The 130202-nt window shown below is 47.8% G+C and overlaps 5 protein-coding genes across 10 annotated transcripts; 2 read left to right on the plus strand and 3 right to left on the minus strand.

Annotated features, from left to right (window-relative positions):
* The first annotated feature begins 8305 nt into the window (after positions 1-8305).
* On the plus strand, positions 8306-11020 carry LOC118676577 (toll-like receptor 12). Its single transcript, XM_036350718.1, has one exon. It carries the CDS (start codon positions 8306-8308, stop codon positions 11018-11020), a length of 2715 nt encoding a protein of 904 aa, XP_036206611.1.
* Positions 11021-14407: 3387 nt separating this feature from the next.
* On the plus strand, positions 14408-36530 carry ZSCAN20 (zinc finger and SCAN domain containing 20). Of its 6 annotated transcripts, none has more exons than XM_036350712.1 (9): positions 14806-15619; positions 16201-16323; positions 20637-21163; positions 22398-22584; positions 23025-23101; positions 23380-23464; positions 25083-25769; positions 27049-27477; positions 27993-36530. In XM_036350712.1, the coding sequence occupies exons 3-9, from the start codon at positions 20747-20749 to the stop codon at positions 29249-29251; spliced, it is 3141 nt and encodes a 1046-aa protein (XP_036206605.1). In that variant the 5' UTR covers positions 14806-15619; positions 16201-16323; positions 20637-20746; the 3' UTR covers positions 29252-36530. The 6 variants fall into 6 exon arrangements, with proteins under 6 accessions (XP_036206606.1, XP_036206605.1, XP_036206609.1 ...); XM_036350716.1 differs by having other exon boundaries at positions 27052-27477; XM_036350713.1 differs by lacking the exons at positions 14806-15619; positions 16201-16323 and adding an exon at positions 14408-14513.
* Positions 36531-36548: 18 nt separating this feature from the next.
* On the minus strand, positions 36549-44758 carry LOC118676579 (CUB and sushi domain-containing protein 2-like). The gene is made up of 6 exons (XM_036350720.1): positions 44604-44758; positions 43003-43115; positions 41606-41693; positions 40114-40252; positions 39732-39945; positions 36549-38649 (listed from the first exon to the last, which is right to left on the minus strand). Exons 1-5 carry the CDS (start codon positions 44689-44691, stop codon positions 39786-39788), a joined length of 588 nt encoding a protein of 195 aa, XP_036206613.1. The 5' UTR covers positions 44692-44758; the 3' UTR covers positions 36549-38649; positions 39732-39785.
* Positions 44759-46044: 1286 nt separating this feature from the next.
* LOC118676578 (CUB and sushi domain-containing protein 1-like) lies at positions 46045-86703 on the minus strand. The gene is made up of 16 exons (XM_036350719.1): positions 86531-86703; positions 85566-85760; positions 83744-83917; positions 82208-82381; positions 75620-75793; positions 72621-72809; positions 66408-66581; positions 63583-63765; positions 59959-60135; positions 58628-58807; positions 57808-57981; positions 55204-55377; positions 54804-54877; positions 52611-52722; positions 51872-52051; positions 46045-46290 (listed from the first exon to the last, which is right to left on the minus strand). Exons 1-16 carry the CDS (start codon positions 86676-86678, stop codon positions 46148-46150), a joined length of 2625 nt encoding a protein of 874 aa, XP_036206612.1. The 5' UTR covers positions 86679-86703; the 3' UTR covers positions 46045-46147.
* A 2921-nt stretch (positions 86704-89624) lies between these two features.
* On the minus strand, positions 89625-97090 carry LOC118675059 (CUB and sushi domain-containing protein 2-like). The gene is made up of 5 exons (XM_036347194.1): positions 97084-97090; positions 96762-96950; positions 94194-94340; positions 91453-91641; positions 89625-89650 (listed from the first exon to the last, which is right to left on the minus strand). Exons 1-5 carry the CDS (start codon positions 97088-97090, stop codon positions 89625-89627), a joined length of 558 nt encoding a protein of 185 aa, XP_036203087.1.
* Between the last annotated feature and the right edge of the window lie 33112 nt (positions 97091-130202).

Consider the following 130202-nt stretch of genomic DNA (forward strand, 5'->3'; position numbering starts at 1 on the left):
ACATGTGGGCTCGATAGGGACAAACGTGCCGCACCAATTCCGTTTTATGGCCTTGTCTGCTACGGGAACACGTAGCGAGGGCACCAGGTCATCCTCGGTGCAGCCGGGACATAAATCAGCCAGCGGCCTGCTTCCTGAGGCCCCGCCGAGGAGGACGGGGCCTGCCCAGCCATAACTGGGATCAATTACAGGCCATTCCCCTGCCGGCCTGAGTTTCCTTCCACAGACTCATGCAGGAATGGCCCCAGGAGACCCTGCAGAGAAGCAGCTCTTAGGTTGTGTCTGTGACAAGATGCAGAGCTCTGACCTGGACAGGGCGAAGGAGAGATTGCTATTTGAAGAAGGTAATGCTGATGATAATGAAGCAACAACATTTTCCTTTATTGGATGCACTGGGCCAGGCACTGCGATGAGCGCTTATACACATTCTTTCATTTTAACCTCACAATAACTTTCTGAGGTAGGGTCTATTGCCGACCTCATTTTACAGATTAGGAAAACAAGACTCAGGAGATGGAGTGATTTGCTCATGGCCACCCACTGAGGAAGCACTGGGGCCCTGAATTTAAACCCAAGTCTGCTTGCCCCAAAAGATGAGTTCTAAAGAATGGCAAAGAGACAGCCTGTTCTTTAGAGTCAAACAGGCTTGGATTCAAATCTTGGCTCTTCCACGTCATCACTATGTGATCTGAAGCCTTGGTTTTCTCATCTATGAAATGGGGAAAACAGAATACAGCTTGTGACAAATTAGGAATAACATATAGAGAGTATCTATAAGGCTCACCGAGTGGTAGTGTTATTATCATCGCCTTTGCCTCTGACCTTTGCTCACCACATTCTAGCAGATGGAGTGCGTGCACAGGCTCACTGAGGCAGCACATTGTGAGGCCTGAAAGTGATCTGATACGGTTGAAAGTGAAGTGAGGGGCAAAGTAACTGAGAATTGAGGTTCAAAAAGCAGACAGAGGCAGGATCATGCAGGGTTGCCTTGGAAACCATTATAAAGATTTAGGGCTTTATTCTGAGATCAATTAGAAGCCATCTATAATAATAATAATAAAAGCCTAATATGCGAATTAGACAGGACAGCTGAACGACCTTCTGGACATCATTCTGGATGTCCTTCCGGATGAAGCCATGGTGGTGGGGGCCAAGGCAGAGGTTAGGGGTGATCAGGTAAGCAGGCAAAGTGGTTAGGGGCAATCAGGCAGTCAGGCAGAGATGGTTAGGGGTGATCAGGCAGGCAGGCAGAAGTGGTTAGGGGTGATTAGGCAGGCAGACAGGCAGGTGAGTGGTTAGATTGTGAGAGGGATGTCCCGGATTTCAAGAGGGTGCAGGCCGGACCGGGCCTCTAGTTGAATAATAATAAAAAGGTAGAGGAGTGATATATTTGATTTTTGCTTCTCAGAGAGATGCTTTAGACTGCCCATCTCCCCCCCCCCCCCCCCCAGTACCCCAGTGTATACAACTGGGCCTAGGACATAGGTGTTCAAAAATATTTGTGGAATAGGTTTGCCCAAAGTTACTGTTTTATCCAGGCCTGCCTGAATATGGGAAACACCTCTTGCTAGCCCAGGGAAAGAGGATGCATTTTAGGGATAATTGGAGGTACTGTTTATGGATAGCCAAGAACAGGCTAGAACAGGAGATAATTCTAGATCCAGATGGCCTCATGTCTCCATCAGCTGCAATGCACAGGTGCAATCTGCCTGCATCGCACGTACCCACTTCTTTCCTACCTGCTGGTCTCTCTCGTTCTTAGTTTGGGTTTCCTAAGCATGTTGGTTTCCAACATGGCCCACTGTAGTCTCACTGGCTCTTTCTACATTGTGAACTTTCCGTCTTTGGTCCTTTTGATAAATGGCCAATTACTTGTTTCTTAGTTCAAAGTATAAGAGAGAGACTCTGATCGGCCTAAGCTTATCTCTTTTACAGGATGAATCTGAATAAAATGCATGAATACCTGAGTAAAATCAGGATCCTGTGCAATAAAAAGAAAGGAGGAGAGTTGTTGGGTAGGCAGTCAATAATGACCACTGCATTACACAAATACTTGTTTAGTCACAAGTTATGATACGTGCTTTGAAGGAGAAGTACAGGGGTTAAGAGAGTGTAACAGGAGGGTCAGGATTGAGCGTAGGGTAAATTTTAAAAGACCTATGAATTACCTGTGCTTGAGTCAATGATATAATACTTAGAGTACAGGTTAAACTGCCACAACGAAAAGTCCCAAAATACAAAAGCTTATGCGAGTTATGTTGACTTTTTTCTCACGTGAAAAGCCCACATGTGAGGAGTCCATGCCTAGCAGGCTCAGCTCTGTTCCAAGGAGCTGTCTGGGTCCCAAATTGGTGGGCTGATGTTACTGTCTTCAAACGAGCTTCCCATTTTTAGGTCCACGGCACCAAGGGTAAGACCAAAAAGTTGCTACATCATTTCTGCTCACATCCTATTGGCAAGAACTCGCTGTGCCACACCTAGTTGCAGGGGAGGCTGGGGAAAGGGGAGTCCAGCGGGGCAGTCCCGTTTTCTGTTACAACTCTGGAGGGTGTTAAAGGAAGAAAGAGGGAAAGGAGCTCACGGAGGGCAAGTCAAGGGCCCTGCTTCGGGTGCAGAGTGCGTGGGTGCAGAGATGCAGGACTTGGGGGAAGAGATGCAGGACAGAAGTGGGGTTAGGTAGTTCGATGCAGCAGGGAAATCCAGTAAGAGGAGGACAAAAGGTGCCTGTTGGATTTGGCATTTAAGAGTTCCTGTGGTCCCAGAAGGGCAGGAGTCAAATTGTGGGTTGAGGATTACAAGTGAGGATATGGAGCCAGACTGTAAGACAACACTTTTGAGTGACTTGGAGGAGAAGGGAACGAAAGAGGAAGAAATAGCCAAATCTAGAACAAAAGGGTTGGCTATGTTTCAGTTGGTAGAACTTTGAGGATATATACAGGAAGGAGGACTATTTTAGTAGAGGAGAGTTTGAGGATGTAGGAAAGAGGAATTAGTACCCAGTACTAGGGAGAGACAGCTCTCAGGGGAGATGGGTGTGGGGACCAAGAGCAAAGATGCTCTGGAGATGAACCTTGAACAGAAAGGGAAACATCACTTCTGAGGTGAGAGAAAGGCCGTAAGGATGAATGGTGAAGTGGTTATATTTGTGGGCGTGGGATGGGGTGAGGAGTCAAGTAGTTCCTGTCCGATGGCTCAGGGAACCTGGGGAAAGGGTTCCTGGCGCGAAGAGGGATGGGCAAATCAGAAAAGAAGGAGTCTCTGCACCCACGTTTAGATTAAGCCAGGTTCTGGGTCACTTGGCTCGTTCCAGTACAGCCACCTGGAGCCACCTGGCTTTTCCTCTCACAGGCCAGGCACACTCTCTCCTCGGGGCCTTTGCGCTTGTTCTTCCTCCTGCCTGAGCGCTCTTCTCCAGAGCTGCAGCTTCTCTCGCGTGTTCTCCAGGCTTCTGCTCACATGTCACCTCGTTAGAAAGGTCTTCCGGGACCACCCTACTTAAAATTGCAACTCCATCCCCACTCCTTGTTCTTTGCAATCTCATTCATTACTTTATTTTCTCCATAGAACTCATTATCATAAGACATATTACATATTCACTTACAATCGTCTTTTCTCTCTCATTAAAATTAAGTTCCACAGCTCAGAGATTTTATGTTTTGTTTACTGCTCATTCCCTACCACTCGCAAGCATGTCAAACTTGTGGTTGGCGTGTGGCCCGTCGGCCACGAGTTTGACATGCTTGAACAATGCCTGCGCATAGTAGGCTATCGTTTGTTGGGCGAATAAATGAAAACTTCCATTGCTTTTGTGCTTTGTAGCTCTGGTAATATAGCTTGTATTATTTCAGCTTGGTGCTTACTTTTACTTAATGATTTAGTCTTAAATTCTATTTTGTTTTCTTCTTTTCTTCCTCTTCCTTCTTTTTCCTCTTCTTCTTAACAATGCTATGGTCTTTCTTTCTTTCTTTTTTTTTTTTTTTTGCATTGTTGGAAAAACTGCAAAGTGTTTTGTTTTGTTTTAGGTTCAAAATCATATTATCTTCTAAGAAAAGAGGATGGGAGAGCAGACCCTCTAAATGGCCTAGGACAATTGTTTGTGTCAGGCAGAAAGTTCTTAAAGTGGTGACCCATCTGCAAAGCCATTAGTTTTGTAGCACATTAACTCATAATTAATAAAAAGACAGACACACACATATCTACAAAACAAACAACCTCCCAAAACACACACACACACACACACACACAAAGAGGAGAATCAGGAGTGCCTTTCAGGTTTGTAGAGTGAGCGACTAAGTGGATAAGTGTCATGCTATGTACTGCAATGTCCCCTGATATTGAGAAGCTGGAGGGGAGTGGGTTGGGGTGGGATAGCAGGGCACAAAATTAGGAGTTTGTTTGGTCTCATGTAGGGAGTGGCTATGGGGTCAAGCCTCAGACTGACCAGTGGCAGAGCCACATATAAGTCCCAGCTTGGAGGACAGAGCCCTCCTAGCACAATTAAGCTTGACCTTATAGTCCTCCCTTGTTTCTAGGTAGCTAAGATATATGGGCTGTGGGAGGTGCAGCAAGTGCTGCCAAAACAAAGCAGAGAATGGCAACAATAGGAAAGAAGCGGATTTGAAATTTGCAAGAACACTGTAAACATCTTGCCCTTGTTTTGCTTTGTGTGATCTGACTATAAATAAAGTTTCGGCTTACAGCTGTGTCACTGTTTCCTCATCCAGGCACAGTGATCCTACCTGGTCCCAACTGTATTCTCTTGTCTGTCTTCTTTAATCCTTCACCGCCCCTCCTCTGGTTCACCCCTGGCTGTGCTGGACATGGTTCGGTCTCAGTTAAGTTTCAATTGCCGGTTTGGCCTCCACATGAAGACAACAAATAGGCAGTTGGATATAAGTCTGGAGCTTAGGGGAGAAGTCAGTGGTGGAGATATTGATTTGTAAAGCCATTGGCAGACGGATGGTATGTAAAAGCCATGCGACCAATGAGATCACCCAGGGAGGGAATGCAGCCCTGAGACGGGAGCCCGGGGTTCCCCGGGAACATGGCTTTGTTAGACAGAGTTGAATGAGAGGGAGTCTGGGGAGGGGAGGCCCTGTTGAAGTCCACACCAGGGATCCAGTAGGGCAGATAGAGGAGACAAGTGACAGCCACAGATAGGAAGAACGTGTAAGAATTCTCAGAGATCCTTGGGTAAAGGAAACCTGGTAAAAGGATTTCCTGAAGCCTTGGAGATTGAGGGTTCAGATTAGGGCTGCATATGCATTAAAGGGAAGTGTGGTCTGCTAGCAGGAGGAACAAGGCACATCCGGGTCACTCCTCTTTTCATGGGTTTGTTTCCCCCACCTCCCACAAGCCTCCCAAGGGCAGCAACTGCCTCCTTGGCCTTGGTACCCTGTGCAGCTCGGAATAATTGTGCATGAGCGAGGGAATAGAGCGAATATCTAATAGGCCTTGTACACATTGTTTAAAAAAAAAAAAAAAGAGTCTAGATAATACAATCTGCAGGCCAAAAGGAAAGGGAACACTGAGAAACCAGGACCAAATGGCTCCTAACAGCCCAACCTGCAAGCCCTTTCAGGGGATATAACAGCTGCTACGCTGAGCAAGAGAACATTTTGCTTCTTGCCCTGATCTGTGGAGAAAGCCATTCGTCCCCAAGCGGAGCATCCCAGCAAGGTCACGACATAGATGGGAACCATATGGAAAGGGATTTCTCAGAAGTCCCCAAGGAGGGAAGATGCTGGCTTCTCCTTCCCTCTGAGCTCCTTGGTGGGGGTGGAGAAAGAGCATCAAAGCCAGCAGGAAGGAGGGACTTCCAGCAGATGTGGTGGGTGGTAGGAGTGGGTGGAAGAGGGTACCTGTGACTAGAGCAGGGAGAGATGGATCTTCTGCACCCCTCCTCCCCCCAAAGCTGGCCTGGTGTTCCCTTGGGATGGGGTGGCCATCATCATCCATGAGAACATAGAAGCAGAGATGGCGGTTCGGGGGGAAAGCTGAAGCAGAGGTGGGAGACAGGAGCAACTGGCAGGTCTCTGACTGCTCCACTCCTCAGTCCTTCCCCAGGCCCAGCTGACGGAGGGTTCCAGGAGATTCCTCCCAACAGATAGTACCTGGGGGAGTCTGAGTTGATTTCTGTTCCTCATCACAGACACAGCCTCAACGAAGACAATGGAGAAGCCGGGGCCACTGTTGGGGCCACCTCTTTCACTTCCCCAGAAGGGCTCCTGCTGCTGCTGCAGGACAACCAGGAGCTCCTCCCAGAGAGCTCTGCCCGGCTGCCCGGGGCTGGATTCCCATTTGTTCTGTGCATCAGGGAAAACATGTCCACACCCTGTGGCCCTTGTTCAGACTCCTCTCTGTCCTTGTGATGTTTGCCCTAACACATCACAAGGGCATCCGTTACTCAGGCTGCCTGCGAATTACACCTGAAACACAGAGGCAATAACAAGGAAGAAACAGTCAAACCCCGACGGTCTCCTGGAAACCCAAATGGGGAAGTAACAGCTGGGGCATTTCACCTTCTACAGAGGAAAAAATGAACGACCTCGGGGACACACTCGCTGAACCTCCTGGGCCACAGTTCTCCATTTGGGGAATGTGTGTGTGGTGAGGGGGACACACAAACTGGGTTGTTAGAGTGAAAAGAGCATATGACTGGCACATAGTAGGTTCTCAATTGTTAGTTATTTTATTACTAGAGGCCCAGTGCACGAATTCGTGCATGGGTGAGGCCCCGCCTCCTGGTCCCCGTCAAACTCCCAGTGGAGGGGACAATTTGCATATTAGCCTTTTATTATATAAGATTAAAAAGGATTCTGGGAAATAAAACATTTCTGGGCTTACATTGTTTAAAGTGCTTCTCAGGATGCCTAGTATATATGAAGGTGTAAGAAATGAGAGTTAGCGCTAACTGGTTTGGCTCAGTGGACAGAGCATCGTCCTGTGGACTGAAGGGTTCCGGGTTTGATTCTGGTCAAGGGCATATACCTTGGTTGCGGGCGCATCCCCAGTAGGGGGTGTGCAGGAGGCAGCTGATCGATGTTTCTCTCTCATTGATGTTTCTAACTCTCTATCCCTCTCCCTTCCTCTCTGTGAAAAATCAATAAAAAATATATATTAAAAAAAGATATGGGGGTTAGATGAAAAATGTTTAAAGCTGGGATAACAACAGAAGTTAACTTAGGCAACCAAAGCCATTGCTTTTGTTGTTGGTAGAGCTGTGGGTCAAATGTTTCTGCTTTTTATTGAGAATTTCTAGTGTCGTTACCTGAATACCATTACGCGATGAAATCACCGATACCTTGTTTGATTAAAGATTATTATTTGATGACCAGTTAAGAACTCACAGACAAGGTGATCACGGGGTTTGGGGAGGGAAGAAGGTGGTGGAGACAGAAAGAACCTCAACGAAGGTGCTTTTTCTTCGGCGTTTATTATTGTTTAAAATCATGATCAGATATTGAATAGTTTATGCATTGAGATCATCAAAGAGCACCTTGCCTTTTCTCTTTCTGCTCTCCCCTGGGGTCCTGGCTCCATCCGGTAGTGCATGTCAAGGTCGAGGCCACAGACAGCATTCTTCCTAGCCCCAGCCTGGAAGGGCAGGAATGGGGCCCTAGACTCCTCCTGGGTAAATCTTGGGCTTTTTGGAACATTCCATGCGGAGCATTACAAGATGTCCATGAAGGCATCACATTGATGTACTATTTTGCTTGTAAAACATCTGCTTTTCAAAAATCCTGATTTGCTCAAGACCTCCTTTCCAAAGTGAGCAGAGGAAGTAGTAAAGGGGCTGCGGAGAGAACCCTCATTCTGACCCTTAGATGTAATTCGCAGCAATCCTATGGAGCAGGCATCGGAATGCTCAGCTGAGAGATGAGGAAGCTGAAGCCGAGAGAGGTGCAGTGCCCGGCTCAGGCCCGTGGCAGAGTGGGGTCCTGGGCTTTGGGCCCCAAATCTTGTGCTCAGAAATGCTCGCTTCCTCACAACAGAGAAGTGAGACCCGGGCCCTTCCTCTCACGAGAGCACTTCTGCCTTCCCTGACCCTTGGATCCTCTGAGCTAAGTGTCTCTTGGTCTGGCCTCGCCCTCCCAGCAGTTCTACAGTTTGGAAGCACTGCGGCCCTCAGTCCCTGCTTCCAGACCCTCCTGGTACAGGGCGCGGTGTACCCTGCCGGTGCTGTGAGTAGGGGGTATGTGTGTGTGAAGGGGAGGAAGGGGTCTGGGTTCCTCTCTAGGAAAGAGAGGGGAGCAGACAGTCAGGTTCTGATTCCGCTTGTCTGTAGAGCAGACGTGGCGCTGAGATGGGCGGACGTTTTCTGCTGCCCGGTCTGCTCCTGTTCCCTCCTCTGATCTCAGGCTGGACCATTCCCAACTGCTTAGTGGCCGAAGGCTCCAGGCTGCACCTGGTCTCCCGTTTCTTCCACTGCGGCTTGGACTCCAGACTGCCCCTCCTTGCGGTGTGCTCCGGGGTGACCAACGTGACAAAGGCCTTGGAGGCTGTGCCACAGGGTGTGGAGGGGCTCTGTCTCCGTGGTTCCCCTCCGGTTCTGCCAGCGGACGCCTTCTCCTGCTTCCCTGGCCTCAAGGCCCTGGGGCTGACCCTGTCTCTCACACAGATCCTGCCCGGAGCCTTCCGGGGCCTGGGACAGCTGCAGCGGCTGTCTTTCATACACCTCCCCGTGAAGGACCTCTTCCTACCCCCTGATGCCTTTGGCAACCTGAGCTCCCTCCAGTACTTAGCTTTCTCGGGTGTTTGCCTGGATGGGAACTCGGGTGTCCGGTTGCCTCCCAACCTACGGCGGCTGTCCGTCACTTTGAGTTGCCTTGAGGATGTGGGGCAGCTGGCCGACATCTTCCCAGACCTGGTGCTTGGCTCCTCCTCCGGCGATGCCTGGACTCTGGAGACAATGGACTTGAGGTCAAACAGTCGGCTAAAGATGGCCAGTCCTGGGGGCCTCCAGGGCCTCAAGCTGGGGACTCTGAATCTGGACCACACGAAGATGAAGGCAGCTGCAGTGATGGGACTGGGGCTGCGGAGGCTGGATGCCCTGTCTGTGACATACACCGACACGGCCGAGCTGCCCGCCGGGACAGTTGCCCACTTCGAGCTGCAAGAGCTGAATCTGGGGCGGATGCGGGTAGAGCACATAGCTCTGGAGGCCCTGGCTTCCTGCGAGAGCCTGAAGAGCTTGAGTCTTAAGGGAAGTGGCCTAATGGACCTGCCACCAGGTTTCCTGGCTGCCCTGCCCAGGCTTCAGAGACTGAACCTGTCAGGCAACAAGCTACGCAGCGCCGTGCTGTGCCCGAATGAGACAGGAGCTGTGTCAGGACTGCGGGCCCTGGACCTGTCCAGCAATGAGCTGCGTAGCCTGGCCCCTGACGCCTTCTCCTGTCTGTCCCACCTGCGGGAGCTACTACTTCAGATGAACCAGCTGGTTTGGCTGGAGGGCCAGGTATTCCAGGGCTTAAGGAGGCTGGAGATGTTGGACTTGAGTAACAATCCACTGGAGGCCCTGGGCACGGGCTGGTTGGCTCCTCTGCCTGCACTCACCACCCTCAACTTGCTGAAGACCCACATTGTGCTGAGCCCAGCCTGGGACTTCTGGGGCCGGGAGAGTCTGCACGACCTGAGACTGCCGCTCCGCTCTGGCCCTTCTGGGACAGCGCTGTCCCTGCCCACGAGGCTGACCAGCTTGGAGCTTCACGCAGTGCCAGGCGGGGAGCTTTGGGAGCTGGCTTCTCCTGTCTTTCCAGCCTTACAGAACTTGACTCTAAATGGTTGGGGGCTACAGCTGGGGACCCAGAAGGTCCCCAAGATCTTCCCTGCCCTTCGCCAACTCTCCCTGTTTGGCAGTAGCTTGGAGGGCCTCTGTTCCCCCAACACCCCCAGCGTCTTCCTCTGGCAGCTCCCCAGGCTCCAGTATCTGAGGGTAGAGGGGGATGGGCGCGGCCCCAGGCCCTGCTGCATCACCGGGCTGCCCAGTCTACAGGAGCTGACGCTGAAGAGACTGCTGTCCCGAGCGCAGCCCCGCCGCGTGCAGCTGGAGGAGCTGGTGGGGGACCTGCCCAGGCTCCAGGTACTGCATGTGGCCCAGACGGGGCTGGAGACACTGTCAGCGGTTGCTTTCCAGGGCCTGGGAAGTCTCCAGGTCTTGGTGCTAGACTGGGAGGCAGGCCTCGTGCTGGATGGCAGTCTCCAGGAGCACAGTCCCCAGATGCCACAGTACGTGTATGTTCTGGGTTCGTCCTTGGCCTGCCAGTGTGCCAATGCCTGGGTGGATCCCTGGCTTGAGCGGTCCCCCAGAACATATGTGCACATAGCGTCAGCCCAGCTGTGCCAGCCAGAGGCCGGGGTCCACCCCAAGCAACGCCTCTTCCCCTTTCTCTGGAGTCACTGCCCCAGGACTCTAGAGTTGGGACTCTTTTTGGGCAGCTCTGCCCTCCTGCTTCTGCTGATCTCCTTGCCCCTCCTGCAAGAAGCCAGGAACTCCTGGCTCCTCTATCTGCAGGCCTTATTCAGGGCTTGGCTTCAGGATCTGAGGGGTCCGAAAGGTGAGGGCAAGAGGTTCCTCTATGACGTCTTTGTGTCCCACTGTAGGCAAGACCAGGCCTGGGTGGTGCAGGAGCTGCTGCCTGCCTTGGAGGGCCGCCGGGGGCTCCGCCTCTGCCTCCCTGAGCGGGATTTTGAGCCAGGCAAGGACGTGGCTGATAACGTGGTGGAGAGCATGGCCAACAGCCAGGTCACGCTCTGCGTGCTGAGTGGCCAGGCTCTGCATACCCCACGCTGCCGCCTGGAGCTCCGCCTGGCCACCTCCCTCCTGCTGGCCGCCCCCCGCCCCCCGCTGCTGCTGCTGGTCTTCCTGGAGCGCGTCTCCCGCCACCAGCTCCCCCGCTACCATAGACTGGCCCGGCTGCTCCGCAGAGGAGACTACTGTGTGTGGCCCAAGGAAGAGGAGAGCAAGGACGACTTCTGGGCGTGGTTGGGGAGCAGGCTGGAGCAAGCCAGGCTGGGCTAGAGTGAGTGCATGTGGGTCGGAGGGTGGGATAGGAAGGAAAGCCATCCTGGCAGGGAGAGCGTGGGCATGTGTCGGTGAGCGAGACTGAACGGAGCTTCTGGGAGGCGGGCGCTATGTATAGGGAGGATCCACGGATGGCGAAGGGAACACAGGGCTTTGGAAGGCTCTGGAGGGGTGGCAGGTAGCCATGAGGTATGTGATGTGACCTCAAGAGGTCCAGCTCCTCAGCAAACTTACTAAATGCATGAAATGAATGGCTTAATTGGTCTTTTCGTTTTTTGATGGAAACTCACAGGAGAAAGAGGGTGCAGGAGGTGGGGTCATGGAAACTGTAGCCTGAAGGAAATAAAGGGGGGATTCAGGGCGAGGAGGGGAAAGAAAGGAAGGCTCAGAGGACTCCTAAGCTCTGGAATGGGGTCCAGGCCAAGTTCAACCAGCTCTTCAAGGGGCAGAGCGGGCCCTTCCGCCATCTGGGTTATAGGGGAACTGGCAGCCGAGGACCAAAAAGCTGGGATGCTGCCCAGGAGGCAGCAGGCTGATTGTCTATTCCCTCCATGCGGACATGAAGGCATGGTCATATCTGTCACCTTGTCTGAACCTCATAGCAACACTGGGAGGGGAGCCCACCTCCTTGGCACTCGTGCTTCAGCCGTGCTAATCTGCTTGCAGCTCCCAGGACACCGTGATCTCCTGCCTCTGGGCCTTTGCATGTGCTATTCCTGCCTCCCAACTTATTTCTTCGGGGGAACTGCTATGTATCCTTTAAGGCTCAATTCAGCCATTGCTTTCTCCAAAAGCCATTCCTGACCTCCCAGCCTCTGGGTTCCCACAACTTCCTGCACTTCCCTTCCTCAAAGTACTGACCACACTGTACCAGCCCTCACAGGTCTGGGAGGCCCCAAAGCAGTGGTCTCCAAGGGGGGATGGTGGTGCACAAGATGAGCCACTGGGGCTGAGGAAGGAACTTTTAAAACTTCTATCGGTATTTTTTCATATATCACTTTATTCTGAAGCTAGCCTGCCTGCTTTTTAGCCTCATGGCTTTGTTATGCTACTAACCTCTGCACCACTGTGTCCTCTTCTGTAGTATGGGATAGTATTACACCTCCCCTCAAAGGGCTTTCCGAGGATTAAGTGAGTTCATATGTATAAAGCACGGAAAGCAGGACCTAATAATGCATTGTAAGTGTTCAATAAAAGTTAGCTTGTCATGCAATTATATATGAACTTCATGCATATAATTTATAAGTAAGTGCACATATGTTGGGCCCTGGCTGGTTTGGCTTAGTGGATAGAGTGTTGACCTGTGAACCAAAGGGTCCTGGGTTCGATTCTGGTCAAGGGCATGTACTTTGGTTGCAGGCTCCTCCCCGGCCCGGGCCCTGGTTGGGGTTTGTGCAGGAGGCAACCAGTTGATGTGTCTCTCTCTCATCAATGTTTCTCTTTCCCTCTCTCTTCCACTCTCTCTAAAAATCAATGGGAAAATATCCGCCGCTGAGGATTAAAAAAACAAAACAAAACAAAACAAAACAAAACAAAACACACACGTTGGGAGTGTGTACTAAAACATGTCTTACTAGTAGGAAACATTACTAATTTACTAATAGAACACTTGACCAGGAGAGTTTGGAGATCAAATCCTGGGGGCAGGGACCATGTGTGATTTGTCTCTGCATCCTCAGAGCCTAGTGCTGCCCCAGCTCGAAGAGAGTCTCAACAGACAACTATGAACAGGAAACCATCTTGATGGATGCTGAAGCGGAGAACTAGGGTCTGATTCAGGCTCTGTCGTTTAATTCTATATGACACTGGGCCAGGGAACTTGACCTCTGGGGGCTTTGATTTTCCTCTTCTGTACAATGCCAGGCTTTACAGACAAAGGCTAAAGGAAACCGTAGAACAGCTCTGGGCTGGATTTAGGGGGAGGGGTGCCCTCTAGTGGTGTAGTGGCGTCTTTCGCTCTGTGTATTCTCACCTCCACTCTGCAGGATACATGATCCTGAAATGAATGTCCTTACCTGACCCTGCCAAGCTGCCTTTCCAACTTCAGGTCTGGACACTCCCTCAAATGGCTCCAGCCCTCCCAGCACCCCACACTGAAGACCTGTCTCTCTCCCCACTCACTCCATCCCTCCATCTTTCCCGGATGCAGTGTGGGGCTGAGAAGGAGCCGTTAGAGTCACACGCCCCAGTTCAAATCCCATGCCTGGCATTGACTGGCTATATGATCTTGAGTAGGTTCAAGCCCCCATTTCCTCCTTGTAACTGGGGTAATAATACCCACCTCACAGGGCTGTGAAGACTTCAATAGCAAGGAGTGCTGATAGGTTGCTACTCCTTTCGCCGTGTAACACCACGTGAGTACTATCAATCAGCTGGAACTTGTTTCATAGAGAAGGATTTTGAACTAGGTCTAAAAAACGAAGATACACAATTCCCCAAATTTTAACATGTATTGAGCACTTGGCCATATGCTAGGCATTGTCAATTCCCCCAACTTCTCATAACCATTAGTAAAAATAAGAATAGCTAATATAATTATTAAACTCCTTCTGCTAGCCATGTGCCAGGCTCTTTACAAATTGTTCTCCACTTATTTCTCACAAACCCTATCAGGTGGATGCCATTATTTTAATTCCCATTTTACAGATGAGGAAACTGAAGCACGAAGAGGTGAAACAATTTGCTCAACGTTTCACAAGTAGTGAGTGGCAAGGCCTCCATCCTGCATTTGAAAATAGGAAGTTTCAGACACAAGTAGCTTGACTCCAGCGTCCATGCTCTGCCTGAATTATCTAATTTAATCTTCACACCTGCCAAGCTCTACACTAACGGATTTACATAACAATAGGTGACATTCGCTGTGTATTTTTAGAATCCAGGCCCTGAATGAATCGTTTTGAGCGTATTATTCGTTGAAACCTCACAAAAACTTGTAGACTCAGATGCTATTATTATCCTGGTTTTATGGGTTTGAATAAAGCGAGGTTCACAATTGATTCAAAGTCACGCATTTTAACGGTGAGCTGTAAATTACACCTACAATTGTCCAGCTCTCTTCTGCCCACCAGCCTGGTCATCTCTAGCCACACCCTCCTTATTTTTCTGCTTTGATCTCTCTGGGCCTCTGGTTCTCGCTTCGCCCTTAAACAGGCCCCGCCCCTTCAACTTGAGTCCCCGCCTACTGGGCGGTGCCGTTTCCGAGCCTGTGGAAAGGCCCGGGATTGCAGCAGGTCCCGCCCTCACCCTTAGAACCTATTCTGATTTGTTCCGGTGCCGGGGACCGGGAGAAGGTGACACATCTATTGGCTGACGGCATCTTCAGGGCAGTAAACGGAAAAGGCCGCCTACCGGCTTTCGCACGTTTTCTTCTGGGAGTTGTAGTCTCAGACGCTCCATTCCCGGGGTGGCGCCGGTCGGACTCCGCGTCCCAGCATTCCCTGCGCGAACCCTGGAGCACTTCCGCCCCGTTGTGAAGTGGGTGTCTCGGTGGGTGAGTCCGGGTGGCGGGGCGGGGGCATCGGAGACTTAGGCTCTGGGCTGGAGACTTAGGAGGATGGTGTCACAGGGGCCGGGCCGGTGTGAGCGGAGAAGGAAGCTTTTCTGTGTGGGTGGTGGGGTGAGGGGCGGTCAGAGCATGAAGCGTCCGGAGGTGGGAAGGGTCATCGAGGGGTTGGGGATGAGGAGGGAGCCAGAGGGCTCTGGGGGAGAGGACGGGCTCAGGGCTGAGGGTGAGGACACGGAGAGAGGTTCTGGAGGTGGGAGAGCCTAGAGGGGCCAGGGGACCACAGAGGGCAGGATTGGGGGGTCGGGGGCCCAGGCAAGAAGTGGAGATAAGCGGGCCTGAGCTTGCAGCCCAACCTTAAAAATAACGTACCAGCCCCTACCTGCCCTGACACTTGGTCTGATGGTTGTGACTTCTGGAGCCCGGTGGGCGGGGCCAGCTATTGTGTTCTGTCCCACAGGGCACTTCTTTCCTCATGCCCGATGGACGCGGATGGCACCGTCCTCCAGGCGCCCAGGCGCCCAGGCGCCGTCCGGGTTCTCTTGCTTTCTTCCACTCCAGGGATCCTCAGATCCTTCCGTTTCCTTCATGTGTCTGGAACCTGCCCTTTCCTTGTCGGGTTTTGGCCGAAGCCTCCATCTTTCACCTCTCAGCCTGGACAAACGCAATGTGACCTGTTTAACCCCCAAATCTGATTATGCCTTCTGCTTTAAAAGCCTCCATTGGCACTCATCACGGATAGAATTAAGTCCAAACATCGCAGCCCGATACTCGGGGTCCTTCCTAAACGACTTTGCAGCCTAGTCTTTTTGTGCCCCACACTCCAGAGCTACCAAGCTTTTCCCATTTTGGGGGGAGGTCAGGAACCAACTCAGATGTTACTTTGTTCAATTGCCTTAAGCAGTTAAAGTCATCACCCCCCCCCCCCCCCCCGAACTCTTTACTGCACTTTGCACATTTGATCATCATCATCATCTGTGATTCCTTTTCTCTCTTCCACTAGACTGTAAGCATCTCCAGGACAGGAACAGTTTCTGAGTCACCCCTGTTTCCTAATAAATACTTGGTGAATGTGCGAATCAAGACCATCCAGGGTGAGCTTTGCTATCTCAGGCTGAAACGTGCTACTTCCGGTGGATTTCCCGGGGCGTGAGTTTTAGTCTTCTTCCTCTTATGGCTGTTTTTGCTGGAAGCTGATTCAGGGCCTACAGGGGTTTAAGCCAGGCCCCGGATTCCCCTTCCTGTGCCTGGCAGACATAGCTAATTGCCCACAGCACGTATTCACATGGGATTCAGAGTCCTTAACACAGTTGAATGACGTTGGTGCTTTAAATGAATCCTATCTGCCTGCTTTCTCTGCTGTATGCCCTGAAGTGTAAGGTCAGGCTGCTTAAGCAATAGCTTGGACCACCAGCCAAATGAGCTAGAAAGCTTTCGGGAACTCCCAGTATTTTTCTCTTTGGAGGTCACAGACCAGCCTTGGCTTTCCCACGGGACTGGGGCCCATCTTTTCCATCCCACTGCTTTCTGGGTGGGTTCTTCATGTCCACGTCCATACTCACTGCCCCAGGAGCCAGGATGCCTCCCCGCTCCCCTGGGTTTATAGAGGGATCTTGATTTCGACAGCAGCCAGCACCTACCCCTCATTACTTAGGGGAATCTGTACTCTTTCTAGGTTTTCCAGGAGATTGGAAGGGACCTTTGAGATCACTCAGCTAAAAGGTGGCAAAGTGACAGCCCGTGCTGAATGAAGCCTATCGTCACGCTCTACTTAACCCTCAGGGTGTTTGAAACAATTGTGAGTAGGTAGCCAACATTTAAAAATCTAGAATTCTGACTTCTCTTAGAAAAATTAGAAGGCCTGTGGACGCTGGGCCATGGCCCGTTGGTCCTCTGTAGTGGCCACAGTCCCCACTCCGCTCATATTCTCATTGACGCTGCCAAGCCTCTCGCCACTTACATTTGTGGCCGCTGATTTTAGTCTCCTTGTCCTTTTGCTCTACTCCCATCGTACTAACGGGGGAACCTGGCGTAACTGAGTAGGGTCAGGCTGTAAGCTGCAACCTAGAGAGGCTGCAGGAGCCACTTGACCTGTCCCAAGTCACACAGCTGATAAATGGCAGGAGTGGAACCAGCACCCCGATTTGCTCACTCCTGCCTCAGTGTTCCTCCCACTCTCCTCCATACCATCTTCTCAGGACTTGGGATGACTGGCAGACCTAGAGCAGGCTGTGTGGTGTGGCTAAAGAAATGACTGGAGGAAACGAACCTGGGCTTAGAGCAGTGATGGCGAACCTTTTGAGCTCGGCGTGTCAGCATTTTGAAAAACCCTAACTTAACTCTGGTGCCGTGTCACATACAGAAATTTTGATATTTGCAACCATAGTAAAACCAAGACTTATATTTTTGATATTTATTTTATATATTTAAATGCCATTTAACAAAGAAAAATCACCCAAAGAAAGTGAGTTCGTGTGTCACCTCTGACACGCGTGTCATAGGTTCGCCATCACTAGCTTAGAGTCCAACTCTACCACTTGCTAGTTGTGTAACCTTAAGTGCATCTTTTTTATAGAAACTCAGTTCCCTCCCTGTGTATAGACTGGAGATATAGTGGAGTCATACCTCACAGGATCATGGTATTCTACAGGCAGCATGGAAAGTGATAATCATATTTAGCCAAAGCCACAGTCAGCTCTCCGGCAAGGAGCCATTAGAAACCAGCACGCTCTCTCTAAGCTGCCTGGCACAGCTGGGTTTTCCTGAACACGAGGTGGATGAGTTGGCCTGTGCCTAGGGACCATGCTGAAGCAAGACACTGCTCACACTCAGTGGAAGAGGGGCCCGAGGGAACTGAGACCAACCTGGGACCAGCAGAGTCCCGGGTGTCATCACCACATGCTCTCTCTGGAACAGACACATAGTGGGTGGATCTGGTGCACTGTTTAAATCATGTCTGTCCTGCCTTGTTTGTATGGAGTTTCATATGTGTACGTTATAGATCAGGGTCAGGCAGCTCAGCACTAATGGCACTTCACTGGCTTGCCCGGAAGATTCGGTGAAGATGATGGATGTCGAGCACTCAGCCGTGCCTGGCACCATGGGCACACTCTGAGGTTGCTGATTCGAGAGAGGACCTAGGGGTTCCTGGTTGTCCCAGGGCTGAGGGGTGCCCTTGTCCATGTCTTTCCTGTCATCTCTGTGTGAAGTCACTCGGCTGTTGGCTGGCTGTGTTGACCTCCCTCTGGATAGGCTGCTATTTGTATGTCAGAGAGCAGCAGAAAATCTGCAGGTTTGTATTTAAAAACAACCTTTGGGACTTGCAAGTCTTCCCAGAAGAAAATACCTGTTACCTGAGACTCTGGGCTTTGGGCCTGGGGGGCAGCTAACTGCCTGTTTGTTGTAGTGTTCCTTCTGTGCAGGAGCACACACTTTGCTCAGTGATTGTCTCTTAGTAGACTAACTTTGGTGAGGGTAGAGATTGTTGATCCTAGTTCCTGTCGGTTCTTTAGCTCCCAGTACAGTGCAGGGGACATAGTGGGATTCTGTAGATGACTGGTGAATCAGTCCTCGTTTGAGAGAGAGACACAAATGTGTTTGGACTAGTGCATGATTAAAGCTATGGTTTAAAAAAAAATTATGAAAGGTTAATTCTTTAGCGTGCTATAAATTATGGATCTTCCATAGCCCCTTAGGTTTTTAATGTACCAGCTTAACTGTTTTAATAAAAGTCAACAAAAGTCCAGTGGCCCTGCTGGGTTGGGCCATTGGAAGACACTGGGTTGGGCACTGTGGATACAGATGAGTAAGATTCAGCACTGGCCCTAGTAATGCAACGGAATGGGGAGCTGTCAGATCCACGAGCAGTAACTACAATAACGCAGGTTAACAGAGATTAGAGGTTTGTGCCAATTGCTTGGGGGGCACAGAGTGGGGAGGCGATTCTTGGAGAGCAGTGGTGGGGGCAGGGCATGATAGCATGTCAAGGAAGTCTTAACAGGGAAGGTGACAGTGAGCTGATAGCTGAAGGACGAGCAGGAAGTTGTGCTCCTAGCCTCTCCCTAACTGTGGCGGTCTGTAGGGCACACCTTGCCTATTTCTAGACAGTCCAGTCAGATGACCTAAAATCAAAATGCCACCCCTCCCTCCAGTCTCAATTCAGCCATGTCGTTCCCACGTGGAAGCAACTGGTAGCCTCCTCTGAGTGGCATTTTTTATGTCATCTAGATTTGTTGGGAACGACACAAAGGGCTCATTTTCCCAGATAACCCAGCCTGAGTGTGGTCAGAGTCTTCATTGTGTAAAAGCAGCAGCTTCAGACGTTCACTCAGAAAGCATTTGCTGAGAGCCTCCTGTGTTTAGTGCATCCTGCTTATTGTGGGTGTGGGAGAGTTAAGGGTGTGACAAAAAAGAGAACTAAGCTATATTCCCTGCCACCGGTGTGGCTGTAATCTCTCTGGGGACACACATGTACACTCGCCCCTCTGATACAACCTAGACAGTGGCAAGGGTCACAGTGATGGAATAAAGAGAAGAGAATTCCTTCTGGCATGAGGAAGGCCATTCCTTCTTTATCTAGTTTGCGCAGGAAGGGCTTAACATAATCCTTGCTTCATGGCACATCCCCATCATTAGTTGACCATTATTTCACTGTGTATGGAGTGCTTCCTGTGTGTGCTGAGCTGTGATTGGTCCCTCTGGAAGCCTGTGATCTAGTGGGTAGATAATTAGAAGGTCTGATCTGGGTAACGATACAGGAAACATGAGGTGGCGCAGAAGCTTGCGGCTGAGGACTGAATCTTGGGAAAGGACAATTTAAGCTGAGCCCTAAGTAGGTGAGGAAAGGGAAGAGGCTGTTCCCAAAGGAGACGCCAGCACGTGGGAGGGTGCAGAGGGCAGCACGATGTCGGAGCTGCAAGCTGGAGCCACCATGACTGGTGGGAGCACGGTGAGGAAAGGAGGTTTGTATTTGATCCTGAGGGAAATGAGAGGTCACTGAAGGGTGTCTAGGAGGGAAGCGACATGGTCAGAGTTTGATCTAGTCTGGTTGTGCAAAGAATGGGTCAAGGGTGAGAGGAGTGAAGGCAGGGACATGAGATAAACTGCTGATCAGGTAATAAATGTGATGATTTCTCTGGACCAAGGTGGTGGCCTTGGGGATGTAGATGGTTAGAAGACCAAGTGGACACAGTCTGGTGATGAGTTGGATGTGGGGGATCTTGGAGAAAGGTTCCCGGTATAGATAAGTTGATGGAAGTCGTGTCTTTTTGTTGTTAATCCTCAGCAGAGGGTATTTCCCCTTGAATTTTTAGGGAAGGGAGGGGGAGAGACAGAGAGAGAAACACTGATGTGAGAGAGACACATCAATCGGTTGCCTTCTGTATGCGCCCCGACCAGGATTGGGGGTTGAGCCTACAACTGAGGTATGTGCCCTTGACCAGAATTGAACCTGGGACCCTTCAGTCTGTGGGCTGCTGCTCTATCCACTGAGCCAAACCAGCTAGGGCTGGTGCCTTTTTGGATGGAGAGCTCCAGAAGAGAGACAGACTTGCAGGAGAAAATGATGAGTTTAGTTTTTGACCCATTGAGTTTGAGGTGCCTAAGGGATAGCCAAGTGGAAATGTCTTACAGGTGGTTGGATTTGGGGGTCTTGAGACAGGTCCTGGCTGCAGTGTTGGGAGTCACAGAGATGGTGAAAAATGACAGACAAGTACAGAGTGAGAGAGGGACTTTGCAAGGGGAGCACCTTTAGGGGAAGACTGAGGCTTGAAGGCCTGGGAGAAAGGCCTTTCGGAGGGGTGATGTTTATCCCGACGCGAGGGAAGGTCTGACTTTGGACATGGGTAGAGGGGGGAAGGCTGCGCCGGGACCAGATCACAGAGGCTCTGATGCCAGGCTCAGGCGTTCAGCGTGTCCCAGAGGGTTTAACACTGTGCTGTCTTCCCTTGTTGTGCTGGCTGCTGGTGCCAGATTGTGGTCCAGCTTCCTGCTTATGGCACAGGGGCATCACTCGGCACTCCACCCCATCCAGGGGCAGTGGTGGGTGTGAGGAAGGGGGACGGTGAGGCTCCTGGGTCCTCTGCTCACTGCCCTTTGTCTTTCTGCCTTCAGAGCCTTGGAAAGCATTTCCTCTCCCAGGAGCCCCGTGAAGGACACACCGTAGATGCAGGAAGACGTCGGATGAGGACAGCCCAGCTGAAGTGAGGCGTCCAGGACAGAGCATGGCTGTAGCCCTGGAGGCCCAGGCCCAGGCGTCTCCCCCAGCAGAGCTTGAAGAACTCCTGGTTGTGAAACTGGAGGAGGACGCGTGGAGATCAGAGCCCAGGCCTCGGGAGAAGGACCATGAGCCTGGCCCCGGCCCCGAGGCCTCCCGCCAGCGCTTCAGGCAGTTCCAGTACAGGGACGCGTCGGGACCGCACGAGGCCTTCAGCCAGCTCTGGGCGCTCTGCTGTCGCTGGCTGAGGCCAGAGGTCCGCCTCAAAGAGCAGATCCTGGAGCTGCTGGTGCTGGAGCAGTTCCTGACTATCTTACCCAGGGAGGCCCAGGCCTGGGTGCAGGCGCGCCACCCTGAGAGCGGCGAGGAGGCGGTGGCCCTGGTGGAGGATTGGCACCGAGAGGCCCGGGCTGCAGGGCAGCGGGTGAGGCAAATAGCCGGCCTCCCTGAAGTGGTCAGGCAGGCAGCGGGCTGTGACTGGCTTAGTAATTTCCAAAATAATAATTATTATTGTTATGGAGCAGCTGACATCTATTGAGCATGACCATGTACCAGGAATGTTCTAAGTCAGCAGTTCTCAACCTGTGGGTCGCGACCCCTTTGGGGGTCGAACGACCCTTTCACAGGGGTCGCCTAAGACCATTGGAAAACACATATATAATTACATATTGTTTTTGTGATTAATTACTATGCACTATGCTTTAATTATGTTCAATTTGTAACAGTGAAACTGGGGGTCACCACAATATGAGGAACTGTATTAAAGGGTCACGGCATTGGGAAGGTTGAGAACCACTGTTCTAAGTGCTTCCCATGTATTAGCTCATTTAATCCTGTCAACAATTTAATGAGATAGGTCCTATTATCCTAGTTTTGCCAGTGTGGAAACTGAGGCAGAGCAAAGACGGTAATTGGCCGCGAGGTAGAGGCAGGGTGTGAACTGAGACAGTCTGACTCTAAAGCCAGCATTCACAGCCACTGCTCTGAACCCTCCCTGTGCCGTGTTCACAGAATTTGTATGGTTTTATACTTAATATAGTCTTTTCACATATGCGATTGCTTTGAATGCTGATAGCAGTAATGTCAGTATAAGAAATAGCATTATTGTCCCTGTAATTTATAGATTCAACCAAGTCCCTAAAAGTCAGGTGGTTCAGAAAGCTCGTCCCTGTGAACCACAGCCTGAACCCAGCTCCTCAGGTCCCAGGGTCATCGTTCTACCCCTCAGACGCCTCATCAGGAACCTAGGAATGAAAGCGCCTCTGAGGCATGAGGCTCACATGAAATAGTGACTGACATTTATTGAACACGCCCTGTGTGCCAGACACTGTCCTAAGGCTTCTGCATATGTTGCTTATCTAGTCCACCCTGCGCCCCAATAAGGTAGGTACTGTTACCATCACCGTTTTTCAAATGGTGGACAGAGACTCGGGTAAGTAACTTGTCCAGATTTACACTGAAAGGAAGATATTGCGGATTTAACGCATAGCTCAGCAGTTTGCAGCCTGAGGGCTTGTTGTCATACTTGAGCCGTCTTCGGGTCTTAAAAAGGGCCTGTTAATCCCTAGATCACCACTGTCCCCCAAAGAACACTTTCTGCCCTACCAAGACTGGTCTTATGGGGCTGACAATTGGGAACGTTGCCCGTCTGTGTGTAGGAACTGGAACTGTGTGGAGAAGAGACCCGGTCCTGGAAGGCAACGCGGGAATCTCAGAGCTTTCAGCGGCAATCAGCCCAGCACTGGCCCGAGAGACCGCCCCAGAGGCCGTGGGTGAGGAATCCGGGCCCGGACCTTCCCAAGCATCTCGACTCCAAGATGGCGCCCCAGGCCCTGAAGGAGAGTGGTGAGTACAGAACTCAAGGAACGTCAAGGAAGGGCGTGAGGGGTGGTGAGGAAGGGTGCATGGGGAGGAGGGATGTATGAATTCCAGGCAAGGGGTAGAGTAGTGTCTGATGGACTCACTGAGAAGTAAGGCAAGTACGTAAGCATCGCAGAAGAAGTTGAAGTTCCCCGTGATGGCTCGTCCCCTCCAGAGCCGAGTCACCGCAGCTTCAGGCTGGGGCGGGGGAGGTGGTGACCCTCGGAGTTCCGGGCTGGCATCTCCCACAAGGCACCTCACTCAAGGCAGCTTAGGAGCCAGGACTCTCGGAGGGAAGGAAAGGGAGACTTGCACTGACTGGGGAGAGTCTCAGCTTGCCCCGAGCACGGCTTTGGAAAGCTGGACCCAAGTGGGTGGTTCTGTGGAGACCAGAGCTTGGGTTTCAGAGACTTTTTTCTTCTCAGCTGTCCTCACTCCCCGAGTCCCTACTCTTCCAAGGACGGGGAGCGTTGGAGATTGGGCGGTGACAGCTGAGTCCCAGGTAAGCTGCTCTCTGTTCTCCCCTTCCTGTCATTACTGCCCCTTTGCTCCACTTCTTTCTCTATGGCCTCCCCTCAGCAGAAGGCCACAAGGCCTGGGTGTCAGCTCTTGCCGCTTGCCCCCAGTCGCTGGGCTTCTCCTTGGTCATGCTGCTCCTTACGATGCTAGACTCACCCCGTATCCCCGTGCTTCCATGACCTTTCCTGGGGCCCACAGGGTTTCCCAGGCTGTTTTCCAGGGTCAGTGACATCTGAGGTCCTTCTTTTGTCCACCTCTCAGGAAGCCCGGGGCCCTGGCAGACGTGCCGAGAAGGAGTTTCGCAAGGAGCCCCCCGGAGACAACCGTGGGAACAGCGTGTCCCTGGGTAAGGAACTAGTGCCCTCGGAAGAAGGTGCCGGGCCCCCAAACCCTCAGTTCCCAGAGCGTTCTGTCACTCCCTAAGTCTCGTGCCTCTGTGAGGTCAGTGGATTGCAGACATAGGAAGAAGACAAGCTTTTCGTAGCCAACACTGTGCTGGCAGGGGTGGAGCGTGGGGAGGAGTCGGCCAGGATGGAGGCTGGCAGGTTGGCTTCCAGGAGCCTCGCCTCTCAGGGCTCCTTCCCTTCGTTTCCCAGTAAATTCACCACAGTGCAGGGCTGGGCCCTGCCTGCGGTCACAGAAACCCAGGCTTCCAGCATCAAACCGGACCCAGCACGCAGGGGCGGGCTGACCCAAGGAGTGCACTCACAGGGCTCAGGAGGCTGGAAGCCCCTGTGATCGAGACTGGAAGCCCCTGTGATCGGGGCTGGAAGCCCCTGTGATTGGTGTTGGAAGCCCCTGTGATCGAGGCTGTAAGCCCCTGTGATCGAGGCTGGAAGCCCCTGTGATCGAGACTGGAAGCCCCTGTGATTGGGGCTGGAAGCCCCTGTGATCGAGACTGGAAGCCCCTGTGATTGAGGCTGGAAGCCCCTGTGATCGAGGCTGGAAGCCCCTGTGATCGAGGCTGGAAGCCCCTGTGATCGAGGCTGGAAGCCCCTGTGATCGAGGCTGGAAGCCCCTGTGATCTGGGCAGACTCCTTTCTCTGTAGCCACATCTGCACGGGAAGCCAAATAGTAACGAACCGCTTCCTGTTGGGTACAGACACGTGAGGAAAGAGCAGAAGGGGCAGTAATAGGTCTGACTCACTCCTGTCAGTGAGGTCAGGCACCAGAAGCTTGGCTGCTCGCTTGACAGTGTGACCCCCTTTACACGTGGTGTCTGGTGAACATAGTGCCCAGAGGGACTAACTGGGAAACGCTGAGCTAGATAATCCTTAGGCCTCTTTTAGTGTTAAACTCTATTTCTAGTTTTGTTCAAATACTTATTTAATTAAAGGCTTTCTATTTGTTAGGGTTGGGAGTGGTTGGAACAGCAGTCCTTTAGCTAAGTGTTATAAAAAGTAAGGACATTTATTTTCTCACATAATTGGAAGTCCAGAGGAGGGCATGCTCCCGCCACAGTACAGAGGGCTCAGCAGCATCACCTCTCTGCTCTGCACCCTCAGTCTCAGCTTCACATGAAAGCTATTGTGTGTCAGTCAAGAGATGGATGCCAATGACAGTTGAGGCCACATATTTCCTAGTAAGACAGACAGATACACACACACACACACACACACACACACACACACACACACGGAGGGAGATGGAATGAGAGACCTGTCCTCCGACCATCGGGTTCATTCTGATTGGGCCAGTTTAAATCACATGGCCATTTGAGGACCAATAACAGTTACTTTTTGTATGATCTGTTTCATTACAACAAAGAGAGCAAATGAACAAAGCTAACAGGTCAATAACCATTTCTGGTGAAGTGATCCTGCTACCTCTACTTCCCTCTCTAACCCCCCAGACATGTGTTGGGCTTAGCCTGGGAAGTTCTCATTAGCCTCTCGTAGGGAAATATGTTGGACAAGCACTCTGCTCAGTAAATAATTTTTGTCATTTCTCTTCTTTTTATATAGGAGTTCTAGTTTCAAAACCAAATATCATCACCCAGCAAGAGCAAGGACCAGAATTCTGGGGTCCGAGTCGTATAAATTCCGGAAAAAGGCGCACTGCAGATTACAGCCTGGATAATGAGCAAATAAAACCAGCCCCAGCCCTGGTCTGGAGGGACTCTCAGGCCTGGGAAGAACAGTACCAATGGGACGCGGAGGACATGAAGGTGTCGGGCGTGCACTGGGGCTATGAAGAGACCAAGACCTTCCTGGCAATTTTGAGTGAGTCTCCTTTCTCTGAAAAGCTCCGGACTTGTCACCAGAACCGACAGGTGTATCGGGCCATTGCAGAGCGGCTGAGGGCACGAGGCTTCCTGCGGACACTGGAGCAGTGTCGCTACAGGGTCAAAAACCTCTTACGGAACTACCGGAAAGCCAAGAGCAGCCACCCACCGGGGACCTGTCCCTTCTACGAGGAGCTGGAGGCCCTGGTGAGGGCTCGGACAGCCATCAGAGCCACAGACGGCCCAGGAGTGGCTGTGGCCCTCCCTAGGCTGGGGGACAGTGATGCAGAGATGGAGGAACAAGAGGATGGGAACTGGGAGCCAGAGGAAACGGCAGAAGACTGTAATGGTGATGACCTGGCCACTGGCGAGTCCGTCCAGGGGCCCAGGATTGCAAGGGGTCCGGCTCTATTCCAGAGTCGTATTGGTAAGAACACAGGCATTTAATTGGATCCAGTATCCAACCCTCCTACTAGCCAAACCTCTGCTCCCCAAGCTCAGGGCACAGAAGTCTGGATTGATGCTACTGGAATGAGGCACTAAGTTCCTTCAGTCATCCTCAGACTCCTACTCTCTCCTGTGATCAGATCTCATTGTGCAAGTTTTTAGCTATAGAAACAGTCCTGAGGGACTTTAAAGAGCAAATTCAGTATTTCCCAAAGTGTGTATGGGGATGATCATAAGTTCCACGAGTAAACTTTTAATTTTAATGTGTATGAACACATTAACTATGGTTTCACAGACAGTAAAATTAGATAAAGATATTGAGTGAAATATTTAACAGATAGAGCAGAAATCAAGACAGTATATAGTTGAGTAATCAGTGTTTGGGAAATAGCCAAGTCACTGTAAAAGTGGGAACACGCCCAGCCGATGTGGCTCAGTGGTTGAGCATTGACCCATGAACCAAGAGGTCACCGGTTCCATTCCCAGTCAGGGCACATGCCCAGGTTGCGGGCTTGATCCCTAGGAGGGGGCGTGCAGGAGGCAGCCGATCGATGTGGTTTCTCTCTCATCAGTGTTTCTATCCCTCTAGCCCTCTCTCTTCCTCTCTCCCTAAAGTCAATAAAAACATACTTTTAAAAAAGTGGGAGCACTGAAGCCTAAGAGATGAAGCGTCCTATCTCAGGATCTAAGTGAGGCAGGGGCAGAGTCAGGGTTAGAGCCCAGGACTCCAGCCTCCTTTTATGTGGTGTTCCTCCCTGGCTGCATCATGTGCCTGCAGAGGAACTGAGAACAGACCACTTCCTTTTCCTTCTTCCACTAAAGAGGAAAGAGCAACCTCAGTTGGCCTCTAATGCAAGATTATTTGACCTCCATTCATGTCTTTAAGGATTCTCAGTTTCCATATTTGTTAAAAGGAAAATTCATGAAAGTAAGCAGAGGACATGTATTGAATTGATACAAAGAGAGTCTCTTGTATCCCAATTGCAGACCTTTCCCTGAACCAATCAGCTGAAGCCAGGGGGTAGGGTCACCTGGTATAATATGGCCACCTAAGTCCTTCCCTATAGCCAAGGCTCGTAGGTGTTAATAAATCTCTTAGAAGGGATTGGGGTGGGAAGCTCTGGCACAGCCCTGAGAGGCAAGGGTATGGTTGGTGCCCAGGTACCTGGACAATTTCTGAGGGGCAGGTGACCCTGATCCCTGATGACCTAGGCAAGTCTCATTAAATCTCACAATTCTGACCTCTTTACTCCTGACAGCAGGTGTGCACTGGGGCTACGAGGAGACCAAGGCCTTCCTGACCATTCTCAGTGAGTCCCCATTCTCTGAAAAGCTTCGCACCTGTCACCAGAACAGTCAGGTGTACCGGGCCATCGCAGAGCGGCTATGTGCACAGGGCTTCCTGCGGACACTGGAGCAGTGTCGCTACAGATTTAAGAACCTCCTTCGAAGCTACCGGAAAGCCAAGAGCAGCCACCCACCAGGGACATGCCCCTTTTATGAGGAGCTGGACTCACTGGTGAGGGCGCGGACTGCAGTCAGAGCCATGGGGAACATCAGAGAGGTAGCAGGCCTTCCTACGTCTGGGTGGAGCAGCACAGAGGCTGACGACCAGGAGGCCTGGGATGAGATGGCAGATGAAAATGTCATCAAACCTCCAACCCCATGTCCTAAAACCCCACACACTGGTAAGCATGGAATAGTTGGATTCCCACAAAATCTGCCAGCATGCAGATAGAGTGAGGGAGCCTGGCTCCTTATCTTGTTTCTGGATTAAAACAATGGAATTGAGTAGAAGGATTTGTGCTTTGCTCAGATTATGTCTAGTTTAGTGTAATCCCCTAAATGAGATAAGCAGTCAGGTCTAGATTTTATTGCGATTTCGTTGAGCACTTATAGAGTTTATTCAATCTCATAGGACATAGGACATACTGATTTTACTAGAAGAAGGTGTTCATTATCAAATAGTGGAATAAAGGAATTGGCCAGGGAGACTGGATGGCTGTTTGGTTGGGGCTCATGGCTCCCTTGGTGGGGTCACCAGGTCTCAGACTCCTTCCCTCAGCTTTGCAGGTCACAAATGCATGTATGCACCAAAACTTGATCAATTTCATGTTAGCCAAATTCATTAGACACAGGATATAAATATGTAAATAGATGCCAACTAATGAATGAAAAACCACATTTCTTCCCATTTTTTCAGGTTTTGAGATGAGTCATGAGGATGAAGGCCAGAGTTCAGAGCAGGATATTTTTGAGGATTTGCCTGGAGTGTTATCAAAATGTCCTCCAGAAGTTGTTTGCCACCCTCACGATTGGGAGGAAGGCAGTGAACATGAAAATGAAGATGAAGAGCAGGCAGGAAATCCACCGCAGGAACGGTGGGAAGAATGTTCTTCTGAAGAAGACTTAGAAAAACTTATTGACCATCAAGGCCTGTACCTTGCAGAGAAACCCTACAAGTGTGACACATATGTGAAAAGCTTCAGTCGGACCTCCCACTTCATCGCTCGCCAGCAGACACACACAGGTGAGAAGCCCTACAAATGCCTCAAATGTGGGAAAAGCTTTAGTGACCGCTCCAACCTCAATACCCACCAGAGAATTCACACTGGAGAGAAGCCCTACAAATGCTTCGAATGTGGGAAAAGCTTTAGTGATCACTCCAATCTCGTCACCCACCAGAGAATTCACACAGGGGGAAAGCCCTATAAATGTGGGGCATGTTGGAAAAGCTTCAACCAGAGCTCCAACCTTCTGAAACATCAGAGAATCCACTTGGGAGGAAATCCTGACTATTGTAGTGAGACTGGGAAAAACTTTGGCCAAAGGCCCTCCTTTAGTGCTCACTGGTGGAACTTGACAGAGGAGACAACTCCTGAACAACCTCAAAGTGCCAGTAGGAACTTAGATTCTCCTGGACCGTACAGCACCAACTCAGGGGAGAAACTTTATCGGTGTTCTGAGTGTGGAAGAACCTTCTCCAAGAGCTCTGCCCTCATTAGTCACCAAAGAATCCATACAGGAGAGAAACCATATGAATGTGCTGAATGTGGGAAAAGCTTCAGTAAGAGCTCCACCTTGGCTAACCACCAGAGAACCCACACTGGGGAGAAGCCATATAAGTGCATGGACTGTGGGAAGTGCTTCAGTGAACGCTCCAAGCTCATCACACATCAGAGAGTGCACACAGGAGAGAAGCCCTACAAATGCCTCGAGTGTGGAAAATTCTTCCGTGACCGTTCTAATCTCATTACTCACCAGAGGATTCACACGGGAGAGAAGCCTTATAAGTGCAGAGAGTGTGGGAAATGCTTTAACCAGAGCTCCAGTCTTATTATTCACCAGAGAATCCACACTGGGGAAAAACCCTACAAGTGCTTGGAGTGTGGCAAAGACTTCAACAATAGCTCCCACTTCAGTGCCCACCGGAGAACCCATGTAGGAGGGAAAGCGTTGTAGAAGACAACTCCCCCCACAACAAAAGAGAAATGTGTATTTAAATCTCCCAAGATTATCAGATGTTTGGTAGAAAGAAACATTCCCAGTTTTTAAGCTTGGTGTATACCCAGGGAAGTTATCTTGATATAATCCAGGTAATTTGGCAGCGAATTACAAATGCTAAGGATCCAAATTTGTGATTTTTTTCTCCTGTAAAACATCTCCACTCAGTCCTCAGGCTGTCCTTACATTTGCTGTCATTTAAGGGCTTTCTCAGTGTTTGAGCCAAACTGGAAGCATAGGGGATTAGAGGCCAATCGCTGGTCCTGAGCAGGGATTCCAGACCTCGCTGTGCCTTCACACTCTCCGTGTGTACACATCCCCCATCGGCACACGTCAGTCTCCTGCATGGCAGTCTCTAGTTGGGGCGTATCCTCAGAGAATTTTGAGACTCTGGTGAGAGAACAGGCCACCATGAGCTCAGCAAAAAGGAGGAACGACAGTTACGTATTACTCATGTTACTAAGTCAGTGCTAATAATAGCAAAAATAGCCGGTCGGTATTTATCAAGCATTTGCTGTTCGGCAGGCTCTCTGCTAAGCACTTTATATACTTGATCTCATTTAATCCTCACAACAGCCCCAGGAAATAGGTACTAATATTCTCCCCATTTCCCAGAAAAGAAAAGCGAGGCTTGGGAGACTGAAGTAACTAGCTTGGGTCATAGCTGAAAGTGGCAGAGGCGGGATCCAGCCCGACCTGTCTGCCCAGAGCCTGAGGTGTTCCTACCATCATGGAGAACCCCCCTCATGTTGGGGCAGTAACTCGGGCCAGGATCTCAAAGCACTTTGTAGACCACACATCCTGTTAACATTTCTCTATGAATCTAAAGGTGAAAGGTTTGGGGATGTTGATAACTGGCGCTGGGCTCTGAGCAAGGATGAGTGATTCCCAAAGCACTAGATGTGAATTTCTGTCTTTACAATGACGGGTGAGAGCGAGAGGTGGGCTGAGATTGGGAAGCACATGTAGCCAAAGTGACGTTGATGAGACGGCTGTGGCCAGGGAAGGGGGTTGAAGCAGCTCCCTTTCCTCCGGGAGTCAGTCCTGCTCCTTGTTCCCCTTGGGTAAATCGTTAAGCTAAACCTTGCAGAAAGCTGGGCCTCCTCACCTGTTCACTCATCCCGGTGTTGCTCCCGGGCCCTTTCCCTCGTGGCCGGGCAGAGGCTTTGTTCCTCATCCAGACTCTGTCCTAGCCCCGCTTCTCCGCCGCTCCGCTCTCTCCGTTCCGTGTGTGTCTTTACCTCGGTGTGCGTGCTGATGACTCCCAGATCTGTCTCGTGCCCTGGGCTCCCCTCTTAGGAGCCCAGTCGCCTGCTGACCAGCCCTACTTGGGCGACTCCTGGGCTCCTCCAGCTGCCATGTCCACCTGTTGCCAACTCCGGCCGCCCGTTCAGCACGTGCATGTACACACACTCGGACTCACAGACATTCCCTCACGCTGCCTCAGGGAGCCTTACACTCACATCCCAGACCCTGTCCCGCACCCACACTTATCCCTTCTAAGGGCATTTTCCAATTGGGCTGTGGTTATCCGGCTGCCGGGGCGGAGTCGGTATCTATAGTCAGAGACAGTCCCCTTACCTTAGTTTTGATCCCACTCTTCCTTTCCACATCCCTTATCATCCCCCCCTCCCCAACACACCCAGTAGCAAATGCCAATCTTACTTTAAGCCCCTGCCACAGTCCACTTCGGGGGTTCGTGCTGCATTTAGTGGTAGGTCAGGGAAGGCTGTGCAGGAGAGGGGAGGTTCAAGCTGGGTCTTGGAGCTCCCACTTCAGCCTTTGACAGCTCCCAGCTGGTTTTACACCCGCAACATCAGTATCAGCACTCACACACCACCATTCCCCCCTTGCTCTGATTTTAGGCAAGTTGGGAATTCCCTCCAAGTGCACATTCTCGAGGGGGGGGGAGTGGTAAAGGTGCATTCCTCCTCACCTCGCCATTCCTTCCACCACCCGCGCTGCAGCGGAGCCACAGCCTCTCATCTCCTTTGGTGCACCTTTCACCTGGCTCATGCCAGGAACCCTAGAAGCGGCCTGCGCCCAGGACCCCCATCCTGTGCTGCGAGCAGGAAGAGGCAGCAAGCTCCAGCGGCCCCTCCTCTCAGGTGCGGTCCGTTCTCCCATTTCTCAGGGCTGAGCTGCTTCCTTCTAAGAGCCACCTGGTTAAGTCAAGAGCAGAAGATTTTGCCTAAACTTGTACAAGTAGAATAGGCGTCCACACAGGCATAGCCTTTCTTATCAGGGCACTGTTAGCGATGCCTTTTGCATGTGAAAATGATTCTGATCATGTCTGCCGCTGCATAACACTCCTAAAGTCACGTTGTTTTCGACATTTTCGTTAGGGGACAATACCCTGTAATTGTGCTGCGTAGAGGGTGAGGGCCCCGGGAAGGGAGAGTCAGAAACAAGTCCATCTCGGAGGCTGGTTGGGTTCATCTGAGTCCCAGGAGGAGAGGAGCCTCGGGCAAGGGCTGACGGCCGTTGTCACAGAACTCTCCTGAGAGTCCCTGGGCTCAGGGAGCCCTACTCGGTGCCGGGTGACATGTGACACGGGGAAAGGCCTCTTCTCCCTCCTTCCACGTAGGACATGATGGCTAAGCTCCAGTGATTTGGGGAATTCATAGACCAGAGTCACTTCTGCGTATTTAGAGGCAGCGGAGACCAGCAGGAGGAGGGGCACGGTGGTGCCTGGAGGTGGAGGTGAGCAGCTTTGAAGCCCTCCCTGCGGGTTCCACCTGGTGGGGGTCAGGGCAGGAGAAGGCCTTACAGACCGAACCTGAGGAAAGGGCTGGTCATGACCACACAGGACGTCCCCGACCCAACTCTACTGAGGTTCCCGAAAATTGATGGCGGAGGTAAGGCCAGCCGGCTGACAGTCACACTACATCCGCCTGGCAGGTCCTGGAGGGAAGACAACACAGGGAAGCTGGACATTTGTGATGGACGCTAGCTTCTGACTATGGAATGAAAATGGGTTCAGGTTTGGCCACCAAGGGCTCAGAGGTTCAAGGTCTGATTCTAAACACACATCAGCTCTCTTGGGCTGCAATTTGTGCATCAGTTCCTGGCTTCGGTTTATGTGGCTTTGTTTTCACTTCCTTATCCCTTGTTTTCCTACGATATTAAGTACATTTCTTAAATCTTGTAAAAACCCATTTTGGGATAAAATGACCTGATAATTAAATTACACTGATTAAACTGCACATGCGTACACACACACACACACACACACACACACACACACAGGTGGGGGGATGTTTGGATTCTCTGGCATCTCCCTGGTTACACCAAAAGCCGGGAGGTAAAGAGGAGGGCAAACCAGTGAGGCCCAGGCTGTCAGGGAGGAGGGGCTCCAGGCCTCAGTCCCCTTGTGCTGAATCGCCTCTGCCTTCCCCTGTTCTCTCTGATTCTTCAGATGTGGCTGAAGGCACATGGCCCAGGAGCCATTGCTTTTTTTCCTGTGACAGGGCTCTTTGACCTGCTGGACTTCTCCATGCGCCTACGCTGATACATCTGTGCTGGGAGATCTGAGTCACCTGGGATGCACATAGCACAGGGCCAATTATGGATAAAGGGGAGGAAGGTGTTCCCAACAGGCCAACTCCTCCTTGGCTCTGCTCATTTGCCTCCCAGTTCAGGAACAGAGGCCATACACTTTGTACTTGAGAAAGTGGGGAGGGGGGGGGGACATTCTTCCCTCCTTGCTCCACCCATTCCCTTCAGGTAATACTCAGAAGCTTTGTAGCTCAAGGCTGAAGTTTTCTAATAATTGTTTACTCTTTATCCTTGTTGAATGGCGTATGGGTAACACTTTGCCTTTTAGCTTCTATTATCCTTGATTCTGATTATGAATTAGGGGAGGGGAGATGGAGAGAGAGAGATCAGAATTTGACATGATTTTGATCAGAATCCACTGGAAACTTTCTTCCTATAGGAGTCAGAATCTCCAGGGCAGGTTCTACTACAGCAGTGGTTAGAATGCACTCATGTTCTGCACATCGTGGGGCAAAGATGACATCGGGGAGGCAGTAAGTTATGGTCTTCCTGAAGGAGAACAGGGGCTTTGTTTACACGTTTTCCTGTAACTTGTTTGTAGCAATTGCTTCACCACTGAGCAGATCCCCAGGGCCTGCGTCCTGGAGACAGGACAGAGGCCATGGACTCCCCCTCATCATGTGCTTTCTGTTAGCCATGGTTTGACCACATGTACAGCAGGGCCCAGAGGTCACTTACAAAATCATGTTCATCGTCTCAAGTGTCAAAGCTGACCAGCCAACCCAGGCAGGAACAAGAATTCTTATCACTCTTGATAGCCATCGAGCTGGCTGTGACCAGTCCAACTGAGAATGTGATACGGGAGAAAAACCCAGCCTGAGGGACATGCCCGGGGGCCTGGGCTGGCTATCTGTTGGCCCCCATGTCAATAGACCCCTGAGTGCTCTTGCCGCCAGAGTTGGGGAGGGGGGAGGAATATGATGGGCAGGGGCACCTAGTCCCCAGGTAGGCAGTAGGAGTCACCAGGCGAGCTCTGGACATCCTTGGGATCTTGGGATTGAGGTCTGAAGACAAGGTGTGAGACCTGATAGATACAGGGCTCAGAAAGCTTGAGGAAGGAGCCAGATTCCAGCTCTGGGAGTTGGCCTGCACTCTTAACTGTGAGAACATTTGAAAGCTCCTTTGATGCTAATCTCACTTCCTGAACATGTACCTGCATTCACTGAAGACTTCTTCCCTTGGTGCTTCTTCCTTTGCACCCCAATGCTTGTCAGCACCCTGGGTGACTCAGCCATCTACAAGAGGGCCATATGGTCTTTGACCTCATGGGTGCCTGTGCCACTCCATCTCAGCCACATTTGTCCTCAAACCCTTCCCCCCTTCATCTAATCAATTGAACGAATCCAGACACTAATCTCTTCTGAGCACCAGATTTGCATAACTGTTTGGGGTCTCCTCTGGGACTCAGCAGGTCCATATTGATGTTCCCCCTGAGCTGGTTACCCAGCCCTCCTCCCCTTCTTTTTCCTCCCAGTCAAGAGTATCATCATCCGTCCAGTTGCTCAGGCTTTGAGAGTCACCCTTGAATCTCTTCTGTCCTTTGTCTCTCTGTCCAACCACCTAGGCATGTGAAAGAAATCTCTAAAAGACATCTTGAATCTACCCATCTCTATCCATTCCATTGGTGGGGATGTAAAATGGCATGGCCGTTCCGTTGCTCCCGTCTTCGTCCTGGCTAGCATCACCCACACCTGGTTGACTAGTTAGCAGCTGCCGCCTAACTATTCTAGTTTTACAGTGTCCTTCTCAGTCTTGTTCAACAGCGTTGGGCCTGAATTTGGCCTTGATGCCAACATGGTGATCCCTGGTTTCTTGTTTGCATGTACCGTCTGTTCCTTTGCCCATTCCTCTATTGTTGATGATGCTTCCTTTGTGAAAACTAACAAGAACAACACAACTGTAGCTATGAAGTTTCTTTACTTTAGCTCCAAGCCATCCATGTGATAATGGTCTGTCCAGTTGGCTGTAGGAGTTCCAGCATTGCCCATATCTGGCCCCAGAGTGTGGGTGTGAGAGCTTCCCCCTTCCTCCCCCTCCCCTGCTGATAGCCAATATTCTGAACCATGCCGAAGGTAGGCGTGTTCCCTTGTTTTCAGCTGTTTTGAATCACTGTGTTTCAGGAATACCTCCTGTCACAGCACTGAGTTGAGTTTTACTTTGTGATCTAACCTGAAAACCTTTTTCTGTACTAGATGAATTACACCTAATTATATTAAATGATATAATGGCTGTGTTTGTTTTCCGACCTGTCATATTAGCTTTTTACTTTTTGTCTCTATGAGTTTGACTACTCTAAGTACCCCATATAAGTGGGATCATACAGTTTTTGTCTTGTTGTGAATGGTTCATTTCACTTACTGTTCTCAGAGCTCATCCCTGTTGCAGCCTGGGTCAGATTTTTCTTCCTCTTTAAGGCTGACTAATATTCCATTTATGTCTGTCACGTGCTCTTTGTCCATCCATCAGCTAACATTTGGGCTGCTTCACCTCTGACTATTGAGAACAACGTTGCTAGGAACACAGCAAACTGTGCATGTACTGCTGCTCCTTTGCCCAGTCCTCTATTGTCGATGATTCTTCCTCTGTGAACACGAACAATAACCACTGTGGCTACAGTTTCTTTACAAATATCTCTTTGTGATCCTGCTTTCAATTCTTTTGGGGATATCCTCAGAAGAGGAATTGTTGGATCATATGTACAGTTATTTTAATTTTTTGAGGACCCTTGATACTATTTTCCAAAGTGGCCAGGCCATTTTACATTCCCATCAATAGTACAGGTTTCCAATTTCTCTACATTCTCAGCAACACTAATTTTATTTATTTACTTTTTGATAATATCTATTTTAATGGGTGTCAGGTGTTATCTCACTGTGATTTTTGACTTACATTTCCTAATGATTAATGATGTTGAACATCTTTTCATGTGCTTATTGGCCATTTGTATATTTTTTTTGAAGAAGTGTCTCTTCAAGTCCTTTGCCTACTTATAAAATAGGGTGTTTTTTTTTGTTGTTGTTGAGTTGTAGAAGTTCTTAAAGTACTGGGTATTAATCCCTTGTCAGATATGATTTGCAAAATATTTCCTCCCATTCCATAGGTTGCCTTTTCATTCTGTTGATTGAACAGTTTTACATTTTAAGGACGTCCAATTTATCTATGTTTTTTTTTTTTTTTTGCTTGTACTTTTGGAGTCATATCTGAGAAATCCAATGTCTTGAAGCTTCCCCCCGATGTTCTCTTTTATAGTTTTAGGTTTTATGTTTAGGCATTGGATCTGTTTTGAGTTAATTCTTGTGTATGGTGTATCCACTATCATTTTTGCTAAGAGTTCCTAACACATCATGGAAGTAACACAAAACAGTTTAAGAAAGAGATTTCTACGTTTCCACAGTTGGCTTTTAGTACCAAATATGTCTTTCTTCTCCTTCCCCAACAAACACTTGTCCCTACCCATAAAAAAGACATAAACATGTAAGAAAACAAATGCAAAAATTTATATTTTATTTGAATTCAAAAAATTTAAAATTGCTTTCAAATTCAGGAAAGTACCATAATGCAGGACCCCAGGGGGAAGCCTCATATACAGAGACAGATAAATTAAATGTATATACTGCAGACAAGCCAAGGTGTGTAGATTACATATTTACAGCACTTGATGTTTTCTGAAAACCATATTTATACATTTTATTACATTTACAAAAAAGGCTTCCACTACCGTTTACCTACAATAATGAAAAAAAATTTACACCTTTCTTTCTTTCTTTTTTGGTACTGTACAAACTTTGTATAATAAAAATATATCTCTGTACAAAAGATTTTTTTGTTTGTTTTTGTTTTACTTTTTTCCCCCCACATGGGATGGTGATGGGTGTGTGATGTGGATGGTGGGTGAAGGGTCCTGTCTGCCCTGGTCCCTTCCAAGCCTCTGGAGGTGGAGAGAAAATGCCAGAGGTGGGAAGGGCAGTGCACAGCAGGGTGCTGGGTACCTCACCAGCCTGGGCTCCGGGGACACCTCCTAGGACTTCACAAGGGGACACAGAAGGGGGGCAGAGGCGGGGCTGGAGGAGGAGCCCACTGGTTGTCTGAGAGGAGGGTAAGAAGGGGAAGGGAGCAGCCAGAGAGCTTCCTGCATTTGTTTCCAGGGAAAGAGACGAGCGTGGGGTGTGTCCTTTCCCACCAAGCCCAGGGATGCTGTGTGGGCAGCACTGGCCCCTGCTGTGGCCAGTCCCAGTGGCATCTGCCGGAAATTCACTTCCCACTTTAGCCAATCTTTACGTGAGTCAGATCTTTTCACTGTTTCAACCCAGAATTTGCTTAAGGACCAAACACGTTTGTATGTTTCTATTTGTCATTTCAAAATGTGATACGGACTTCTGAGGCCAGCAGGTCACATATGCACACGCGTGTAAGCCCATGGGGACCTTCCCAAGGACAGAGACAGTGGCTCTAAATGTCACAGTTTGATTCCTAAATTCGTTAGATTCCCAACAATACTTCTATAGAATTCATTAATGACCAGAGCATAAAGAAACTCAAAATAAATCAAACTCCCCTGCAAGGGCTGCAGGGTGTCTGTCATCCACTCCATCCTCTCGATCCACGGGCACCCAGCTCCTCCGTCTGCTGTGGCAAGGTGCGCAGGGCCCTGGGCCACCAGCTCCCGGAGGCAGGGGCTGGGTCCTTGTCTTGTTGCTGCCCAGGTGGGGAGAACAGAACCCAGAGAGGACACACAGGCCCCCTGCCTGGCCCCTCCGCTCTGGCCAGTCCTGCTGCACGCATTCACCTACTGCTCCCTGTCTGTGTCCTTCCAGGACAGGGGTTTCTGGCCGCTGTATAGTGGACTTTGGAGTTAGAACCATCTGGGTTTCATCCTGACTCCACACTTCACGTGGCTTCCATCTCTTCACCATTCCGGGCTTCCGTTTTCCCATCTATAAAATGGGGATCATAATTCTTACACTTTAGGGGGTGGAAGGCCTAGAACCGAGACTCCTGAGCGTCAGGCACTTACTACACTGCAGTGTGACTTTTCGGCCACTGGGGCAGGCTTGCTCTCCTGTCCCTTCCAGCGCCTCCCGGTGCCTGCAGACGGCATCCCTCTGGGCCACACACTTGTTTCTCTTCTTTGTCCACTGACAGCCAGACTTGGCCTTGGGCTGTGGCCAGATTCCTCACCCTTCTTTCCAGCGCTGCCTGGAACCCAGATGACTGTTTAACTCACTGGGATTAGAATGCAATAAACTGAGGTTGGAAAAAATAAGCTGATTTCCAAGCCGTTTCTTAAGGTGTTTTTCTGCCCTTGGGGTAATCCCTGCTGTCGTCCTGCAGCTGGACCGCTCATTTGTCCAGGGCTGGTGTCCGCTCTGGGGACTGAGCACCGCGGATGCATCCGCTGACACAGTCACTGGGTTCTGACGGCCCGGTCAGAGCCGGGCAGCGCATGTTGGTTTCAATGCTTGTTGGTGCCTCCTCCTCTTCCCCTCTTCTCTGGGCTTGTGGGGAGCATGGGGCATCCCTCACACCCATTTCTGATTTCTGAGCTTCTGTGGTCTCCATAGACGCAAATGAAGGAGGTGTGTCTGCTCTGCTATGGGCAGTCCATAGGCTTCCTTCCTCTCGCAGCCCCTCTTCCTGTACTGCCCCCATCAGGGCACAGCGGGCTCCTCTCCAGGGCGCGGGAGCAGAGGGCGGCTGGGCGAGGGCCCAGGTCCAGCAGCAGCAGACACGGGCGGAGGGACGGACGAAGATGGGCACTGGGCACTGGGCTCAGGGAGCTACTTCTGTGCCCTGGAGAACTGGGAACAAACAGATCACACCAGAGTTTGTCAGACAAGAGAGGCAGTGAGCGGGAGGGGCGGGGAGCAAAAGGAGGCAAGAGCAAAGCTAAGAAGGAAAAAGGGGAAAGAATGAAAGACAACTAGTTGCCCTGACCCTGATCTTTGATTTTTAGTCTTCCTAACCGAGGGTGGGGTGCCGGGACCCTACCTCCCCACAGAGAACATTTATTTTCCGGGCTGGGCCGACCTGTCCGATACACACAGGGGACCCAGGGCCTAGGGACCACCATGCTTTCAGGGGCCAGGGAAACGTTTTAAATTTACTTTCAAAATCAGAAGGAAAAATGAACATAATAATAATGAATATTCATAACGACTCCTGCTTAGACGGTACTCATCTTTGTAAGAGCTATAAAGTATCACTTTTCATGTATGTAGTTTTGAGTGAAGGAAGGGTCCATGAAAGTCAACACAGCCCTGCCCCTGGCCCCTCCTCACCGACCCCATCGGCCTCCGTGACTTCCCTGTGTGGGGTTTTTATTTTAACTTCAAACTGTTCTTGTCAGGCATCACTGGAATTTGTGACCCCATCATTCATTTTAAATGTATATGTGTTCACAGTGGTTTTATGCCCCCAGTCCCTGAGCCAAGCAGCACCGTTCCTGTGCTGGGCACGCTGATGTGGGTGGAGGCTGCTGCCCAGCCTGGGAGCCGCCACCCCCGATGGCCCAGATGGCACCCAGGCACCTGAGACCCAGCGGAACCCCAGACGTGGAGCGGGGCTGGGGTGTGTGCAGGTCATGGGCCATTCTTGTTTTTGTCCTATACTGTTCAATAATGCTGCAGCTCCAAGTGCAGTCATTACCAATCTCCTGAAAGGCCTGATTTATGTTGTCAGAGATGTCACTTTTTATTTTTTGCTTTCTGGTTGCAAGAGTTCTGAGTAGGAAAATGTCAAGATGGAGAGTAAAGATGAAACCTTAGAACGATTCTGGCATGTTAAAATGATCCCCCTGGAACCATTTCTCCTCCTTCGTTAAGTATTTGCTCAGGGTGGATGTTAAAGGATGCGCGCACAGGTCCCGCCCACTCCCTCTCACCGGCTGCTGGAGGCGGGGCTCTCGGGGGCAGAGGGGGCGCAGCAGGCCTGGGGGCTATACCGCTGTACACACTGTGCTGACTGTGAACTCCGCCTCGGTGGCCATGATGTCTGTGGGCTGGATGTTGCGGTCGTACATTGGGTTCTCAAAGGTGGCCCGGACATTTGTGTTCTCGTGGCCAGCATAGCCATTGAACGGAACTTTGGGTCTTCTCCTGGGAATGAGGCAAAGGACAGACTCAGGTCTAAAGTCGGACAGAGGGAGAGGGAGGCAGAGGGAGGGCAGGGAGGTTTCAGGTCACAGGTCAGGAAAGCTCTGGGTGGGCTGGGGCCGGGCGTGTCTTGTCGCCCTCCCGCCCGGCTGCCTCCTTCCTTCCCTGTACCTGTGCTTGTAGAGATAGAGCACGAAGCCTGCAATGATGAGGGCGATGAAAGGCACCAGGATTGCGGCGGCCACCGAGCTGCTGTTGGAAGCAAAGTGGCGGCCGATAGACTCCGGGTCTGACTCCAGCAGCCTGAGGTCTGCAAGTCCCAAAGCATAAACCTTAGGTCAGAGTCACAGCCTGGGAGTCGGCCCCTAGCGGTCACCATTGGGAAGTGCGGCTGCGGTTGGCTAGGTCCCTCCTCCTCGCTGCCTTCCACACACACCCAGACCTTCCCGGGAGAAGGGGCCCACGGGGGTCGGTCAGATCGTATGTGAGGACAGCGTTTGGTCCTGGGGGAGCCAATCTGCGGGAGAATCTGAAACTATGTCGCAGAATAAAATCTTAAAAGGGTGCAGCCCTTTAGAAGTTTTGAAGCTTTGGGCCATGGAACTTTACAAGAAAGTGAAAATATGAAACGGATGCATGAGGACCTGCTCTGGGGCCACTGAAGTTTCTGTCTCTGGAAGGTCTCCCCTCCTTTGCCTGCCCCTCCCCCCACAAGACTGGGGGGCTCAGAAGAGCGCAGTGGGACACCCTTGCCACCTGACTGAGGGGCTGAGGCTCCGAGAGGAGACAGGGAGTCCGCTGTGGAGCCAGAATCAGGACTCGGTTTCCTGAGGTCTCTCCGTGTTTGAGGCTGAGGGGTCAGGCATTTGAAGGGCTGCTGCAGGGAACAGAGTGCAGCTCACGGGGGGCAGAGCTAAGAAGAGCTCTCAGGAGGAGCCGGGTGGAGTGGGCAGAACAGGGAAGCCGATTTCCACTGAAGACAAGGGGAAGCTTTCTGAGGGCCAGTGCTGTGGCAACACGCGATGGACTGACTGCCTTGGCAGGCAGGGGCTCTGGAGACAGCACCGGGACTGCCTCCCAAGAAACCAGGACCTCTCCCCCCATGAGCCCGAGGCCACAGCCAGAGGCTCTGGGTCAAAGCCAGTGTCTGGAGGGAGGATGCTGGGCACTGATGCTGTGGAGCATGCAGGCTAAAGATGACAGGGGAGCAAGGGAGGGAAGCCTCGCTGACACTCCGTTTTCTCATCTGTCGGACGAGGTCTGCAATGCCAACCTCTGTGACACGTGGGGAGGAAAGGACAGCACGGATGAAGGCACCCCTCAGGACCCCACGGCTCAATGCTTAGGGATGTCTGGGTGATGCCCGAGGGCTGGCCAGACGGTACTGCAGGGGCCTGTATTTGAGACCCAATGCCCTTAAGTTGGGGGCCTTCAGCTCAACAGCTGAGCATGAAACTGGCAAAGGGGAGTGCATGATGTATCGTGGTTATTTCTGGAGAGGTGTTCCACCACTTCCATCAGCACCTCAAAGGCGTCACTCATCCAGAAAGGGTTGAGAACTCCTGTCTGTTGGTTGTCACCAATCCTCTGTCCTCTACCCCCATACACACATTTCTCCTCCACACCCATGAGCTCATGCTCCCAGGGGACAAATGCTAGTTACCAAGTCTTTGAAAACCGAACTGCCCAAAGCCGTGGCCCTTGACGGAGCCTTGGTAGATGAAGGTGCCTCCGGAGGACTCTGAGGAGACCTGTGTGGTGGGAGCAGAGAGCGTAAGCAGGGAGGCCTGCCAGCAGGAGATGGAAGCCAGGCCAGGGACACACTCAGAGACATGTCGCCCAGACACAGACAGTGACCCCGACCGGCACAACCAGGCCCGGGCGGAGCAGGCTGATGTGCTGGGGGAGGGGCGGGGGCAACACTGCTTGTAGGAGGCAGGGAGGCGTTTCTCTTTTCCACTGGCCAAGTCATTTAATCTGTGGCTTCAGTTTCTCATTTATAAAACAGGAATAATAACAGTACCTACGTCTCAGGGTGGCTGTGAAGATTAAATGAGTTAATATAGATGAAGCACTTACAACACTTAACAGGCCCTAGTTAAGTGTTAGCTGTTCTTGCTGTGATGAAAAGCTGACTTAGAGCAGCACCCCGGGACAGAGTGAACCAAGATTAAAATGGACCCAGCAGACTTAACACACTTTGGAGAGTTCATCCCCGTTCCATTAGCTATAATATTTGGGGGGTGGGCAATTGGGGACATAACTCCTTGTTCCCTCTGCCACTTGCCTCCATGAGGCTCATGTAACTGGCACAGACAGACAGACACACTTGTCGGAGGGCAGAGCTGGTGCTACTGGTGTACCTTCCAACGCATGCTCTTCCCCAGGGCCCTCTGTCTGTGGTGCTCTAGGCTGACCTCCTCTCCTGTCCCCTTGAACACACTCTGGGTGACACAGACGCGGGCCAATGGCTGGCTGCCATCCTAGGCAGTTGCTCCAGCTGCCCCTGGCCCCCCACAGCCCCATTCCTGTCTAGCCTCTGGCCTGCACTCCTGGCTTCATCTCCCAACTCTAACCCTGTCCTCTCACCTCTGGCACCTCCCCTATGTCTTGGACTCCCCCGCTGTGCTGAGTCACCTACCATCTGCATCCTTAAATGTGGGTAGATGTTCCAGGTTCTCATCTGGGACACCAACTTCTCCCAGCTCCCACCACCACGCCCTGGCCTTCAACTTGCTTGAATTCACTGTATACCGCTGACCTCCAAATTCCTTGCTTTTGGATCTAACATCAGAACCTACTCCATCTCGCTCAGATGTGCTGACCCTCTGGACTCCCAGCCTCCTGGCCCTTTTTATCTTTGCCTTTGCCCATTTCACTAGCCAATGAGGTCTCCTTTGCTCCCTGTTCGGGCCCTACGGAAAGCCTCCTCCCAAGTTTCCACGTGGATGCAAGAGTTTCCACCCTCTCTTCACCTCCTCTTCCCTGGCAGTGACCTGGGAATGGGATGGGCCAAGGGTACCGGGAGTCCAAGGACTGAGTGAGATTTGCTCAACTTACATGCCCATCTAGAGCCCAGTGATCATCTTTGAACTTATTCACAAAGATCTCTACAGGCCCTGTGATCTGGTAAACCTGGAGTCGGAGATGGAAATCTTCTTTCTTGTAAATTCCTGGGAAAAGCAAGTTCAGAGGGTACACTTGAGAGATCCAGGGAAATGTCAAAACTCAAGTTTGTGGGTATGCGGGCATGAGCGTCTGAATGGGATCCTACATGCAGATGTTGATCTAAACACTCCACGAATTATTAACTGTAAGCAGGCAAGTATGGTGCTGCTGGGGAGTTGGTGTAGGCTGTGAGTCTGTGCAAGAATGTGCACGGGTGTTAATAAACAATGGATTACTGGTCTGTGGCTGGGACGCTGTTTATACATGCATGTGTGAGAATAAAGTGAATGTGGTTTTGTATATGTGAATGCATCAGTTAATGTGTTGGTGTGCCTACAATTCAGTGTGTGTAGGAATGAATGAGGGATGTATCCAAAGCATATGAATGTGTTTAGGACCCTCTTAGAGCTAAAGAGTGAATGTGATTGTTCGCTTGTGTTCGTGTGTGTGCATGAGTGGATGTGAGCGTACACTGTGTATTAATGTGTGCATCCCTTCACTCATGCATTCATTTGTCTATCCATCTATTCAACAACCAGTTTTTCTACATATTTAGTTTTTCTATTTATAGAAGGACTGAAAATTAGGGAAATTTTAGAAAATGCAGAGATACATGAAGAAAAAACATCACTCTTAATCTCATTACTAAGAAATAGCCACTGTCAACATTTTGGTTTAATTACTTCCAATTTTCTTTCTTATAAATAGGATTTTTTTCTTTTAAAAACTGGAGTCCCATTTTAAAAGCATTATCCTGGGTGTATTTCTTCCAAAACTGACATCATCTTTTACCCAGTAGATATGCTATAATTAGTATGGCCCCCCTTTTTTAAATATTTCCATTTATGTACTATGAATAGCCTGTAATACGAACATCCTTTATTTATGAGTGTTTGACTCCATCCATTTTCACTTCTTATGATAAAGATTCTTAATGAGTGGGTCCCTTCATTTTCAAGGCTCTTGATACAAATGCCACCCTGTTTTCTAGAACTGTGCTATTTTCAAGTTGGACAGCATTGGATCAGTGCCTTTACTGGACCATGACCAGCACTAAAGTTTATCACTTAAAAACATCTTAGCGGGAAGAGTAGAATGTGATATTTTGTGTTTACTCTGATTTTTTTTTTATTACTGATGAAAAATACTCTTCTCTTGTTTACTGACTGCCTATATTGTGGCTCCTGGGTTCTCAGCCCCCGTTTCTGGTTCCGTTTTAGGGATAAGAGTCTTTTTTCTCTTTATTTCTCAGGGTCCTTCCTATGTTCAAGTTATTGATGTTTGTCACCTTTGTCCCTGGTGTTTTTATCATGTAAACAAAGATGAATAGACACTTCCTCTTCCCCCTGCCCACCAGACAGGTCTGAGCCTCCCAGGACAGTACAATGTAATGACAGCAGATTCATCCTAGCAAAGGGCATGTGCCCGCCTGCCCTTAGCAGCTCTGGCTTGCACAGAGGGTGGGGGGGTGGAGCGGGGGGGCTACTTCTCACCGGCCAAGTGCAACTCCACGCCGCTGTGGTCAATCATGGTGGCATTGACCTTGCTGCTGACAACCTGGAAGCCAGTCACCCTGAGCATGGCTGGCTGCTTCTTCCCCTGGTACTCATAGGCCCCTTTCCAGAGGGAATTCTTGGCAAAAACATCCCCAGGAACTAGAGGAATTGAGAAAGAGACATGAGAGGGACTCTGATGTGTGCTGGCAGACTTGAGACCCCCCTGATGACGGACCCCCGTTCAGTTATGAGATTGTTTTCCCAACCTCTCACCCCGGGGAGGGTGGTGGAGTGCTCGGACCTCTTGTGATCCTCTTGGCTCTCAGGGTGAATGGATGGAGGGCAAGCGAGAGAAGGTGGATAAGAAAAAAGGAGAAAACAAGAAAGGGAGCGAGGGGACTAGAAAGAAGAGAGAGAAAGAGGAAGGAGAAAAGAGAAGAAGGGAGAAGGCTGAAAAGATGGAGGAAGGGAGAAGAGAAATGTAGCGGTGTCGAGAGCGACAGGGCTCAGGCTGACGGAGGCGGGCAGATCTGGATTCTCATCTTGGCTGTAAACTACCTGTTGTTTGGCCAGTGTAAGGGCCTCAGCTCCCTCACCTGCAGGCCACACCTGCAGTTCTGGGAGTGGGGGCCACCCCACCTGCCTCATCAGAGTTATTGTTTTGGGGTCCAGGGATCTAATGTTGCAAACTGTACATCACAGGACGTCAGGCACATAAAGCACCCGATGAACGATAGCTATTAAAACTGTTATTTATCCTGTAATAATTCTCTACGGCACGTGTTATAATCCCTGTTCTACCGAAAGATACACTGAAGCTCAAGAAGTGCAGCCCATTCACAGATGGTCAGTGCCCAGAATGGAATTTGGATTGAGTCTTGTTTCCTGTACAATGCACGTACTAACTAATATCACTGCCGGGTTCCAAAAAGCATATGATGGTGCATAATAACTGTGCACTGGTCAGGCAGCAGGCCTGTAGCTCTGTGTCCCGTTCTGGTCATCGCACTTGGGAAGAACAGACACCTCCCTTAAAAATAGAATCACTCCCAGGAAGCTCCCGGGCAGGACCTGCGTCTGTGTCTAGGGCAGTGATGGCGAACCTTTTGAGCTCAGCGTGTCAGCATTTTGAAAAACCCTAACTTAACTCTGGTGCTGTGTCACATATAGAAATTTTTTGATATTTGCAACCATAGTAAAACCAAGACTTATATTTTTGATATTTATTTTATATATTTAAATGCCATTTAACAAAGAAAAATCAACCAAAAAAATGAGTTCGCGTGTCACCTCTGACACGCGTGTCATAGGCTCGCCATCACTGGGCTAGGACCACACACTGGCTGGTGCTGTGCCGGGAGCGGGTGTGGTAATCAACAGCTCCAGAGCTCGAAGCTCTGGACGTGTTTTTGGAAAACCTTGGACCCTTCTTCTGGATGAGACTTTTGCTCCCTGCAGGCTCACTTCCTCCTGAAGTCTGCCTGGGTTGGGAGGTGGGAGGGGAAAGCAGTTTGAATCTACAGACAGTTTCCACTGGGTGCTCAGAAACTCATGTGCTTGTTTCTGGGTGACTCGGTGAAGGCACCAACATGCGTCTTGAGATCAGGCCCGTACACACCTGAGGCCTGGGTGAGCGGCGGCTCCCGGGCAGGGTTGATGGGTCTCCCGCTGGGCCGGACCTCTGCTGGCGAAGGAGAATGGGAGGAGACAGGATCAGCCCCTGGTCTACATTCTGTTGGAAAACATGGCCGCCTCTCTGGCATCAGGTCAGTGGCTGCTTTGAGATCTTGCTTTGGCCTTACCCTTTTAGACTGGAGGGGGGCTGCTTGGAAGGCGATGCCTCTCAGAGGATGAAATGTAAAGAGTTACACATTTTCCACCATATCAATCACAGTCATATTACACAAGGAATTTGGATATCATTACATATAACTCCTTATTACCATATTAAATAACAGGATCTACCAGCAAGTCTAGTAACTATCATCATCTTGAAGTAGTCAGGAACATAAACAGTATTTCATGATCTGAGTAACAACTGCAATCTATGAAAATCTGCGATTCCTGCTGGTGACAATGCCATTAGAATTGCTAACACGACTCTGGGCTTTGTCTACATTCTGATGAAAGGAAATGCTACGCTTCAGCAAGAGGGAAGGATGTCTATCTTCTACCCACCGCACAGTTCCCCCGAATGCCCCATCAAGGACCTGGGGTTGAGAAGCCCTGAGCTGGGTTCTGCTTCCTTCCCAGATGCCCAGCTCGAAGGAGGACCTTCCACTGACTAAAAGTAAACTTCCTCGCCCCGAAGGGGTTTCAGTGGAGCGCCTTCCTCCCGTGGGGCGGTGATATGAAGACCCAGAAGCCCTCCCAGCACAGGCAAGGCACGAGCTTAGGGCCTGAGACACAGCGAGGTTCAGATTCCAGCAGTGCTACGTAATGAGTGTGTGACTGACTAGTTATTTCACCACTCAGAGTCTTCGTCTCCTCCTGCTAGCACACACCTCACAGCTCTATGCTGGACAAATGAGGTTGTGAACATGAACGTCATGGTCAGTAAATGTTAATGTCTTTCCTTATTTTGCAGCGAAAAATCTGCCTTGTCACCAAGTAAGGACAGACTTGCCCTACTGTCTCCTCAGGGAGGCCACAGGACTTTATAGCACACCCCTTCCAATTCTGGGTGCCAGCTTATGTTTAGGTACACAGAAAGCTGCAGAGAAATTTTCCACAGCGACTCAATATTCACAGGAATAGAACAATTCTAAAATTTGTATGGAACCACAGAAGACCCCACATAGCCAAAGCAATTTGGGGAAAAAACAAAGCTGAAGGAACCATACTTCCTGATTTCAAACTATATCACAAAGCTGTTGTAATCAAAACAGTATGGTATTGGCATAAAAACAGACAAATAGACCAATAGAACAGAATACAAAGCCCAGAAATAAACCCAGGGAATTAATTTTCAATCAAAGGGCCAAAATATGCAATGGAAAAAAGCACAGTTTCTAATAAATCGTGTTGGGAAACACATGCAAAGAGTAAAATTGCACCCCTATTTTACAACACACACAAATAGCAAATAAAAATGGATTAGGCTTGAAGGTGAAACCTGCAACCATAAAACTCCTAGAAGCAAACATAGGGGGTAAGCTTCTTGACATTGGTCTTGGTATTGGTTTTTTGGATTTGACACCAAAAGCAAAGGTAACAAAAGTAAAATAAACAAGTGGAACTACATAAACTAAAAAGTTTCCACACAGTAAAGGAAACCATCAACAAAATGAAAAGGCAACCAATGGAATGGGAGACAATATTTGCAAACCACATGTCTAACATAGGGTGAATATACAAATTATTCAAGGAATTCATACAACTCAATATAAAACCCCCCACAAAAAAGCCAGTTAAAAAATGAACAAAGGATCCAAATAGACACTTTAGAAAGAAGACACACAAATGGCCAACAGGTACTTGAAAAGTTCCTCAACATCACTCATTATTAAGGTAATATAAGTCAAAACCTTAGTGACATATAACCTCACATCTGTTAGGATGTCTATTATCAAAGAAAATGAGATAACAAATGCTGGTGAGGATGTGGAGAAAAGGGGGCCCTTGTACACTGTTGATGGGAATGTAAACTGATACAGCCACTATGGAAAACAGAGTGGAGGTTCCTCAAGAAATTAAAAATAGAACTAACTTGTGATCCAGCAATCCCATCTCTGGGTATATATCTGAAGGAAATGAAATCCTTGAAGGGACAACTGTACTCCCATTCACTGCAGCAGTATTCACAATATCCAAGGTATGGAAACAATCTAAGTGTCTGCCAATGGATGAATGGATAGAGAAAATATGGTATATGTATTTGGGCGATGGAATATTATTCAGACTTAAAAAAGAAGGAAATCCTGACATTTGCAACAGCATGGAAGAATCTGGAAGACATTATGCTAAGTGAAATAAGAGAGAGAAAGACAAACAAATACTATATGGTACAACTTACATGTGGAATCTAAAAAAAAAAAAAGTCAAAGTCATAGAAACGAAGAGTAGAAGGGTGGTTGCCAGGGACTGGGGGCCAGGGTGATATAGGAAGAGGTTAGCAAAAGGCTACGAACTTTCAATTATAAGATGAATAAGGTGTGAGGATGTAATGTATAACATGGTAATGATAGTTGATAGTAATACTACACTGTATAATTAAAATTTGCTAAGAGATTCAAACTTATAAAAAACAACCAAAGCCAAAACCGGTTTGGCTCAGTGGATAGAGCGTCGGCCTGCGGACTGAAAGGTCCCTGGTTCGATTCCGATCAAGGGCATGTGCCTGGGCTGTGGGCACTTCCCCAGTGGGGGATGTGCAGGAGGCAGCTGATCGATGTTTCTCTCTCATCGATGTTTCTAACTCTCTATCTCTCTCTCTTCCTCTCTGTAAAAAATCAATAAAATATATTAAAAAAAAAAAAAACAACCAAAAAGTGAGGTGGTGGATGTGTTAAATTGATGGTAGAAATCCTTTCACAATGTATACATATATCAAACTATCATGTTGTAAACTTCAAATATATTACAGTTTTATTTGTCAATTATACCTCAATAAAGCTTGGGAGAAAAGAAATCAAGGGATTAAAGAAACTCTTACAACTCAATAATAAAAAGACAAATAGCCCAATTAAAAAACGGACAAAGGATTTGATTAGGCATTTCTCCAAAGAAGTTATACAAATGGTCAATAAGCACATGAAAAGATGCTTATATCATTAGCCATTAGGGAAGTATATATCAAAACCACAGTGAGATACAACTTTACACCCACTTTGGATGGTGATAAAAAAATGGACAATAACGTGTTGGCAAGGATAGAGAAATTGGAACCTTGACACATTGCTGGTGGGAACATAAAATGGCACAGGCACTTTGCAGAGCTGCTTGATAGGTTCTCAAAATGTTCAACACAGAGCTGTCATTTTACTCCTAGATGTACACCCAAGAGAATGAAAAACATATGTCCGTATAAAAGATATACATTTATGTTCATAGTATCCTATATAATAAAGAGGAAATATGCAAATTAACCCTCACACCCTCACAAGAGGGCTGCCTATGACCAGGTTGGCAGGGGGGTTAGTGAGGGACAACCAAACGACTGAACAAGCAGGCTGAGTGGGGCGAACAGGCCAGCGGGGGGAGGGGCAGTAAGGGGCGATCAGGCTGGCATGCAGAGGCAGTGAAGGGCGATCAGCCTGGTTGGGGGGGGGGCAGTTAGGGGTGACAAGGCAGGCAGGCAGGTGAGCAATTAGGAGCGAGCGGTCCAGGATTGTGAGAGGGATCCTAGGGATCAGGCCTAAACCGGCAGTCGGACACCCCCCAAGGGGTCCCAGATTGGAGAGGGGGCAGGCTGGGCTGAGGGGACAGCCCTCCCCACCGTGCACGAATTTCATGCACCGGGCCTCTAGTTATTCATAACAGCCCAAAAGTGAAAACAACCCAAGTGTCCATTAGTGGATAAATAGATAAAACACAAAATGTGGTATATCCACTGAAGGAATATTCATTGAAGGAATATTATTTAGGCTAAAAAGCAATGACACTCTGACACATGCTATATCATGGATAATCCTGGAAAACATTATGCTAAGTGAAATAACACAGACACAAAACAACAGCTATTAGATGATCCCACTAACATGAGGCACCTAGAACAGGCAAATTCGTAGAGCTAGAAAGTGTCACAGAGGTTATTAGGGGCTTCAAGGAAATGAAAAATTATTGTTTAATGGAGTTCTGTTTGGGATAATGAAAAATTCTGGAAATGGATAGTGGTGATGGTTGTACAATATTGCAAATGTACTTAATGCCACTGAATTGTACACTTAATAGTAGTTAAAATGGTAAATTTTATATTACGTATATTTTACCACATGAAAAGTTTAAATAAGTGTACTCTAAAAATGAAATCTTGTATTAATATCATATGTGGAAAAATATTACTTTCCATAAATAAAGGAAATTTATAACAATGTATATGGTAAAAAAACAAGGTGGTTATGAAATGCTAGCTCTGATAAAGGCTTTGACCTTGAGTCCTCGCTCTCTGAGAGGCAGAACAACCAAGTACTTAGAGCTCAGAATCTGAACTCAGACCTTCAGGGCTTGAATCTCAGCTCTTTCCCTTTACCAGCTGGTGACCTCAGGCATGTTACTCAGCCTCTCTGTGCCTCAGTTTCTTCATATATTAAATGGGGTTATGAGTAGAACCTGCCTCATAGGATGATTGAGGAGGATAAATGAGGTAGCACACCCAAAGTACTTAGTATAATGTCTGCCATATGGCAAGTTCATCGCCTGTAAGAAAGTTTCATGCCATTCCAGCACCAAACTGACTGTTTATTCTCGCTGGACTCTTTTGAAAATATGTTTTTATTGATTTCAAAGAGGGAAGGAGAGGGAGAAAGAGATAGAAACATCGATGATGAGAGAGAATCATCAATTGACTGCCTCCTGGATGCCTCTCAACGGGGATTGAGCCCGCAAAGTGGGCATGTGCCCTGACCAGGAATCGAACCGTGATCTCCTGGCTCATAGATTGATGCTTAACCACTGAGCCATGCCACCCGGGCATCCTTGATGGACTCCCAGACCACCTTCTCTCCAGGTCAGCCTTCTCTGACTTCTCCCTCTCACTCTTAGACTGAATTAGTCACCATCCACTGCATCCCACATTCAGCCCATCTCTATGTTCCTGAAGGTACTGTTAGATCTGATGTGTCTGTTTTCTGTGGCTAAATGTGAGCTCCTTTAGGGCAGGGTTTCTGTCTTTCACCTCCAAATTCTCAGCAGTTATGCACAGTGACAATGCTCAGCAAATAGAGAATGAATACATTCAGGGAGAGGGAGGTCTGTGACCTCCTGGTAACCCCGAGGGATCTGTGGGTGGGTGCTGTTTTATCCAGGTTACATGCATAATGCCGTATTCTGGTTTGGTGAAACAAAGAGATTTTCTCTGTCTGGTGACTAACGATACTAGTAATCCTAGGAGTGTACTAGTATTTAAGCACAGACAGAAGTATTCACTCTGTGCCTCTCTAGGCTGCCCTGGTTTCAGCTCCTAGGGACTCAGTGCCTCAGAAAGTCAGAGGCAGAGCCCAGCTCCTGGAAATCCTCCTTCCTCCTTCTCCTTTGCCCTCCTTTCACTCAGGCTCAGCCACCTTCCACCTCCCACCCTGGAGGGGTTCACCAGTGGGCCCACTCACCCAGGCAGATGGGTGGTTTGCCTGTCCAGCTGCCATCTGCTTTGCAGGTGCGGTGCTCGGAGCCACCCTTGAGGGAGAAGCCCTCCTGGCAGGTGTAGATGAGTGTGTAGCCCATGGAGGGCAAGTCCAGGGCCCCGACGTTGGCGTGGGTTGGCGTCTCTGGCTGCTTGCAGTGGTGGGCTGGACCAGAAGAGAGACACTGCTGGACCTGGGAGCGGAGGGCCTGCGACCATTCCCGTTCCCAGAAGGAACATCCCCGCCTGTGCCCTTCAGGCCCCTCTCCTGTCCAGCATCCCCTCCCACGCCTTCCCCCACCTCCCAGCCCTGGGTCTACAGGACTGGACATGATGGGCACCAGGTAGATGCTGGCCTATCAGCCCTGGGGAACCACAGCCTGCAGCACTTATCCAGAGGGAAGAGGAGTAACTAAGGTAAAAGCCTAGAATCTTCCATCTGAGGGCTGGCTGTGGTGGTTACTAGTTTTTGCTGTCCCCGGAAAGTTCTTTCTTTTATTTTGCTAAGGCCTAGGCATTGCCTTCAGAGATCAGAAAGGCTTTTGTGTGCAGTGTTTTCTGTGAGTCCCCAGGGAGAGATGATGACAAAGAGACCGTCATGGTGCCAGGGAGCAGTGTGCGCTCCCTGTCATTCAGAGCACCCCAGCGCCCTGGCTGCCCAGCTCGGGGGAGACAATGTGTCGCCAAGGCGGGCTGTGTTGGGAGGTGGGGGCGTCGGCACTCACGGACACAGTCGGGCGGGCTTCCGCTCCAGGTGAGGTTGGGGAGGCAGGTCCTGGTGGTGGAGCCCTGGAGCAGGTAACCTTTCTGACAGCGGAAGAGCACGGTGCTTCCCACCTGGGGCGAGGACAGAAGGTACTACGATCACCTTCCATGCAGCCACGCTTCACACCCGCCACTCGGTCACTCACTCTCCTGTGACCCAGCTCCTCCTCCGGCCGTCGCCCCTGCCCGCAGCCCCCTTCTTCCACTTCTCCGGCCAGTGAGACCGCATCTGTCCTTTGAGGCCGCTTATGTTATTCCTCTTCCACATGGGCTCGCCCAACACCCTCATCAATGCTCTTATGGGGCACCCCCACTCCGCTGTGTGGGCAGGGCCGGACTCAGAATTGGAGGAGCCCGATCTGAGCAGAAGCCGATTTGGGCTTCTACTGAGTGACAGCTGCAAGAAACTCTCTACACTGCAGTCTCCCTAAGTGTGGAGGGGGGCAGGCCAGCCCTGTCACCACTGCGCCGGAAGGCTGCGACACGAATGCGATGGTGGATCTGGAAGCATTTTATAAAATGTGAAGAAACTGTCTCTTTCTTCTATGAAATGGTAAGTTCCTTCAAGATGGGAGACTTGTCTTTCTTATAGACATGTCCCTCAGAGAATCTGACACTGTGCTTTGTAAATCTCTGCTGAGCAGAGAGCCGCCCTCCCTCCCTCACTCCAGTATTTTCCCCACGCTCACCCTCCACGTGTTCCTCACCATCTGACTCAACCTCCACATCCACCAGCTCCAGCTCTCCCCGTCCAATCCATGCGGCATGACGCTGCCCATCAGCTTCCTAAAACGCAACTCGATTGCACTACTTCCCAGCGCAAGACACACGTGTGTTTCTATGACGTATAGGAGCCTATTCTAACATTGAGTGAAACTCTTAATTTCCATCCCCTTCTTCCATGTCAACCTCTTTGTCTGTTGGTATTTCACCATCTCATTCAGCAAATGGCACCTTTGTACACCCAGTCGTGCAAATCAAAAACTTCACGTCATTCTTGATTCCTCTCTTTCCTTCAATCCTTGGTCCAATCCATCAACAACTCCTCTTGGTTCTACCTAAAAAATACATTCTAACCCCTTCACTTCTCTCCACGTCCACTGTCACTACACTTGCCCATCCCACCCTCCTCCTGAGCTGCGGCAATAGTGTCCTACTTGTCTAGCCTCTATTCTTTTTATTTTTAAATTAACTTTTTTTTTTTTAATAGAGAGAGGAAGGGAGAGGGAGAAAGAGAAAGAGAGAAACATTGATGTAATAGAGAAACATCAATTGGTTGCCTTCTGTAAGACCCAGGGATGAATCCAAAATCTGAGTGTGCGCCCTGAGCTGGAATCGAGCTTGGAACCATGCTCAACCAGCTGAGCCACAGCGGCCAGAGCTGGCCTCTATTCTTAAGCCCCTTTTATTCGTTCTCTCATCAGCAGCCAGGTGGTGGATCAGATCGAGTCACCTTCCAATGGTGTCACCTGGGATTTAGAATAAATTCCAAAATGCTACCCTGGCCTCAAAGCCCTACATGACCTGACCTATAACTTTCTCTCTTCAAAAATTATTATGTGATATTTGACGCATAGGAAAAATATATGGAGCCCATGTAGACGTGAGTTACAATAAAATGAACACTTTAGATTGAGCGCACTACTAGGAGCTAGAACATTACAGACGAGGGTGTCCCTTCCCTGCCCCCTTCCTCAGCTCCCTCTCAGTGGTAACCACCACCTGGAATTCTGTGTTTTTAATTTCCTTGCTTTGTTAAAGAATAATTCTATCATATACGTGTACCTATATCTCTAAGCAATGGGCGTGTTTCTTGGTGTTAATCTTGAGAGAAATAGTACCATACCACCTTTGTCATTTCACGTTGTGCTGCTAAGGTGAATCCACACTGGGTGGGCTGCAGTTCATTCATTGTCACGGCTGTCTAAGAAGCCATGACTGTACCACAGTTTTCCCCGTTTCTTGGTAACATGTGCCAGAGGGACGAGGGTCCCGTGCAGCTCAGCTCCCACAGGCAGAGTTCTTTTCTCCTCCAGCTCCCAAGGTCTCGTCCCCCACTAGTGCTCTTCCAAGCAAGGTCCCGGGCCCTCCGAGGCCGACAGTGACAGGAAGGGGCAGGAGGCCCGAGGGCTGATCTTGGCTGACCCCATTACCTGGTAGCCCTGGGAACTGTTCTGTATCCCAAACTGCGGCATGCCGGGGTCTGCACACGTGGTCAGCGTCGGGTCTGGATCGCAAAACAAAGAGAGCACACGGTCACAGAAGCTTGCCTTGCCTCGGCTCACTCTGAGAAACAGATGCAGAGAAGAAAACGGAGCCACGTCCCGATGTTCCCGCCTCTCGATGTTCCCACCCGAGACAGACCCCTGGCTGACACCACCATGCCCTGTAGCACATTAACTCTGCCCATTTCACATCCTGCTCCAAGAAGCTCGGAGGAGGACTTGCCCCCCTTCGCAGGTGAGACCCCTGAGCACCGGGAAGGAAAGCCATCATCTTGGGCCCCAAAGAGGGGTGCCCACAACTGGGACAGTGCCCCAGACCACCTCTCACCTATGCAGCTGGGCTGGGTGCCGCTCCACGTCCCATCTGACTGGCAGAACCTCCGTGGTGAGCCCACCAGCACCAGAGGGGGCTGGCAGGAGAAGGAGACGGACGACCGGTAGGAGAAGCCGCGGTCCTCTCTCCTCCCCCGGGCCGGGACCCCAGGATCTCCGCAGAACACAGCTGGGAGCACAAGGGAGAAAGACAGGTCCAAGATGCTTTCCAGAACCCAGTATGCGATCCCATGGTCCCCACCCCCCTGCTGCTGTTTCCTCTCCTTCCCATATTCAAAGTGCTCATCAATAACCATCCAAGTAACAGAGAAACACTACAGGAAGTTTAGAATTCGAGAAAAAATGAACTCTCAGCCCCCTACCCATTGTTCTCCCCTTGCTCCTCCCCCATTTTCACGCTCATCCCCTTCTGGTCTTTGTTTACTTGTGTGTGGCTGCAAACCCAACGTCCAAATGTTGTTAACCTTGTTTTAGTCACTTAATATTCTGTGAACATTTCCCAGGTTTATGCATCTTTGTCATTTATTTGCTACATAGTTCTGCAATGAGAGGTTGTATCATAATTATAGTTTGCCATAACCTATATATTAGGCACTTTCTATTATTATAGTTACATCTGGCCTTCCTTTTACTTGTATTATTTTCTTGAAGGAGATTCTCTAGGAGTGGACTTATCTTTAAAGGTTTAAGTGTGTTCATGGCTCTCGATGTATAGTATGGACAACTGTCATTCCAAAGGGTGTGTATTTACACTGCGGTGGGCAGTGCATGGAGAGAGTAGTGCATGGAATATGCTCATTCATTCAGATCTTCAGAGTATCATTAAAAACTGACTACCTTCGGTTCCCAAGACATCACTTCAAGCATGAAGAACATTCTTTAGGCTATGATGTGACTGTGTGTGTGTGTGTGTGTGTGTGTGTGTGTGTGTACACAGAGTCACGAGGCTCATAATAATAATATGCAAATAAATCAGAAGTTTGTGCTGTGGAAACTGGGGGTCTAGACCTGACCAATCAGAAGTCAGTCAAAGGTTAGGTTGATCAGAAGTCACTGTATCTAGAAAAAGGCAGCACAAAAGATAAGAAATACTAATGGATGACAAAGAAAGAGAAACTCGGTCTTGCTAATAAGCAATGTGATACCAATTAAAATAAGGAGGTACCTTTTTAAAGTCCTCAGCCTAGTAAATATAAAAAATGGGAAAATCCATTGTTAATGAGGGAAGGAGTCAAGAAATATTCTCACAAACTGCTGGAGGGGGTGCAAATTGGGACGCTCTTTCCAGAAGACAGTTTGGCATCATGTGTCCAGACATACAGAGTGCGTGTCTGCTGACCCAGGCTCACTCCTAGGACTTCACCACGAGGGTAAGGAAATGCTATTTTCAGGGCTATTTCTTGCAGAACTGTTTCTAACAGGATTAAATTAGAGAAACCCACGTTCGTCACCAGAAGGAGATCAGACAAGTTGTGGCATCCACAACAAGGAAATCCTTTAAACCATTAAAAATGATGATGTGTAGGTCGGTATCTAGTGATAGAAAAAGGTGTTGTTGGCTTATCAATGCATACAAGTCATGAGCTAGTATGCACAGCACGATTCAGTAACGTTCATAGAAAATCATATCCATATGCTATACACGCAAAAATGCAGAGTGATAGGCGTGGAGACACCAGCGTGGCTGCCTTTGGGAATTGATAGTTCAGGTGACTGTTACGTTCTTCTTTGTCTTTTCAGATATCACACACACTTTTTTTGGGGGACAATAACTGTAATTCACTGCTAAAAAGCAATGCAGCTATTTCTCAAGAAGAAAAGCACTGTTTCTAGTCTAGACTCTGCCCTGAGACTTGCTGTGTTCATTCCTAATGTCACCTGATGGCACACGAAGGTCTGGGGGTTAACCACGCACCAAGTGCTGCCTTTCCTGGGTCCACGTCTGAGCTGCTGGCCCTTGTCTCTGCTGACATTTCTCAAATGGAAGCAAACTCTCAGGGGTACCCAAGCAGGGTCGTGAGGTTTGAAGGTTTTTGCAGCCTTAGACCAATGCCAAGTGGACAGGAAGAATAGGTCCTATTCTTTGTCCAAAGCACAGGCACCGAGGAAAATATCCAGAACCAATTCTCGGGCTCTGACAGAATAAGTGACCCGGACCCTGTTTCTCCAGGGGACTCGGTAAGAAATGAGCCCTGAGGGGGACGTGGTGTCTCTGGGACTGGCTGGGCCAGGTGGGTAGAAATAAATGGTCACTGGGAAATCACGAGTCCCAGGAGCCCTTCTGTGCTGGTATTTGCCATGAAGACAGGCCCCCCATCGCTGGCTACTACCCGAGCCAGCGAACAACCTTTTGGGTTAAAAACCTTCCTCTCATCTATGGCTTAATTTCTTACCACTGTGACCACACAAAGTCTGTAGCTAGGGCTCCATTTATTCTCATTTTCTTCCTTTAAACTTCCTTCCTTCTTTAATAGTGTCTGACAACATCCTCCCTGGTCTGGGGTGGGGTATCTGGTCTAGAACTCTGGCAGCAGAGCTCAGAGGGAAGGGGAAGGAGCCGGCAGACAGGAGGCACTACAGAGCCCTGTGAGCAACTTACGGAAACACTGAGGCAGCTCTCCGGTCCAGGATCCGTTTCCCTCACAGGTGAGCACCGCGGGCAGGGAGAGCTGGTACCCCTCCAGGCAGGCATACGTCACGCTCGAGCCCCACATGAAGTCGGACCCCACCACTTTCCCGTTGGGGATGAGCGGAGGCGGCTTGCACATGATGGCTGGGGGGAGACCACAGCAGGCTGAGTTCTGGTGCCGTCCCGGTGAAACCAGGCCCGTCACCAGCATGGATGTCACTGGCCACCCTGCACCTGGCAGGCGTCTGGGCTGAGCAGGAGGAGTCAGGAATGGCCCCTCTCACTTTGGGAGCTCTGGTCTTTCTGCTCCTTTCGATGACTGACAACCCACTCCTCTCAAAGCCCAAGCCTCGCCTTGGTACAGTGGGGCCTTGACTTACAAGTTTAATTCATTCTGTGACGGAGCTCGTAACTCAAATTACTCGTATGCCAAATCAAAAGCTGAACGAGTGAGACACGTGATGCTGGGCTGATGTGGCGTTCTCTGCGCCAACTAGTGGTGGGGTATCTGAAGCTGGCTCGTAACCTGAATTTTAGCTCGCAACTCAAAGCAAAAAATCGGCCGAGAGATGGCTTGTATCTCGAAAAACTCGTTAGTCGGGACACTCGTAAGTCAAGGCCCCACTGTACCTCTGACTCCCTCCTTGCAGATGTTCAGGGGCCAGTCCTTACCCCACAGGCCCCTGGTTAAGATCTCAGGGCTCTGCCTCATCACCCTCCCTTCTAGACGCCCAAGGCCCACGTCTCACTTCTTTGGCCCTCTGTCCATGCCTGCAGCCCTCAGACGCACCTTTGCAGATTGGCTTGGTACCATTCCACGTCCGGTCCTTGGTGCAGCTCAGCAAAGACACCCTATGCGACTCCATCATGTAGCCAGGGACGCACTGGTATGTCACAGTTTTGTTGTACCTGAAGTCACTGCCCAGCCGCAGGCCATTGGCCGGAACCCCAGGGTCACCACACTTTATGACTAGGACAGGGAGATACAGCATTGTTCACTCCGTCCCCAGCCCTCAACCCCAGCATTCCAATACCACCTGTCACTCCCTACACACTTCCAGGAAGGAAACTGTCATATAAGGAATACCAGGCCCCTCCCAGGTCCTCAGGTGGGCACTGCCCAGTTCCCTGCAGGAGTCCTCCTGCACCCCAGTCCTCTTGCCACAATACCCTTGTGCACCCCAGAAACTTGGGCTATGATGACCATCGTTCTTATTCAAAGCTCACTCCTCTAAGAGGAAGTACCCAGAGGGCTCAGATCCTAAATAAGGCTAGGACTCATGGGGAGGAAGGTCTCCAGGTTGAAGAGCCTAAGATGTGTCAATGAACCCCACAGACAATTTGTCTGCCAGCGGGTGTATCTTACCACCTGGTATTCTGCCTAGGAGGCCTCTGTAGGCCCAGGGGCCCGAGAACCTATGCAATGGTTGTAACTATGTTATGGTATCAAGTGAGGCTGGGGGTTGGTGAGCGCTGGCTGTGGAACAAAAATGAACTTCACATAGGATTTCAGATAGAGCCTGACATCAATGACTAGGACTTGGAAAGGGAGAATGCAGTCAGATCCCTTATCTTATCACTTCCCTCCATCTGGGCCCCACGGGGACTCACTTTCCAGGGAAAAGGGCTTGGAGCTGCCCTTGAGAGAAGCAAGAAAGGGGAGAAGTGGGGTTACATGAGGCTTGAGAGCCAGGGGTGGGGATGGGTGCAAGGGAGAGAGGAACCGACAAAGACGGTGGGTGGTGGCAGTGTTAAAGTGGGGGTTTGCTTACAGGAGAAAAAGAAAGCCTGAGGAACTGGCCAGAGCCTGAGAAACAGCAAATCGGTGTATCTCAACCTCTGAGCCTCAGTCATCTCACTAAAGGGGCTAAATAGTAGCTACTGCGGGGGGATGGGGTGAGCATCCAATGGCATTGCCTATAAAAGAAAGCACTTAGCTCAGTGCTGTCACATAACGTGTCCTCAATAACTAGACATTATGTGTATGAATTCATTCAGGGGCGAGTCCCATCACGCCAGAGAGCCTTCCCAATCTCCCACGGACAGCCTTTGTCTTGGACACAGAGGAGCCCACTGCTCTCGGCCACTGTCTGCCATGGAGCCCATGGGCCTGGTTCTCACCTGTGCACTCTGGGTCACTGCCTGTCCAGGTGCCATTGACCGAGCAGTGCCGGCTGAGCAGACCTGTGGCGTAATAACCTTCCCGACACTCATAGACGATGGAGCTGGAGAAAACCAGGCCATCGCTGAACACGACGCGGGCGTTGCTTGGAGTCCCGGGGTTCCCACAAGAGATCACTAGGAGGCCAAAAGAGCACATCATTCCCCAGAGCAGGGGCCGGCGACCCCTGGGGACCCAGAACTGCCCCGAGTGGGAACTGGGTGCTACCTAAGGACCTGCGGATGGAAATGCCTCTTACGCTACTGTCAGGCCTGATCACTTCACCCTCAGAAGCGAAGGAGAGACCTGTATGATTTCTAAAACGTAAGGACTATGTCTGTTTTATTATCACACTTAAAAATTGAAACAATTCCTTAGTATCTCCCAATATTCAATCGGTGCTTAATTTTCCTTAATTCTCTCTCTCTTTTTTTACAGTTGAGTTGTTTGCATCACGATCCAAACAAAGCCCACCTGTGGCTATTTGGTTGCTGTGTCTCTAAGACTCTTGGAATCCAGAGATGGCTGTTCCCTGTCCTGTGACTTATCTGTTACAGAAACCAGGGCACTTCGTGGGGGTTGGTGCCTTTTCCCTTGCATCCCATCAGGAGGCACGGAATGTCTGGTTGTTTCCTTGTTCCTGATGTTGAGGCTGATCAATGGGTTCTGGCATGATACAATTCTCATTAGTTTCTCTCTTAGTGGTTTTAGCAGTAATTGACTCTTGCTAGACTAGATTTGCTGTTAGGGGATAGAAAATGGTGATATTCTAATTCTGTAATTCTTTCTGCATTCGCTAAACTGTTTTAATAAAGAACATGCCCGTCACCAAATATTTGCTTACCCTGAAATGCAAGTCATACAGGAAGGCTGGATAATGCTTGATTATTTTTTTAATCAGACATCAGAACAAGAAGTTGGTTCCCTAGCAAGCTTCAAAGGTGACTGACAGTCACTGGAACTCAAGGACTTAAGCTTTTTTACTATGTCGCCATCCATTGCCACTATTATTCTTATTGATGCTCAAATTATCCCATTTTAGACTAGTTGGAGCCTTTTCATGACTCCACTTGTCTTTGGTAGATTCCTTGCTGGAGTGACAAGATGTTCCAAGTTCACCTTTCTATTTCCTGCCTCCGTCCTGGAATCTGCCATTTCTCTAAAGAGCTCTGGTTGTGTTTAACGGAGATTGGATTTAGGAACCACAATCTTGGTGTTAAGGGCACTCATTGATTCTAGGCTTTTATAGTGGACAGATCTGGGAAAGTAATAAATTCATTAGTTTCCATTTTTGATTTTGATATTTAGAGATTACTTGGTTTTTTTTTCAATCTTTAATTTCTTTATTGATTAAGGTATTACATATGTGACCTCATTCCCCCAATAAGAGATTACTTGTTTTTAATCTTTGATTTAAGTTTATTTTGTAAGTATGTACAACATTTATGTGGTCCTGAAGTCAAATCTACAAAATGATTCCTATATAATTAGCACAACTGATAGGCCCTAACAGCAATTTATTTAGCTGGTATTTGTGTGGCTCGGGTCCCAGGAGTTCAGTGATGACCAAGTTATGTCCTCTGGCCTTGCGGAGCTCAGGATATCTTAAGAAACTACCTATACACAGATGGATCAAATATGATGTAATAAGTGTTACACTTGATGGAAAGAAAACACTCATAAGGGAGCGTCTTATTAGGGCTGGAGATAAGGGTTTGAGTAGAGGCTTGGAGGATAAGTGGAAGCTGGTCAGGGAAGTCACAAGGAGCTGTGTGCACGTTACAGAGACACGCACACTCTTTCAACACCCACTTCCAGGTCCAAACTCTCAGCCACTAACTTTCTGCTCCTCGAACACTCCTGACATGTTGACTAACTCCAGCCTGGGGTCTGAGTGGCACGAGAGGGGACCTGAGTCACAGTGAATATTTGAGAATATTCTAAATTCTCTCCTTGACTCTCTGACTACCACAAACCTTTCTTACTATGTCTGAAAAAATCCTGTAGAAGCTAACTTTGCCCTCCAGAAAGGCGGGACTTTGGCAGACATGTAGCACTGACTCCCATGTATCTCATTTCCTGGGCAAGTGTCCTCTGACCTTGGGCCAGAACGCCTCCCTGTGCTCTGCTGGACCACTCCACAACCTCAAGTTCAAACAGCTGCTCTCTAACCCTGCCTCTTATCTCTTCAGCTCTCTGCCTCTGGGATTCATTCTCTGGTCATTTCTTGGTCCTTTTGGGATCCATAATCCATTGATTTACCACTTTTTTTTTTTTACAGCTTCCTATTCCCATTAAAAAAAAAAACAATAGCCTCTCCTTACCCACCTTAGATTTCAAGATCAATAATAATCACTGCTTTGTGTATACCCTCACCTCCCTCACCACTTTCTGCTGATGTCTTAGTTGCCGATAAAACCCCAACCCTACACCTAATGCTTCACCTGCCCTGTGCCTGCCCCTGTGTAGCAATATGTGGTTGAAAAAAAACCTGGACCAATGCTGACTACTCTCACTTTAAATAGTGGCCTCCTACCTTAAGTGAGCCCCTGGTGCTACCTGGCAATTATATATTTCCCTATTCCATTCCCACACCTCCCAGGCGAGATGATGATTTCCCGTCGTCTCCTTTCTCTTCCAACATCTCCTCAGTCTGCCTCCCTTTCATCTGTTAAACTGCTTCCTATGCAGGCTGGATTTTAGAGACAGAGGGACTGGGGAGCAGCTACAAACAGTTGGACTCTGGGAAGAGAGGTTTTAAGACAGAGTCTCTTCAGAAATTTAGGAGTGTGTGCAAAAACATTACTGCCCCACTCAGGCTACCTCAGGGAATAACATTAAGAGTTTATATTACTTTTAAAGGTTTTAAAAAAATTGGATTTCTAGTTCTTTGGGCATTTTGGATGCTTGTTTAACACGGTCTCCTCCCTTTAAGCTCCAAGAGGGCAATGTGTGTCTGTCACTGTCACACTTGTGTCCCTAGCACACATGACAGTATCTGACACATAGTTGTTGAATGAAACTATCCTATATAATAAAAGGCTAATATGCAAATTGACCAAATGGCAGAACGACTGGTTGTTATGATGTGCACTGACCACCAGGGGGCAGACGCTCAATGCAGGAGCTGCCCACTGGTAGTCAGTGTGCTCCCACAGGGGGAGCGCTGCTCAGCCAGAAGCTGGGCTCACGGCTGGTGAGCGCAGTGGTGGCGGCGGCAGTCAGACATCCCCTGAAGGCTCCTGGACTGCGAGAGGGCACAGCCTGGGCTGAGGGACCCCCCTACCCTCTCCCCCCAACCCCGAGTGCACGAATTTCGTGCACCGGGCTTCTAGTATAGGAAATAAGTGAACAAATGGGCTAAACTTAGTTTATCCTTGTTTCTTCCCTTCTTTGGTAAGTGTGGAAAATATGTTTGTCTTTAGATTACAAATGAGGATGCACTTGAACTATCTATTGATGTCCACTCTCCAGGAGGCCAAGGGTTCACACGGGGCCATGGTTTCATCTGTGAGTGAGAGCAGGTGCTAGGGGTGGGCAAACAGGGCAGGCAAAGGGGAAGAGAGAATGGTCACATACATTACCTCCACACTCAGGCTGCGTGCCGCTCCACGAGCCGTTGGCCTGGCAGGTTCGCTCTGACGATCCCCGGAGCACATGGCCAGCCTCACAGCTGAAGCGCATCAGACTCCCAGGGGCAAAGCTCTCCCCCAAACGGATGCCGTGTGCCGGGATCCCAGGGTCACCACAAATCCCCATGCTGGTGCCTAGGACCAGAACCAAACAAGCACCATTGTTTTAGCATGGAAGGAAGGGAGTGGAGGACTGAGAGAGGAGGATGTTGGGCCACTGTTTAGAGGGGGCAGTGGGCCCCCTGCACGAAGGGGTGAAAATTGACTGTGTCTAGCCCAAGTTACCTGACCAGGCTCCTGCCTTACTACTCAGGGGTCAACGAATAGAAAGGTTTGAGGTCACCGGTGAATTCCTGGGGACCACCCGGCAAGGAAGAGAGAAGGCAGAGGGAAGAATTTTGGTGGATCATGCCTTCGTTCGTTGGCCTGCACCAGTGTGAATACCAGTGGTCCAAGCTGGCTGCATCTCCTCCTTCTCTGTTTTCCCTCTTTTCCACCAATAACTGCTGATTCCAGAGTATCCTTCCTGTTCCCAGTGCCACCATCTTAGTTCAGATGCTCAGCATTCTCTTGCCTGAACGATCGCAAGAGCCTCCTAACTAACGTCCCTTCCTTTTCAAGTCTCTCTCTCATGCATCTTCCAAGGGAGGGGGAGTCATTCAATCTTTAAGCCAAACATTTGAAGAAAGAGGGCCCATCACATTTGACCAGGTTTTCTTATCTTTTGAAGTTTTGGAAGAGGCAGTACTGGGTCCCCTGGAAGGCAGCCCTGATGGTGAGGACTCTAACTCCCACACTGCCTAGCTGACCTCTGCTGGAGCCAGCGCTATTGTGCAATAGGCCTGAGGGTGGAGCTCTCCAGTCCTGGGGGCTTATCTGACAGAATGGCCCCACGGCAGTGTTTGGAGCTTCCACGTCAATGATATAAGGGCGTCTGGGACAGATATTGTATCATGGGAGCAGATGGCAACAGCTGACTCTTTTACTAAAAAGGCATATCAGCAAGAGGTGAGCAATGAACTTCCCAAAGTATGTCTGCAATGCTGGGAATCTCTGCATGTCCTTGATGGCCTAGGGACTTGTCTCAAGGGTTCAGGACATTTTGTTATACGTCATCTGGGTGCACTGACTGTACAAAATGAGGTTCAAAAATTTGACCCTGGAACTCTTGAATGTGGGTTTCTTTGGCCTGGCAGTAGATGATGTTGCAAAAGATGACATTTGTAAGTTTCAGGAAGGGAGAAATTATATTCTACTCACTGGTGCACACCTTGCATTGCATCCTAATCTCCTATTCTTCGCATCTCTTGTTTTTTTTAAAAATAATTTTCTTTCTTTTTAAAAAAATATATTTTTATTGATTTTTTAGAGAGGAAGGGAGAGAAATAGAGAGTTAGAAACACCGATGAGAAAGCAACATTCATCAGTTGCCTCCCGCACACCCCCTATAGGGATCGAGTACACAACCAAGGTACATGCCCTTGACTGGAATCGAACGTGGGACCCTTTAGTCTGCAGGCCGACACTCTATCCACTGAGCCAAACTGGTTAGGGCTAACCTCTTTTTTTTTTTTTTTTAAATCTAAGGCATTCATTCCTCAGCCTCAACATTTATAGAATCCTGTCTAGTCCTGTCCTTGGAGGTCTCCAGGAAAACTCTGCCCATGATTCTGGTCTCCCAAGTGTCTGTCATCCTTGATGGATACTCAGGAGAAATGAGATGCTAACTGTGCCTCAGAACATTCAGGATCAGGACTAAACAGCTGAATGTAGTACATCCCCTAGTGAGTGGGGTCCATGTCCACTGAAGGCATGTTTCTTGCTTTACTATTTCATGCTCCTAAGGTGTCAAGCTTGTTTCTAAGTCTCCCCTATCAACCTTGATGTGGCTAAGGAAGAGTCCCTTCTTCCACATGCAGGACCAGTTCTTGAAAAGTCACAAAATTAGAAAATCTCAGGGTTGAAAAGTTTTAAAGATTTTTCCAGCTTAGTTTTCTACTTCAGATAAGAACTGTTTCTGTAATATTTCCAGTAGGTCATTTTCCAACCTCTACTAAGACAGCTCCAAATGAAAATTAGAGTTTGGGTGAGAAGACTTTGGAAATGTGTGCCTTTCCTCTTTCGAATGTCTCTTCCTCCTGGAACTTGCTCTGTGGACAACTCAGGAAGCCTCAGTATACTTGGCTGTTGTCTTCCCCAGGCCATCCTCCCCAAGTCACTTCCACCAGAAGTCAAAACAGAATGAAGTTAGAAAGGAACCCAAGATAATTGGCTTTCTTCTAGTTCAGGTTAAAGGAGTCCCCAAGGCTCATAACTTGTCCTGCCCAGTTCATGAACTGGGTGATTAACGCGTCTTGTAGAGGTGAGGGGCCAAAGTCCTGGTGGAAATAGAGTGGTGTGTCTGGGATTGGCCTGAGCAGCCAATAGCCCTTTGAAACAGTGGCTAGTGCTTTGAGAATTTCTCCTAATATCTGGTTCAATATTTTAGAAGTGGGAGACAGGATCATCTTAGAATCTCAAACTATAAGAACAGCTATGTCCTCCCTAGTTTGCAGTCGCTGGGCTGTATGAACTTGGCCGGAGCTGACGAAGGATGAAGCTGGACTCAGACCACCACAGGCTGAGGCCCAGCTGGGACCTCTCATAGCTGTGCCCTCTGCCTGGTGGGGATGAGAGGAGGGCTCAAAAGCTCTGCTTTCCTCCCGTTCTTCTATCACACTCACACTTGGGGAGCTTGTCCCTCTCCCATTAGCCAAGTATTCCTTTGGGCCCCATACCTGAGCAGTGTGGCAGGGAGCCTGTCCAGTGTCCATCTAGCCCACACACGCGGGTGGCGTTTCCCACCAGAGTCCGTTTGCCAGTGCAACTGTAATGCACGACTGCCCCCACGGTATAGTTGTCCCCGGACATCTGCGAATGGGGTGGGGAGCCTGGATGGCCACAGGACACCACTGTGGGGAAGAGCAAACATGTCAGCAACTCTGCTCAGGGAGACAGCGTCATCACAGGACACACACTAGGCTTTTGGTAGTGACAGGCGGAGAGGAGAGAAACCCTGGGTATCAATCGAAGCAAACTCCCTGCTGGCACACCCAGCTGACATCATCAGGAAATGCCTACCCATCTCGCTGTACAGTTCCCATATCGGTGAAATAAAGAGCAATGCCCGTGTTTTAAGAGTTGAAGAGATAATACATGTGGCAGGTATGCAATCCTATTTGTTGCTATTCTCTCTTGACTCTTCCTCGCTGCTCTAGGACGTACCCTAATGTCTCTGGCAGGAAGGTGGTGCACATGGCACACGTAAGACAATACGGGCAATCGGGATCCTGGGATTGTCTGCATTGGCCACAGGTTCCTTTCCTAACTGCATCTTATAATTGCCCACATCCATTGTCCCCAACTTGACACCTTAAGCCTGCAAGTTCCCTTTCCTGAAACAGCAAAGTGTGACTGTGAGAACCAGTGGTGAGACGGAGCTGAGGTGCACAGGTTCAGGCAGGGCACTGCTGTCAGGGGCGCTGTGCTTTGCCTTCCCATCGCTCTTGCCACAGGTGGACCTCCGGCTCTTTCATGTACTCGGCACCTATTTACTGAGTGCCTGCTGGGTGCCAGGCGCTGTTCTGTGTGTTTGGGAGAATCAAGTTCATGCTCTTGTGGAGCTTATATTCTAGTGGGGAAGAGAGACTATAACTAATAACATAAATAGGCAATTCTAAGCAGGTGCTAAGAAGGAAAATAAAGCTGCACCTGGAAAAGGGTGGTCAGGGGTGGGATGAGGATGCTGTTTTTGAGCAGGGTGGGCGGGGAAGACCTCTCTGAGGAGGTGACATTTGAGCAGTGATTTGAGTGATGTGAAGAGGCCAGCCATGCAAGGTCTGGGTGAAGAGCATCCTGAGGGAAGGAACATCTGGTGTAAAGGTCCAGAGGCCAGAATGAACTTGGTGTGTTTGAGGACCAGCAAGAAAGCCAGGGCTGCTGGAATAGACAGGGCGGGGAAAGAAGGGAAGAAGACATGGGTGGAGAGGTTGCTAGGATGGCCTAGAATATGGATTTTATTATAAGCATGAAGGGATGCCACTGGAGTGATATGACCTGATATACATTTTAAGAACATTCTGACTACATGTGGAGAACATTCTAGAGTGGGGAAAGAATGAGGGAGGTGTTGCACTAGTTCAAGAAGAGAAGATAATGACTTGGATGGATTAAACCTTGGGGTATGGTAGGAGATACTTGCAGTCATGGCTTGTATCTGGAAAGGGGACAGGGCATGGCAGGGATGATGACCAGAATAGGTGACCAAAGGGATAAAATCTGAGTTAGCCTAACCCTGTCCCTGATGACAGCTGTCAATTTGACTGGGATGCCCAGATAGTTGTTCAAGAGTTATTCTGAGAGCATTTCTTAATGAGATTAAAATCTGAGTAAGTAGACTGAATAAAGCAGATTGCTCTCTCCAGTGTGGGTGTGCCTCATCCAATCTCCTGAAGGCCAGAACAGAACAAGAAGGCTGATTAAGAGAGACTTCTCTCTCTCTGCCTTCGCACTGGGACATCAGTGTTCTCCTGCCCTTGGTCTCAGACGTGGACTGGAATTTACACTGTTGGCTCTCCTGCTTCTCAGGCTTTTGAACGCAGACTGAAACTATGACATCTGCTCTTCTGGGTCTCCAGCTTGCTGACTGCAGATCTTGGGACTTCTAAGACTCCGTAATTGTGTGAGCCAATTCCTTCTTTTCTATGTATTATGCTATGGGTTCTGTTTCTCTGGTAAAACCCAACTAATACACCTGCAAAGTCCTACCTGAGTTCCTGACCTAACTGTGAGCAAACAAAAGCAGTTGCTATTTTAAGCCACTAAGTTTTGAGATGGCTTGTTACACAGCAATAGGTAATGGACAGAGTAAGTTTTAAGCATTATATTATTTATTTCTTAAGACAACCCTACGAGGTAGGCACCATTTTTATCTCCATCTTACTGAGGAGGAACATGAGGCATGGTGCGGAAAAGTCACTTGCCCAAGGTCACAGACCTATTCAATGAGAGAATTAGTTCTTGAAACCAGGGAGGTTGACCCTAAGAGGACACACTCGGGAGGCACGGTAACTGGTTCCCTTGTGCAATGGCTTGGTTCTGGCTGTCAGCTGAGGCATCGGTGATTGTTCTCCACATGATCCCTGTCTCCACATGCTTTCTTATCAGTGATTACATTAAATGAGAATTAGACACATAAAAGCCAGATATCAGAAAAAATGAATAAAGAACAAGACCCAACTATATACTGTCTGTAAGAGACACACCTTAGATTCAAAGACACAAATGGATCGAGAGTAAAAAGATGGAAAATATATACTATGCATACAATAACCAAAAAAGAGCTAAATGGTTATTCTAATATCAGACAAGATAAACTTTAAAGCAAAATTGTTACTAGACAGAAGGACATTTTATAAGAATAAAAGGATCAATCCGCCAAGAAGATATAACAACTATAAACATATATGCTCCTAACAACAGATCTGCCAAGTACATGAAGCAAAAAGCTAACAAAATTGAAAGAAGAAATAGACAAATCAACAATTACAGTATGATATTTTAACACTCCACTTTAAATTATAAATAGAACATCCAAACAGATCAACAAGGAAATATAATGAACAACACTAGAAGCCAACTAGATGTAACAATGACCTATAGAACACTCTACTTAGTAACAGCAGAATATATACTTTTCTCAAGTACACATGGAACATTCTCCAGAATAGACAATATATTAGGCCGTAAAATGAGTCTCCATAAAATTTGAAAAGATTGAAATCATACAAAATATATTCTCTAACCACAATGCAATAAAATTAGAAATAAAAAATGAAGGAAATTTGGAAAATTCACAAATATATGGAAAGTAAATAACAGATACTTAAATAACTAATAGATTAAAGAAGAAATCAGAAGACAAGTTAGAAAATACTTTGAGGTGGACAAAAATGAAAATGTAACATGCCAAAACTTATGAGATGCAGTGAAAGCAGTTTTCAGAAGAAAATTTATAGCTGTAAATACCTACAATAAAATATTTCAAACCCCAAACCTAACCTTATTTTTTAAGAAACTCAGAAAAGAGGAGCAAAGTAAACCCAAAGCAAACAGAAGAAACAATAAAGAGATAAGTGAAATAGAAAATAGAAAGAGAAGAGAGAAAAAACTAAAAGTTGGTTTTTTTTAAGAGATCAACAAAATTGACAAATGTGTAGCTAGTTTGATGAGAGAGAGAAAGAGCGAGACAAGGTAAGTTAAAATTACTAAAATCAGGAATAAAAGTGGTTATATTACTACCAGCCAACCTTACAGAAATAAAAAGGATTATAGGAGTATACTATAAACATGAACAGTTGTAGGTCAACAAATTAGATAACCAAGATAAAATGGACAAATTCCTAGAAACACACAAACTACCAAAACTGGCTCAAGAAGAAATGGAACATCTAAATAGCATTATAACAAATAAATAGAACAATCAAAAACTTTTATCAAAGAAAAGTCCAGGACCAGCTGACGTCACTGCTGAATTTTAGCAAATTTTTAAAGAAGAAATAACACCAATTTTTCTCAAACTATTCCTAAAACTAGATCAGGACACTTCCCAATTCATTCTATGAGGACTGTATTACCCTGATACCAAAGCCAGACAAAGACATCGATAGGAAGGAAAACTACAGACCAATACCCTTTATGAACATAGTTGTAAAAATCCTCAGTAAAATACTAGCAAACCAAATTCAGCAGCATAATAAAAACATTATACACCATGACTAAGTGTGATTTGTTCCAGGAACACAAGAGTGGTTCAACATATGAAAATCAATCAGTGTAATACACCACATTAATGAAATGAGGGGGGAAAAACCCACATGATCATCCCAATAGATTCAGAAAAGTAATTTGACAATCATCCAACACCCTTTGTGATAAAAATGTTTAACAGGCTAGGAATGGAAGGGAACGTCCTCAATCTGATCAAGGGAATCTATAAAACCCCCATGGCTAATAGCATACTTAATGGCTAAAGACTGAAAGCTTTCCCCCTGCGACCAGGGACATGACAAAAATGTCTGTTCTTGCCACATCTATTCAACATCGTACTGGAAGTTCTAGCCAGGCTATTAGGAAACAAAAAGAAGTAACAAGCATTCAGTTTGGAAAGGAATAAGTGAAACCATGCTTAGTCACAGATGAGATGATCTTGGTGACACTGGACTAAGCCAGTAATTTTCAACCGGTGTGCTGCAAGAATTTTTAAAACATGCAATGACTGTTTAGTCAGGGGCACTGGCCTCTTTTCCTTCCCTTAGATTGTCAAGTGAAAAAGAAAAAGACACCACCAACAAAACAACCGTCAGTGTGAATGAATCAAAATTTACCTATTTATTTGATCAGATTGGCAAAATATAAAATATATATTTGGGTGTGTCACAGAATTTTAGTAATTAGTTGATGTGTGCCATGAGATGAAAAAGGTTGAAAATTGCTGGATTAGGCAATGGTTTCTTAAACATTCCACCAAAAGCACAAGCAACAAGAGAAAGAGTAAAGGGCATTTATCCAGAAAGTGAAAAGATAATCCACAAAATGGGAGAAAATGTTTGCAAGTCATGTATCTGGTATGAGTATAGTGTCCAGAATATATAAAGAACTGTTAAAACTCAACAATGTGAAGACAAACAACTCAATTAAAAAATGGGCTAAGAACTTGAACAGACATTTCTCTCAAGAAGAGATACTAAACTAATGGCACACATGAAGATGCTCAACATCGTGTCATTAGGGAAATGGAAATAAAAACCACAATGAGAATGGCTATAATGAAAAAGATGAACAATGCATAAGTAAGAATGTGGAGAAATTGGAACTCTCATACACCGCTGGCAACCATGTAAAATGGTGCAGACACTTTGGAAAAATGGTTATCTTCAAAACATTCAAAATAAAGTTACCATATGGCCCAGCAATTCCACTCCTAGGTATACTAGTCTATCTAAGAGAACTGGCAACATGTGTTTGCACAAAGACCTGTACATACATGTTCTTAGCAGCTTTATTCATAACAGCCAGAAAGTGGAAACAGCTCAAATGTCTATCAACTGAGGAATGGGTAAACAAACGTGGTATGTCTATACGATGGAATAGTATTTGGCCATAAAAAGGAATGAAGTATGGATAAATGCTACAACATGAATGAACTTGGAAAACCGTATGCTAAGTAAAAGAAGCCAGTCCAGAAGGCCACATATGTAATTCCATCTACATAAAATGTCCAGCATAGGCAAATGCACAGACAGAAAGTAGACCGATGATTCCCAGTGGGTAGGGTAGTGGTGGAAAATGGGAAGTGACTGCTAAAGGGTTTCCTTCTGGTCTAATGAAAATGCCCTAGAATTAGAGAGTGGTGATGATTGTACAATTTTGTGAATATGTTAAAATCACTCAATGATAGACTTTGAAAGAATGAATTTTATGGTATGTGAATTATATTTCACTAAAAAATGCAAATGGATTAAATCTTCCAAAAGAAGCTAGTTATTCATTCACATCCAGGTCGGTCTGCCTGAAGTGTTGTGGCATTCAAAGGAAGGACTGTGTTGTCTTTCTGGAAAAGCAAGAAAGGGGAAAGTGGGAGACAGTGTCCTGTCAGGCAGGCAATTCTAGAGGAAGAAGACCCTGAAGGCTGAAGAGGGGGTGGCAGTGCTGCGAAGGCCCACAGCCAGGAAGAAAGAGCATGCGAGGTGGTGTGGCCACTAACCCAACCGGGGCCAAGCAGGGCTCTGCCATCCAAGGGGCAGTCAGCGACAGTCATTGTGAAGTAATGTACACATGCACACATGCGTGTACACATGCACACACACACACACACACGGGAGCCCAGCTCTATGACATGACCTATCCTATGACTGCACAGGTGATCATTTGGAGTAATGACATCTACTTACAGAGACACTGCGGGCGGGGACGGTCCCATGTGCCATCTCCCTGGCAGCTGAGCGCCGGGGTGCCCAGGAGGTAGAAGCCGTGGTTGCATTGGTAAGACACTGTGGTGCCGTAGCTGAACCTGTGCGGGCCGCTGGCATGGACTTGACGGACGCTGTTTTCTTGGTGCCCAGGATCTGTACAGTTAATGACTGCAATGGAACGGGATAATTAGACACAGACCAATTGTTCATATGCTTTTAAATGAGAATTCAGAAGCCCAACAGGCACAGAATCCCAGTGTAGCAAAATTTCTAGATCAACACAAAGCAGATCCTGCCTGGGAGGGTGAGGGTGAGCGGTCCGGAGGCTGGGACTGCTCGCCCCTTGATCACGCGGTTAAGGGACTCATTCTCTCATGACAGCACCTCCTTGGAGAAGCCTCCCCTCCCCCTCTCAAACTGGTTAACCTCTCCCTCCTCCGTGCTCCCGTGCAGGGAGGGCCCTCGAGGGCGTGGCTGCCCCATCTGTGTGCCGGGTCCCAGCCAGTGTGTCTCCCGCAGCAAAGCTCATCAACTGTAAAACCCGAGCATGCTGGGCTCTTTGGGGAACTGTTTTAATCACTTTTAGGAGTATTCCAGGGAGAGATTAATATCTGGGGGGAAAAATTGACTTTTAAATGTTAAAGGGTTTCCAAAGCAGCTTAACTCAGAATCAGAGGGCAATTTTAGAATAATGACAGTATCATTCATAACGCATGTTGTGTACTTTTGCTTTCAAAACACTTTTGCTACCATTATCTTGCCTGAATCGCAGAGGCATCAGGGCAGGTGTTTTAAATCTGTGATAAGCTTTTAAGGTACTTGATGAACCTCTCTGAGGTTCAGAGAGGTTGGCATCACAAAACAAATAAGTGGCATTTATTCACTCTCAAGCATTGTGAATCCCAAGCATTGTTCTGGGCAGTAAGGATACCACAGATTTCACAGTCTCAAGTAGCGTTTCTCCACCTAGGCACTGTGGACATGTTGGGCTGTGGACATGTTGGGCTGATAATTCTTCATCGTGGGGTGGTCTGGTCTAGGATGTTTAACAGCATCCCTGGCCTCTATCCACCAGATGCCAATAGAAACCCTCCAGTGTGACAACCTAAAAGGTCTCCAGACATCTGTCCCCTGTTGGGGCAGGAGGACGGGTAAAATCATCCCCAGTTGAAAACTGCTGGTTTAGAGAGAAGAAATAAGTGATTATCCTGTTTGACAAGTGCTCTGATAGGGGCAGCAGAGAATGTTCTGGAAGCATAGAGCAGAGCATCAGAGCAGGGGGTGGAGTGGGGATGGCTTCCCAGGAGAAGGGACATTTCAACTGGCTCTTGGTGACTGGGCACAAGTCATCTGGACAGAGAGGGGGTGGTGAGGGCGATGGAGAAGAGACTTCATTTGAGGAGACTGTCTGGAAGTGCCCTGCGGGTGTGTGGGCACTGGGCACGCGGAAGGAATGGAAGAGGCTGAAGCCCAATACAGAAGCGAGGCTGTGGGCAGATGAAGTGAGGAAGGATGGGGCTGGGCAGGAGGCTGGGCCAGGCCCTCAGGCCCATAAGCCAATGGAGGAGAGTACTTTCTCCTAAAGGCAGTGGGAAGTCTGGGAAGGGGTTTTAAACAGGAGGTGACTTGATCGGATTTGCATTTTAGACAGGTTGCTCTGTCAGGCTGGTGAATGACTGGTGGGGAGCAGGACTGGAGGCCAGGCTCCTAAGGGTTTTATCCCTGCCCTCTGATTTCAGGACCAGTCGGGGGTGGGGAGTGAGTAGGGGGTAGGTGTAGCTGCAGGTCCAGGAGAATTTGCATCTTGTGTTGGGGGGATGAAGCACAGTCCTTGAGGAGAAGGGAACATGGGATAACACCCCAAAGCAGCAGTTCTCAACGTTTCCTGCCTGAACAAATGACAGAAGGAAGGCACAGAACAAGGTCTTGTTCTCTGTAACCTTCACTCGTTCAAAACAGCACCTTGAAACGTTAAGAGAAGGATGTTATTTTAGGACTAGTTATGAATGTATCTTATGTTGTAAAAAATCATTTGAAAACTTTGGCCCTTTAATATCAGTTACAAATGAGCCGTCACATTGCACAGCCAATCGGCATGCACCCCAAATGCTGTGAGGAGGAGCCGGCGTCCAGGGAGTCTCAGCCTCCTCCCTGTGAAGAATGGTCCACTCCAGGTCAGGCTGGGCTCTCTCGTGTCCGGCTCACTCTGACTCCACTTAAATGTCACTGAGCCGACCCGGCCCCTCTTGGTAAGAGGCAGATAGCTCCACTTGCCCTTTACCGCTGCGAACAGCTTTCTGAGCATTAGGAGCTATTTCCCAGGTGGGGCCCAAATATCCTCTATGCAGAATCTGTCCCTTCTCTCCCCTCCCTGCTTCAACCCAAACCATAGACTATTTGCTTTTTATTTTCCATTCAAACCCTTCTGCTTTTTTTCTGTCATCAAAAATGGGGCTCTGTGTGATGAATTATTGGTTTATAAAATGTAAACAAAAAGATAATTTTTGATTGGCCAGTATGGCTCAGTGGTTCAGCGTCAACCTATGAACCAGGAGGTCACAGTTTAATTCCTGGTTAGGGTACATGCCCGGGTTGTGGGCTCGATTCCCCAGTGTGGGGCATGCAGGAGGCAGCTGATCAAAGATTTTCTCTCATCATTGATGTTTCTCTCTCTCTCTCCCTCTATCTTCCTCACTGAAATAAAAGAAATAATAATTAAAAAGATTGTTTTTGACTGCTATTTTGACAGGTGAAACTTTGTTTGCTCTTTTTATGTAGCCAATGGTAAAATTTTCCACAGATGCATCTAGGGGTTGAGGAAGTCCCATTTATGACCCTTCTCTGTCCCCAGTCTTCCCTATCGAGTCAACATGACGGCAGGACTGAATCCAAGGGCTTTGCTCTCAGGTTGGGGGACCACACATGGCAGAGGTCCTGGGGACAGTGTCCTATCAAGTGGGAGGAGCAGGGTGACTCACTTCTGCAGGTGGGCAGCGTGTCGCTCCACTGCCCGTTGGCCAGGCACTGGGACCCGGCAGCGCCCTCAGACACATAGCCAGGGTTACAGACAAACTTGACCACATCGTTGAGGTTAAACTGGTTGCCCTGAGTGAGGCCATTGATCGGATTGCCTGGGTGTCCACAGGTAATTGCTGTAACCAAAACAGAAGATAGGTAAGCCCTTCTGTTATTGCACATCCCCAAAAGTTCATCCTCCTCTCACCTGGCATGTCTCATGCCCATCAGTGAAGTTCAGCCATAAATCTAACTTTAGTCTCTTCTGCTGCAGAACCTTTATTTCCTGAAGTCCTCATGGGGACATTCCTTCTTCCTTGAAGGCATGTCTACAGCTTGGACAACTGGAGAGAAATCATCCGATGACTCCCCACAGGGTGAGAGGCCTGGATTGCAGTTCTCTGTCACCCAGCAACACAGTCCTGCCTCTCATCCCCGGGGCTCCCCGTCTCCACTCTTCATTGCTTAGGTACACTGATGACTGCCCTCAGCTGATTGAGACCCACCCTAGTTTCCGGCCAATCTTGACAGGGCAGAGTCACTATTAACCAGGCCTGAACGGATTGGTCACTCTGCTAGACCAGTAACCAAGGCCAACCCCTGGGACCCAGAGTTGTTAGGAGATGGTGGGAGAGTGGGTTCACAGACCCACTGAAAGGCTATGTGAAATACTAGGTGTATGCAGTCAGCTTCGGAGAGGACCCCTCATTCTCACCAGGTTCACAAGGGGTCAGGACCCCCCTCCCCAAGGTTAAACACCACTCGTATAAAGTGAGAGACGAGTGCTGAGGACGAAAACCTTTGGGAGTAGCACCTTTTGAAGGGCAGATCCACCAAAACGCCTGCAAAGGAAACTGAAGGTCCTTAGCAAAGTAGAAAAACAAGCTGGACAGGAGGTGGGAGTGTCACAGGAACCAGGGGGAGTCTCAAGAAATGTCAGGCACCCAGATAGGTCTGCTTCCTGGAGAACCCAAGCTGCAAAGGGGGGAGGGAGAAACACCACTAGGAAGGAAAACAGGCCCCCAGAGGCTCGAGCGCTTCACTGCGCTTGAGCACATGGACCACTAGAGCCAAATATCCTGAGAGCAGAGACTATGACACATTCGATTCATCTTTACCCTCAACACTTACTCACATGTCTGGCACATGGTAGGAATGTTTATTGAATGTAGTCTTACAGGCTGAGGGAAATTAATAGAAAGGGAAGATCAGCAGTAGAGAGGTAAAAACCGACTAAGCTCACTCAGGAGGCAGGAGGAAAGAAGATCCAGAGACTCAGTGGAGGGCACAGCCTTGGGCCTGGAGAGTCTTCTACTGAGGTGAGAGGACGGGGCAAGGATGAATGAAGACAAGGGCAGGTGTGTGGGCGGGGAAGCAGGGCGGGGAAGGAGTTAGTCTTATGGCTCCTATTATTGCTGCACAATAGAAAGTGAGATTATATAGGTGGCTAATAACTATTGGGGTTTAAATATATTATTTCATTTAATCCTACAGCCCTGTGAGGTAGGCACCGTCATTATCCTCAAGGGAAAATAGGGACACAGTTTCCTAGTGTTTCAGCTGAGTTTTGAACCCAGCTTCTCTGATTTCAGGCCATCTTAACTCTTTGCTCTTCAGCGGTTTTCAACCTGTGGGTCGCGACCCCTTTGGCGTTCAAATGACCCTTTCACAGGGGTCACCTAAGACCATCCTGCATATCAGATATTTACATTATGATTCATAACAGTAGCAACATTACAGTTATGAAGTAGCAACGAAAATAATTTTATGGTTGGGTCACAAAATGAGGAACTGTATTTAAAGGGCCAGAAGGTTGAGAACCACTGCTTTAGCTACTTGCTGAGAACACAGGTGGAGGAGATGGAGTGCGGTTCTTCAGAAAAAAGGTGACATTGTAGAACAGCTGTGTGGGAGTGGGCACGAGAGCTAACTCTGGAACTGAGGAAGGATTGCTGGAAATCTCTGAAGATGGTTGATATTGGAAACTTGAGTACATATGTGAAGACAACTAACACGGTGCCTACCACAGAGTAGTCACTTATAAATATTTGTTCTTTCCTGTTCCAGATACTCCCCAAACTTCTGTGTTCCTTGAGACAATGGGGCTTGGGACATAAGATCCTGGATTCTGTGATGTGACAGGTGGTGGCATCACCAGCACCACCATCATTGTCATCATTACAACAATAACAGCAGCAGCCTCTGCTTGACATCTGTATCAGTCACTATTCTAATCATTTTATTATTTTTACTGTTCTGACCATTTAATATGTATTAATTTATTTACTTCTCATAATATTCTTTGAGGTGTCTGCATGTTATAGATGAGAAAACTGAGACCCTGTGAGGTAAACCAACTCATCTGAAGTCATGCAGCCGTATGACATATGGCGACAGACCTGGGATACAAACCCAGGCACTCTAAGGGCAGGGTCCACCTGGCTAATACTTTACAGCCTTTCCATGTGGACCAGGTCTAACATATCCTCAGGTCAGGCAGACATTCTCCACTTAATTCTAGACACCAACATTCTCTATTCTTTATAACTCAATCTATTCACACACATTCTGTGCCAATTTCTTGAAGGCATTTGAAGTTTTTTTTCTCCTGAATGAAACCAAATATATTTTCTTTATTCACATCTGGAAGACAAAGTGAATAGAGATGGGCCTTGCTTTTGGTAAACTTAATCCTTTAGAAGCTATTAAGACCTACTTTCATGGATTTCTTACTGAGTAAGTTTCATTATTTTATTGCTCCATCTCATATACAGAAAGGCAAATGAAGAAAAAGAATTAAAAACAAAAACTGGCCTTACAAAAATTACGAACACAGCCCTGCACTTTACACAAAGGCTTACTTTAGGGAGCATTAAAAAGTGAAGAATTTTCCGAATTACTTCAAGGCAGCTGAGAAAAATGATGGTCACCTAATCCAAAAAAATGCAGATGATCAAGAAGAACAAATAAAACTGTAGAAAGCCAGGCCTGCAGCATAACTAGAAGACAGAGAACGCTATAAACTTTAAATTATGTGTAAGGAGAAAAACAAACAGGCAACACCGGCAGAACTATTTCTCATGCTGCTGATGCAAGCCTGTGTGGAGGCCCAGACTGCCTGGGAAGAGAAGAGAGAGGCAGGGGGAGGGCCACATCCTGCTCTAAAATCACTGCGAGAAACAGGACGTTCATCTTCAGCATGGACATACTGAAGAAGGGTCTGGGACGTTAGGGTGCACTGACTACAGGGAAGGGGCAGGAGAGAGTGTGATTCTCCTCCTTGCTTCTAGAAGAAAAGAAAGGCAAACAGATAAAGGAAGTGAGAGAAGAAGAGAGGGGGAGGGAGATAGAGGTAGAGAAGAGCTATCCTCTGGAGATTGGGTAAGTAACAAAGGGAAAATGAGCAAAAAGGGGGAAACTTAAGGTCCTGCAATGACAAAAGAAAAGCAAAAAACAAAATGGAGGACAAACAACTTTTCTTTATCAAACACAAGAAAGCCTTTGATTAAAAAACAAGACATGTATCTGTCCAGTTTATTCACCACCACTTGCTGAAGATACTGTTATTACACAAGTGCAAATTTTTACTTTCTTTGTCATAGCTTACTTGACCATATAAACAAGGGTTTATTTCTGGGTTCTCTATTCTGTTCCATTGATCTATATGTCTGTTTTTGTGCCATACCATACTGTTTTATTATAGCTTTGAGATCAGGAAGCATGGTATCTCCAACTTTATTCATCTTTCTAGTTGGGGTCTTTGTGGCTCCATATAAATTTTAGGAATATTTAGTCTAGTTCTGAGAAGAATGATGTTGAAATTGCATTGAGATATGGAAGCAACTAGGTGTCCACTGATAGATGCTTGGGTAAATAAGAGGATGTATATATTCTATGGTATATTATGCAACAATAAAAAAGAATGAAATCTTGCCATTTCTGACAACATGAATGGATCTAGAGCAGGGGTGGGCAAACTTTTTGACTCGAGGGCCACAATGGGTTCTTAAACTGGACCGGAGGGCGGGAACAAAAGTATGGATGGAGTGTTTGTGTGAACTAATATAAATTCAAAGTAAACATCATTACATAAAAGGGTACGGTTTTTTTTTTTTCAATAGTTTTATTCATTTCAAATGGGCCGGATCCAGCCCACGGGCAGTAGTTTGCCCACGGCTGATCTAGAGGGTATTATGCTAAATGAAATAAGTCAGGCAGAGGAAGACAAGTACCAAACCCAAGTACAAATGTGGTTTCATTTGTATGTGAAATCTAAAAAAACCCAACAAGACCAAAAACAAACAAACAAACAAGAAAAACAAAACAAAAACAGACGCACAGAAACAAAGACCAAAGGGATGGTTACCAAAAGGGAGGAGGGTATGGTTGGAAGGGGAAGCGGAATATAGCCAATAATATTGTGATAAGTTTGCACGGTGACAGATGATTACTGGAAGTAATGGGGTGATCACTTTGTAAAATATAAAAATGTCAAATCACTGTATTGTACACCTAAAACTAATATAACCAATATATGATTCTATACCAACTATACTTAAATGAAAAATAAATTTAAGACAAAGCAATCATATTCTGCTACATTGACCGAAGGGGGACTTTTGTAAACCTTCGGAAAGTCACAAAATGAATAGAAAACATCAGCCTAAATCTATACAGAACTATGATAAAAAGAAAACAGAAAGAAATCAAAACATCTCGGTTGATGAAAATCTCCTCATCAAAAACAAAACACATGAAACATAAGAAAACTGTAACAACACTCTAAACTGAATTAAATATTAATACATAAGCATTTGGAGATATGAAAAACCATCTTAAGAATCAGAAAATAAAAAAAACTAAAGCAAGACATGGAGAAAACATGGGAGAAAATTAAAAGGTAATTGATGACATGCTGGAAAGAACTGGAGAAAAAGACAAAATTACCTCAGAAAGAAAGACTAAATTATAAGAGAGAGAATGTTATGAAATTGTAATTTACCAAGAGGTATTTAAGAAAGTCAAAGAAAGGAATAGTGACCAAGGATTTTATGTACAATCCAGCTATCCTTCAGGTTTTAAGGTTCAGATAACAGTTTTAAACAAGCAAGAACTTGGGGAACATTACGCAAAGGAGGCATTATTGAGGAATCCACTAGAGACTCAGCTTGATCCAGCTAGGAAGTAACTGAGCAAACTTCGGCTGCACTGGTGAGCTTTTCATATATGTAATGGTAGACCCAGGAGTAAAATGAAGGTAGGGAGAAGGGCACAGCGATATTACATAAACACTATAATAAACCTTTTATGTTCTGACAAAGTAGAAATAATGCAACGAAAGATGGAAGGGGAAAGGAGTGAGGACCGGGAAGCAGAACAGGCTCATTGATTATTGTATAGTCCATACATGAAAGCTAATGGCATTAAAATGTTATAAGAACAAAATGGTGTTTGTGATGTTAAGGATGAAAGTAAATACTATAAGCCTAAAATCAGGCACAAGTACAATTCAAATAAAAAATATTACAAGTGACAGGGAAGGCATTTTTAAAGGCTAAAACCACAATCTATAATGCAGATATCATAATTATGAATATCTATGCACCAAATAATACAGCGACTACCTGTATGTAGCATAAAATACAGGAAATGCAAGGAAAAATAGAAGCACACTAATAATAGAAAACTTTAAAACACACTTCTCAGAACAAAATAGGTCAAGCGGACAAAAAATAAGTGTACATAAAGCATAAACAACATAATCAATAAGGCACATCTCATGACTATATAAGAAATTTACACCTTAATATACTTTCTTCTCAAATGTACATGGGACACTCATAACAACTGATCAAATATTAAGCCACAAAGAGATCATCAGTAAATTCTAAGAAATAGGATATTATGTACAATGCAATAAAATTAGAACTAAAAAAACAATAAAAAGTAAAAAGTCCTTCACCGGAATTAAAAAAATACTCTTCTATATAAAAATTTCTGGGTGAAAGGGGAAATTAATACTAAAATTGCAAAATTTCTGATAAATAATAAAACATGAATTATTGTAATCTACGGGATATGATTAGAATAGTGACCAGAAGAAATTTCAAAGTCCTACATACTTATATCCACGACATGCAATAAAAATGAAGGAATGAAAGTAAGTGAATTAAATTCCCAACTCAACAGATAAAAAATGAATAAAAAAGTTAACCCAAAGAAATCACAAGGGAAGAAATAATAAAGGTGAAAGCAATAATTAGTGATATGCAGAAAATTCAAAGTAATTGCATCTTTGTAAAAAGCATGCATGCATATAAGCATAACCCATGGGCACAGTCAGTAGGGGGGTGAGGGCTTGTGCTGGGGGCTGGGGGTGGGAATGAGTGGGGAGAGGTCAATGGGGGAAAAAGGATTCATATGTAATTCTTTAAACAATAAAGGATTAAAAAAAAGTATGCTAAACCTCTGCTAACCTAACCAAGAGGACAAGGGAGAAAGTCCACGCTGAATCTGAGCCCATGACTAGGGAGAGTGGGTAACATACTTACGCACACAGAAAGGGGTCTTGCCCGACCAGTGATGATCCTGCTGGCAGATGCGCACAGACATGCCGATCAGGCGGAAGCCGGCGTTGCACTGATACACCACGCTGCCCCGGTAGTTGTAGTTCTCCCCATTGATGTGTCCGTTGACAATGGGCTCAGGGGTCCCACAGTGTCCGGCTTTGATGGGGGACAGGGAAAGAGTATAAATCAAAGAGGAACTTACAGAAAGTAAGAAGGGGCAGTGTGTTTGAGCAGAATGAGAACCCCTCAAAGACTTGTCTCTTCAGATTTTAAGTTGTTCTCATTCTTTTGGGTGCCTCAAGAGAAGCTAGTTTAGGTGGGGCTTGGTCAGGGTTGGCGGAGACAGGGATGGTGGGAAAAAGGACCAAGTTACCCAGCCACCCACTGTTTTCCCACTTCCCCCTGAGAGTAGCCGACCAGGAGTGACTTCAGGCAGCCTAGACATGATAGAAATGGTGTTGAAGACTTGGCAACCCAATTTCAAGGTTGCATCCCATATGACCATCCATGTCGGACCCTTAGTTTCTGTGTCTAGATGCAGGTGAGAAATTATCATTGTTACCTCCCTGCATACACACATCGGCCCCATTTTTTCTCATCAACTGAGCATCTACCAAATGGAGGGCATAGTGGTCTACAGTGAGGCAGTCAAAGCCTGGTTGTGTAGAGAATAACTATGTAAATCCATTTTTCCTTCTCCTTGAGTGGCAAGGCACATAGAAGATGTCAACCCAGGGGCGTTATCTTTATTCAATGGGGATTGGGTAGAGCATACTCCTAGCATTTCCACTCGCATCCTTGGCTCTGTGTGAACACGACACGGGCCAGAGACAGAGGGAGGGAAGCACGGGGCACGCTGGAACAGACTGTCCAACCTGTGCTATTCGGTTTGTGCAGCTGGGACTCTCCTTTGCACTTGAGGTGTCCAAGTGAGGAGTGAGAGGGGAGAGAGCCTTAGGCTAAGGTTTAGGCAGGGGACGAGCGAACCATGCGGGAAATAATGACTTGGTTCTTTGTATGTCAGGTTTTTCATTTCTTTATGAGTTTAACATTGTTCATTTTATATATATAAGGTATAGAATAAGCAAGTAACTGAAATATATTTCTATATTATATATGTAAAATACACATAGGTGTAAATTTGCTACTACATCATATATAAGGTGTTTTAGGTCTGTCACAGGGCTGTGTCTCTGTACGTTGCCCTGCAGGTGGACACCTGGGCTTCCCCCATCACTCAGGGGCCAATAAGAAGGGGCAGTGTGTTTGAGCAGAATGAGAACCCCTCAAAGACTTGTCTCTTCAGACTTTAAGTTGTTCTCATCCTTTTGGGTGCCTCAAGAGGAGCTAGTTTAGGATTTTAGTCATGGTGGATGCCCAATAGCTGGTGTTTGGATGAGGCATTTTAGGGAAGTAGGTAAAACGGTACTGTTCTAAGACTGGGATCCCACTTTGGAAAGATGTAACCTGTCCTGAGAGGGGAACAGAGGGCAGGATAGGCCTGGGGAGGTCGCTCACCAAGGCAGCGGACTTCAGAGCCACTCCAGAGCCCATTGGCCATGCACTCCCGCACCCTGGAGCCCACCAGCGTGTATCCAGAATTGCAGGAGAAGATGGCTGTTGCCCCGTAGACAGACAGCGTCCCGATGCGGTGCCCATTGGGTGGGATGGGGAGTTCTCCACAGGAGATGACTAAAAGGATAACAAAATGCTCGGTAAGCCAGCTGCTGGCAAAGATCCTCAGCTGCTGGCCCTCTTCAGGTTGCCTGGTTGAAGAGGAGGGACACGTGCTGTTCCTGATTAGCAAGAATATGACAAAAAGAGGATCTGCCTAGCCTTACTTTGCTGGGACTCATGACTAGAATATGGGTCATGACTGTGCTTTGTGTGATGTTGCACTGGAGCAGAGATTCTCGACTGAGGTGCTGCTAGAAGCACCCAAGGAGCTTTAAAAATGCCCAGGCTGCACTCTGCACCCGTGACTCACGACCTCTGGCCCAGGCACGTGCATTTAAAAAGTCAGGTGGTCAGAAGTGCACTCTGCTGAGGAACCACCCGACTAGAGAAACAGCAATTCAGTGGCCTGCTCCTTGGTGTTCTCAGCAGACACTGCAGATCAATTTCCTTATAATTTCTGCTGAGCTCAGCACTGCAGGTAGCCACCGGCTGGCATATGGGGTGAGACCCAATAGCTAAGGCTGCGTTGGAATGTGAGCCCCTTCACTGTCATCGGCTGTTTCAGGCTCATGACTCTTACTTGGCCACATGCATGGTTATATTCTACCATGGAGTCTGCACTTGGCTGATAAGACAACAGTGTCTTGGATCATAGGTGTTGGGAAGACACCACTCCTCTTCGTCTCGAACTTCCCAGGGCTCACTGACAGGCTATCTTCACCACTTCCTTTACAAACACACTCCTTATTGACTAGGTAAATGTCATGAGTGCACTCCACTGTAGTGGATGCTGCGGTGAGCCACAGAGACCCCCATTCGGGATGGAAGGATCTATTTCCCCAGCTGCTGGCACAGACCCTCAGCTGCTGGCCCTCTTCAGGTTGCCTTGGGTGAAGAGTCCTCCCACCTAAAGACATGCTCTCTCCCTGCGGCAGCTTGCACCTAATGCTTAGTCAGGGTAGAGGTACAAAGGCACCGTGGGACAACTGTGACAATTCTGCAGGGCCACCCCAGCTTCAGAGCTCCCCGTGGGTCAGCTGAGACCTTCACCACTGCTGTACCAGAGCCCACTCCTCTGCCTCCTAGTCCCATTCCCTTCCCTTCCACAGGGAGGGGTCCCAGGAGCACTCCCTGATAAACCTCTGTCCTAGAGTGGCTTCCCAGGGGCCCTGAATTTTGAAACTATTGTGAAGAACTGAAGAAAAACAGGTTGCCATGGAGAAGTTGCGGCAGACACACTTATGTGGCCTGTCCCTTGTGCTATGCCCATTCCTCCTGCACACACTCCCCTTCCAGGTCTTTTCACACCCCATTATCACTGCGTCCTTATTTGTCTGCCTCTCCAGTGGATGACAAGCTCCTTGCGGGCAGGAACCACAAACTTTTATCTTCATAACTCTTTAGTACCTGGCATGAGTGCTGAATAAATAAATTAGTGGATGCTCACCTTGCCAAAGGCAGCTTTTTAATAAGATGACAAGATGCTAAGAAGTATTTCCTTAAAGTAGTAAGCATCTCCCCGGCTCCTGATTCTAGGTGTGTATTAAAAAAGGGGTACGTTGTAATCCCAGGTGATACCCCTCTTCTCCCCTTCCCTACACATGAGACAGTTCAGGTAGGAGGCACTGAGCCAAACTTGCCCACCCTCCCGTCCTGGGCTTACTTTGGCAGGTGGGCATGGAGTTCCCGAGGCTCCATTTGCCATTGGCCTGACAGCGGATGACTCTCTGCCCAGTGTAGTAGTAGCCAGGGTCACAGATGAGCATCAGCTGGGCCTGGAACTGGTACTGCGTCTCAAAGATGAGCCTCCATCGGCCGTGTTCCACCCCGATGCCACCGACATCGGGACAGGTCACAGCTGGGTAGACAAGGAGTGGCGAGGAGGATTCATTAATTAATTGTGTAAGACACATTGGCACGAGTCCATAGCTGGGGACTGGCAGACAATAATGAATCCAAGAGTCTCCAGTCCCCAGGCAGGTCTGGTAATGCATGAACTGGGCTGGGTGGGAATGTGGCGAATGTGGACCAGCAGACCTGCACCCCCACCAAAGAAGGGAGGTGGTATTCGGTCGATGCTGACTGTTGGATGTGAGGCTGCAAGTTCTATTTGGTCAGATCTTCATTTTTAAAGAAAAACTACAAATATGAATTTTTACATAAAATTTCCTGATTTTAAAGTGTTAGAGGACAATGAGTAATTTTTATAAATCATACTATAGGCCAAAGAAACAAAACAAAAGAAAGACACACGGCCCATTTAGTTGTGACTTTATGACTTTGGCCTTAAACTCGAACTGTACCTCTGCCATTTTAGAGTTTTGTGATCAAAGTACATTCGTGCAAACGGTCTTACAGTTTTTCCACCTAAAAGGAAGTGGAGCAGATCACTCCTAAATTCTATGGTGCTTTATGGGAGCAACTCAGGGTGCAATGGTTATCAATGACTTGAAATTATTTTCAAAAAGTTGGTAGATGACACTATTCACCTGTCTCTGCTCCCTGAATCCCCAACCTCCATGTTCATGCTTCTTCCCATCCCTGGGTCTTTAGCTCACTCCTTGCAGGAATCTTTTCAGCTCCTTACCCAGCCCTCCTTACACCTGCCTCCCCTGCCCAAGGACTCACGGACACACTGGGGAGGGACGTTGTGGTTGCTCCACAGGCCTGTCTCCAGACACTCTGCGGTGGTCTCGGCACCTGCCTGCAGGTGGTAGCCTTCGCTGCAGCTGTACACAGCCTTGGTCCCCACGGTGTACTCTTTGCCAAACACCATTCCATTCTTGGGAGCCTCCGGAAGCCCACAGGAAAGAGCTAGCAAAGGGAAGAAGGTCATGAACATGTCTGATTCAAATAGTGTTCTGAGAACATATTTACCTTTCTTCTCCCCTGACACCCTAATAAAATTATAATGAATACTAACAAAAGAAAAATCGTATTTGTTGTTGTGTTAATCCTCAACAGAGGATACTTTTCCACTGATTTTTTTTTTTTTTTTAGGGAGAGTGAAAGGGATGGGGAGAAACACACAGAGAGAAACATCAATGTGAGAGAGACACATTGATTGGTTGCCTCCTGAATGTGCCTCAACTGGGGCTGAGGATTGAGCCTGCAACCAAGGTACATGCCCTTGACCAGAATCAAACCCAAGACCCTTCAGTCCAAGGGCCCACGCTCTATCCAGTGAGTCAAACCGGCTAGGGTGGAAAATCTTCATAGCAACAAAAAAATTATGAGGATCACCAGCAGAGGAGAGTTCAAAAAGAATTTCGGAAGACAAAGTGCAGCTAGAAGTGTTCTGCTGGATTAAATGGTGCCAAGACTCTGTAGACCAAACTGAGTACATGGGAGGGAGCTATGGGGTGAGACGGGTTCTCTGTCCCTTCCCACGAATACAGTGCAGAGGCATTCAGGCGTGTGTTCTTCACACTAAATAGAGAGGGTTTTCTCTCCCATTTGAGGAACAAACAAGAACAAACAGAAACAGAAAACCAAAACCCCCCAAAAAAACTCCCTTGAGAGAATTAAGGCTGCTGCAGTGTGAGTTGGCACCCCAGCATAAAGCTTTTTCAATTCTAGGACTGAAGGGCTCTCACAGCCTACAGGCTGCCCTTCTGCCTGCTCATCTCTACATCATACACAGTTCAACTTCCTGTTCATAGGGGAGACCTGATGGGTGAAGGTATCTATATGTATTAACAACAAAGGTAGCTCACATCTGCTGCCTGAAAAAAAATCAACCTAGCTTTTACTTTAAAATATGGACAAGCAAGGCTCACTATACATATGAAGAAAAACAGCAGCACAAAACACATAAATATAAGATTGAAAACAGGGGAAAATGTCTCCCTGAGGAGGCAGAGCTAACTCAGGAAATTGAAGATATATAATCTTTAAGCTCTGGCTAGTGTATCTTGAGAAAATCAAGACGACATACTATATTTGTTACACGAGAACAGAGTGCTTTGGGAAAAAAAAGAACAAGAAAGAGGTCTTTTTATTTTAAAAGATATGATAACCAAAATAAGCATTCAATAGAAGCGCTGGAGATTAAAATGAAAGGGAATTTCTGAGACTATAGACCAAAAAGACAAAAACTAAAAATGATTAGAAAAGGCTGAAAGCACAGAGGACCAATCCAGGAGATCCAACATCTAATGGGCCAGAGTTCCAGAAAGAGAACAGAGCAAGGGGAGGGGCTGGAATTATCACAGATGGAAATTTCCCAGAGCTGAAGAGACACACAAGTCTCCAGAATGAAAGGGAGCCAAAGGGATGCAAAGAGAACCTTCTAAGGTTCACTGTCATGGAATTTCAGAAGACCAAAGATGGAGAAATTCCGAGAGAGAGAGAGAGAGAGAGAGAGAGAGAGAGAGAGAGAGAGAGAGAGAGAGAGAGAGAGAGAACATCCCTGTGAAGGAATGAGAATCAGCTCATCATCAGACTTCCCATCAGCAACAATGGATGTCCAAAGATAACACAACAATACCTTTAAATTTCTGAAGGAAATTACTTTAACATATAATTTTACCCAGTCAACATACCTAGCATGTGTGAGGGTAAACATAATGATATTTTCAGATATTTAAAGACTTATAACATTGATCTCTCATGAACCTTTTCTGAGGAATTTCCTTAAGGCTATATACTCCATCAAAAAGAGCATAAAAACCAACGAAGGGCAAGATGTGAGATATAAACAATGATAGAGCTGACTCAGGAGTATGAAGAAGAAATCTCAAGATGACAGCTGGGCATGACCAAGATCACTGTTTTATAAGGAGCAGGGGCAACCCGATGTTTATGGGAGAAACATACATTACTTAGGCAAGAGTAGCCTGTGTGGTCTTTGAAAGAAATGAACACTTACAAGCCCTGCTTGCCCCTTGACAGTTCAGGAGCTCTTACAGATGTGATACTAATCAGGGTGCCCACTACTGCCCCTCATCCACCCCTACTTCTGCACCTAGGCTAGAGCTGAGGCCGCCTTCCCTCAGAGTTGGACGAAGCTCGAGCAGAAGTAAATCCCATTCACACTGGCTAACAATGATGCCGATGCTACGAGAATTTCTAGAACCAAGAAGAGGAATAGGGCAAGGACTCCATTATGGTAATAAAATGGAGAACGATGGACTGTCCAGAGGGAGTGGGGTTAAAATACCAAGACAGGAATGATTCAAAGATTCGATGTGGACAAATATTGGACAAAAGAGGAGGGTCAGGAATGGAGGGAATGAGGAAGTAAGAGAGCATCTGAATATGATGATCTTTCAATGCCTGAACAGCAAGTCGAGCCCCTTCAATGGTACCGGGTTAGCGAAACTGTCATATCTTTTCAACCGACTGCTTTGTTTCCTGGAACCTTTCGGGAAGAAACACTTAGAGTCCCACTGCCTTGTTGCATGGGAGTCAATCTGGAGGCAGAGAGTGAAGGCAGCGGGCAGCAGCCACTTCCCTCTGCCCCGGCCTGCCTTTCTCCTGTGGATAACCAAGAAGACAAAAGGTAACTTCTGAGAGACTAAAAGCCTGTTTCCTGATCTCCATGTCAAAGCGCAGTCCCCCAAGACCCAGGTAAGAGGGACACTTCCTGTGGGTCAGAGAGGAGGGGACAGATTGTGGAACTTGTGGTGGAATAATATCCCTAAGGGAGAGGATATGTTGTGAGAGAAAGGGCTGGGGAGGGGAGAGAAAACATTAGGCAACATTGACTCTTTAAATGGGTTTAGTTGTTGGTGGAGAAGTCCTGGTCTGGAAGCAGCAATGGCGAACGGGAAGAGCGCCCTGGGCTATGCGGGACATGGATGCTGACACGCACCTCTGGAAAGGGACACAGCATCCCTGTTCTCAGAGGAGAGCCACGGTCTCTGTGGAGGGAGGAAGTGAACAGAGCCCTCTGGGAAGGGACCAAGGGTGTATGCTTGTTGGCCATGGAGCCAGGAGTCCAGAGAGCACCGAGGGAATGGCTGGGAGGGAGGGCGGCAAAGGGAAGCCTGAGTAGGGATGGGGAGAAGCACAGAGCATAACGAGGATGAGTGGACAGAGCCTAGAGGGGCTTAATTCGGGGAAGTGATAAAAGATAAAAGACCTGAGAGACAAGGTCAGTTTCAATAAAAGCTCTGGAAAAAGATGATGCCCGATACAGTTAGAAACGGGAAGACCAAAGCCAAGTGCCATTTGCCACTTGTGGACAGTCCATTCTCCGTGACCTTTGCTTAGGGCATCAAACAGAATTCTAATGACACACTGTTTCGGGTCTTTGAGAAGGCCCGGGCCCAGGCAGAAGGCGGAGAGGGTCAGAGATGAGATAGCATTAAAAGTGTGGCCCACGCTGGGGACCAAAGAACGAGAACATAAAACATCACTGTGATTTCCTGTGTTTGCCTCTATCACTGGCAAGGGTCTTTTCTGTTTTTAATGTGGTACATAATGATGAGAATGTAGGAGAAAAGACAACTTTCAGGAGGGCAATAAGTATCAACAGCTGTAGATTTCGCATAGGTTATGATTTAACAATCTCATTTTGGGGAATTCATTTTAAGAAATAAATGTGGATGTTCATAACAATGGAATTATAAAAATTTTAATAGCAGCACTTACAATAGCAAAAAAAAAAAAAAAATTCAAATGGCCAACAATAAAAGACTTGAATAAATGTCAGTTTTCCCACAATGCTATGCAACCACTGAGAATAATGATGAGGAAGTGTATTTGAATATATGATAGATGTTAATAGCGAGAGTTCTGGATATTGATGGTGCCATTTCTGTAAACAGTGTATAAAAGACGAAAAGAAACGTGTTCCATGTTAACAGTGGTGATCTCAATTGGTGGGATTATAGGTCATTTTCACTTTTTTCTTTGGTATTATCTGTACGTGTTTTTTTTCCTTCAGATTACTAGTCTGAATGTATATTACTTTAAGGAAAAATAATCCCATAAATTATCAAAGGCAACACATGCAAACTGCCTGGTGCACATCGAAGGCCTGATGGCTGGTGGCTGAGAATGCTGATGGACACTGTTCCACCCTGTTTTCCTCCCTCCTCTCCTCTCCGACCTGGTGCTTCGGCCAGCCCCAGCTGGTTCCCATGCCTTGTTTCTCTCAGTTCTGCGCTTTGACAAATGCTCTTGCTGTTGGCTAGCATGTTTTCCTTGCCAATGCCTGGGCCCAACCTGCTTGCTCTCTGAGCCTGAGCCCAAGCGTGCTTCTTCTGGAGGCCTCCCTAGCCGTCCAGGAGGAGGTAGGTCCCTTCTCACCTCTGGCTCTTCAACGTGGCTTCTACTCCTGACACAGCCCTTCCTTCCTCGGTCACTTTGCATCTATGTGGCTAATCCCATCTCCCTCTTGCTCTGAAGACACTGAGACTGTGCTTTATGCATATGCATATCCCCAGGGCTAAAGATATTGTGGATCTTCAATCTATGGTTCCTGAGAGGATGAATTAATTACCAATGAGGAAGCCTGCATGTGGATATGATTGGACCTGGGACAAACCCAAGATGTGAGTAGGATCAGAGACACCTGTTATCCCTTCCCACCTGCTTCTCACCTTGACAGAGAGGAATGGCCTCACTCCACAGGTAGTAGCCCTGGGGATGCCTGGTACAAATGGCCATGCTGTGTCCCACCAAGCGGTAGCCGGCATTGCAGCCAAAGTGGACGGAGCCTCCGGGCTGGGTGCTGGTCTGGCCCAGGAGGAAGCCGTGCAGTGGAGCCCTGGGCAGGCTGCAGTAGGGCGCTGAACAAGAGGAGGAGGTCAGGGGACCACGCACAGGTGGGAAGACAGACAGACATGTTCCTTCCTACTCACCGTCCCCATTCTTCCCCCACTTCCCTGTCTTCCCCATGGCCAAGTCTACTGCTATCTGAGTGGTCTTGAGTGGCTGATACTGAAAAATGGCCAAACAGTTAAAGGAAAGGGAAGGAAAGGGAGGGGAGGGGAGGGGAGGGGAGGGGAAGGGAGGGGAGGGGAGGGGAGGGAAGGGAAGGGAAGGGAAGGGAAGGGAAGGGAAGGGAAGGGAAGGGAAGGGAAGGGAAGGGAAGGGAAGGGAAGGGAAGGGAAAGGAAGGGGAGAAAACATGAAGCATTGGGTACCCTTCTCGGCCTTAGCTGTGCAGCTAAGTTCAGGCTCTCGAATCCCATCAACTCCCAGAGACACAGAAACAGAACCAATGGAGTCAGTCGGGTCTGACTCGGACACACTCCTGAAGCTCATTCATCTCCAGTCTCCTCGCCTGTCTACTGGGATGGGTCATGTTTACCCATAGGTTTTGGGGCATTTAAATAGGATTGTGTTTGTGAAAGCCCCCAGCTCAGTGCTCAATAACTGGTCCTCCTCCTTTGTTCTGTCCTGGAGGGCGAGGGAGAGGGAGCTGGGGCAGTCAGCATATAGAACCCACAGTCCCGATCCCCTCAATGTATGGCTCTAAGTTATTTCATTCACTAATTCAACAAATGGGTCTGGAGTGTCCATTATGTGCCTAGTGCTGTTCTAAGTGCTGGGAACACAAGTGAGAAACAGACAAAAATCCCAGCCGCAGAGAACTTGCAATCAAAGACCCTGCTGAGGGGTCCTCAGAGAAGTAAGTGCCCCTTGTTGCTCTGAGAGTCCCTGGCTGGGTCTCCCAGGGGGGCATGGGCTAAGGGGGAATGAGCGTGTCAGGCCCTTACTACGTCCTCCCATGGTGAGGTCCTCGTGCCCCTCTGCTGGCGAATGTGTCTTAAATGCCCTCCTTCCACGCCAGACGTGCTTCCCTCTGCCACCTGCGTCCTGTGTATATCATATTTACGTGTCTACCTCAGTCAAGAACAAGGCTCTCAGTTATACAATAGACTTAATCACAGTGATAGAGGCATTTGAAATTACACAAGTCTACTGTATTTTAATTAAGTGCTAATTGCTTCACCGTGTGATTAATTCATTTTGTACTTGGCGTATGTATTGTAATTACAACTGACTCATTACCTCCAAACATGTGGTTAGTCTTTAAAGACATCATGGAAAGGGCAACTCCTTAATGGCTTTCAGTTCCTAGTTTAGCAACCAGCATAATGAACTGCTACTCAATGGCTATGTTTCCCTTTTGCGTGAGCAGCTGCTAGGAACTCAGCCTGAATCTTCCTGAGGGGGACCTTCAGGTTTCTTTGTGTCCTGAGGCAACTGAGGCCTGGAGAGGTTAAGTGATGTGTCGAATAGTCACTCAGCTGGTTAGTGACAGTGTTCGTGGGGCCACCCTCTTGCATACATGGGGGGGAAGGAAGTTTGGGTCAACTTCGCAGAGGAGATGGGCTCAGACAGTAAAAGCCCTGCCCCTCCCAGCTCCCCTTGGCTTCATCGGTCTTGCTGGTCCCTGAAGCCATACCCCAGGACCCTTTAAGACTGTCAGTGGCCCACTAAGCTTGGGCTTGTCTTCTAAGTAGGTAGCCCATGAGAAGAGATGGACTAAGACAAGTGGTAACTCAAGCGGGCTGTAATCTGACATCCTTTCTAACCAATATCCTCTTAGAACTTGTCCAACATGTATTTGGAATACAGGCCACATGCAGGCAGGGGAAGCGTGCGGAGAGGACCCGGTGCCTGGTGGGACTCCTAGGTCTTAAGTAATTTGTCTCTGCCTCCAAGTCTACAGAACCCAGTTCGCTGGACCCACTCCCCTTCAGAATGGGGAGCAAGCAGCTTATCAGGTTTTCTTTCCAGCTGCAGACAGTGATTCCCACCATGGGGTTCAGACAGATTCAATGTTCTCCGTCTCCTTACATCTCAGGGATGTTTCTATGCTCCCTGCAGATGGCTGCCCAGTTGGCCACCTGACTGCATGGCCTTCGCTCTGACTCTGCCTAGAAGACATGGCTTGCAGAGCAGAAAGAGGTCCCTGGACTGAAAATACAGCTCATCTCTGGGCTGCCTGTCTACCATTTGCCAGTTGGAGACCCATGTCTTAGGGTTTTTCAGTTTTAAAGAAATTTCATTAGCATTTCAACAGGGGTAGGGCTGTGATCACCTTTCAGCATTATTAGATCAGACACATGAAATAACCTTCTCCACAGTCACAGGCTGGCAGGGCCATCAGATGAGAGGGAAGGGAAAGGAGCAGAAAAGGGGAGGTGGGGAAATGTCAGGGCACTTGTGCAGCCACAGTAAGAGAGACTTAGAGGAGAAGGCTGCTTATCCCATGGCGGAGCTCTGTCACTGCTGAAGGTATGGCCTATGGCTTATTTGGGTGTTTGGGGTGAGAAACTTAAGGGCTCATGGCCTTCGGCCATTCTCGCGAGTCCTTACATTTCACTCACCTGAGTACCGAATCTTAAAGCCCTTCCGGTTGTAGGCATGGTCAGATGACCAGCGCAGGTACACAGAGTTGCTTGTGCTGGTGACAATCAGGGGAGCTGAGTAATTCCCACTGAGAGCTTTCAGCAGAGGACTCTGTCCTGAGGGACCTGGGGTGAGAGCACAGGACACGGGATTTCAGACTGACAGCCATCAAAGATACTAGAGTTGCTCCCTTTCATGCCACTACTTCTGACTTCTCCCTCCTCAGATGAAGGCATGAAGGCTCGGAGCGGCTGGGTAACTTGGTCAGAGTCAGCAACTAATTTGTTCTTCCACTCCTCTCTGCATCCAGGTCTTGCTCTAGGTGCCCTTCCTCCTAAGCCCTTCCTCCAGGGAGCCACTGCCAATCCACAGTAGTTGGCAGTTCAGATAAAACTATTTGCCACCCTGGAATTTGCCCAAGGTCAAGCCGCTGGTTCATGGAAGAGCTGGTTTTCCCCTGGGTACTCCTTCCACTGTGCCACCCCACTTCTCTTGTGCGTACTAAAAATAGCTCGGTGCCTCCCATATAGAAAGAATATTTACGGATGAATGTATGAGTACACCTAGAGGAAACATCAGGTCTCAATGTCACAAATAACATAGTTCCCCACCTTCTTTTCCCAGACTCTCCCAAAAAGGCCTCCCTCTTCCTTTTTCCTCCCTACATGCCTGGGAGTGCATCCTGAGGGGCTGGCTCCAGGAGGCAGAATATAAAGCTGGAGATTCCCATGCCCTTCATTTGTCATCCTGGAAAGAGCCCTGAGTGATGGTTCTAACATGCTGCTGAGACAGCTCTTGCAAGCTTGGCGAAAGTCATGGGCCACATTAAACAAAACTGAGCCATCAGAACTGCGGGGACAACCCATGAAGAAGAGGTCAAAAGGCTCAGAGAATGGCATGCCAGGACATTGCAGATCTATGTCGGACCAGAACACCCAACAGCTGCCCACGTTCTCAGGACCTGGAGGACGAGCCAAGTCCTAAAGCCATAAGGAATGCATGGTGAGGGTGAGTACCAGCATCATCGACACCTGAGTAAGAACAGTCCTCTGTAGGCCACAACTGATGGGAGGAGATGCTGTCCAGCACCTGGCTTCCCAGTGATTATTGATGGGGATGACAAGATTCTAGAATACAGAGGCCAGGTGGAAGCACTTAATAGTCAGAAGAAGCAAGGTTGGAATAATTGCCAAAAGGACAGCAAGGGTTGGAATGGCAGTTGGAGGGCCTGACCTGCAGGATCTATGAAGACAGCTCTCAGGACATGGAAGATGGATGGTGGCTGACATAAGTGAATATATGAACAAAACAGATCATGAATATATGATCAAAAGGGTGAGGAAAGCTAAGCCCAGTGGAAAGTTATAATCTCCCAATTTGGAGACGTGTGCCAGGTTTTACTTCTTGCTACAGAACACTTTGGCTGAAGAAGAGGCTGGGTGCCCATAAAAAAGGATTCTATAAAACAACATCAGTTGTATATAGTAGTGATTTTCTCAGTTCTTCCTCCCAAAAGACTTATCACTATTTACTCATATAACTGAATATTGGAGAAAAGAGAATGTCAAGATAGTTCGAAGATTTTTGGATACACAATATCTGGGGACTCAAAGCACCACCATGGCTCCTCTGTTAGAGCAGGGGAGTCTGAGGTGGGGATGGTTATAAATGGCTGAAGGTCTCATAGTACAAACCTAACCAAGTAGAAGCCTCCATTGCAGCAGCTATGCCAGATGCAATCTACTCTTTGTTAGAGCAGATTAACATCGCCTTGGTTACATGACATGTAGTTATTGATCTAGCAATGCATTCCTTTTAACATCCATCAGAAAGAAGGACCATAGGCAATTTGCATCCATGTGCAACAGACAAGTGTATACACTCATGGTCTTGCCTCAGAGTTATGTTAATTCTCCTGCTCTCTGGCATAATGCAGCATGAAGAGATGTGGACCATCTGGGCATCCTGCAGAATAGAACACATTGGTGCTCTATATTGATGACATTGTATTAATTGGATCTGATGAGCCAGAAGGGACAATTAGTGCAGCTGTCTTTGCAAGACATATACTCTAGAGGGTAAGAGATAAATCCTACAAAGTTTCAGGTGAAATTTTTAGGGTCCAGGGGAATGGGGTATGTTGAGACATTTACTCCAAATTAAAAAGCAAGTTATTGCACCACTTCCTTCCCACCACCAAGAAAGAAGCAAGATGGTCGGTAGACTCCTTTTGGGTGTTTGCGGGTAGCATAGTCTTCCCTGGGTGGTACTGCTATGACCCATTCATTGGTTGACATTCAAGATGCTAGCTTTGAGTGAGGGCTAGACTGAGAAAGAGTTCAGCAGCAGGTCCAGGCTTCAGTATAAGCAGCCCTGCTGCTTGGGCAACACAACCCATCGGCTTCCAAGGTATTGGGGTTCCTGTGGTAGAGAAGACATTATGTGGGGCCCGTGGAAAGCTCTAATTGGGAGGATGCAGCATAGACATCTAGGGTTCCAAAGCAAGCTGTCATCTGAAGTGGGGCATGAGGAAGTATTTGACTTACCATCAAAAATCTCAAACTCATCATACTGCTTCTCACTGAGAAAGTACTCCACGGTGACGGAGATGTTATAGTCGGGCTCCACTCTCACCAGCCAGGAGCAGGTCTGGAACTGAGGGTAGCTTCCAGGGTAGCTCTGACTCAGGATCACACCTGTAGAGTCTGTCAGAAGCTCATTCGCTGGGCAGTGCACTTGGAGAAAGAAAGAGAAATACCAGGTACATGAGACGGAGGAGGAACTAGACCAACACGTGTGCTTTTCCCTGGTGCAAAGGCAACCATTGGAGAGCCGGTATCTGAGCACATTCAAACGAGACCCCAGCACCCGTCATTATACCGCTGATTCTAAGGGGTGACCTCAGATTCTGTGTCCCTGTTACCATGTTGCTGAGATGCAGGCCTGGCCAGTTGGAGCAAACCAAAGAGGTTCTGGAACAGAATGAAGGCTAAAGTTCACTTTCATTGGGGGCCGGCTGCTTTGGTGGTGGGTGGGGCAGCTCAACTGAAATAAAATCCTAATTCTCGGGCAGATGGCTGCTCTCCTCCTCACTAGTGATCCACACTGCATTTGCCCTACTCTTGCTCCCTGAGAGGTAGGGGAGAAGTGACTTGTTTCTCCATAGGCTACCACATACTTGTTGGTAGTAACAGTACTAAGAACAGAAGTCGTACTAGTAATTATAATAATAGCCAATACTGAGCAGTTACTATGTGCAAGTGAGTAGAGAGCATTATTTTTGATCTTAGTTGGGATAAATTAGTGAAGTGAATTCATCTTTTGCAAAGGCCTCACACTGGAGTCAAGACAAATATGGGCTCTCATTTGCCTAATTCAGCACAGAGCCTTGAGCATATCTTCACTCCAGTAGGGCAAGGTTGGTGTGTGAACACACCCCTGCCCAAGAACTTCCTCCTTCCACTGATCACTGTGACATTTCCAATGAATGCCAGCAGATAAAAAGAAGAGAGACATCAATGTGGCCATATGGCCAATTCCTTGCCCTGGACCTAGGAGCAGGGTAGAGAAACTATCTAGAACAATCACTCACTCATTCACTCATCCAAACAAACATTCGCTATGTGGCCTCTTCCTTCCTGGGCAGGGACTACAGAGAGGAGTAGCACCAGGGCTGCACTCTGGAGGAACTCCAGACCCATAAGGGCATGGCTCAGTGCAGTTACCTTCACATATTGGGGGTGGGCCTTCAAACTGCAGGTAAGTTCCAAGTTTGCAGGTCAGGATTTCATTCCCCACCAAGGTAAAGCCAGGGAGACACCTGTAGCGTACGATGTCACCTGGCCAAAGAGAGAGTAACGTGAGGATTCCCCAGAGAGGTGAGGGCTGATCAGCAACCCTTAGTACCTCAAACCCACTTCCAGGCGAGACTATCAGTGGTGAGTTGTGTTCTGCTCAGGCTCAAAGAACTAGCTCAACTCCAATCAAATGACCCAGACAACTGCTGCTCCCCTCTCACAGCCCAGCCTTGCTGAGCCTAAGAATGTTTCAACATCCCAAGAACTTTTTATAGTGTTTTGCATGGATTTATTTCCCAAAAACATACTGATTTAAATAACAGTAAAAAACAGCTTTCCTAGTTTCTCTGCCCAGGTGTGGCTAAAAGCAAGAGTGAGAATATTTGATGCAAACTCAGTTGATGGAATACCAACCCTCCTGCACTGGGCCTACTGTTTCTCTCCAAGGACAGGAGGAGAGATGAGCCCCGCTGGCCAGCCCCCACCTCTACCTGGCCCCTCCTCGATGGTGTGGGAGGTGGTACCTATGTTGAATTCTTCATTCTCTGTGACGACTTCAGCATTGGGGAGGATGGTGGGAGGAGGGCATTTGGTGAGTGGATAAGCTGAAAAGACAAAGCAGACAAGTCCGTGTAAGAACATAGTTTTGGGGGCACGTAGCCATTCAATACTTCTTTCCCACTCCTCATTCCCATACACAGCAGATATTAATGAGTATGTATCTCTGTACACGGCGCAAATTTAACCAAGCACTCTTTTGCTTATCTGCTGTTAAGATTAATAATCAAGGAGAGAGAATCTAGGAGGACAGTGACAGTCACTAGCACTGAAGAGAAGGGGGAGAAGCAATGATTGAGCGCCAACCATATGTCAGGCACTTTCACACGCTGACACCTTTAATTCTCATAATAGCTGTTCCCACTTCGAGGTGTTCTTACTCTACTCTGAGTAAGCTGAGATTCAGAGGGTTCAGATCCTCCTCCAAGGTTACCCAGGACATAGGTGGCACAGGTAGGATTTGAATCCAAGTCTGGCTGCTCCCAAACCCTCTATTCTTTCCACTACTCAAGATCTAAATACTGTGTGTGGTTTATGTGAGTGCCCATCGAAATCAGCTTGTTTACCTTGACCTTTGCCTAAACACTTCTGGCTTCATGGATTTTCTAAACTGGAAACCATCCCTCTGAGCAGAGACTGGATTGTGTGTGAGGCAAAGTTCGGTGTGTGCTCATAACTCATTTTTCATTCATTACCTGGCACAGGGCTAGGTGCTATGTAAATGTTAGCTGTTGCCGCCGCTGCTACTGTTATTATTTCCAAAGTCACCTCAACCCCTATATTTCTTAAAAATAGCATTCTTTTAAAAAAAAATACCAATGTAATACACTGTCATTAAAGAAAATATGAGATTTTCTGTGAAAACAGTAGGAGGAAAATTAAATTCATCCATTGCCCTCACAGAGATAACCACGTTAATCCTTTACTGTAAGTTCTCAGAGTGTTTATTCTCTGTGGATATGAATATTTTCTCTTATAAAATTTGCATCATGGTATGTACTTTGTGCTGATCTTTGTGTGCATGTATAATTCAAGAACTCCCCATGTAATTAAATCTCTTAAAAAACATGATTGAAATGATTGCACAGTATTTAATTATACAGCCTAGTAGAATTTATTTAACAGATACTCTATTGTTAACCATTTAGGTTTATAAAATTTTGCCATTTAAAATAAAGCTGTGATAAGCATCCTTCTATACGTGCATCTTTTATTAATTTTTTATTTTTTTGGACTAATAGTGATTAAATTTTATGACCTTTATAAAGTAGAGGCATCTCCTATTAAATGTCAATAATGCATTCCTAGAAACCAGATGTTCCATGCAAAGGTGCTAAGCGCCTACTTTCCATTACTTTAATGGGAAAAAATTATAATGCTTAACTCCAAATCCAAAAATGTATTTAAAACTAAAAAAAAATAAGCATATATATGCAACAGGCCATGTGCTAGAAGTTAAATTCTTTATTTTTCCTTTAAAATATTTTTATTGATTTTAGAGAGAGAGGAAGGGAGAGGGAAAGAAAGAAACAGAGGTGTGAGAGCGAAACATCCATTAGCTGCCTCCTGCAAGGGACTACAACTGCAACACGGGCTCGTGCCCTGACGGGTAATTGAAGCAGCACCTTTCAGTGCACAGGATGACACCCGACCAACTGAGCCACACCAGCCGGGGCTAGAAGCTGAATTCTTAAAACATCACTTCATGGTCATCCAATGATTAATGCAGTTGTGACACAACAGTGATTGCATGCATTGCAACATATACACTTTGCAAATCCTCCACAAGCATTCAGTGCCTCATGGGAACATTCTCGGCTTGAGACATTGTAAGACCCTAGGCAGGACAAAGGGTTAAATATGAACGACACCATGGGAATGTACCCAGCACAGCACTGGGTGGTGCAGCACCACAGTGAGCATATGCGGCGATAACTCTCAGAGCCCCAGTAGCGGGGAAGCACATCTCAAATCAGCCGTGGGCAAACTACGGCCCGCGGGCCGGATCCGGCCCGTTTGGCTGTTCTATCCGGCCCGTGGAGCCGAAAGAGCGGAGGGTTCTCTTGCTCTCCCCTCCGTTCCTTCACCAGCAGCAGTGTTAACGTGTATTAGTTCACACAAACACTCCATCCATGCTTTTGTTCCGGCCCTCCGGTCCAGTTTAAGAACCCATTGTGGCCCTCGATTCAAAAAGTTTGCCCACCCCTGTCCCAAATGCTCACATGGGATTGTGACATTTTACCAGTTTTAAGTGGAATGTAGCTTAAGACTTCTCCCGCAGTACAATTTTTAAAAAACTATCATATTATGTTCTGAGGATTTAACTTTTTTTCTACAGTCGTGCCTGCTGAAATGTGTCGTATTGAGAGCCACATAAGCTTTATGAAGTGTGGGTACAGAAACCAAGAGACACTCTTGGGGTAACCAAGCAGGGTTAACCTGGATTTAACAGAAACCAGGGAGGACCATGACTACATCTGATGCATGCTTCCATTTTTCTCTCTAGGAAACCTGCTTCAACAGATACAGTCAACAGAGCATCAGTGTCTCCCACACGGGGAACTATCATTCTTCTTCCATCCTATTCATTTAATGATACTCTGTTGAGGGCTCACCCTTGGTCAGACAGACCCTGCGTCAGCTGTTGAGGATGCACAAGTAAACACACACAGGCCTTGTCCTCACAAAATGTAGGGCCCTTTGGGGAAATAGTCATTAATCTTAATATTTGTCAACTTGATAAACGACAGAAAGCATAGCATTTCTTTTCTGTTAGTTGGCGTTTGATAACTAGTTAGGTTAAACATTTTTTATATATCAATAGATTATTTGCATTTCTCCTTTTAACTCTCTATTCATGGCCTTTGCCCCTACTTTTCTTAAAAATTTGAAGAACCCTATGTATTTTTAAGATTGACTTTTGCCTGTTAAATGCATTTTCCCAATTTATCATTTCCTTGTTTATTTATGGTGCTCTTTTGTTTTGTAGAAATATTAAATTTTTATTTAGCCAATTCTTAATGTTTTCTTTTATAGTTTTAGTAAGATTTGATAGCTTTCATTCTCAGCCTCATTTATGCACAATATTTCCTATGAAGTCCAGAAGCCCTGGATTCCTTTGGAGTGGGACAACCTCTAGAAGATGCTAAGGGACAAGCTGGGGCACAGATAGGTGGCCAGCCAGCCAGTGAGTTGAGGTGAGCAAGTGGGATGAGACGCCTCACTCTGTTGCCTCTAAGCTTGAACTTGGCACCAAGGATCAACGTCATGTGCCTCTCTGCCCTAACAGTATGGAGGAGGAGGAAAACTTACATTCATGGAGCCCTGTGCTAGGAGATTTCACTCAGGCTAACACATTTCTTTCTTATAACTTTGTGGACACTGAGGCTAAGAAGCTATGCCAGTCATTCAAAGTCACATGACTAGGAATGATGGAGCCTCGACTTGAGAGCCTGGCCCTTCCCACCAGGCCAGGCTTCCATACTGACCGGAGAAGGCTATGGCGAAGATCCCACCCGTGGCCGCATCACGGTGGAACTTGAGCAGGACCTGGTTGGTTGAGCTATGCACCGCTTTCCTGGCCAAGCTCCTGGTGAAAACTCCGAGCTGCGGAGCTGTCTGCTGTGGCCCATCCCTGCAGGAGGAAAGAAGGTCCTGGCATGTCACGAGTCACTATGACTGCCTACCCTACCTGGGGCCACAGGGGCCTTAAGAGAGACCCGGAACAGGCAGCTGTGACTTTTCTTGCACTCAACACTGTCTTTTCCCAGTGTCCTGAGCACCTCTCATCCAAGAAGCAGGAGCCCTGGAGCCAGGCTGCGGGTCGTAGCACAGGTTCTCAGTCCCAGGCAGCACTGGAACAGGGGTACGAAAGATGTGCAGGAGGCTCGTGCTGCGGTCTGTGCTGCCCCATTTCCTGGTCCCCCAGCAAAGAGACCCATAGCAGGACTCCCTGTCACCTTTCTAGGCAAAGGACTTCTTCCCTGGAGACTTGCCTAGCCCCTCCCATCTGTTCTTAGCCACTGCCTGGGATTCACCTGGAGATTAATCCAGGGCAGTTCTGGTTACAGTTCTCTTTCCCGGGGAATTTGGGACAGAGCATCCCACTACCCATATTGATTCTCAGAATGGCAGTGACCTTCAAACCAGCAGGAATTTTAGAATTATATCTTTGCTCCCAAATCAAGGGTTTGGAAAAAACTGTCTAGGAAACTGCACTTAGCAACTAATAATTCATATTCCTATTTTTAAAATTAACTTGAGATATTCTAACTACATACATCAAAGCTGAGCTGTTCAATTTGGTAGCCACTGGGCCACACATGGCGATTTATATTTCAATGAATTAAAATTAAATAAAGTTTAAACGCCAGCTCCTCAGTTACTCTAGTCACATTCAATAGCCATGTGTAGCAGAAAGTTCTGTTCGACAGTGCTGGCTCGGCATGAGACTTCACAAAATTCCACCCAAAGCTCTTTCATTAGTCTGGGTAGCTGATTTTAGGTAAATTAGAATTTTTGTTCAGATTATGGGAATACTGAGAAAAGTTTCCATGTCTACACCCACTCCCATTCATACACCCATTGATACTGTTGTGGACCCCTAGCAGGACTCCTGGGGGGAACCACTGCCCGCCCATTACTCTCCCTTCAAGGAGTCATAAGGGCTAACTGAAGATGAGCCGTCCTTCCACTGTGTTTATTTGAAACCCAGGAGGCTGACAGGCATGTAAAGCCATTCAGCTCTTGGTGTGCTGAACACACAGATGGGTAATCCAGCTCAGAGCTCAGCTAATGCCCTTTTCTTATTGGCTGTCGACATGGCAGCTGGCCCTACCAGACGGTGATGAAGTCTCCCGAGGGCTCTGTCTGCAGCAGGCTGAGGTTGAGGTGGATGCCATGACCAATGGGCACGGTGATCAGCCAGACACAGTCCTGGGAGCTGGAGTATGGACTGGGGAAGCCAGGGGAGTACACAGTGCCATTGGAAGAGGTGATGTTCCCACCGCAGGGGACTGCAGAGAGGGAACACGAACACAGGTGAATGCTGGAGATCACCTCCCACCTGAGAATTCAGATGACTTCCTAATGAAGGCCCAGCTCCCAGCAAAAACTGTCCTGTTCAAGGAGATGGGCGGGATGGGGAGAGGCGATGGGGCTGAGGATGGCTGGGCCTGGCTTCCCTGACCAGTCCCAACATACCACCCCCCATCGGGCCCCGATCTTCAGTGTAGGTGCTTCTGAGAGTCTGCTCCCACCTCCCGCCTCCTTCTTTCTCTTTCTCATGGATGACACTTCTCCAGGTGGAAGGACACACTAAATAAAGCTCTCCCTTCTCCTTCCCTAGAAATGGAAGGCAGATGCAGTACTTCTGCTGAGAAGAGCTAAGAAAATTATGAAAGTGGAACTTTCTTTTTATTTGCTCTAAGATTCCCAGAGTGGTAATTTTGATCTTGACTTGAGTTGAAGATGCTTATGGTAAGGCTCAGGTTGGGTTCAAATAGGTAAACCATTTATTGACTAGATGATCTCAGATAAGAAGTTTAGTCTTTTTCTTTACCTGTAAAATGGGACTAAAAATATACCCCCTCATAGGATTGTGTGGTGGTAAGGTCAACTGATATATGTCTAGTGTTCAGCCAGTCCCCACATCACAGAGAAGGCATCTGCTACCCAGATATGGTTCTCTCTCCCTACCTTCCTGTTTTCCCAAAGTGACACCCAGTTTTAGACTCACTCTCACCTAGGATTTTGGTAGGGGGATGAAGAGGCCCTGAAGTCTCCATACAGTTCAGATTCAGTCACCAGGGAGGAATAAAAAAGTGATTCTGGGCAGAGAAAACACAGTCCAGTATCATGAGTGTACTAGTATTTGGCTGGCATAGGGCATCAAGCAGACAGGTGGATAGGCCCTATCCCAATGCCTCCCAGCAGAGGACAAGGCCCTGTGAATACAAATGGATCCTGAAAGTGGTGCATGGACACCACTCCTCTTATATGTACTGAACATCCACTAGGTGCCAGGCATGGCCTGGGGAGATCAAAGGGAGCCAGGAAGCCATGGCACATGGTTCTATCCCATGGCATACAGAGTCCACTGGCTATAGCCACATATACAGGCCTCTACAGCTTCTGGGGAGCATGCCATCAGTGTGGATGCCACAGAGGCATTTAGGGGAGCCCATCACCTGGTCTTGTGAGTGTAGGGAAGGATTCCTGGTAGAATTCCTATCTAGACTCACACCGGAAGGACAGAGGGCTCCGCAGGCAAAGCAGGAGAGGAGAGCAATGTTCTCTGAGAAAGGAACAGCATGCCCTGAGAAGAACAGGCACCTGGGGAAACTGAAAGTATTCCAGCTTAGCTGGAGGGCAATGCCTGTGTGAGCAGAGAGCACCAGGTAAGCAGAGAGCAGGCCATGAGGAACATGGTGTGCTACATGAAGGGGTTGGAATTTACCCCCTCAGGAGATGGGGATGCCCTGATGGCTTCTGAGTGGGGGGTGTCAGGAGTATACTGAGGGTTTTGAAGACATGCTCTAGCTACTTTGTGAAAAGTAGAATGAGGAGTGCAAGACTGAAGGTTGGGAGACCAGAGAGGAGCCTCATCTAAGTGGTGGCTAGATTAAGGTAGAGGCAGTGGATGCACTGGAAAGATAAATAGGAGGTAGAATTAGGAAACTTGGTGAATGTGGCAGATGAGTGAGAGGGAAGGGACCCATAAGGGCTGAGTAGCCCTGTGACTAGAGGTGCCCTTCACTAGATGAGAATTTCAGTCTGATGGCAGAAAGATGATGAGTTCAATTTTGAACATGTTGGGATTTAGATGTCTCGGGATAGGTGAAGGAAACAAAAACAATGACCAAAGAGCTGGCACAGATAGAAAGGTAATTGGAAAAACAAGAGAAGATGGCATCAAGGACAGCTCTCTCAGGAGGGACAGGGGCTTCTGGCTCAAGATGTCCGACTGAACACTGCTCTTTCCTCTTTCCTGTGATGCCACAAACAGATGTAGGAAGTGTAAAAAGGAAGAAAAGGAAGAGAGTCCACAATGAAGCTTGTCACATAAGTGATGGTTCTGCACAGAGATAGTTGTGAAAATCTAAAAGCAAACTTGGGGGAAGGGTGGTTAAGAGTTTTAGAAATTATGATCTTTCATTCAAACACCTGCACAACTCAGGTCTGTGTTGCAAACAAGGTCTGTTTTTCTTTGGAGAATTAATACTTGGAGCTCACTGTCTGTGAGCCAGTAACTGTTCTGGGCACTTTCAGGGTCTCGAAGGGTCTTGAAACCCTTCCAGCTCTTATAAAGCAGAGATGAGAAGCCCCATTGTACTAAGGAAGAAACTGAAGTTCAGCGAGGGGAAGTGGTTCAGGGACGGAGCCCAGGAAGAGCTGACCTGGAGCTGGGGCACTTTCTCCTACACTGTTGTCCTCCTGCCACACTTAGCCCTTTTAAGACAAATCCCAGCTTTTCTCCAAGAAAATGCTGAACCCAAGAGTGAAAAATGAAGGAAAATGGAACTGAGGTGAGCAAACGGGGTAGAGGCAGCACAAACTCTAGGTCTTCTTCCATCTCGGTTCTGGTTAATGAAGACCAAGGAAAGTAGCACCTCTACATCCCTTGTATTATCAACTCAGATCTCTTAGGCACATGTAGGATAAAGAGCATAAGGACGGGGGCAGGTGATGACAGGGACAAGATGTTTTCTTTTTCTAGGCTTTACTCTCTTCTCCCTTTGGGAAGGTGCCACGATGAACTCTACCTCCCTACCCCTCAACTCACCACCTGCTCCTACACCCCAAGCAGAGTCTTTCCTTCTGACCGGGGACATCGACTCATCAGGTTGGACAGTCCTAAGGGCTGAGTATGTTTTCCTTTGGCTGTGGTTCATATTTCCTCTAGGTCCTCCCTAGGGTTGGTCCAGAGCTCTGTCTCCAGGATCCCTCCATAGGGATAGGCTGGTTCCCATCCATAGGAAAACAGGATGGACAGGGTTTTCCAGGACCTCCCAGTGTTAGTGATCCCATGGACCAGACAAATAGATATAGGACTATTCTGGATCAGTCTCCCTCAGAAAAATCCCAAGGGATGAGAGAGGGCCATACCTTCACACCTGGGCAAGGGGTGGTCCCAGTTGCGGTTGGAGCCATGTTGACATGTAAGGACAGGTTGGCCCATCAGCTGATATCCTGGGAGGCACTCGAAGGTCACTGATTGCCCGACGTTGTAGCCAGCTCCCCTCACAATGCCATTGGCAAAGGGCTCTGGGTCTGGGCACTCTTGAAGTTCATAGGCTAGAAAAGATCAGGAGAGAAGGTTCCTTTATTCGTTCTGGCACCTTCTCCTCAGACAGACCACAGGAGCTGCGGAGTCATCACAGTGGTGAAGCACCAAGACTTGGACTCAGGAAGAACTTAGGCATTGATTAGTCACTGGCTTTGGGAAAGTTATGTAACTTCTCTGTGCCTCAGTTTTCTTATTCAGAAAATGGTTATTGTGGGGATTAATATACCCTAATATATGCCTAACTCTTTGCACAGTACATAGTAAGGGCTTAATAAATGTTACCTACCAATGTTTCCATGAGAAAAGCAGGCTCAAGGAAGACAGTGCTAGACTGAACCCCAGGGGATCCTGTTGGGCCTCTCACCTAGTTGGGCCAATTCCTGGTAGAGGTGTTGGGCCTCTAAAGGCATCCATAGAACCAGCCTTGTTCCCTGCTCCCTTCCCCACAACCCCAGGAAAAGGCCCGAGAGGACCGGGTCTCTGACCATGTGAAGCCTCAGTGGGGCCAATGAGCATGTCACAGAGAGGAACGCTAACCCAGAGAGCTGGCCCGTCACCCTGGAGCCTCAACACAGGGCCCTTGTGCAGTCCAGCCTCAGAAGGGGTGCATCTCAGAGATGCAGGTTTGGTGAGCATGAGAGGGGCTGAGCCTGAGGCCAGGGCTCTTTGGGAGTAGGTAGGTCCCTTCTATAGGAATTGGTGGAGTCTGAGGGTCTCAGAGGACAGCCTTGGCAAGGATAGCTGAGCTTAACACATGGACTCAGTGGGCAGGGCTGTGCCCATCACAGGGGCAAAGGCACAGTGTGTATATAGGGGCAAGAGCCTTTGTTCTTGTCACAACGGTGGCACCATCTTGCATTACCCGAGAGGAGAAGCCTCGAGGAGAGACTGGGCCTGGCAGAGAGCATCATGGTTGATTTGTGTTCTCCCAACTTCCTCTGTTAAAGTTCAAAATCCAACACCTCCAAATGTGACCTTATTTGGACAGGCCCTTACCTTTCTTTACCTAAATGACAATGAGGTCATTAGGGCGAGTCCCGAGCTAAAATAAATGGTGTCCTTAGGAAAAAAGGAATTTTGGAGACAGACACACAGGGAGGAAGGAAACTATGAGGAGGTGAAGACAGAGATGGTGGAGATGCTTCTACAAGCTCAGGAATGCCAAAGGTGGCCAGCGACCGCCCAGAAGTAAGGGAGAGCCACGGAACAGACTGTCCCTCACAGCCTCAGAAGAAACCTTGACCTCAAAAACTCCAGCCTCCAGAACTGTCAGAGATTCAACTTCTGTCGTTTAAGCCACTCGGTCTCTGGTACTTGGTTAGAGCAGCCTTAGCAAACGAATACTCAGGGAAGCCTGCGGGGCACACGCCTGCCCTGGAGAGGAATGCTGACCACGGATTTGAGCCCGAGTCTCTCCTCGGACCGACTGTGGCCATTTGATGCACCATGACCCACCTGATAGCCCCACTACCAAGCCCGGCGAGGCTGTGTGCACTTAGCAGGCATAGGGAAGGCCAGGCCACGAGGACAAGCCCCGCTGCAGCGTCACTGGGTGTGGGACTCACACAGGGAAAGCTAGAGCTGAGGTGGGTGAGGCCTGTTTCTGGAAAAGTGTGCCAGGAGGAGTGGGTGGATCTGTCTCAGGCTTTTGACCAGGGAAGGAAGCACTGTGTAGTGAGTGTGGTTGGGCCACACACGGGAAAACCCTTAGGAGCAGTAAGTGGGCCCATCTCATTGTGAAGGCTCCCTGGGCTCTCCCGGGATTGTTACTGGAATCTTCCGTCATGTCACAGCTTTGCTGAGCATAATTGGACCTGACACCAGGGAGGACCCAGAGGGAGCCAGTAAGCCTACCCAAGGGAGGGCTGGCTGCATACTCAGGGATGCCCGAGAGGAAGTGATAGATCTCTTGCTCAGGGAAAGCTGTTGGCTATCGGGCCTGGAAAGAGGTTGACCCTCCGGGGGTGCTGTTGGGCCTGAACCCTAGAAAAGGCTTATCAAATGGGGTCAAACAGTCTCAGCTGGGCCAGAGAGACATGCCACCGAAAAGGAGCCTCCATGGATAGGCCTGTTCCCCATCCCCTCAGTCCTCCCTGTGTTCTCCATTCTCCTATGCGGGAGGCTGAGAGACGGGGAGGGACACAGGAGCACACGGGCCCTCCTTGTCCTCACCTTGATACTCCAGCTTGAATCCTGGCCGGTTCTGGGAGTGGTCACTGTGAAAATACACGGTGGTCTCGTGGGACGTGGAGAGCAGGGAGCTTGGAAGATCACTTCCACTGAATCTGCCCATCATGCGGCTGGTCTCATGGGGGCCGTTCCGGATTTCTATGAAGTCATGGTTGGGCTCGGTGGAGAAGTTCAGGAACTGGATGTGAGCTCCTGGGAGCAAGACAGAGGCGGACAGTGCCCAAAGCAATACAGTCCCACTTCAAATGTGCCGCCTTGTGAACGCATTTCCTGCCAGAGCCCACGCGTCCCTGCTACTGATTTCCTGCCCAATCAGGATTCCCAGAACAGGCTCTGGGAGTTCCCAACCCAGTCCCTTGTCTTCAGGCAGGACTGAACTTAAACGAATATTATTCATTCAAAAGGAAGAGCATCAGTCATTTCAGAGTTCCATTTCAAGTTCATTTTATTTCATTGAAAATGAAGTTCAAGATATCAATTTAATTTGTGATTCTTATGTCTTATATTGCTATAAAGATAGCTTTGCTAAAATAAATATTTTACTTAGAAATAATATGCTCACCTGGCCAGTGTGGCTCAGTGGTTGAGCATGGACCCATGGACCAAGAGATCACGGGTTTGGTTCCTGGTCAGGGCACATGCCTGGGTTGCAGGCTCACTTCCCAGTCGGGGGTGTACAGGAGGCAACCGATCAATGATGTTTCTCTCTCTCCTGCCGGGAGCCGGTCCATGCTTGCTGTTTCAAGGGACCTGGCATATATGGCATACTGTTCTTAAAATGTTTGCTCACCTTCTTGGCACTATGTGTTTTAACCAAGGTCTCCTCTCTGAGAAAGGTTGTTTCCCCAGGTAGGGATTTTCCCCTGAAGTTAGGGAGGGAATAAAACCTCTTAACTAAGTGCCAGGCGGGTAATTAATCACTTTAACTACGAACAATCATGCTTAAGCTACATAATCTTTACTCCCTGGAATGGAGATAAGAAACGCCCTAACCTTTGTAATAGAGATTGATAGGATTGAATCAACTGGTATAAATACAGATGTAACTAGACAGCAAGAGACAGAACTTAGAATACAGAACTTAGAACACAGAACTTAGAATACAGAGCTTAGAACACAGAACTAGAGACAGAAGAACTTCGCTGGAGAGAACATGGCAAAAGATCCTGGACTGAACCTGACTACAGAAATGGGCAAGAGAACCTGACTAGAACCTGATGACTGAACCTGGCTGGAGAGCCTCGACAGAACCTGGCTGAAGAACCTAGTGAAGGAACATGGCTACAGAACCTGGCTGGAGAACCTAGCAAGAGAATATGGACACAGAACCTGGCTGGAGATCCTGAGCAGAACCTCTCTGGAGATCCTGACCAGAACTTGGCTAGAGATCCTAGCTAGGCCGCTGATGAACTGAATGCTGCCTCTATGTCATTCCTTCTTCGCCGACTCCATCTACACCTTTGGGGACCCCTGGACCCGCTGGGGTTGGACCCCAGCATATGGCGCCCGAACAGGCTCAGAACTTAGAACACAGAACTTAGAACACAGGACTAAGAAGACAGAACCTACACAGAACCCAGAGACAGAAGAACTTCGCTGGAGAAAACATGGCAAAAGATCCTGGACTGAACCTGACTACAGAAATTGGCAAGAGAACCTGACTAGAACCTGGTGACTGAACCTGGCTGGAGAACCTAGCAAGAGAACATGGACACAGAACCTGGCTGGAGATCCTAACCAGAACTTCACTGGAGATCCTGACCAGAACTTGGCTAGAGATCCTGGCTAGGCTGCTGATCAACTGAACGCTGTCTCCGTGTCATTCCTTCTTCGCCGACTCCGTCCTCACCTATGGGGAACCCCTGGACCTGCTGGGGCTCGACCCCAGCACTCTCCCTCTCCCTTCCTCTTTCTAAAAATCAATAAAAACATAATATCTTCCCCACCCAATTGAAAAACATGAACTTCAAGACTAGTGTTTTCTTAGAACGCTGAAGATAATTCAGAAATAGGAGAATACCTTGACCCATCTGTTCTACTAAGAAGCCAAATAAAGTTTATAATTTAGGATCTAATTGGATGAATCAATATCTCCTAGCAACCTGACAGGTTAAATAGCTAATTAAGTCCTTAACTTATATTAATATATTCTTTGGAGAATGGAGGTGGGACTATTGATTTTGTTAATGAAAATATTTCTCAAAATTAGATTACTATTGAAAATGATATTAAAGAAATATATTTATTGAGCATAAAAATGTTTATAATGTTGTGAAAATCTGATTGCAAAATAGTAGGTTGTATATAATTTTCAATTTTGTAGTTAAAATCTAGAAGAATATTCAGTGATTCTCTAACAATATTGATTGCATCAGGGCTGGGGAAGGCACTGCACAGGGATGAATGAGATCTACAAGGCCCTTGTCTTCATGGGGGTTCCCTTTTAATGGTGAGGATGAAGCTGTTAGTGATTGCACGGTGGGATTAAAGATAATTTTAATTAAAAAATGTTCATATGTACTTTCTAATTTGCTTAGAATGAGCTCAGATGCATGATTTTGCTTTTGCATCTGATTATTTAAAGAATAGAGTGAGACTTGACATGTGATTCTGAAGATCCTTCATGTCTCCTGCCCTATCCCATTCCCCTACTTCCCTTCACAGAGGCTGTCACTATCATGAACTTGGAAGACACCTTCCAGGTCATGTTTTTAGATTCTTAAATGGTCTACGGCCATACCACCCTCAACGCACCCGATCTCGTCTGATCTCGGAAGCTAAGCAGGGTCGGGCCTGGTTAGTACTTGGATGGGAGATTCTTAAATGTATGTGTGGGTTTGTTTTAACCATTTACATAAATAATATTACACTTTATAAACAGTTAAGTAAACTTATTTTTATTTAATTTTGTGTTTTCCTTTTTCTCTTAAAAATGTTTTTATTGATTTTAGGGAGAGACAGAGAGACAAAAACATCTATAAGAGAGAAATATCAACAATCAGCTGCCTCTTGCATGCCCCCTACTGGGAATTGAGCCCGCAATCAGGTTTATGCCCTGACTGGGAATCAAACTGGTGACCACTTAGTTCCTGGGTTGGTGTTTGACCACTGAGCCACACTGACCAGGCTCAATGCTGTGTTTTCCAAGGCCTACTCTTGATATACAGAGATATACAGTTCATTGATTTTCGATGACAGTGATTTTCAATGATTTTATGAATTATCCAACAACACTGTTCACACCCATACTATTGAACATGTAGATTGTTTCCAAATTGTGGATAATTTTGTAATGAGCACTTTTGTACCTATCACCTATGCTTTCCAATCTACTGTCCATGCAACACTCCAACACTGTGGGCTGCATGTCCATCAAAGGGGCTCTTTGAGGTTTGCCGGATTTTTGAAGTGTGCTGCCTGGAAAGAATGGGATGTGCCCACTGTCATATAGGGGCAGCAGCTGGTAAATGCTGTGGCTCTTTACACACTGAAGCCATAGTAGGGACTACCTGGGAGGGAGAGATCCTGGTCTGCAGTTGGACCCTGCAGAAGGCTTATTCCCCGGGGGCTGAACAGGCACCTGGGACTTAGAGAACTCTGGTGGCTGAACGTCAGGAGAGAACAGTGATATACCTCCCACGTAAACTTCTGCTTTCCTTTGGATGTTGCCCTCCCCACTATCCCTCTATCATCTGAAGTTCTGCCCATGTCTGGAATGAAGAGCTACAGGATATCCTAGCTCCTCCTCCTTCAATGTCTCAAAATCTGGGGATTTCCCAAGGCTGCCCCAGTCATCCTCATTTTGTAGCCTTATCATTCGACTTGGCTTCCTTCAGAAGGTGGTTCTAAATGTAAGACTCTATCCTTTGGAGGGTCACCAACCTCTCTCCTTCCCTCAGGACAGATGAAAAGAAGGCCAGTTCAGATTGCCTTCTCCCGAAAACCCCTTCTCCCGAAAACCCCTTCTCCATGAGAAGACCCACTCGAGGCTGAATTAAGGACAAAATAGATGGTCTCCATTCCTGAGGTCACAGACTGGGAGGTCCCAGGCCCATGCAGGAAAGATCCCCACGGGACATTTCCTCCCCAGGAGCCGAGCAGTGACTCGGGAGAGATGACCTACGTGGACAGCCCATGAGTTCCATGTCAACACAAGCCCTTTTCTCTTCAACAGATTTATTTGGGGTTAAATTATATTCTCAGTACACAATATGTGTGAATCGCCAGCAATTAAATTTCGTACCCAGATCACTGTCCTCCCTACTGCCATACTGTCTCCTCAAAAAAAAATCTCCCAATCTCCAAAGCTAGCCAGAATGTGCCTATGAAGAATGCAAACTCAATTTCATGTTGACCTTTGCTCAATTTAATTAGGACAAGAAATTGGATATTATAGTTAAAAGCACAATTTGAGGTCCAGTGTCTGTAAAATAGATCTTTCTTTTTTCTTTTTAACCATCCCTGAGTAATTTCTCATTCCACAGTCCTGGGTTTTAGCTTGTTACTCAAATAATAATAATAATGGCAATTCCTATGATTTCCCCTGCCCTCGCTATATTTAATGCTTCTAAAACATTCATCTCTACCATTTTTAATGGAACTTCCGATTGTACAAGTGGTCAACAGATCAGGAAACGGAGAGGCAGAGAGTTAAATTGCCTCAGCCAAGGTGATGCTGAGTGATTGCAGCAAAGAGGTGCTCTAAGCAGAGACCGAGGTGTGAAGACTTACCAAAGCCCACGGGCAGTGCTATTTTCCACGAACAGTCCATGTTGCTGGGGTAGTTGCCCGGAAAGCCGGGGCTCAGGATCACCCCCTCCATCTCCTCCACTGCTCCCCCACACTGTGCTGTGACAATGAGGCCAGAGGGTTAGGACAGCATCAAGGAGCGTACGGGGCCATGCCAATCTTTGGACGCTCGCTTAGAGCAGCAGTTTTGAACCTTTCCCCAGGTCATCAATGCCTTTGAGAATCTAAAAGGACCTACAGTTTATCTCCCTAAATAACTGCACACAGGGCAAAACAGAGCAAATAAATTCAGGAAGGGCTGCCCAGCACCCTTGGACCTCCCAGGAGTCTATCCACAAACCCAAGTTATAGACCCTTGACCTTGAACATGCCTTTTGCAGGTCAATTCCCTTAGTGAGCTCCTACAGCAAAAGTGGAAATGGAAATATTTCCATTTCTTACCCTATCCCCTAAATCTCCCTCTCTTCATTGTCTAACCAACTTTTCCAAGATGGAAGAAAAAGGATGAAGGAAGGGGACTGGCATGCACTGGACCCCACTCTGTGCTCGGCACCATGCCAGGCTCTTTATAAATTTATACTCCATGGGGTTGAGTGGTCAATAGATGCTCAGCCACAGATGACCATTCCATGGGGAGCCAGCCACAGGGGCTGGGCACCTGAAACTCTAATCGAGGTGACTTCAGAGTCACCTGAGGCTGCAAGGCCACCACAGCCTGATCAGCTGACAGAAATTCTGTCCTTTCACATCTTCTTAGGAAAAGGCTGTATAAGCAGAAAGGGGTTAGGCAGCCATGGGCCCCAGGGAAAGGAGCAGAGGGCAGGGCTCTGGGGGTCCAGGCCAATGCTTTCTGGGAGAGGGCTCTGTTTAGGCCTGAAGAGAACAGTGCCAGGAGCAGAGCAGGCCTCTGGCACTGATCACTTTGGGTTGCAGTCCCAATGTTTCCACTTGCTGTGCGACTTTGGGCAAGTTCGACACCCTCCACATCCCAGTTTCCCCCAACTGTGAAATACCTATGTCACAGGGTGGTTAAAACCGAAACCTGAACTTCACTTGGAACAGGAGCTGCCACTCATGGTAAACCCTCAACCAGTGGCAACTACTGTTAATGTGAGTGGCTTCCTCAGTGGAGCTTTTGTATTACGTAATAGAGGGAAGAGCCTTGGGCTGGCCAGTCACATTTTGGACGGCTCGGCGGACTACCAGGCCCTGCACCTGGTGAGATCATGGGAGGGAAATGCCATTACGTCCCAGTGACACTCCTTCCGCTCACCCTGCTCTGATCCCAGGGTCAGCCTCGAGGGGCCCTTTACAGTTGCCTCGGCATCAGAGAAACCTAGGTTTCCATTCCCGACCCCACCACTTTCTTTTTAATCCTAAGAGCCTTCACTTTCCTAAATTTACAAAAACGGGAATAATGATACTCCCTCCGAAGTGTGTCCCTAGCACATAGTAGACACTCACTACTTATTGTTATTTCCCACTGCCCCAACCTGACTAGAAGACACCATCTTTTCTTGTACCCACTGATCTCTTTACCTTTGCTCAAACCAAGTTAAGTCCTATTCAACATGTAACCCTCAGTGCTTCTGTTAGTGGATTTTATCACTCTGTGCCATGAAAAGTCACAAGGAAAAGCCCATAGAGCCTAGATGTTCCATTTGGGGTTTGGTCAGTTACCTGGAAGGAGAATGGCCATCGTCACCTTTTCAAACGGGCAAGGCTCCTGTAATTCTTCCAATTACAGGGGCGAAGGTTTCTGAACATCAGGACAGTCTTGAGTGAGAGTGAAACGTTGCAGAAACATCAGCCCACAACTGCTGCCTTTGAACTAACCCAGAAAACCAAACTGTCTTTCGCTATGTCTCTGAGCTCCAATCCCTGGTGGAACAAGGATGTGAATGAACGGAAGAGTCCGGGCTCTCTTACCAATACAGAGCGGAGGCGGGTAGTTCCAGCGCCGCACGGTTCCGGGCATGCAGGAGATGTGGGCGTGGCCCTGGAGGAATCAGGAACAGGGGTGGGCAGGCTGCCCCAGGGGCTCACTTGTATGCACAACCCAGGACAGGGGGCTCATTTGGGGACCTTGTGTTAGGGGACAAGATGCGTAGGTCCACTGTGGGATGGCAAGTGAGGCAGAGGGAGACATTTGGGGGAAGGATGCTTCTAGTATAACAGCTGTTACTAGAGAATTCTCATTATCAAGCTTCCTTGTGAGCCTCCTTTAATTACCAGATTCCCTCATGGACTTCAAAGGAAAATTAAATTTTCCTAAAGTCTAATCAAACCGAAACTTTGCAGGAACGCATTCGAGGCTGGTTTGTGCCAAATCGCTAAAGTCAGCAAAGTTTGTCTTTTGCCTGAACAGCTCCAGGAGGGAATAAAGGTCCCTGGGGCAGTGTGTGTGGGGGGGGGGGGGGAGGGGGAGAAAGCACTGCACCCTGTTCTTTGGTGACTCTGGCTCTGCTGATGCCAGGCTGGCCACGCACATCTCAGGGGACACCTGCTTCCCGCCCTGGTTGCCAAGGGGAGGTACCTGGAGAGCATATCCCGGCTCACACTGGAAAGAGACCACATCGTTCACCAAGTAGCGCTCGCCAGTTTTCACCCCGTTACTGGGCACGGCAGGTTCTGGGCAGCTGCTCAAGCCCACCGCTGGAGAAGACAGACAGACGGAAAGGAGAATGGACCAGCACAACAGGTCAATGGACTCGCAGGCTGAGGGCGATGCTGGCAGCAGGGAGGAGAGGGGTGCCTCCAAATTGGGCTTTCCCTGCTTTCTGAGTCCAGGCTAGCACTTTCACCTCACAGAGCACAGGGAAAGTCTGAATATTTACCTGGCACAGTGGCTCCACAGACTAAAGCTCCTTAGGACAGGTGGGTATTGTCCTATTGGGAACTCTGGCTGCCCGCCTGCCTCCTGGGCTTCCCAGAAGGCCTCTGGAGCCACCCAGCCCTGGTTCCAAGCCCCCCGACCGTCTCCATGGGCTCCTCCCACATCACTCCTGCCCCGGACTCACAACGTCTCTCCATTCTCCTCCCCCTAAGATGACAACTCCTGTAGGATAAGAAATTGGGAAGAAGGCCAAGGAAAGGCAAGAAGGAAAGGAACCAGTTATCAGAAGGCCAGCTCAGTGATGCCCAGGGCTCAGAGTTCCTCTCTGGGACAGGCTGCCGGGAGAAAGTTGCCCAGCAGATGAGACACTCCACTGCCTTCTTTCTCTTGCTGCATCTTAAAGTTAGGTCAGCTCTTTTTTGGGAGAAGAGCTGGGGGTCCTCGCACTTCACCTCCATGGCTGCTCTGGTCCTCACTCACCTCTGGACCCAACAGCCTCCCTGTCATCCCTCCTCTGAGCCATTCTATTCCCGTTCATCCTGTGCTTACAGGTGCTTGATGTTTAATATCTTTCCTTGAATCCTGGGACTTCTTTGTTCAGCAACTTGAAATGGGTCCCCATCGCCTAGCACATGGAATCTCACCTTCTCATTCTGACATCCTGACACGCTTCATGATCTTGGCCTGGTCCCTTTCCAAAATCTACTCTACAGGTTCTCAAATGCGCCTCCTTCCCTTGCCTTTCCAAGTTCAGCCTGCGTTCATTTAGTCCTTATTATATACCCAGGACTGTGCACAGAGCTCTGCTAAGGCACCTGTCTCAGTCTTCCCCCTCTGCTTCCTCCTCCCTGTCCACCCCAGACCATCATCGCCAGAACAGAACTCCCTGAGCACTGCCCACAAGCAAGGTTGGAGGGAGTGTGTCACACACATGGTCTCATCCACCTGAAGCAGGTCTTAACATCTCATTTCACAGAGTCGTGCCCTTGGTAAGCCACAGAGCTGGGATGCAAATCAAACCCAGTCTGACTCCAGGTTTGCCCAGGTGGGGGCCAAACTCTGAGGCCACCTGACCTGACATTGACCCCAGCCTTACTCTCCCCTCCTGAAAATCATCAAAACTACACAACTTGCTATCACTCTAGAAAGTTCCCTCATGCTCTTCCCAGGCAATTCCTGTCCTACATAGGTTTGTGGTGTTTTTTTTTAAAATCCTCACTCAAGGATATATTTTCCATTGATTTGCAGACATAGTGGAAGCGGGAGAGGGGGAAAAAAGGAGAGAGGGAGAGGAACATCGACATGAGGGAGACGTATCAATTGGCTGCCTCTTGCACTAGTGCCGACCAGGGCTGGGGATTGAATGGCAACCAAGGTACATGCCCTTGACCAGGAATAGAACCCGCAACCCTTCAGTCCACAGGCCGATGCTCTAACCACAGAGTAAAACTGGCCAGGGCCTACATAGGCTTGTAAGAAGTGAACGTGATGGTTGTAAATGAAAGCTGTTTGGATCTATGCCCAAACATCTCAGCAGCTGGGACAAAAGACCTTAAGGATAGAATTAAAACCATAATTAAACTGAATTTAAAGTACTTCATCTTGGCTGTCATCTTATTTATCTCTCCCCACTCCTCCCTGCACTCCAAGTAGAATACAACTCAGTATTTAGTGGGGTGATCACAACCTCGTAATCTGAGGCCTACTTCTTGGAAAGGCAGTGATAGACAGAAGGAGAAGGAGGGGCAGAGTGAAAAAAGAGAGAAAGCCAGAGCAGGAGAGCATGGGAGAAAAATGGAATGGTGAGAAAAGTGAGGCCAGAGAGAGAAAGAAGGACGGAGACAGAGAAAAGTCCATTCTCATTTCTCTTACATTGCACACCTTGATGATCATTATTTAAGCCATGCTTGCAACAAAGGAAGAATTATTTTCATCATGTGCAATTTATTACTTTTGAAAGCATATTGTTCCATTTCCATTTCAATTAAATAAACATTAAATATGAGTCACAGCAGTAAACATGACTCTTCAGTACCTTTCAAAACCATTTGACTGTACGATAGCAATTAAACCTCCAGTCTGCACCGCTTTGTAGATTATCTACAAAACAAAAAGATTACTACAGGGTCTTGGATCCTAGGAATTTTGGTCTCTAAATACTGATGGGGGTTTCGTTTCCCCCTAGCCTTTCCCCCAGGAGAGGACAGTGCATGAGAAACATCAGCTGCTGAGAAAACTACCAGTTCCCTTGAGGGGGAAAAATTGAGCAGAGGTGGATTTTTCCTGGGAATGAGGCAGTAGACTCACAAAGATATTTAGGAAGAAAGCATGTCTTTGGAAAAAGAAAATAAAGAGAAGATTCTCGGGAACATTTAAGGACTCAAATTCAAATACTGAATAAGGACACAAAAATGCAAAGAACAGAGACAAGAGGGTAAAAGAAAAAAATGTGGATTGGTTAAAAGACCCGGGATACTTCACCCCACCAGCTGAGTGGAGCCTTAGAGGTTTGCGGAGGAAGGTCCCAGAGGTCCCTGTCCTATCCTCTCCCCCTCAGGGTCTTTGCTTCAAGCTGCCCCAGGTCTCTCCTATTAGGTACTCCTCGGTTCTTTCAGGCCACGGGCATCCTGGGATCCAGCTAAGCCTCTCCCAACTCCCTGGATAAAGCTCATTTATTTTGGAGACCAGCTGAGCATCTGCATAACACCCAGTGCTGACCCTGTCAGGCCTCTACCACCAACTGGGGCTTCCATCTGACAGCCCCATGCTGTCAGACCCAGTGAAGCCAGTCCTGCCTCCCCACATTGCCAAAGACAATCGCGTCACAGGACCAGGGCTTGGAGAGGCTGGTTTTTCAGCATTAGAGGAGATCACTTCTGTTTTCTCACATTCCAAATGATATACTGGGCATAGGCCAGTCACCAGGCCCCCTACCCATTCCTGGTATGGACACAGAGGAAGTGCACAGGTTTCTGAGTGACTGACATTTGGGTGACAATCCCGTCTCCACGGGCTGTGCAGCCTTAAGGAGGTTTTGGATCTTCTCTGAGCTTTTGAGTTCTCATCTAGGTCTGTGGTAAGGCTTGAGTGGGATGGAGAAAACACAGCCCCATTATGACCCCTACTCATCCTGGGCACTCAGTACCTGCCCGTTCCCACCCTGAACCCCGTACACAGTTGAGACTCTGGACTCTCACTTTTGTACTCCAAGTGGAAGCCAGCTGCCGACACGCTGATATCTGAGTAGAAATGAAGGTAGAGCTGGTTGGAGGTGCTGTTCAGAAGGGCAGGCACAGTTGTTCCTAGGGCAAGAAACAGGGACCACTCAGCCTTAGCCTCCCCGCCCCCAGAGCTCCTCTCTTTTCCTCTTGCTTCTGCTACCTGAGGACGTTCTGCTCCCAAGGACCCCAAATATCCCCAACAATGACACGCACTAAAAGACAAATTAGCCCTTCTCAGAGTGCTGGGTCTCCCATGTCCCAGGGAGGAGGGAGGCCACAAACAGCTTTCTGCAAAATGAGCAGTGACAGAGCCTCATGCCAGCAGAAGGCTGAGTTCCCTTCCAGCATCTTCAAAGTAACTCTGACATGTCTCATTATCTGGGCAATACAGGCAGTGCAGGCAGTTTATCTGGGGCGCAGGACTCCTTTTTATATCTTGGCAACATGGGTTCTGGGGAGGTAGAAGAGGGTAAAGGGGGGGATAAATAAATGGTAATAAAAGGAGACTTGCCCTGGGGTGGTAAACACACAATACAATACACAGGCGATGTAGACGTGAACACCTGAAACCTATATAGCTTAATCAGCAAGGTCACCCCAATAAATTCAATTAAAAATAATAAAGTCCACCACTACCCTCTGAGTTGAGGTCCCTGGAAGTCCCTCCTCACCTGAGAAACTCCCCAGCATAGTCACAGTGTTGTCTGCACCGTCAAACACTTCCAGCGAGTCCCAGTTCTGCTCCGTGACAAAACTGATGACTTGAATCTGGGAAGATAGAGGGGTTGAATTGCTGGTTAGACGGCCTGTGGATTCCTCCACTTGGTTTTGACCACTGGGCACCTGTTATGGCCCTAACTCTGTCCCTCCGGTTCAGGCTGCAAATGTGACGCTCTAGGTGTGTGCTTCTGGGCTTGCTCCTTCCCGTTACCCCCAGTGTCCCCACAATCTTAAGAAAAACCCCACACAAACCCTTCAAGCCATGTGAAAAGTATTTCCTATGAAGCCTCCCCAGTCTTTGTACTCCAGCCCCAGGCCCACTTCCTTCTCTGGCCCGCCCTGATGGCTGAAGCCAGTGCCCACCCCTCCTCCTTCCCAGTTACCTGGCCCTCTCCTCACTCTCCCTACCCTTGCAGCTCCTGGGCCATGAGCTCTCTGTTTTTCTGTTTGTGGGCCTCAACGCCACACTTGGCCTAAAGGGCAGGGACAGGGCTATGTCTGCTCTTGCCACCTGCCTGATGGAGATGTCTCCTCGCTCCTACCTGGATGCCAGCACCTTCGGGGACCATGATCTTCCACACGCAGTTGAGGCTATTGAGGTAGGGCTCTGGGAAGCCAGGGGACAGGATGGTGCCCCTGCGCTCCGTGAGGTTGCCTCCGCATGGCACTGGGAGGAGGCAACTCTGGTCAGAGGCTTGACTTTGAGGGTGTCCCATGGGAACCTCCCCAAACAGACTTTTCTCAGGGCTTCCCAGCCTGCTTGTGACCCTTTCCCCTGCTGGCTTCTCCAGTAGAGCCCCAGTCCCACCCTCTCCCATGAATCCTCCCCATGCAACCCTCTTCAGGGGCCTGGCCCCATACGTGTCCCTTCACACATGTCCCCCACCCCCTAGCAACCTCAGCTCCTCCTCCTTGCTGTCTTCATATTCAACCCACAGGACCAGTGATCTGACTGAAATGGGACTCCCTACTTAAGTTATGCTGCAGCCAGGGGCTGCTGTGTGTCCCGGGGTAGCTGCCGGGTCTTGCTGCCTCCCCAGGGAGAAGGGACTGTCTTCCGGCCACCCCTCCCCGAGTCCTGGTTGTCCAGGTACTCACCTACACATGCTGGTGCTGAGACATTCCACTGGGCCAAGGCCCCGGGAACAGGGAGGCATTCGATTTCTGGGGATCCCTGCAGGGCATAGCCGGAATTGCATTCGAAGCGGACGATGGCCCCCACGGAGAAGTCACTGCCCAGTCTCTTGCCATAGCGGGGTTCCGGCACAGAGCTGCACTGCGTGGCGCTGGTTCGGGGCACCGCTGCAGGGGACAAGGGCACTGAGGGGCAGGCCTCTCCCTCTAGAAATGGGCCCAGGGATGGACACACACCTGGACTGGACCTGACAGCCTGGACAGGACCCCGAGAGGCTCTGGGCACTCTCCCTTGGCAGGGGTGGGGCTTCCCAGGATGAGGCCCGTTTACTGAACTAAAGATGAAGACACCGTGCTGCCGCAGAGCTTCTGGAAACCAGGGAGGCAGTGTGAGTCCCCGGCCCAGGCTGCAGGCCCAGCGGTGGTCCTTGCCTTCCAACGATGGCCCTCACCATCAGGTTCCCACATTCCCCACCAGGGAGAAAGGCCCTTCCTCCACGTCAGTGCCCTCACTTGCTTTTGGTCTCTTCTCCCATGTGCCTTAGACCTGCCCAGGGCCTGATCTTCATCACGCAAATCTCCGCTCTTCCCACCCACAATGGTAGACAGGACCTTTAACCTAAGCCCAGGTATGGCGTCGCCTGTGGCAGGACTCCCCCTGCACAGGGCAAGGTGGCTCACCTGGGCAATCGAATGAACAGAAGCACACTTAGACTGAGCCTCAAAAAGGGGACAGCCTCCCAGGCAAGGAGAGGCTAGGGCCTGCAGGTGACCAGGGCCAGTAAGAAAGGGAACACACACTGGTGACCTGCCTGGTCTGGCTGCTCTGTGAGCTCTTTTAATCCTATCAGTGAAGTCATGTTATTACTCTCATTTAACAGTTGAGCAAACTGGGACTCCAAAAGCTGGAGTAACTGGTGCTCAGTTAGAAAGTGGCAGGGCTGGCACCCAGTTCCAAGTCCATCTCACTGCCAAGCCCGGGTTTCCCCCACACCTTTCCTGGGCCTTGTGGAAAACCTAACTCCATAGGAGAGTCTAGGAAAGGCCTGAGCTGGTCTTCCCACTGCCTTTGGGGCTGTACCAAGCAGTATAGGGGTAGAATTAGCTTCCCATGTCTGATTTCTCCCCGCATTCAACATGCAGTTTGGTCTGAGAACTGTCTATTGAGTAAATGAATGTATAAAATCAAACTGAATTTCAAAGAGCTGCCTCACAAACTAGTAACTGCCCCAAATGCCCTAAGAATGAGTCTCAGACTTGCCGGGGTCCAACCCCAGCAGGTCCAGGGGTCCCCAAAGGTGTGGACGGAGTTAGTGAAGAAGGAATGACACGGAGAGGGCGTTCAGATGATCATCATAGCAAGGTTCTCTAGCCACGTTCTGGTCAGGATCTCCAGTGAGGTTCTGGTTAGGATCACCAGCCAGGTTCTGTGTCCATGTTCTCTTGCTAGGTTCTCCAGGTTCTCCAGCCAGGTTCTGTAGCCATGTTCCCTTGCTAGGTTCTCCAGCCAGGTTCTGTCCAGGTTCTCCAGCCAGGTTCAGTCACCAGGTTCTAGTCAGGTTCTCTTGCCAATTTCTGTAGTCAGGTTCAGTCCAGGATCTTTTGCCATGTTCTCTCGCTAGGTTCTGTCTCTAGATTCTGTGTAGGTTCTGTGTCTAGGTTCTGAGTGTAGGTTCTGTCTTCTAAGTTCTGTGTTCTAAGTTCTGGGTCTTGCTGTCTTGTTGCATCTGTATTTATACCAGTTGACTCAATCCTATCAATCTCCATTACAAAGGTTAGGGCGTTTCTTATCTTCATTCCAGGGAGTAAAGACTATGTAGCTTAAGCACGATTGTTCGTAAAGTGATTAATTACCTGCCTGGCACTTAGTTAAGAGGTTTTATTCCCTCCCTAACTTCAGGGGAAAATCCCTACCTGGGGAAACAACCTTTCTCAGAGAGGAGACCTTGGTTAAAACACATAGTGCCAAGAAGGTGAGCAAACATATTAAGAACAGTATGCCATATATGCCAGGTCCCTTGAAACAGCAAGGATGGATCGGCTCCCGGCACAGACTAAGGGCAGAGGTCGCATTGAGTCACTGGAAACCTGAGCCTGCCTCGCCCTCCCAGGCCCACATCCCGCATACCTTGGTAGACAAAGTGGAAGCCTCTGGCTGGTGCTTGGCCTTTGGCACTGAACTTAATGAGAACTTGATTGGAGGTGGCCAAGGGCAGCGATTCCCCTGCCGAGATAAGGGGTGAGGAGGAGAGGAAGACAGTGAGTCCAGCAGTTGGGCCGGCAGCTGAAATCCTGGCCAGGAAGGAGAGGGTGCCCATCCCCCGCACAGCAATTCCTTCCACATCCCAGGTCTTCCTGAAATGAAACCTCACATTTTTACTGCCGGTTTCAGTGTAAAGTTTGCAGAAGGCTTTAGCATCCATGGCCTCACCCTGATCCACAGTCAATGTGAGGTTGGCATGACAAGAGCTCAGTCACCCCAGTTAAGAGATCAAGGAAGAGGGTCAGAATGACTAAATGACCTGCCTCGAGAGGAGAAAGCCCCTAGAGATGTGCGGACCCGAGGGATGAGGACAACGGCCACCGCAAACCGGTTTTCTAGGAGAGCTGCCCTCCGTCTGACAGGAGAAAAAGCGCCGGCTTCGGGAAGGAGGGTGCTGTGATCTTTGAGATGAACTGGCCTTTCCCAGATTCTCTGTGAAATGATCAATAACCAGAGCGATCCTACAATTTACTGCCCGTCTGAGAACACGCTGGGGCTAAAAGGGCATGCTCTTAATACTTACACTGCGGCAACCAAGGGGAAGCTGGGCCTGTCCCAGGCAAAGCAGGACATACTGTCACCCAACTGATAACACACACTGATGGAAACCTGAAGGGGTGCATGAAGTCTGACAGTCTTTCTATCGAAGATGAAGGTGTACCTTCTGCTTGATGTGGTACAGACGGACGGAATAAAGACAGCACAACCAGAACTACGGCCGGGAAGCACAGTCTTGGTCATCATCACCTTCCCGTGGAGCTGAGGGAGTACGGAGTGGCAGGCATGGCCTGGCCACTCTGCATGATGCCCCCCTGAGAATGGCTGCTGGCTCCAGCAACAGAAGGGAAGTGGGGGCTGCAGAGAGCTGGGCTCCGTTTCCACTGCAGTGAGGACTGGAGTTGGAATCAGCCAAGAAGCAGAGAGCTGATGGGATGCTATTGGCCACAGGGAGTGGACAGCCTTTTGCACAGCACACTTAGACTTACATGTGACCCAGGTGGCTGAGCCTGTTAGGAGTCATTGCCCCAGCTAACTCTTGGCTGCCAAAGCAAAAATAAAACAAAACACCACCAAAAAAAAAAAAAAAACAACCCAAACAAAACACCACAACTCATGAAGACAGAGGGTCTCCTTGTTATCTCTACCTTCTCCCCTTGATGGATGTCAGTGGGACAAAACTCAGCTTTTCCATTCTCCCATCACCTGGCCTGACATGTGTGGATGAGGACCCCCCTAAACACCTACAGAACCCATTTGGACTTTCATTCCTGGACACATGCAGACTTCCCTCTCCATGGCTAAGCAAGTGCTAGTAAAATCACTGGACATAAGAAAATATTTCAAAGTTTTAAGGGACGAAAGCACTCTTGAGAAACCAATGCGAATATTTTTATATGAACTACAACAAAGAACAGGCAAAATCTCAGAAGACTGTCAATCATGACTGTCACAAGATTAAATCTAGCATTGCCCCTGTGAAATCAGAGGAGAAAGGCATGTCAAAGGAAAGAGCTGAGATTAATAAAGGCTTCAAAGAGATGAGAAATGCTAGTACGTGGCAGATGGACTCTGCAGAAATTGAACAGCGACATGGAGATTAAATTTGGGAAATTCTTCTAGAATTCACAGAAAAAGGATAAAGAGATTAAAATAATGAGGGAAATGATGAGCGACATGGAAGACAGATGAAAAAAATCCAATATGCATATATCAAGAATTCTAGAGAGAGAGAAGGCAAGAGAAATTGAAGGAGGAAAAAAATAAGTTAGGAAAGAAGATAACATTCCTAAGCTTAAGAGAGACTTAAGGTTTGGACTGAAATTGCTCATAAAGTGCCAGATCTAATGAATGGAAAATGATTTCTAAGCAAAACATCCTGGTGGGCTTTTTGATTTTAGAAATTAAGAAAAATATGCAAGGCATTTAGAAAGAAAAGCACTAGTTACCTACAAAATAAAGAATCAGGCTGGACTCCACCTCATCTGCAACAGTAGCTGTTGGAATAGAGTGGAATACTACAATGTTGAAAGAAAAAATTTGTGACCCATAACTTGATTTAGAATCAAGTTGTCAATTATATAATATGTCAAAGGAAATTCATTCTCATACATGCAAGGTGACAGAAAATATTGCAGTTATGAGCCTTATTAAAAAAAATGAAATTAAGAAAATAAAAAACTTCAGGGATAAAGACAATCTGGAAAGTACAGTAAAACCCCACAATTATTATGAATAGGTAATAAAACTAAATGTAAAAATAAAAACTTGTTCTTGAGGAAGAAGTCCATAATTTAAAAATAATTACTAATAACATTAATATAAAAGTCCAAATATATAAAAAACACATGGAAATTAGAGATGGAGTCAATATGAATGGAAAAGTGAGGAGCAATGAACTCAAAAACCAAATAAAAACCCAGAAAGAACAAAACAGTTGACAGGTAGCACACCAGATGTTCCACTTATAAAATCAGTAAGTAAACTTCCTTTTAAAAGGAAAGACTGTCACAGAAAATGAGGAAAGATATGTTAGGCAAACACAGTTATAAAAATGGTTAGAAACACAAGTAGATAACAAAATATCACGACTGTATGGGAAACACTTCCACACAGCATCCTGTCACTGACACAGCAAATAAAAAAGGAGAACGAAGATTGTTGAGTGGTGTCCCTACGCTTTTCCCTCCTCAATACACACTTCACTCCCATCAGTACAGGTGGCTCATCATCAGTGTTTCTCCAGGAATAAGATATGATTTGAGTATATTTGAATATATTGATGCTATATCTATAAGATCTATCTATCTATCTATCTATCTATCTATCTATCTATCTATCTATCTATCTTTTCTATTTCTACTGGTCCCCATCTATATCTACAACTATATCCATATATACATCTATAAGTTCCAAATGTATACATGTCCATTTCTATCTGTACCTATATTTATACTTTTATATCTGTATCTGCTTATAACTCTGTCTGTCTATCTACCTATCTATCTGTCTATCTATCTATCTATCAAGAAATTTTGAAAAAGCATCCTACCACAATAGATCCCAATTTACAGTTCTAGTTGGGTGTGAATGTGTGGGGTGGTGGTGTAGAAAAATCATCTGATTGGGAACCATTGATATAATGAATTTAAAAAATAAAATTGAGTAAGACTGATCTAATTGCTATTACAAAGCTCATTTAATCCAAACAATAACTCCAGGCGGTAGAACTTTTACTCTGCATTTTACAGATGAGGAAACTGAACCTCAGAGTGGTCAAGTGTTGTGCCCCCAGGCACCTGGCAAGGAAGTGTGAGAGCTCAGGTTAGAGTGCAGGCAGGGAGGCTGCAGGAAGAGCTGAGGTTAGATGCAGGCAGGGAGGCTGCAGGAAGAGCTGAGGTTAGATGCAGGAGGTGAGGCTGCAGGGAGAGCTGAGGTTAGATGCAGGCAGGGAGGCTGCAGGGAGAGCTGAGGATAGATGCAGGCAGGGAGGCTGCAGGAAGAGCTGAGGTTAGATGCAGGCAGGGAGGCTGCAGGAAGAGCTGAGGTTAGATGCAGGCAGGGAGGCTGCAGGGAGAGCTGAGGTTAGATGCAGGCAAGGAGGCTGCAGGGAGAGCTGAGGTTAGATGCAGGAGGTGAGGCTGCAGGGAGAGCTGAGGTTAGATGCAGGCAGGGAGGCTGCAGGGAGAGCTGAGGTTAGATGCAGGAGGTGAGGCTGCAGGGAGAGCTGAGGTTAGAGTGCAGGCAGGGAGGCTGCAGGGAGAGCTGAGGTTAGATGCAGGCAGGGAGGCTGCAGGGAGAGCTGAGGTTAGATGCAGGCAGGGAGGCTGCAGGGAGAGCTGAGGTTAGATGCAGGAGGTGAGGCTGCAGGGAGAGCTGAGGTTAGATGCAGGCAGGGAGGCTGCAGGGAGAGCTGAGGATGCAGGCAGGGAGAGCTGAGGTTAGATGCAGGCAGGGAGGCTGCAGGGAGAGCTGAGGTTAGATGCAGGCAGGGAGGCTGCAGGGAGAGCTGAGGGTAGATGCAGGCAGGGAGGCTGCAGGGAGAGCTGAGGTTAGATGCAGGAGGTGAGGTTGCAGGGAGAGCTGAGGTTAGATGCAGGCAGGGAGGCTGCAGGCAGAGCTGAGGTTAGATGCAGGCAGGGAGGCTGCAGGGGCTGAGCTGCCCTTCTCTCTGTAAGGCATCTGGATCCTGCAGAGAACCTGCATTCTTCTCAGATACTTGGGGAATTTAAAAACAAGCCCTTGGCTACTAAGAGGCTTGTGAGGGCCTCATTTAATCCCCAAGGCAGAATGGTAAACTACATTCTCTAACCACATGACAATAAAAACAGAAAACAACACAAATGTAACAAGAACAAAATCCAGGTTCTTGGGGGAAATAGGGGAAAGAGACATTCTCAAACAAGTCCTGGGAGAAAAGAATAAAACTGGATCATGAATTATTTAGAAAGTAACAATGATGAAAACAGTACATATCAAAATTGGTGGCTTGAAACCAAACGATGCTCAGAGGCGAATATATCGAATATATTGCTGTAAACATGCTCTTCGTTACACAGAGACAATAACACACAGAGCTGTCAATTCAAGGCGTTAGAACAAGAAGAACAAAATAATCTGAAGAACAAAAACATTATGAAAAGAAAGGCCGAGGTTAACTAATTAGGAAATAATAACCAACTCCACAGACGAATCGGTAAGTAGATGCAGTACAAAGAAAATGAAACAAAACGAACAACACAAAACCCCTGGTCCGGCGGAGTCAGAGGAGGAGAACACAGCGTTCTAGGAGATAGAAGCACTAACAGAAAGGAGATTAATTAGTGCCACAGCGTATTATATAAGCAATGTTGCTAAGTTTAAAATAATTACAAAATAAAAATTTTACTAAAATATCAAACACCAGCATTCATAACAAAGTAAGATACTGAACAGGCCAATAACCATGGAAATAAGTAAGAGAAAAAACATTGAAGAGGCAGAGATAAAATAATGAGATACATTTATGTGCTGAGGATATTACTTCTTGCCTAAAGGACCCAGGAGAAGCAGTTGGCAGCGTTAGCATTGTTATGGAGGGTTGGATGACTTTGCAAAATGAATACAGCAAAAATGCCAGTCTTCTAATACACTGGCAAAGATCAATTAGGAAACATAACACGGGAGGCCCATTTACAGTAGCAACAACAATTGCCATGAAATATCTAGGAAAAAAGTTAACAAAGAATGCATACGGCCTAAATGAAAATTGTAACACCTTCCAAAGGTTACAAAGGAAGCAGAAATGGAGAGATATAGCATGTTCCTGAAAGGGAAGAAGAATTCCTATTATAAAGATGAGTTATCCCCAATTAATCTATAGGTTTAGCGGACTCCAGTGAAAATTCCAATGCAATTTTTAAAAAACTTGGCAACATATTTCTAAAATTTATCTGGAGGCACAAGTTAAGCAAGAGAAGCCAATAAAAATTCAAAACAAAGAATATCTATGAGAACTTATCTTACCATATGTTTAAAGTTGTGATAATATCAAACAATATTATAATGTTACAATAATTAAAGCTTTTTCATATTGATATAAGAGTCAACAGATACTTAGAGGAAATGGATAAGAGGTCTAGAAACATACCCTTTCGTTCATAAAAATTTAATATATGTAAATCTGGCATTTTGAAATACTGTTAGGACAACTGATTAACTAAGTTGGAAAGAATATGATTATATTCCCTATATCAAATAATATATCAAAATGAAGCCCAAAGTTATTAAAACAAAACAATGAAATGAAAAAGAAGTAAAAGAAAACACAGAGGAATATTTATTTCATCAGCATGAAAGTAAAGGAGAAAACCATAAAAGAAAAACATTGATAGATTTGATATTACAGGAAATTTAAATTTTGACATTAAAACCCACCCTGAAGAAAATTAAATGGCAAACGACACAAATTTAAATAAAATTTAAATTTCCTGACATTAAAACACACCCTGAAGAAAATTAAATGGCAAGTGAAAGGGGAAGTCTTTTTATAACATATGATATAGACAAGAGGTTTTTATAGCATACAATATATATATAGCTTATAATAATATGGTACTCTACTATATAAATAAGAAAATAAATGCTAATAGAAAAATCAATACTAATTCACAAGTGGATTCACAAATAAAAAAATGCATCGGCCAATAATTTCATTATAAAAATGTTAACCTAACTAGTAATAAAAAAAGCAAAT

The sequence above is a fragment of the Myotis myotis genome, unplaced genomic scaffold (genome assembly GCF_014108235.1).
Source record: "Myotis myotis isolate mMyoMyo1 unplaced genomic scaffold, mMyoMyo1.p scaffold_m19_p_2, whole genome shotgun sequence".
NCBI classification, from domain to species: Eukaryota; Metazoa; Chordata; class Mammalia; order Chiroptera; family Vespertilionidae; genus Myotis; species Myotis myotis.

What these genes read in the sequence shown, in the direction of transcription:
- LOC118676577 (XM_036350718.1), top strand. Translation starts at nt 8,306, where the DNA reads ATGGGCGGACGTTTTCTGCTGCCCGGTCTGCTCCTGTTCCCTCCTCTG.
- ZSCAN20 (XM_036350713.1), top strand. Translation starts at nt 20,747, where the DNA reads ATGGCTGTAGCCCTGGAGGCCCAGGCCCAGGCGTCTCCCCCAGCAGAG. An exon ending in CCCGGGCTGCAGGGCAGCGG is followed by an intron (nt 21,164 to 22,397) that starts GTGAGGCAAATA and finishes GTCTGTGTGTAG; the next exon opens with GAACTGGAACTGTGTGGAGA. An exon ending in CGGTGACAGCTGAGTCCCAG is followed by an intron (nt 23,102 to 23,379) that starts GTAAGCTGCTCT and finishes TCCACCTCTCAG; the next exon opens with GAAGCCCGGGGCCCTGGCAG.
- LOC118676579 (XM_036350720.1), bottom strand. Translation starts at nt 44,691, where the DNA reads ATGCTCAGGGTGACTGGCTTCCAGGTTGTCAGCAGCAAGGTCAATGCC. An exon ending in CGTGGAGTTGCACTTGGCCG is followed by an intron (nt 43,116 to 44,603) that starts GTGAGAAGTAGC and finishes TGCTTTTCCCAG; the next exon opens with GAATTTACAAGAAAGAAGAT. An exon ending in ACTGGGCTCTAGATGGGCAT is followed by an intron (nt 41,694 to 43,002) that starts GTAAGTTGAGCA and finishes CCCACCACACAG; the next exon opens with GTCTCCTCAGAGTCCTCCGG.
- LOC118676578 (XM_036350719.1), bottom strand. Translation starts at nt 86,678, where the DNA reads ATGGTGTTTGGCAAAGAGTACACCGTGGGGACCAAGGCTGTGTACAGC. An exon ending in CGTCCCTCCCCAGTGTGTCC is followed by an intron (nt 85,761 to 86,530) that starts GTGAGTCCTTGG and finishes TTGTCTACCCAG; the next exon opens with CTGTGACCTGTCCCGATGTC. An exon ending in ACAGTTCCCAGGGCTACCAG is followed by an intron (nt 52,723 to 54,803) that starts GTAATGGGGTCA and finishes TCCTCGCCCCAG; the next exon opens with GTGGGAAGCACCGTGCTCTT.
- LOC118675059 (XM_036347194.1), bottom strand. An exon ending in CTTTAAGATTCGGTACTCAG is followed by an intron (nt 91,642 to 94,193) that starts GTGAGTGAAATG and finishes CCTCTTGTTCAG; the next exon opens with CGCCCTACTGCAGCCTGCCC. An exon ending in GGCCATTCCTCTCTGTCAAG is followed by an intron (nt 89,651 to 91,452) that starts GTGAGAAGCAGG and finishes TGCTGCTTCCAG; the next exon opens with ACCAGGACTTCTCCACCAAC.